Source organism: Pleurodeles waltl, chromosome 1_1 (genome assembly GCF_031143425.1).
Source record: "Pleurodeles waltl isolate 20211129_DDA chromosome 1_1, aPleWal1.hap1.20221129, whole genome shotgun sequence".
Lineage (NCBI taxonomy): Eukaryota > Metazoa > Chordata > Amphibia > Caudata > Salamandridae > Pleurodeles > Pleurodeles waltl.
In genome coordinates, this window is record NC_090436.1 from 153,842,763 (window position 1) to 153,986,941 (window position 144,179).

The window sequence follows — 144,179 nt, forward strand, 5'->3', positions numbered from 1 at the left end:
AACACTGTCCATTGCTCTTTGTCTTGGGGAGTGCAAGGCAACAGTCTCTCAAGTGGGTGTCTTGCCCAGTGGTTCTGGAGGGGCGTGGAGGATGAGGGGGTGGTTGTTGGAGGTGTCTACTGGATTTGGGTGCAGGTGCATGGGCTATATGCTGTTGTGAGGTGGATGCCTGTTGGGTGTCTGAGTGCTTGCTTTTGTGTACTTTAGGAGGGGGGACAGACACGGTGATAGAGGACACAGGGGACGCGTGCATGGATGTTGTGGAGGTGTCTGCCAGTGAGGTGTGTGTTCTGCTTGGTGTGGTGATGATGCTGGAAGTGGATATTGATGTAGTGCATGCAGGTGTGAGTGTAGACGCAACTGGGTGGGAGGGGGAGCAGGAGGAGGGGGAGACAGTGGAGATAGTGGATGTTGTCATGTCTGCAACTGAATGGTGTTTGTGTGAGTGCCTGTGGGATGAAGTGTGGTGCTTGTCTTTGCCTGTGACACTCTTGGGTGTTGTTTTCTGTGCACGCTTGTCTGCCTGTGTGCTTGGGATGGGTTGGGGTTGCAGAGAAGGGGACTGGGAAGTGGAAGTTGGAGTGGGGACGGTTGAAACAGGGTCAATGGTTGCCTTTAGAGAGGAAGCCAGAGCCTGAATTGATCTCTGTTGGGCCGCCAATCCACAGTGAATGCCCTCCAAAAAATGCATTTGATTGCTGCATCTGGGCTGCCAGCCCCTGGATGGCATTCACAATGGTTGTTTGCCCTACAGAGATGGATCTCAGGAGGTCAATAGCCTCCAATAGCCTCCTTACTCAGGGCAGCGGGCTCACTGGGGCTGGGCCTGAGGTGCCTGGGGCAAAAGGAGATACCCACCCTCCTGGGTGAGCAGGCACGGGCAACTCGCTGAGGGGCTACTGGGAGGGGGGTGCTGATACGGGGGTGGCGGCTGTACCTGTGGCTGGGGTGGTCACAGAGGTGTCCGCCACCACCAGGGAGCTCCTATCTGAATAAGTATCAGAGTCTGTATTGTCCCCTCCAGTCTCCGCCGTGGTGCTCCCCTTGCCCTCTGTCCCACTGGTGCCCTCAGCGTCAGTGGACTCTGCCTCCAGGGTCTTGTGGGATGCAGCTCCCTCTGTCGCCAGTGCCTCTGCTTCTCTGCCAGATGATGCTAATGCACATAAGGACAGGATGGAAAAACAAGAAATGAGGGGAGAGAGACAAAGGATACACAGGGTCAATGACTGCACCAACACCACAGTTGGCGTACACAGCACCCTCACACACAGGGAACAGGCCTATGCACTATGCATGGCACTACCAGTGAAATGGCTAGTCACCAAGGAATGAGGAGGGGCACACCGCCAACTGCAGCACACCTGGAACCCACACAGCCCTGCCCAGGAGTGAATACTATAAAGCTAGGTAAGCAGTATTTCCCATTCCAACCCTTAGCCACCAGAAGATATACACTGCTGTGTCTGGCCTGGCCTAGGGGCACCATAGGACACACAACCACCACCCGGATACCATTGTGGGATGTAAGTTCTAATGATAGCCACTGTACTCACCCCCTTGAGGCTGCTGTGATGCCCTCAAGTGCCCATCCAGCTCAGGGTAGGTCACCGCCAGTATGTGGGCCGTCAGGGGGGTCAGGGTCCGACAGGCACCCCTTCCTCGTTGGGAGGCCATCCCAGCTGGGCCTCCACGGTCTTTCATGCCCAGCGTCTCAGGTCCTCCCACTGTTTGCGACAGTGGGTGCTCCGCCTGCCATAGACCCCCAGGGTCTGTACATCCTTGGCGATGGCACGCCATATTCCCTTCTTTTGATGGGCGCTGACCTGCAGAGGCAATACAGACAGGAGAACACCATTAGACAAACAGTCTAGCCTGTCACACAAGTAGCCCACCATACCCGTTTGCATCATCATTAGCACACAGAGAGCCCAGCCCACAACATGTACAATGCCAAGAGGACATCCACCCACCCCCCTTACACAAGCCCTTCACACACAACGCCATGCATTCGTGCCCCATGCATCGTGCACAAGGTTGCACCTGTTGGTCTGAAGGCCCATACAGCAGTCCGTACTGGGGTAGGTCTCCCATCCACCAGTCGCTCCAACTCCTCAGAAGTGAAGGGTGGAGCCCTTTCCCCGGTCACACGGGCCATGTTAGGTTCCAGACACAGGTCATAGCAGCACATGCAGTGTAGGTCCTCTCCTATGGAAGGTAAGGAAACAAGTGAGGAATCAGATAGAAAATGGCGGTCACGTTCGCGGCGGTGCATACCGTCACCACCAGCGTAGATCACCATTGGCCACTGTACCCCATAGTGCCCAATATTAACCAATGATGAATTGCACGGCGGTTCACAACCACCTACCACCACGGCGCACAAAGTCAGCAGCATTACCTCACTTATACCTGTCCCTACACACAGGACAGGCAGTCGCCATTTCAGGGTGGGTGAACAGGCCTATCGATTGTTGCTGCGTCACAGGATAAACAGGCACATACTTCACTAATTACACTGCCCCACAACATGTTTTCACATTGCGGACTGCTGTTGTGGCTCCATTGTTCAGTTTGTGACAGCCTACTCACTCTTGTGTCCCTTAGATACCTGCTGTTGCAGATGAATAGGAGATGGAGACATACCCCTATGTACAGAGCCCTGGTGGACTTAGCTACACTGGGGGACAGGCACATAATACTCACCGATAGACTGGACAGGGCCACAATTACAGAGATGTGTGCCCAATTGGAGCCTGACCTGATAACTACTATCCGTCACCCCACTGGGATCCCTTCTCTTGTTCAAGTGCTATCAGTGCTCCATTTACTGGCAACTGGTTCTTTCCAAGTGACAGTGGGCTTGGCAGTAGGAATATCACAGCCAATGTTCTCCAACGTGCTAACAAGAGTGTTGTCTGCCCTGATAAAACACATGTGCAGCTACATTGCTTTCCCCCAGGTTGAGGATTTGGCCACTGTGAAGGCCGGATTCCATGCAATGGGACATTTCCCCAATATAATAGGTGTGATTGATGGAACACATATTGCATTTGTTCCCCCCCACCGCCAGAATGAACAGGTGTTCAGGAACAACGTTTCCACTCCATGAATGTGCAGATAGTGTGCTTGGCGGACCAGTACATCTCCCACGTCAATGCTAAGTATCCTGGGTCTGTGCATGATGCCTTTCTCCAGAGGAATAGCAGCATCCCAAATGTGAGGGCCCAACTACAGAGGCACAGGGTGTGGCTAATAGGTGAGCCCTGTTTCCCACTCAGTAAATTATGCCTGTGGCGTTGGCCACATAGGATAGTGTGTGGCTAAATGTTGTCCCTCAATATTTGCAGGTGACTCGGGTTACCTAAACCTATCATGGCTCCTGACCCCTGTGAGGAATGCCAGGACAAGAGCAGAAGAACGTTATAGTGAGGCGCATGGGCAAACCAGAAGGATCATTGAAAGGACCTTTGGCCTTCTGAAAGCCATGTTCCGGTGCCTCCCTGTGCTACTCACCCAAGAAGGTCAGCCAGATATTAGTGGCATGCTGCATGTTACACAACCTGTTCCTCAGACGGCATGCACCTTTTCTGTGAGAGGAAGAGACTAGAGAAGCCCCTGTGGCAGCAGTGGACCCTGAGGACAGTGAGGATGAGGAGGCAGAGGTTGAAGATGTGGACAGGACAGCAGAACATTTGTGATACGTCAGTACTTCCATTGACACAGGTGAGACAGTGCAACTTTATATTTCTATGACTATTGTTGTATTCTGTGTGGCATTGCCATGCTGGCATCACCCATTTCTTTGCACTACTTACTGTTACCTCTGGCTATTCATTTGCAGATGTTGGTAATATGACACATTCTCCTGGTGTGTTCACAACAGCCAGCTACAGGTCATGAATTGTATGCTCATTCTATGTACAGTTCATTTGCAATGATTGTAACTGTTTCAATCAATAAAAAATTTCAAAACATGAAATTCTAGTAGTCGAGTTTTGTCCAAGGGTGTTTATTGTAGTGGTTAAATATAGAGGGGAAAGTGCAATGGAATGGGGTGATGATGGAGGAAAGTCCAAGGTATTGTTCCAGTTTGTTTGTAGCACAGGTGCATTATCCATGGGGACATAGGAAGGGGAGCAATGGCAGTTCAAGGTGGACAAGGTGACTGAGTGGGACACAAGGGGGACAATTAGGAGAGTCTCATTTCCTGGCTGTGGTCTTGGCAAGTGTCTCTGGCATCTGTCTGGTCGCAGGGAACGTTTGTGGGGTGGTTCACCTTCTGGAGGGAGAGGGATGCTGGTGGCCTGTTGGTCTTGTGGCGGAGCCTCCTAGCCACTAGCGGCAGCGGAAGTGGAGTGCGGTTCAGATGACTGGCTAGTTGTAGGGGCCCACTGGTGTGACACTGCCTCCCTCATGATTTTGGCCATGCCTGGCAGCACCCCTGCTATGGAGACCAGGGTGGTGTTAATGGCCTGCAAGTCCTCCCTGATCCCCTGATACTGTCCATCCTGCAGCTGCCTGTTCTCCTGCATGTTGTCTAGGATCTGGCCCACCGTGTCCTGGGGATGTTGGTAGGCTCCCAGTATCTCAGAGAGGGCTTCTTGAAGAGTCGGTTCCATGGTCCTGTCCTCCCCCTGGTGCACAGCAGTCCTCCCAGTATCCCTGTTGGCTGTGCCTCTGTCCCCTGAACCGTGTGCCCACTGCCGCTGACCCCAGGTCCATGATAGTCTTGTGTGTGAGGTGTGGCCTTGGGTCCCTGCCAGGTGGGCACACTGCTGATTGAAGTATCCTGGGGACAGAGGTTTGGGGATGCCGTGTGAGTGCTGTGGGGTTGGTTCTTGATGGGGGAGGCTCTGTGGTGGTCTGTGACTGGGCTTGGGAGACCGACTATCCAGTGGTCCCTGATGGGCCAGGTAGATCGTTCAGATCCTGAAGTCCTTAGTTACTATCATCACTGTGGGCCTCTTCTGTTGGGGGACTGGATAGTTGTGACACCTCCTCACCAGTGACATTGGCTGGGGTACCTGTGGGGATGTAAATGATATATTATGCTTCAGGTGTCTGAAATTTGTACTTCTGTAGCTTCCCCTCTATGGTTGTTGTTCCCCTGCCAGCTTTTGCTTGTGTATGTTGTTGTATAGTGGTTATGATAGTTTCCCTATGCTGTGCATGCGTTGGCAATGTTGGTCCATGCAAGGCTGGGAGGGGTGTCCATGCAATGGTACAGCATGCAGGGCTTGGCATTGGGATGTGTGATGTGATGGTGGAGTGTGTGGGATGGAGTGGAGTGATGGGAGTGAGGGTGTGGGTGTGTGATGGCATGCAGGTATGGGGGGTGATAATTGTTCAAAGTTGACTTACCAGTGTCCAGTCCTCCTACAACTCCGGCGAGTCACTCAGGATGCAGTATTGCCAAGACTTGCTCCTCCCATGCTGTGAGTTGTGGGGGAGGAGGTGAGGGTCCATCGCCAATCCTCTGAATAGCGAGCTGGTGTCTTGCTGCTATGGAACGTACCTTCCCCCGTAGATCGTTCCACCTCTTCCTGATGTTGTCCCTTGTTCTTTGGTGCTGTCCCACAGCGTTGACCCTTTTCACGATTCTCCATCATAGCTCCATCTTCCTTGCTATTGATATCTGCAGCACCTGTGCTCCAAATAGCTGTGGCTCTTCCCGATTTCCTCCACCATGACCCTTTACTCCTCCTCAGTGAAACAGGGGTGCCTTTGTGGTGCTGTGGGTGTTATGTGATGTGTGTTGGTGAGGGTGTGTTGGGTAATGTGTTGGGGTGTGTGATGTGGAGTGCGTGAGGGGTGCATGGGTGTGAGTGGTGTGTATGTCTAATTGTCACAGTGGTCTTGGTATCAGTCTTGTGGCAATGAATTGTACTCGTAAAGGGTTGTGGGTAATGTAACTGTGTGTTTTATAGTGGTGTGGGTATGGTGTGTGTATGGGTGTAAGGTGTGCGTTGTTTGAATTGGCCAATGTGGTGTTGTTTGTTTTGTCTGTGGGTGTCCATTGTGAGGGTGGCGGTATGTACTGCCAATGGGTTACCGCCGTTGAATGTCCGCCTTGGTGATTTGTAGGTCATGATGTGATGGGCGTTGTTATGTTGACGTAAAGGTGTGAGTTTTGGGTCCGCCACTTTTCCACTGACCTTTAGTCTGGCGGATTTGTGTATGTGGCTGTATTATGTCAGATTGATGTATGTCTGTCATAATATGGTGAACAGATATTCGCCAATGCGGTGGTAAGTTTGCAGCTGTCAGCACGGCGGTAAGCGGCATTTACCGCCAATGTCATAATGAGGGCCTATGTGTGCCCCTTATTTATAATACAGCACCATTGCGGTCGCTAGAACAATAGCGTCAAAACTTTTTATGCTATTTAGGCGGTTTCCTAAACTAAAGTAAAAAATGTTGATGCTAGCGTAGCAAAGTGCAAGTAGGCCTATTGAATGCAATGGGTGCATTATTTTAATGCCTGCTCTGAGCAGGTGTTAAAAATGATGGCAAAAATGGTGCAGTGAAATCTTGTAAATTTCACTGCGCCATTTTTGCTGGCCTCCTAGTGCGACAAATGTGGCAAAGGGAGGCGCCAGGGCCTTGTAAATCTGGCCCTGGGTAGTTATAGTCAGGAGCATAGAAAACGTGTTTTGGAATTGCCTATATCTTTGTCACCATTTGGTGAATCTTCACAAAATTTTCCAAAACAAGTGCCTCGGTGATTCTTGTTGCACACAGAAAGTTTCGGGGTGATCTGGCAAGTGGAGGCTGAGAAAAAGGGAGAGTCAAAGGACCTTTGAATAAGGCTACAGTCTGAACGACTGGGTGGAATTACACCAAATATGGCAGAAATCTAGCTGTCTGTACGCAGATTGTGCTTTTGGGTGTTTGGTGTGAATCCATTCCAAAGTTTTGGAGATATTAAAGGACAAATATATTTGTATATCTGAGGGTTGCCAATAATTAGTGAATAGAAGCGCGGTAATTAGCTGGCCACAACCTGAACAGAAAGTTGTGGCTTCCATTTTGCAATATCGGGACATGGTCCCTGGGGCCGAAAAACAAAATGAAAAGTAGCATAAGGGATCAGGGTAGAGGTACCCTGACCCCAAGAGTGTGATATAGGGTCAAATTTTAGGTTTTAAATGATTTTGCTTCACCATGCACGATATTCGCAGATAATTGAGATTAATCACAAAGACGCAAAAAATAAATGTTTTAATTCACAGACTCATTCATACACTAATTCATTCACTCATCCATGCACTCAAAGACTCATACACCCACTCACACACTCTCTCAGACACTCATGCACCCACTCAGAGCCATTCATAGACTCGAGGAGGTGAGGGTCCACTGCCAATCCTGGGAACACCCATTTTCAGACCCACTCAGACACTCATACACCCAATCACAAACACACTGAAACCCTCATACACCCACTCACAGACCCACTCAGACACTGACACACCCACTCACAGACCCACTGAGACACTGCTGCACCCACTCACAGACCCATTCGGATCCTGGTGCACCCACTCACAAACCCACTCAGAACCTCATGCATCCACTCACAGACCCACTCCGACACTGATGCATCCACTTACAGACCCACTCAGACACTGACATAGCCACTCACAGACCCACTCAGACCCTCAGGCACCCAGTCAGAGACCCAGTCATACACTCACATACCCATTCACAGACTCACTCAGACACTGACGCACCGACTCACTGACCCACTCAAACCCTATTGCACCCACTCACAGACCCACTCAGAAACTCACATACCCGCTTACATACCCACTCAGACCCTCATACAGCTACTCACAGACCCACTCAGATACTGATGCACCTACTCATAGACCCACTCAGGCACTGAAGCACCCACCCACAAACCATTCAGACCCTCATGCACCCACATTCAGACCTAGACAGACATTCTCACACCCATATACAGCCTCTTACTCCTATTCTCAGAGGAGGAGAGACAGATTGTTTGACTGAGCATGGTTGGGTCATTATGAGGGTTGGATCAGCCAGGCCCTGAAGCTAACCCCCGCTGCGCACAGCAGAAGGCCATGTGCAGCATTGGAGTTTGGTGGTTATAGGGGTTTGTCTGGCTGGGCCTGGACACAGCCCATGCCCTGCTGCCAGCTCCTGCTGCATATGGCCAAAGGCTGTTGGCAGTGTGGGTTGTTACAGGGGTTGGCAGCCAGGCCCTGTGACCATCCTGCTACTATGATCTCCCTAACCCCTTTCCACAGACTCTTCCCTCCTCCATCTCTCCTTTACTCATCCCAAGCCTCATGTTATTACTTTAAACCCCCAATTTTCCTCCTCTATCCCTCCATTACTCTAGCCAATCCAACTAACAAACTCACTTATCCTCTGCTCAAACTAACTCATAATAATACTAATACTGGAGTCATATTTCACTATACTAATCCACCACTAATTCCTCTTGGGTTCCGGAGTAGTGTGCTACTCGCCGAAAAGCACTTCGACGCCTAGTAAGTGCTATATAAATAGAATTACAATTACAATCATCCACCACGAATGGCCAAAGGCCATGTGGGGCAGTGCTTGGATTTACGTATGGTAATGAAAATTACTTTATGTTAAAAAACCTTAGTAATTCACTGAAGAAAAAGGTTACAGGGACGTTATAGTTAGGAAATGGAATTAAAAAAAATAACTTTAGAAATTCATTGAAAGAAAAAAAGGTTACAGGGACATTATAGTTAGGTTCCGAATTTACTTGTAAAAAACCATCGAAATTCAGCAGCTATAGTTATAGTTCTTTCAAGCAATTATAACTCGCACCCTAAGGTAACTATAACTTGTGCCTTCACCATGCAGTGCTACTTACCCCAGATATTACAGCAATCATGACAACTTCTATAACGTCCTTAAAACTATACATGAAACATTAGCAATCAAGTTTTTGACAAATCTTCATGACATTTTCCCAAAAAAGTGTTGCAGTGATTCTTGCTGTGCACAGAATGTTTCGGAGTGATCCTTCAAGCGAGGGCCGGGAAAAAGAGGGTATCAAAAAAGTTGTGTTTCCCAAGTTAACTCCCATAAGACCTTTAGACATGACTATAGCCCGAACCGCTGGACAGAATTACGGGTGCGAGTTATAGTTATCTATAACTGCTGAATTTCTATGGTTTTGTATGAGTAAATTTAAAACCTATCTATAACGTCCCAGCAACCTTTATATATTTATGCTCTAACATACCTACACACCACTCACACACGCACACACATATCCATGCAGTCACTCACACACAACTCGCAGACCCTTATAGGCATTCATACACTCACTCACACGTCCAATCACATAATTGCACACCCACTTACACATGTAGAGAAGCATTCACACACCCACTCACATACACATCCACTCTGACACACCCATTCAGAAAACCCCCACACACACTCACAAAGCCAATCCCACTTACACCTGTAGACCCATTCATACACCCACTCATACACCCATCCAGTCTCTGACACACCCGCTCACACACCCATGCAGTCACTCGCACACCCACTGACAGACCCATATAGCCACTCACAGACCCATACCACCATCCACACACCCAGTCACTTAGCCATACAGCCAACCCTACACCCACACACAAACCCATGTAGTCACTCATACACCCACTCAAAAACTCATATGGGCACTCATACACTCACTCACACACCCAGTGACACATTCAGACATGTAGAGAAGCATTCACACGCCACCTCACACACCCATACAGTCTCTGACACACCGACTAACACACACACACAGCCACTCACACAGCCACTCACACACCGATCCAGTCTCTGAGAGACCCACTCACAGACCCATACAGATGCTCACAAAAACAATCACACACCCATACAGCCACTGACAGAGCCACTCACATACCCAGTTAAATAGTAGCATACTCACTCACACACTTATATAGCCTCTAACACCACAAGTGACAGACACACAGAACTATTTATACACCCGATCAGAGACCCATACAATTACTGAGGCAACCACTCACACACTCACAAACCCACTCATAGACCTACACAGTCACTACACATACATACTCACACACCCATACAGACAGTCACACACCCACTGACACAGTCATTGAGGCACACTCATACACATACAGTCAGTGACACATAGAGTTATAGACCCACATAAGCAGTCAGACACCCACTGAGATATTCACACAATCACTTATGCACCCAGTAAGAGACACATACAGACAATCGGATTTACACACTGATACAGCCACTCTCCCACTGTGTCACATACCAATGTAGCCAGTTATATGCCTACTGTAAAAAATTTGCATTAATGCTTTTGGTTGGGTATGGATCCGTGAATCCATCGTGGAGTAAAAACGTGTTGCTATTTTGTGTTAAATGGGTACTTTTGGTTTGGGATCCACGATAATAAAAAATTTGAGTTTAAAAATAAAATAAATTAGTGTTTGGAAATAGGGTTGGGTCTGAAAAGAACATGTGTGTTTAGGATGTGTAGATGGCTATTACACATAGAAAAGGATGCAGTCTTTCAAGATGTTGAGGAACACCGTGTTACCTTTCTCTGTAAAATGAACTCCATTGCTTCTAGATATTTTTCCAATATCAAAGCATACATTGTTGTGGTATATAAAGCCCATGTTGGGGTCTCTGAGGAATGCAGAAACAGTTTCATTGACGTGTTTCCTGGATTTGTCATGTACACAAAATTCCACTTCAGCATTTGGCAAATGTTAGAGAACACAAAGCCATTGTGTGGGAAAAGTGACATTAATTTACCAAAGGGGCACTTTATTAGGATGTCCAGTCCTACCCCATTAATTGTGCCTAGGTAATTGCCACTACAGTGCACAGTCAAGAGGATGGATGTTGGCAATCCACAATGCTTTCAACCAAAGGCAGCAATTGATGCCACTTTAACCCTCTGTGGCCACCTCAAATAATGTCTACATTAGGTAAACCCAAGCCCCTATCAATGCCACTCTTTCTAGCACTCTCTCTGGCCCAAACCACAAAACGGTGACCCACAATCCACACTCTAACCATTTTGAAGGAAAGCAGGAATAGCACTCAGCATAAACCTGCAGGTAAATGAGGCAGTTTTGAAAATGAAAGGCAGTTATAATGGAGGATATCACCTAAAATATGGAAGAACATATTTGATTAGATGTTTGAGATGTGCTGGTAACTGAAACTAGGTTGTGATTTTTAGAAGCAAGTATTTGCATCTGGGATCGGCTTTGAACATTTTTAGTTTATAAAAAGTTATGTGTTAGGGATATGCTTGAAGCTGCAACCAGTCAACCACACCTACTACAGTTTATTTTGATGCTAGTATGCTTCTTAGAGAAAGTAATGTGAACTTTTGGCCTAGTGGTGGCTAGAGAGTGTTGCAAACAAGGTCTCCATGGAAATGGAGCTGAAAGGGTGTGGGGGGCAGAAGGGAACAAAGAAAACTGCACTGCGAAACTGAAAAGGAGAGTGGCTGTGGGAAAACTTTGCTGATTGCTGAAGCTTCCTCACTTATTGCCCCCATTTTTTAACTGATACTGGTGTTTTCTTCCTCTCATTGTGCCCTGGCACTGATAACCAGTTCAAGGGCCAGTGTTCTGTTTAAAATAGTATATGTAAATTAGCCATAATTATAATTGGCTATGACAACTTACCTATAAGTCCCTAGTATATCGTAGGCCATTTGGGTGTCGGGGTCCAAGTGTGGTCAGGGAACCCATGGGTGCACTGCTGCAGTCTCTGGTGTCATTATAAAAGCAGGTCTGCCTTGAAGGCAGCTTTTAAAATAAAGCTAGCCCCAAATTCAACTTTGGAATTAAAAGCAATTTGAAAGTCCTAAACAACCTTATATTTACACATCTCACCCATAAGGTCTGCCCTAGGTGCCCAAAGGGCTAGGTGCAGTCTAAAAATAAACAGGGACTATAGAAAAGATGTTTTATATTCCCTGGTGATGGAAAAACAGCCACATTTGTTTACCCATTGTAGTACATTAGCTCGATAGGCTACCATTGGGAGACTTTGTTTAAAATTAATAAAGTCTAATTTCCACTAGAAGATAGCTAACCCTATCAAGTTCGGTATCAAATTATAAGTGAGAATAAATCCAACAACTTGCCAAGTTTGGATTTGTTATAACCAGTACAGAGAAAGAGTTTTAGAACTCTTTCTGAAAGCTGCAAAGATCAGCTCTGTGGTGCCCTTTCCTGATTGGTCAGACTCTGGCAGTTTCAGCCAGGCTGCCTTAATGAGATGTGAAGTGGCCCGGGCTGAAACAACAGAAGCATCTGGTGGGAGGAAAACTGCTACAGCAGATGGCAGAGCAGGAGGGGCATAGAGTAGCCAAACTGGTTTTCAAAGGAGGGAAAGTCATCTTGTACACATACTGGACCTCTCTAATTTTCTGTTCCCCCAGCCAGATCGGAGCCCCAAAAATTAAAATAGGAGTGGGCAGGGAGGGATGTGTTAGGGAAATTTAGCCCCACCGTTGGGTGGGCTCAGCCAGATGTAACCTCCAAGGAGAGATTTCCTCCATTTTGGATTTCTAACGAATGTTGCTTTCTGGGAGTAATTTTTGCCACATGTTGCAGGAAGTAGTCATCCCAGAGGGTGGCACCCTGCACCCCATTGGTCATGGGATACATATGGCAGAGCTTCCCAGCAATTCAGTTCCCTGCTGGAAGAAGATAATGGAGAAGAAGGACTGCCCTGTTGAACCCCTGGTCTGCACCTGAAGGACAGCATCCACACGGACTGTGCCAGCTGCACGCTTTCGGCTTTGCCAAGCAAAGGACTTTGCTTTGCTTCTGCAACTCCAGTAGTGGACTCCCTGTAAGTTACAGGTACAAAAGAGCTACCAGAGTCCTGTGCATCAAGTCCTGCAGGAAGAGCCCAGATGACGAGCATCTGGTGGCCATTGTTTATTCTGATGAGGTGCATTTTGGGAACTGTAGTCCCAACTTCCAAGGTGCACCTCAGGGCTTCTGGAACCATGGATTAAGTTTGTGGACACTTCAAGAACCCAAAAAGGACATCAGGATATTATCAGTAAGTATGATGCTTTTGTGAGAACTGGTTTCTTTACAAATAAATGTGTTTTAGACCGGGAAGAGCTAGTGGGTGAGTAAGCAACATATATTGTATTGTTGGAGGATAAATGAGATGGAGCCAGGTGGCAGCAATGCTGTGGAGCTACAAATGTTGAAAGCCATTTCCAAACAGGAGTTGCAGATTTGCTCAATACTCAAGCATGATAGAGAATGATAGTGAGTAATAATCACCTTGTTGTGATAAAAGGCAAACAGAACAGACTGTCAGGGGTTTAAACTACATATGTTCTAGAATTAAATATCAGGGGGCTCTATTACAGATCTCTCAGACATTGGAATTGGTGGCTGGGAGGGAAAGAAGAAACAAAGAGAAGGGGTTGGTGTGAAGGGGAAGAAACACCACAGACCAGGGGCAGCACGATCAGCAGACACTAATTCAGATGAATCACTATGTCTTTGTTCACGCTCCATAAAATCAAAGGCAGTGACACCCAGCATGCTCTTGCCAATTAGGAGGCAGTACAGAAGATTGACAATGGTGCCAATGAGTGGTAAGCAATGGGTGGGCTCCAAGGCCTTTAAAGTAATCAGTACCCTGCGCCGTGACAGCGCATGCGCTGCCGTCAGACAAGACCTAAAAAAATTAGATGAGTAATTTGTTTTACAAAAATGTTTACCCCTCGCAATGACAGCCAATGCTCTGTCGTCAGGCAAGACCTAAAAAAATCGGATGAGTAATTTGTTATACAAAAATATTTACCCCTCGCAATGACAGCCAATGCTCTGTCGTCAGGCAAGACCTAAAAAAATGGGATGAGTAATTAGTTATACAAAAATATTTACTTCCACCCTTTCCTTGTGAGCTACTTCACTTACACCTTTCCATGCATCCTTTTCCCACCCCATCACCCTGAGCTCCCTGAGCTGCATTGCGTGGATCCGGGTTAGAGATATGTCGCACATCTAAACCGATGCATCAGCTCAAGATGAGGTGTGGCTTATTTGTTGTCTTTTTTTTAATTATTATTATTTAACCTCCATCTCCTGCTCTACTCTTCAAACTCGTAGGTGAGAAAAGTGAGGTGAGCTGTGTAACTTTCCAAATACTATTTGAGAGGCTTTGACGCATTTCAATCTTATTTTTTAACGTTCAATTACTTTACTCTTCAATCACATGTATATGAAGTCTGAGTAGACTCTGCTGCCTGTGATTCTGGGTCTGCTGCGTGTTCAGTCTGTGAGCTCTGGGGTATTTTATTGTTAACTGTTATATTGTTCCTCGTGGCCTCCGTTGCCCGGCATATGTGCCGCATGTAAGTACAGGCACATAGCTACTCCTGTCAACTGCTTCCTAGAGTGTGATTCTGTGATCTTTATATGTGGGTTCCGGATCCATCAGAAGGAATGTACTGGAATCCATCAGAAGTTAAATGGACTATAATACACCAGTTGTTTGAGGCACTGTTAGAAATGGGGTCTTTGGTTGACAGTCAGGTTACCCCCTGTTCAAGCAAGGACCCTCACTCTAGTCAGGGTAAAAGAGAATCACCCTCAGCTAACCCCTGCTTACACCCTTGGTAGCTTGGCAGAGCAGTAGGCTTACCTTCAGAGTGCTAGGTGTAAAGTATTTGTACCAACACACACAGTAACTTAATGAAAACATTACAAAGTGACACAACACCAGTTTAGAAAAATAGGAAATATTTATCTAAATAAAACAAGACCAAAACGACAAAAATACACCATACACAAGTCAAGTTATCAATAAAAGTGCAAAAAGAGTCTTTAAGTAGTTTTAAACACACACAAGCAACTGTAGGATAGCTCCACAAAGCACAGTCACAGGCAGGGCAGCTCTTCTTCCTCAGCTATTCAGCTCTTCCCCAGGCAGAGGTTCCTCTTGGTTCCAGAAGTGTTTCTAAAGTCTGTGGTTTTGGGTGCCCTTCTTATACCCAATTTCTCCTTTGAAGTAGGCCTACTTCAAAGTAAAGCCTCTTTTGAATGTGAAATCCTGCCTTGCCCACGCCAGACCCCAGACACTCACCAGGGGGTTGGAGACTGCATTGTGTGAGGTCAGGCACAGCCCTTTCAGGTGTGAGTGACCACTCCTCCCCTCCCTCCTAGCACAGATGGCTCATCAGGATATGCAGGCTACACCCCAGCTCCCTTTGTGTCACTGTCTAGTGTGAGGTGCAACCAGCCCAACTGTCAACCTGACCCAGTCAGGGAATCCACAAACAGGCAGAGCCACAGAAATGGTATAAGCAAGAAAATGCCCACTTTCTAAATTGGCATTTTCAAACACACAATCTTAAAATCAACTTTACTAAAATATGTATTTTTAAATTGTGAGCTCAGAGACCCCAAACTCCACATGTCCATCCACTCCTAAAGGGAATCTACACTTTAATCAGATTTAAAGGTAGCCCCCATGTTAACCTATGAGAGGGACAGTCAATCTATATGTGGGGGTGAATTACGAGTGATAAGGCGCTCCTGCCCCCATAAATACAGCTATAAATTGGATTGCAGTACACGGTGCCAAATACTGGGGTTGCACCCTCCAATCTCCCCAATAAGGTAACACAACGTTACCTCTAACTACACAGAAAGTATTCGCACACTTGTACTAATTATGAATCATTATACACCAAGTCAGTAAACAGATGCTAATATTAATTACAAATTCAGTACAGTCAAAGAAAAGTTACATTAGATCCAATTTATAATACAAACGTGAAATTCATGGGATTAATTATCCAATAGTCCATATTCCCACACTGAAATATTAGTTGCTTCACAGTTGTAAATTTGAAAATATGTTCATAGGTATCCAAAATTAATGCAATCCATCCAAAGATTATTCATGAAATAAATGTCCATCCCGTCGTCCCGTTGTCAACACGTGTTTCATCCCGGGAGTACCCTTGGATTTCATCAGGACCTCCTACAACAATATTTACATATATACTATTGTAATACATCTTATAAGTATCACCATACTATCATGTGTCAAATTAGATCTGTAGTGGGAACCCAATTATATTACATAATGTATTACATCCCACCTCATTTTTTGTGTCCTTTGTGATAAAACAGACCTGGGTGAACACACTATTGTCTGTGACAAATACCACTTTTGTGAGGGAGATTGGAGGGTGCAACCCCAGTATTTGGCACTGTGTACTGCAATACAATTTATAGCTGTATTTATGGGGGCAGGAGCGCCTTATCACTCGTAATTCACCCCCACATATAGATTGATTGTTTGGAGTGGGCAGCTCCTCTCTCATACTTATAATATTTCATTTTTTGTTTATATTGAAGAGATGGAGGAGAGATTTAAGATAGCGGAGGAATTATTTAAAAGTTTAGACAGAGGTGTAACAGTGCGGCAGGCTGTAGGCGGTGGGAATCTTAAGAAAAAAGAAGGACTTAGGGATAAGTTTATTAGGTTAGAGAAACTTAAGAAAAATGAGATGTCTAGATGGTGGGACACAGTCACATTACAACAATATAAGAAGCTGGATAGGATACCACAGGGCTTACGCTCACACATATTTCCTACATATGATGATTTAGAGGGTGATCTATTCAGAAAATGGGAAGAGGAGTTGAAATCTAACTCAATGAAACTGATGGATATTTTGATAGAAAACGCAGAAAGGAAAGTGGGAAAATTACAAGTAGATATAGATACATTGGAGAAAGAAATCATGGAATTAGATCTCATGGAAGCTACTGAGAAGAACTATCATACCTGAACGATGTGATTATAAGATATCAGGATGAGATAAAACAGAGAAAAGCTAGGAAGTTCAAAAGGGATGAACTAGACTATGCTAATGGTAGGGTATTTACTTTCTCACGCAAATATGATCATTTGGTTAAGCACACAACTCTGACGGTAGAATCCAGTACATCAGTGGAGTCATCATCCACCTCAAGGAGCAGTCTGGCGACAGATATTAGTGATACAGAGGGTGGTGACTCACGTGGGGGTTTAGACACACAAGGTGTGGGTTTTTTACAAGAATTGAAGAGAATAAAGCAAGGCAATTGGGAGTCAAAAAACAGGACAGGAAGACAAGAAGAGGGAAAAGAGGAGGAAAAAAGCGTAGTTCGTTCAGGAATGAGAACGAGGTCATGGGACAAAAAAATGTACAATGTATAAAGGATTTGGAGAACAATGTGGTGAATTTGTCAGATAAGCCATTATCTTCGGATATGATATGTCTTCTAAATAAGGGTTTAGGTTTCTGTCCATCTTCAGTTGGAGATATATGTAAATCGAAGATAGATCTGTACAAATTTATTAGAAAATTGAAAATAAAAAAATACTTTGAGTTACGTAATAAGGATACAGAGATAATCTTACATAAAAAACCGGTACTTAGTGGTTTGTCTATTCAGGACATACATGACACAGTGGCATTAATGACAATTACAGACTATGAAGAATATCCTACAACGGTCTCCACTGTGTTACAGGATTTGAATTTACCATCGAATATACATGTCACCAGTGGTTTGAAACAAAGATCAACTTGGGTACCAAGACCAATATTGGATAGCAGTATAGAAACCTTTTATAAAATGGTATGGGCAGACCTGAATAGAGAAGAGACGAAAAGGATATATTTGAACAAACCAAACTTGAAGAGTGAGGAATTTATTGCACTAAAATCTCTTAAATTAGATGATGATGTGATCATTAAGAGAGCAGACAAGGGTGGAAATATAGTGATCATGAATCGTAAGGATTATGAGCAGGAGATATATACACAACTAAATGATGAAAATTGTTATGAGAGGATAGCCTCTAATCCTATTAATACTTTGACCAGAGATATAAACAATATGTTGAAGAATTGGAGGGAGAGGGAACTACTAGATGAAGATGAATACTTATATCTTCAGGTCTATCGACCTAAATTTCCCTGCACATATACGTTGCCCAAGATTCATAAACAATCTGCATTTCCACCTGGTAGACCTATAGTTTCAGGTGTGGGTGGTCCCACTGAAAGACTGTCGGAATTTGTAGACACTTTCTTACAATCATTTGTTTGTAATCTGCCCTCTTATATTAAAGATACCAAACATATACTAAGTGTGCTTTCAGATATACAATGGGATACAGGTATGATTATGGTCACCCTAGATGTGGTGGCACTGTACACAAGTATACAACATCAATTTGGGATTCAAGCAATTGAACATGTCTTGTATAAGAGGTCTGCCAGTCTGATGGAACATACGATGATGATAATTAGTATGATAGAGTTCATACTTAATAACAACTATTTTTTATTCAAGAATGAATGGTATAAACAAAAACAGGGTGTAGCAATGGGTTCAAAATTCTCCCCCTCATATGCTAACCTGTTAATGGGGTGGTTCGAGGAAATTTGGATTTGGGGCCCAGGTGCAGCGAAATGGCACACCAATATCCTATATTGGGGACGATACATCGATGATTGTTTCATGTTATGGACAGGAGATGTTAGTACACTGGAGGAATTTTGTAAATATCTTAACAATAATGATGTGAATATCAAGTTTACATACGAATATAGTGAGACTTGGATATAATTCCTGGATGTGGAACTGTTTGTCGAAAATAATAAAATAGAGAGTAGATTGTATCGTAAACCTACCTCATGTAACAATATATTGCATGCCACTAGTGCTCATCCACAGCATCAAGTAGAGGCGATACCGCTTGGAGAAATGATTAGAGCAAGGAGAAATTGCAGTAAAAATAGCGACTTCCATGAGGAAATTGACAATATGGGACGGAGATTTTTAGCTAGGGGATACTCAGAAAGTATTATTTAGAAATCATTGCAGAGAGTCAGAAAAATTTCACGTAGACAGACACAAGGTCCGGGTATCTATAAGGGTGAAACATCTGACAAAAATGTGGTTCAGAAGATTAGGGTTATTTTAGATTATACGGAGAAGTCCAAAATACTCATTAGAAGTATGAAAAAACACTGGTCAATATTAACTCAGGATGATACACTTAAGAAATATATAGGTAACAGACCTGATGTTGTATTTAGAAGGGGGAATACCCTCAATAATATACTGAGCCCTAGCTATCTACTGGAGAGGAAGAAGTTAGATTGGCTTGGGAAGCGTAGTTTAGATTTTTTCAAATGTGGTTCATGTACAGTATGCAAATGGGCATGGCAGCCCAAGAAGGAATGTGCCGATTGTAATGGCAACACAATGTCCATTAAATCACATATAGACTGTAATACGAAGTTTGTGGTATATATGATTATTTGCAAATGTGACAGGATATATGTAGGTAGCACAATACGACCGCTAAAGGTTAGAATCTCCGAACACTGGAGGGCAATCAATTTAGAGGATGATCGTTACCCCAAAGCATCTCATATGAAGGTATGTAATGTACATGCTAAGTATAAAACATTTAAATTTTTTGGTTTCGATCATTGTGCAGCTAACCCTCGTGGTGGGAATAGAGAATTAGCTCTTAGGAGAAAGGAGTCATATTGGATTTTGAAACTAAAAGCTGTAGAACAGGGTCTTAATACTGATTATGAAATGGAGTATTTCTTGGGAGACACGTAACTTATATTTGGAGATTAGCACATATTAGGTTGGGAGAATTACATTTTATTTTATTTTATACTTTAATCTTACCTACCTGACAATAAGTTATCAATGGATAGTAATGGGATACCAGTACAGATATGGTTAATTGTAGTTGGAAGTTTAGAATAGGGGCACTAATATATTGTCTTTATACCATTTTGATAATAGATTTAGATTAATTTACTGTTGTATTCACTATATTTTATAAAGGAACTATGATAGGGGCTCTAGATCGAAGAGGCGATGTGGAGCCTCGATAATAAGTATACTAAAGAGAAAATTTCGGACTTGCGGAGTCCGTTTTCTATTTCTATCAGCAGGAACACACGGGCGTTTTCACGTTGCTGTCCGTCTTCGATTTCTAGTATCAAGATAGCGGTATAAAGCGTCTGCAGCCGAGGAGCCTCGGCTTGGTTATATTTTGATACGGACTTAGGAGCGTACTCGCGTGCAGGACAAAATAAATATAGAAAATTGACTCAAATAGGCATCTTGCAGATACACAATAGTGGTAAGATGTAAAATGGGCATAATTTGAGATTTTATGTAAGTGTATTCAGTGTAGAGTTGGAGAATTTATATATAACTTTCTTTCAGCAGAAGTTCTGAATAAGACAATTAGAGAACAAGGGATGTATCAATAATTTAACAAGTGGAGCCCTCTAGAAAGGTAGGGTTATAGCATGGATTTGGTTCACATGTAGGTTATAAAGGGTAATGCTGAAGTAGGAGGAGGGGAACAGTCACCAAAGTGGTGTTACTTTTAAAATATGCCTGCTCACAAAAGTGGTATTTGTCACAGACAATAGTGTGTTCACCCAGGTCTGTTTTATCACAAAGGACACAAAAAATGAGGTGGGATGTAATACATTATGTAATATAATTGGGTTCCCACTACACATCTAATTTGACACATGATAGTATTGTGATACTTATAAGATGTATTACAAAAGTATAAATGTAAATATTGTTGTAAGAGGTCCTGAAGAAATCCAAGGGTACTCCCGGGATGAAACACGTGTTGACAACGGGACGACGGGATGGACATTTATTTCATGAATAATCTTTGGATGGATTGCATTAATTTTGGATACCTATGAACATCTTTTTAAATTTACAACTGTGAAGCAACTAATATTTCAGTGTGGGAATATGGACTATTGGATAATTAATCCCATGAATTTCACGTTTGTATTATAAATTGGATCTAATGTAACTTTTCTTTGACTGTACTGAATTTGTAATTAATATTAGCATCTGTTTACTGACTTGGTGTATAATGATTCATAATTAGTACAAGTGTGCGAATACTCTCTGTGTATGAGAGGGACAGGCCTTACAACAGTGAAAAATGAATTTAGCAATATTTCACTGTCAGGACATATAAACCGCATTGCTATATGTCCTACCTTAACCATACACTGCACCCTGCCCTTGGGGCTACCTAGGGCCTACCTTTGGGGTGTCTGACATGTAAGAAAAGGGAAGGTTTAGGCCTGGCAAGTGGGTACACTTGCCAAGTCGAATTTACAGTTAAAACTGCACACACAGACACTGCAGTGGCAGGTCTGAGATATGATGACAGAGCTACTTATGTGGGTGGCACAAACAGTGCTGCAGGCCCACTAGTAGCAGTTGATTTATAGGCCCTGGGCACTTCTAGTGCACTGTAATAGGGACTTACTAATAAATCAAATATGCCAATCATGGATGAGCCAATTACATACACATTTTGTAAAGGAGCATTTGCACTTTAGCACTGGTTAGCAGTGGTAAAGTGCCCAGAGTAACAAAAACAGTAAATATAGACTCCAACACACATCAACAACCTGGAGAACAGAGGCAAAAAGTTAAGGGAGACCACGCCAAGGATGAAAAGTCTAACAGGCACCTTGGGAATCGGGCTGAAGAGAACTCACCAATAACCTAGTGAACCTTACCGATCCCGGTAGACCTCTCTCAGCCTTATTTAGATAAGGTATAAGGATGGGTAGTGGTGCATCTGCTGTTTTCTCTCGCTTCGCGGGGCGGTTGGTTGAGAGGGATCCACAGGGATCGACAGAAATCTTTGTTATGCAAGACGCTGCCACACAGACAAGGGTGAATTGTTTTCGGCTGAGCCATTTGTCACCCTCAGAGTCTGCAACCGATGCAGACTGGTGTCATGCACCCAATTGCAACAAAAAAAAAAGTGTTCTCCCCGGTGGAAGCTCAAAGTTTCTCAGTCGTCACCTGAGGATAAAGCAGCAGTGAAAGATGGAGCAGCGGCTCGTGCACCTCTCTAGCATCTTTAACTGCAGGCAGACCAGCCCAATCTTGTAGGAGGGACAGATATGCGGCAGCTGAGACTGAAGCCCCTATGGGTCTCCAAAAGTGGCCCCAATGGCAGGTACGCCCCTAGGCCCATACTTATACTTTTTTAGCGCCGCATTTGCGTCATTTTGTGACGCAAAAGCGGCGCACACTTACAAAGTACAATTGTATTTTGTAAGTGTGCGCTGCTTTTGCGTCAAAAAGCGGCACAAATGCGGCACTAAACAAGTATACATATGGGCCCTAGGGGCATATTTATACTCTGTTTGCGCCGGAATTGCGTCGTTTTTTTTTACGCAATTCCGACGCAAAACTAACTCCATATTTATACTTTGGCATTAGACGCGTCTAGCGCCAAAGTCCATGGAGTTTGCGTAATTTTTTAGCGTGGACACCTACTTTGCGTTAATGATATGCAAGGTAGGCGTTCCCGTCTAAAAAAATGACTCCGAGGCATGTGCGCCGTATTTACACTCCCGGGCAAAATTCACGCCCTGGAGTGGGTGGGTCAAAAAAAATGACGTCCAGCGGATTTTGCGTCATTTTTTTGCGCCTGGTCAGGGCAGGCGTTAAGGGACCTGTGGGCTCGGAAGGAGCCCAGAGGTGCCCTCCCATGCCCCCAGGGACCCCCCCTGTCACCCTTGCCCACCCCAGGAGGACACCCAAGGCTGGAGGGACCCATCCCAGGGACATTAAGGTAAGTGCAGGTAAGTTTTTATTTTTTATTTTTTTGTGGCATAGGGGGGCCTGATTTGTGCCCCCCTACATGCCACTATGCCCAATGACCATGCCCAGGGGACAGAAGTCCCCTGGGCATGGCCATTGGGCAAGGGGGCATGACTCCTGTCTTTGCTAAGACAGGAGTCATTTCAATGGGGGTTGGGAGTCGGAAAAAATGGCGCAAATCGGGTTGAGGCGAAAAATTTGCCTCAGCCTGACTTGCCCCATTTTTTGGCGCCCAAGCTCCATATCCCCCTACGCCGGCGCTGCCTGGTGTACGTCGTTTTTTTTCACGCACACCAGGCAGCGCCGGCGGCTAACGCCGGCTAACGTCATTGAATAAAGACGGCGCCCGCATGGCGCTTCAGAATGGCGTTAGCCGGCGCTAATTTTTTTGACGCAAAACTGCGTTAGCGCAGTTTTGCGTCAAAAAGTATAAATATGGCCCCTAGTCTCTACCGTAGTACGCACCCTGGAGCAACTGACACCAAACAACCATCTTGGTAGTTTTATCTTTTTCTGTTGTACATTGTGCATTGAATGGAGCATGCAGGCTTAGATTTTGAGGTTCCGTCTAATCAAAGCCCAGATAGTAGTTCTATTTATTATTAATATTGATAAATAAATGTATGTTCCGTTTATTTTTTTTAAATCGCTAAAACAACGGTGAAATAGTTGGTTTCCTTAGTCCACGGTATATAAAATTATTAAGATTATTTATTAAGACACCCTTGGTCATAATTGAGAACTACTGTAAATTGTTAGCAGATAGAGCAACTATTATGCTGTTTTGCACCATGTTCTATTTTTTAACTTACTATATTAAAAGCAAAAATGTCCCAACATCCCCACCACACTACGGAAAGTACCTGGATTTTTTTCAATCAAGCTGTTCTTTATCATCTCGCTCATCTACTAAAACCAAATAAACCATCACAAACTAGCATGGGCTTCATAAAACAGCTAAGATACTCTTCAGTGGCCCAGTACAAAATAGGACAGTTTCCCACCTGTGCACAAGCAATGTCTGACAATTCCAATTCGAATGAGAACAATTCCTGACTAAATAACTGTTTTAAAGCACCAATCAGATCCAACTTGTCGTGCTGCTGCTGTGATTACTCAAATCTCTAAATGCACATAACTTCTGAATAAAAGGATCTACAATATTCCTGTGCCGAAATTAAAATGAACACGCGCTATAGGGCGCCTTTTCACAGTCTCCATTTTTATTGTCAAGCTGAGCAACAACTTCAATGAATACAAATGCCTCATTTCACAATGTGGCTCACTTCCATGTAACTTTATATTTCCTCGTTCGATATTCGTCGCCGCATTTTAGGTAGGTAGGGTCTATGTATCATGGAAATCCATTTTGTTCATCTGTACTTTCACGCTGCAGCTTAAACATGAGCTCCCTGGTAACCACTCCGTCATCAAAGGGAAAATGACGACGGGGAAAAATGCTACTTTGCAGACAAGCGTTCAGTGTGTACTAGCTCATTCGTCATTTAGCTGCATAATTCATGACATGTTAGAAGACACCCTTAGGTGTCATTTCACGTGCCGTCTCTTAGGCCTGTGTGCTTTTCTCTGTGCAGCTGTGCAGAAGAAAACACGAAGTGCCGTTTATCTTTATACAGAATTAAACTCCAGCTGCAGTGCTCGGACAGCTGTGAGTGCTTAGTTAGGTTTTTCCTTTGGTTTATTCTTTAAGAGATGCCGATAGGCCCATGTCCCTGGGGACATCTTCATTCAATCCTAGCTTTTTACGTTTTGATTTTTGAGCCTGTAGTTAAGATAACAATAATTCGCAGAATGCAACTTTTTGGGCTAGAATGCCTACACTGGGTAAAAGGTGCAAGAGGGATGCAAGCTACGTTATCAGCTTTCCCTTTACAACATGTGCGAGGCAGACGCTGCAACAGAAATGTCTTTACAATATGTTTCATGGTGTCAGAAAGGTGCATTGCCAATGGAGACCATCTTAAAGACGCATCTTTACCCAACTTATACCACTATTTTGTGGTGATGGGATTTTAAAGAAAAGTATGTTTCCTAGCTCAGGGATAATTCATGCTGCCGCTGCAAGGCAGAGAGAGTAGAGGGAATGTGCATCAAGAAGGGTGAAGTGATGTCGGAGTGAAAGCGATGCAAAGGTGAGGTGTCAGATGAAAGGTGAACCGTATTCTAAAACGATTATTTTAACAATGACTGAAGATAATAGCAAGGAAGCACTGCTATTTCCCATTATAGCACCCTTAGGTTTATTTTTTTGGTGTGGGGGTCAAAAATAGGCAATTACAAGTTTCCTACTCAGAATTAGGAATAACCACATAGACTGGGACATACCAGTCCTATTTTCTTGTCGGCTTCTGCGGTTCTGTAGAGAAAAACACTAACGGTCTCTGCTTGATCAAAGCAGGTGGAAATAGTCCGTGGGAAAGCTAGTAGTTTGGGGTTGGGAGGATCAGATTGGCAGGTCAGGCTTCAGCCTGTGAGTGAGAAGCATTGTCTGTTATCCCCGTGGTGTTGCACAGTTTGGGTGGCGTGGGATGGGGCAAGCTGTGCTCCTGCCCACTCTCTCCCTGCTGCATGAGTTTTGAAGACCCAATCGTTCTAGCCAAGGAGACACTCAGAATTGTGGATGACAGAATTTCAGTTGGAGTAATCCTCCAGGTGCTCCAGTTTCACTTAGAGTAAAGCTCCAGGTGAAATTCCCGTACTGATAATCATAGACATAGAATGTATTGGTGAACCTTTTACCCCCACTTTTCTCAACACAATTCATTATACTATAGTTAACTAAAACCTAGTTTGGTTCTTTCACATGAAAGCATAATTCCCAATGGAATACACATTCAACCTATGTGGAAAAGGAAACCTGAGAAGAATTATATCTCACCATTCATGGTGGACTATATCACCATCTCATTTGCAAATTCCAGAATTCAGGCAATTTCGTAGTTCAACACTGTATCTTCCACCCACAAATCCAATTGCGCTTCAACCAGGTGACTAAGGCCAACTATTTCAATAAGTGAAAACAAAATGGTCACTTCAAACAGTGAACTTTGTGTTGGCTGTTTTCTTTATCTATACATGGAATGGATAAGCATCTGTTAGTTGATCTCAGTTGACTGTAAAGAAAACATAATTCCATAAACCTCTTGTGTGTTCTGGGATGGGGAAGGTGGCTATTGTAATAGCTAATAACCTAGATGAACATTGTAAATGTAACCACAAGACTGAGGCAATACAGCAGTAGCTGAAAAAAACATAATTTATTGAGGGGACAGGATCCATCTTCCTAGGAACTGCATAGTGCCTGTCTCTGGCAAATGATAGCACAGATTCTCACCTGAATCCCTTCCGAACACACATCTTGGCATTACAGTCATTGCACGTTTTCAGGCCTTTTAGAAACATTTTTGAATTTTTTTGATTTCACATTTAAATTAGCTAGATTATTCCATTGTGAAATTAGGTAGAGTACCCCAGTAGGCGAGAAACACATTTGTTAATGAGAGCAAACTCAGGTTCAACAGGGAAAGAGGGACACGACTCAGCAACACACGGGCATTTCAAAGAATGCACAATGTCCAAAAGTAAGGAAGATTACAGTAGATCATCTAAAAAATCACGAGGAGAGAAAACATATAAGCAAACACAATGTTTCTAGAAGAAGGGTTTTCTCCATCGAGATGAATATTTTTCCCACGGAGAAAAAATAGTGCATTTGTGAAAAGAAACCCATTTCCCTTTTGCCAAGTTCTCTGACGTGGAAAACTCTGCACAGTGGGAATTCGAATCCTACATTAAAAGTCCCCCTGTCTTCCCAGGATTATTTCTGGAAACCTTCATCTGACAAAGCTTTTTAAACACATTCCTGGGGATGTTGATGAACAGAAAAAAAGGAAAATACATTGAGGGGGTGATACCTGTCTGTACTTTTCCTATTTGTCTGTGAATCTGACTCATATAGCTACTACCCTTGGCGACAGTTAAGCCATAACTCTCAACCACACACTCTTGGCCTGATTCTCAAAGTTGCCAAACTTTTGAGTAAGGTTACACTCTTGAGTAAGTTTGTTACTTTTCTGTATTCACAAACTAACTTCCACTTTTTTAGTAAGATCAGCATTACACATGGCCAACCATTGGTACCTCACCACTCTGCCTAAGAAAATAATGGTGGTAGGGACTTAATACAAACATATAAGTTACTCCAAAAGTGCAGTTTGTGAATACCTAAAACTAATAAACTTACTCAAAAGTGAACGTTACTACAAAAGTGTATTTTATGAATAGCAAAATGTAGTTACGTTTTGTTGTACTACAAAGCATATCACAAAGCGATATTTGTGAATCATACCCATAGTAGATAGCCCATTGTCCATATGTGTACATAGCTCTGTAAGCCAGGAGGCATCCAGGCACTTCTGCATACCTCTTAGTGGGCACTGAAAATTACAGTGTTTTTTGCTTAGGTAATACTCTCAAAATATCTATTCATTTGAGGAAGGCCATAACATTGCACCAGTCAGATGCAACATTCTGTTTTCTTAAATGCTTATATATGACTATTGGAACACTCAACATATTGTTTCCAATTGAAATATTAAAAATGTCTGCCACTCACCTATTCTCAGTGTTCGGAACCCTTCCTGATCAGTATCTTGAAGACACAGATTCACACACGTATACTCAAAGAGTGCACGTGTATGTAACTTACTAGGTAGCCTCCTCAGAACTAAACTCCAATACATAATACATTGCAAAGCTCCATAGTCTTGCATTCAACTAGAAAGAGTTTCTTAGTACTAACACTTATTTCATAACACTGATCCTCTTCAGCCCTCTTCATTTCTCCTTCTAAATGGCCAGAACACGATTCAACACATTACTATAATTATGGGTCTGCTATATATGTTTCCAGTTTTACAGTCTGCAATGGCTCTGAAAAAAGTTAAAACCCTTTCTTCTTCAATTACGACAATTGCAATCTTACCTTATTGCCTACCTTCTACTCTTTTAAATTTTTACATAATCCTGTGTTGACTGAGTCTTCATAATTGTCTTACTGCTATTGTGGAAAACATCTATCTATCTTTGCTTTCACATTAAACAGGTGTCTTTACCCCTCATCAGTTGGAAATGTTACAACCCAGTACTATCATTTGATTAGTTTAATTGCTGTGGCTTTCCTATCCGATTCGTTAGAAAGGGGTACTAGTTCTATTTCTCTGATAATTTCTTAGTCTGTGGATGATAATCAGAAATGCAGACATGCGTACATTCTGGCTTTATTCTTTAACAAAAATGTCCTCATCTGGGGAGAGACAACTTGGAGACTACTGTCCATTACTAATTTAGACGGCACAGAACTATGACTCGATTACTAATTTATGTTTTTGACATTTCACTTCAAGACAGTGTTTTTGCTAATTTGCAACCACACGCGCATTCCTTGCATATCAACCAAGAACAGCATACAGATCAGAGATGTCCAGAGCAAACTTCCCACGACCCATCAAGACTGTCAGACTGTTAAACATTTGTACTAGAAAAAGTAATGTCTTCTAAAATTGTAACTTCAGGAACACATCACATACTAACGCACCTTGCCTTCCACACATTGTCATACAAGATCACCAGATGCCTATACTTACCCCCTTTCTCATGCATTCATTCCTAAGTGCCCTTCATGAGTTTATTCAGGGACCTTTTACAGCAATCCCAGATGAACAATTAATGACCTACGAATCCCCTGAGTAACTTATTTAAGATAATCTTGTCTTTCTGTATTTTGCCATTACTAGGCTGCCCTTTCTTAATTTTCACAGTGACTGCAAGAACCTGGATTATTATTTGGGGTGGGTGAACGCGCATCACAAGAAGTAATCACAACCCCTATCAAGGTGTACCCTCAAAGTCACTTAATATGAGCTCAACCCTCTGGTAACTGTGACACAGTACAGATAGGCTTAATTAAGGGCAAGGTGTAAAGTATTTATGTTATACCGACACTGCAATAAAGTTGAAATGAAATGCAAAACAATAGAAATTCCAAAATGAATTGAATATTTGAGCAAAATGTAATAAACAAAATTACTCTAATTTTATGAAAATCCAATAAGGGGAACTGGAGATATCATTTTTTTATGTTTTAAGTAAAAATAGTGCCATGAAGCACAAAGTGCCAATGATAGTAGACATGGTAGACCGGGACCTAGGTGCAATTTGACTCTGACCATGATGAAGCATAGGTCAGATACACTAACCAGGTTCATCCTGTTCAAATATTTTACCTTCTGACTTAAGTCATTTCACTCCCAATCCACCACAGGGTCTACTTTATAAGGCACCAGGAACTCAGGGGAGGCACATAGAGATTCACAGGGTGGCAAGCAAAGGATAACAGGAGGCTTGAGTCCAGTCCAATTTCTAGATATGTGACATTTTGAAACATTCCACTCCTCTATTGAGGTTGAGGAATTGAATCTTGTGGTTTTGTAACTTGTTCCAAATTTGTACTGGGGATATTTATATCAGGAGGCAAGAGCCTTCACTCACTTGATTGGCATGCTTCATCACTGGGCTCTGCTCCATGTTAGGCAAGTGGTGCGACACCCAGGGAGCCCCTCTTGTGGACACACTTTGGTGGAGATCTTTTATAAGCCCAATTTGAGTGACATGAAGGAGATTGTGGGCGTAACAGAAATGTATTTAAATTGACTGTAGAAAACATGGTGCCTTCCCTTTTATTATAGTGCCTTATAAATATAGTGCTCTAGGACAAGAATAAAAGCAAATGGGCCAATTGAACATTAGTTTTTCCTTGATCCTATATAATGGTCTATATGGTTCACACATCTCTGTCTGCCTAGGTCAATCTAGGTAAGGAATCTTAGCCTTCATTGTCCTCAAACCAAATCATGTGAATTATGGGTCCAGTAATCCTGTGAAATAGCTGACAAAGGAAGTTAACACATAATCCTGTTCCTTTGTATCCCTTATGTGACACTATGAGACCCCCAAGGCATGTGAAAAACCACCACCCATCAAGTTCAATATCTGCTCAATGACAGTGTGCTCATTGTCCACACCTGGCCCTGGTTTCTGCTTCTGGTCCTCATCCAGGCTTTCCATCCATGACATTTTGTGTACTTTAGTGTGTCGCCCTAAGGGAAATGGGTATGCCTCAATGTGGGTCCAGTGCACACTGTATCACTGGAACTAAGCTGTACTTAGCTGATAAGCCCTGAGTAGGTTAACACTGGCCATAGGTTGCTTGAGTACCAGTTCGAGAAGGACTTGGCCTGGCCGTTCAGGCTGGACTGTACCCATTGGAGGAGGGCCTAGACTGATTTGAATATGCCTGGGTCCAATCTGGGTCAGCATAATGGGTGAAAAACAATAGACTGTGATGCTTCCCTCAGAGACTACAAGTAGATGAGATTAATGCAAACATTCCATCCATCACCTTGTTGTTACTTTTCGAAAGTTACTATTATCTTGTCTGAATCATTTGGGGCCTACAGCCTGTGTCCTGAGTCACATGATTGTGATTAACATGGCACTTGGCTTTTGTGTGTTGCTCCCTGACAGTGATACAAAGTGGGACCAGGTATTGGCAGGATGGAAAGGGCAGGTCAGTGCACAGCCCCACTTACATTTCAAAGGAATTGCCTCAGCACACTCACAAAGGACTTAACATTAGCATTTTGTGACCCCAGACTTCCTGAGACCAGGGCAGAGAGGAAAGGAATTCCAGAATCATCTCTGCTGGCAAAATTCCAGAAGTTTCTGCCACTTCAAAGCTGGCACCAGGTATACAAATAGGACCCTCGGACTCACTCTTCAGTTCACTCCTGGACGGACCAGTGGAGAACATTCAGAAGGCCTACCCTGCACTTCAGAGGACTACCCTGCTGTTTGAGGCCTGGTTTGTACATCAGACGCCTGACCAGCTGCTTGGGGCCTGCCTTTAGCTCTCAAATGAGTGCCCCACTGCTGGATGACTGCCTTTCTGCTTGAATACAAGACTATCAGGGTGACTGAAAGGGCTAGTTGGCTGGCCTCCTATTCTGAGCTACAGGAATACACAAAGATTCAACAACTTGACCCCTGCACCTGGACCCTGCCTTTAGTGAGTCCTACTCTTCAAGTGATGCGCACCCAGTAGTAGACCCATGGAAGTGGTGCTAAAGGTGCTCAAACAGCCAAAAATCAACATTTTCTATCAAAAGTGCCTCCTGAACTCACAGAAGACCAAGACCTACCTGCTCACCAGTACACCAAAGCTGCATCGCATGTTGGCCTGATTTCACTGTAGTTTCTGCTACGTTCTTCTCCTCAGCAGCAAATCCTGTTCAGTGGCTCATCTTTGAAAGGCCTTGTGCAACCCTCATTAGCTACAGCCAGCAGCCTAGCCTGATTTAGATTTCGGCAGAGTGGTTACTCCGTCATGACAGTGATGAATATCCCATGCACCGAAATCTAAATTCCATTGTTTTCTATGGGATTTAGGTTTCAGTGCTTGGGATATCCGTGACTGTAGTGATGGAGTAACCCCTCCACCGAAATCTAAATTAGGCCCTAAGTCTGAAAGTAGAAATCTTCACTGTGACTTTGTCCAGCTGCTCCCCAATGATGATGCTTCCTACTCGGACACCATCGGCTGTCTTGCCCCTCTGAACTTTGCTTTTTCAGACAATTTTCCGAGGTAAGATTAAACTGGGCCCAATTCGTTTTTTTGTATCCAAACCGCTCTGCCATAACTTTCGGCTTTGTCTGGTCTCGAGTGAACAGATGCCTGTGGTTGGCACTTTGATCTTTTAGCCACTACCTTTTAGTAAAAACTTTAAAAATGTATAACTCCGGTTCTACTGATTGGATGTTTGTTGTTTTGGTGTTAAATATTTTATTATAATTAAATACATTTTTCTGAATTGGTGTGGGGTTTTTCTTGTGTTGTGTTTTCACTTTATTACCATTTAAGTGCTGCATGAATACTTTACACATTGCCTCTAAAATAAGCCTGACCTGTGTGTGCTAAGCTACCAGAAGGTGAACCATGGCTGCGGTTCACCATAACACCATAACAGGGATTGTGGTTTCTGCTTGAGTAGAGTTCTCAAACCCCTCTTCCGTAAACCCAATTTCTAACAAGCTCATTGAGTCCACCAGGACTTTTCTCCGATAATCACCCATTTCTTTAGACTTTTACTTTAAGTGTCACTACTTGAGTCTCACTCACAGTATAGTCACAGTATTTGAACTGAGCGTGGTAACAGCCATTATCTAACTTTTCAGATAAGACTGTAGCTGTGCAGCTAGGATGAGAGACTTTAGGCTGACTACAAGTGAACACATGTGCACATGCGTTTGTGAACTTCTGCAGGCTATAAGTGTGAGACTTCCATTGTGCACACCCTGGTATGCACACCCAGGTAGCTTGTTGCAAAAGGTTTGACACTGCTCTGGAGTAGGCCTTAAACTATAAGTGGGCATTTAAGGTTATGTCTGTAGTGCTTACTAGAAAATCTGTGTTTTTTCACACTGTTATATAAAGGCAAAAAATGATCTAAAGTGCAGTTTCTCTTCATTTAGTCCTGCAGGTTCCAGAAAGGTACCAAACTGGGGTAAAGTATGTCCAACGAGTTTCAATTTGCAGTCCCCAATAACCAACATCCACACATAATGTGACTATGGGAATTGTCATATATCATATTACCTTGGCTTAATCAGATTCTGGGCCAAGTTAATTACTCTGCTCCCCATACAAAAGGCAATTAACAGTGATTGTTAAAAATGGCCCTTTCTGCATTGTTATCACCAAACGTTTTACCCTCCTCCTCCTTTTATTCTGATCTTCTTTTTGTTGGCTTTAGGAGTCTGGGCACTTTACCAATGCTAATCAGTGCTAAAGTGCATGTGCTCCCTCCCCTAAAACATAGTGTGATTGTCTTACACCTGTTTTGAATAAATAATTTACCTGTATGTCCCTTGTAAAGTGGTATGTTATATATCCAAGGCCTGTAAATTAAATGCTAATAGTAAGCCTGCAGCGCTGATAGCACCACCCACAGAAGTGGGTGGCATAATCTGATATCTAGAAAATATGCCAATTCATACTACTGACCCACACCTGCAAAGCCCTCCATGGCCAGGGACCCACCTACATGAACCCCTGCCTAAATTTCCACCTTCCATCCAGAAACCTCTGCTCCACTCACCTCACTCTTACGCAGACACAGCATATCCACTACTGCAGCACCAGAGGATGCTGCTTCTCCCACCTCGCTGCCAAGTCCTAGAACATCCCCCTCCGTCTCTGCAAGTCACCTTCTCTGATAGACTTTAGGAAAGGACTCAAGACCTGGCTCTTCGACTAGGGCCCACTGCACAGTGCCTGGATACCCTCATGGGTGACAGGCTGTGCTCTAGAAATACTACTTGATTGATTGATTGATTTATTGCGAAGTAGCCTTTCAAATCTGTCCAGGCCTGCAGGGCATTTCTCTGTGCTTTTAACTCCATGTAATTTACAGCCTGACTTGAGTCCAGTGATAACTACATTTGATGCATACTTTCCAGACAGCTATGACACAGGAAGAGCTGGCTGTGAAAGGAGATACATCTGCCTACTGATAGTCTTCCTGGGCTGGGAGAGGGAGAGGTCGTTCACACTTTACATGTCAATGGGTTGTGTCCTGCCCTCACACAAAGGGCTGATCCATCCCCTATTAATGTCTGGAGCCATTCCTGGGTTGAAAGGAGTTTGCTGTAAACTTCAAAGGGTTCCTTTGAAGTCACCTCCTACATGAAAGACATTTAGGAGTATAAGTGCAGGGGCTCTGACCCCATGTTTTTAGAGCACTTTTGGATCTGGAATTGAACTGCTGTCAGAAGGACTAGTGAGCTGCTTAGAGGACTCATCTGGTTTGCTCTTCTGCTGTTGCCCTGCTGCCTGCTACTTGTTGGGTGTCTGAAAGATCTCAGTGGATTGCTTTTCTGTTTGTTGCCCTGCTGCCAGATGCTACCTGACTCTATTCTACCATGACACAGTGGGACTTGTAACCAGATGCTTTTGGCTCTACATATTGCACCAGAGGAGTGTTGTGCTGCAAGGAGGAACTACCATTGGGACTACTTGCTTTGTTGTGCTGATCTGCTGCCTATTGATTGCTGGACTACAGAATGCCTTATGAGCTACCTGCTGCCTTCTTCCTGCTTGTGGCCCCAAGTGTTCTCGAAGGAGCACTGTTTTATGCTCCTTGTCTCTTCAGGTTCAGTATGTGGTGAGGGCTGTTTAATGTTTTTTTCTTATCTACAACAAAGTGTGACTAATGATGTCGTTTCCCTGCTTTGGGCAGCGCTAGCACGTGGTCAGCGCTCATCTCAGCTCCAAAAAAGTGCCTGTTGTGCACCTTAATATAAAGTGAGTGTGTGTGGAGTGCCTCACTCCTTGTACCATGAGCACTTTGGCTCAGCTTAGCCTTTGTTTGCAGTACGCCCCCCCAGCTGTCGGGACCTTGACGGACAGCCTAGTGGGGAAGCAGTGCCATCTAGTGGAACCAACTCTACCCTTGAGGATACCTGAGCCAGACATCTGGAGACCCCCCAGTGGGTCCCCTTTCCATGAGTAAGCCACTGTACTGAGAGAAGATCTGTGTCGTTGTCCCCTCCCATTCGTTGTTTCATAACCTGTTGCATTTCATGCTCTGATATTCTGTTTGACGTTTTGTATTCTTGCATTGTTAGGATAGTGAGTACTATTTCAGTGACTGCTCAAAATGCATTTTATTCATGATCTATGTTGTTTTGGTCTATGTTACGTACAAAATAATTTTTTTTTATATAATCCTGTTTGAAGTCTCTTTTGAGGTGTAGTCATTGTTACTAGTGTGAGTGTGTTGCACAAGCACTTTTCACATTGCCTCTAGGAATAAGCCTGAATTCTCTGCACCAAACTACCAGGAGATGAGCACAAGTTATCTTTGGTGTGTAACTGACTTGACCTGACTAGAGTGAAGGGTTCTGCCTTGCTTAGGTGCATATCCTAGCCAACAAGAAATCCAATTTCTATAACATGATTGACTCAGTTTATGGGAAAGAAAGGGGTATGGAGGAAATCTGCATTTGATCATTAGCTTGGCACACTGTACCTGGGATGGTAATGCCCAGGCCTACTGGAACAAAGTAGGGAACATAGGCCCTCATTACAACCCTGACAGTCAGTGATGAAGCGGCGGTAATACCGCCAACAGGCCCGGCGGTAAGAAAAATTGACTTTTGACCACGGCGGAAACCGCCAACACATACAGCCACTTTAACACTCCGACCGCCGCAGTGGTAGCAACAACCACCGCGGCAGTAACCGGCAACAGCCAGGCGGGAGACAATGTACCGCCCAATGTATTATGACACACCAATCTGCCACCTTTTCTAGGGCGGTACCAACGCCATCAAAAGCACAGCAGAAACAGTACACAGAAGGGAAACGACTTACCTCTCGAAACACAAGGAAGAACCACGATGCTATGGAGCCCCAACTGCACATATTTCCAATGCTGGTCTACCTCTTCCTACACCAGGAACACGAACGGTGGCAAAGACGACCACAGTGAGTACCGCACCTAGCACACAAGGGAGATGGGGAGGAAAAAGAGAGTGACACACACGCAACATGTAACATCCCCATGCCCAACACCATACACACAAACAGATGCAACAACTTCACATATACACCCAGTAACCCTCAGGAATAACGCAAGGACAAAAGGAATTTATTAAAGTGAGTGTAATATTAAACATTTAGAGAAGTACTTCTTAAAGCACTAAACAGTATGTGCAATATATACAAATGGAGGGACAATGCCCACTCCAAAATGTCCATGGCCCACAGGGCCATAACACATAGGCCAAGGCCAAACTTGACTCCTGCCTCAATATGGAGAGAAAACCTCAGGGGCATCAGGTCGAAAACACACAAGCACCTCAGGGGGACTGGGAATGGGGGGCACCTCAGCCGTAAGATGGTACAACGCCACTGCTCCTGGAGGGGGGCTATATGCCCTCTGCGATGTCCTGGGGAGTGCAAGGCCACAGCCTCTCTAGTGGGGGGTTTGCTCACTGCTTGGTCCTGGGTAGTGCAAGACCACAGTCTCTTAGTGGGTGGTTTGCCCACTGCTTGGTCCTGGGGAGTGCAAATCCACAGTCTCTCTAGTGGGTGGTTTGCTCACTGCTTGGTCCTGGGGAGTGCAAGGCCACAGTCTCTCTAGTGGGTGGTTTGCCCACTGCTTGGTGCTGGGGAGTGCAAGGCCACAGTCTTTCTAGTGGGTGGTTTGCCCACTGGTTCTGGAGGGGGCCTTGTGCCCAGTGTACTTCATCCTAGCAAGGAGGGGTGAGTGGATGCCTTCTTCCACTGGTTCTGGAGGGGGCTTTGTGCCCAGTGTGCTTCATCCTGGCAAGAAGGGGGTGAGTTGATGCCTTCTTACACTGGCTATTGAGGGGACCTAGTGCCCTGTGATGCTGATCCTGAATGGGGCAAGGTCACAGTCTCTCACCTGGGTGTCACACCTTCAGGTGTTGCAGGGGCCGGGACACACTACAGCCCATGTAGTCATGATTTCACACTGCTGGCAGGCGGTGACGGCTACTCAGTGGATGGCAGTTGTGGTGCTGGTGGCGGTGCATGTGGCAGTGCTGTCAGTGGTAGGGGAGGCTTCAGCCCTTCCCCTGCAGCCTCGGACGGCTGCCCACTGGGGCTGCTGCTGCTGGCAGTGGTGCTGCTGGCTGTGCAGGTGTCAGTGCTGGCAGCAGTGCAGGTGGCGAGGCTGTCAGAGGTTGGGGGAGGCTCCAGCCTTTCCCCTGCAGCCATGGCTGGTGTTGTTTGCCCAGATGCTGCTCCAGCTCCATGCACAAGATCCATCCTGCCTGCGGGGTCTGTTCTTTTCACATTGGCCTTGGCAGCTGTTGTCCCCTTTCTGCCCTTGGCAGATGGTGGTGCCTCCTTGCTTCTGCCAGCTGGTGTTCCCTTCCTGCCCTTGCTGGCTGGTGGTACCTCCTTCCCCTTGCTGGCTGGTGGTGCCTCCTTCCCCTTGCTGGCTGGTGTTCCCTTCCTGCCCTTGCTAGCTGTCGGTCCCTTCTTGCCCTTGGCAGGTGATGCAGGCACACTGGCAGTGCTGACGGGTGCCTCCTTGGAGCCTCTCACACATGTAGTAGCTGCAGAAACTACAGTGGCCGTGGACTGGGTGGCTGAGGTGCTGGCCTGGGTTCTGCCCAACCTGGCCCGAAGTGAAGAACGGGGGGAGGGGCAGGGAATAGGTCAAGGGTGGAGAGGAAAAGCCTTTTAGGAACACTGGGGCAGGAAGAGGGTGAAGGTTTGGGAGTGGAGGAAGAGGGAGTGGTTGTAGGAGGTGTCTTTCTGCTATGTTTGGGTGCAGGTGCATGTGCTGGATGCTGTTGTGAGGTGTATGGTTGTTGGGTGTGTGAGTGCTTGTGTTTGTGTACTTTGGGAGGAGGGGGCAAAGACACAGTGGGAGAGGACACAGGGGACGTGTGCATGGAAGTGGGGGTGGTGACTGCCAGTGAGAGGCGTGTAGTGATAGGCATGATGGTGATGGAGGTAGTGGATGAGGATGTAGTGCATGCAGGTGTGATTGGAGACGCTCCTGGAGGGAGATGGACGAGGAGGAGGAGGGGGACACAGTGGAGGCACTGGATGTTGGTGTGTCTGCATCTGGATGGTGTTTGTTTGAGTGCTTGTGGGATGATGTGTGGTGCTTGTGCTTTACTGAGCCACTTCTGAGTGTTGATTTGGGTGCATGCTGGTCTGAAGGTGTGCTTGAGATAGGCTGGGGCTGAGGGGAATGGGACTGGGTAGAGGGAGTTGGAGGTGGGAGGCTAGAGACAGGGACAATGGATGCCATCAGTGACTTGGCCAGAGCCTGAAATGATCTCTGTTGGCCGCCACACCAGAGTTAATGCCCTCCAGGAATGCATTTGTTTGTTACAAATGCCCTGCTAGACCCTGGATGGCATTCAGTATGGTTGACTGCCCAACAGAGAGGGATTTCAGAAGGTCAATAGCCTCCTCACTGAGGGCAGCAGGGCTGACTGGGGAAGGGCCTGAGGTTCCTGGGGCGAAGGAGATGCCCACCCTCCTGGGTGAGCGGGCACGGGAAACTCACTGAGGGGCTGCTGGGAGGGCGGTGCTGGTACGGGGGGTGGTTATACCTGTAGTTGGGGTGGCCACAGAGGTGTCCACCACCGCCAGGGAGCTTCCATCGGAGGAGGTGGGCTGCCAGAACTGTCCCTTACTGTCTCCGTTGTGGTGCTCCCCTCACCTTCCGTACCACTGGTGCCCTCACCGTTGATGGATTCGGCCTCCAGGCCCATGTGGGATGCAGCTCCCTCCATCACCGGTGCCTCAGCTCCTCCGCCAGATGATGCTAATGCACAAAAGGAGAGGGCGACAAAACATAAAGGGTGGGGAAGAGACAGAGGATACACTTGGTCAATGCCAGCAAAAACCCCACAGTTGGAGCACACAACTTGCAGGCAACAACCCTATGCACTGGACCATGCAATACCATTTACAATGTTAGTCACCAGGCCATGGGGTACAATGCCTAACGCCATTAGCTGCACACCTAAAACCCACAGGACCATGCCCAGTAGTAGATGCACACCAGCATTAATGGGGTTGGACTGTATCCGAGCCTGCTCATCATGGAACCTACCCTGCCATGTTCGTCCTGGCCTAAGGGCACCCACAGACCCACATCCCCCACCCAGGTTACACCTCAATGCACGCACCTTCATGATTCTGAATCTGTACTCACCCCCTTGTGGCTGCTGTGATGCCTTCAGGTTCCCGTCCCACTTCTGATAGGCCACCACCAGGATGAGGAACATCAGGGGGGTCAGGGTACGACGGGCACCCCTTCCTCGTTGGGAGGCCATCCCCAGCTGGGCCTCTGCTGTCTTCCTTGCCCAGCGGCGCAGGTTCTCCCACCGTTTGCGACAGTGGGTTCTCCGCCTGTCAAAGACCCCCAGGGTCTGCACCTCCTTGGCGACGGCACACCAAATACTCTTTTTCTGATGGGCGCTAACCTGCAGAAAAAAGATACATAAGAAAAGGTATTAGTCATACCGTCCGGACCGTTACACTCATGGTCCACCATATACCTCTAAACCCCTTACGCACAGACATTGCCCAAAAAAAATACAGCACTCTAGCCAGGAGCCCTCAGCCCTCACCCCCTCCACAAGGCTTACACACACAGCACTCCATACATTCATGCCCCCATGCATCGTGCTCACAGTGTACTCACCTGTTTGTCTGGAGGACCATAAAGTAAAGGGTACTGGGGTAGGACCCAATCCACTAGTCTCTCCAACTCCTCGGAAGTGAAGGCAGGGGCCCTTTCCCCAGACACTCAAGCCATGGTCGCTCCCAGACACAGCAGCACTTGCAGTGTGGGTCCTATCCTGTTGAAAGTCAGGTAGCAAGTGAGTGAACAGATAGAAAATGGCGGTAACGTCCCCGGCGGTGCGTACCCTCACCGCCGGTGTGCATCACCTTTGGCTACAGGAATCCTTAGGCCCCAATGACAAACAATGATGTGTTGCACGGCGGTCATCGACCGCCTCCCGCAACGGCAGACAACGTCAGCAGAATTACCTCATTTTACTTGTCCCTCCTCACAGGTCAGGCGGCCGCCATTTCAGGGGGAACAGGCCATGGCACCTAACTGCGTCACAGCAGACCTGGGCACATCAACGGACCTACACGTTCACATACTGTTTCTGTAAAAAAAAACATGCAGGGCATATTAATCTGAGGATATGTTTGAATATGACCATCTGCTCACTGTTTTTCACCCTAGAGTTCAACCGCTGAGGATGAATAGGAGATGGAGACATCCCCCCGTGGACAGACCCCTTGTGGACCTGGCAACACTGGATAGTGGCACATTATCCTAACCTACAGACTTGATAGGGCCACAATCCATGAGCGGTGTGGCCAATTGAAGCCAGACCTGATTTCAGATATCCGCCACCCCACTTGTATCCCCCCTCTTGTGCAGGTCCTGTCAGTGCTCCAGTTGTTGGCACGTGGGTCCTTCCAAGCGACAGTGGCCATGGCAGCAGGGATGTCACAGCAGCCTATGTTTTCAAACGTGCTGACCAGAGTGTTGTCTGCCCTGATGAAACACATGCGCAGCTACATCGTTTTTCCCCAGGTGGAGGATTTGGCCACAATGATTTCTATGCAATGGGACATATCCCCAACATCATTGGTGCTATTGATTGTACACATATTGCCTTTGTTCCCCCCCTCTGGAGAAATGAACAGGTGTTCAGAAATCTAAAGAGTTTTCACTCTCTGAATGTGCAGATAGTGTGCCTGGGTCTGTGCATGATGCCTTTATTTTGAGGAATAGCAGCATTCCATATGTGATGTCTCAACTGCAGAGGCACAGAGTGTGGCTAATAGGTGAGCCCATGGTCCCCACCCAGTGTCTGTTGGTATATGGGTGTGGGATTGGCCCTAAGCATGAGTGTCTGGCTAACAGGTATCCCTCGACATTTACAGGTGACTCCTGTTACCCCAACCTCTCATGGCTACAGATCCCAGTGAGGAATGCCAGGACAAGGGCAGAGGAACGTTACAATGAGGCACATGGACGAACAAGGAGGATCATTGAGCGCACCTTTGGCCTCCTGAAGCCCAGGTTCCGGTGCCTCCATCTGACAGGTGGATCCCTGTGCTACTCACCCAAGAAGGTGTGCCAGATCATCGTTGCATGTTGCACAACCTGGCCTCGAGACGCAAGGTGCCTTTTCTGCAGGAGGATGAGGCTGGAGATGGTCGTGTGGCAGCGGTGGAGCCTGTGGACAGTGACGAAGAGGAGGCCGAGGAAGATGATGTGGACAACAGATCAACCATAATTTAACAGTACTTCCAGTGACACACAGGTAATGTTACCTTCCATTGCAGTTTTGTGTTGGACATTGTGTATGGCAGCCTGATTGTCCCATTTCTATGGCCACTTACTGTACCCTTTGGCATCTCTATTTTCAGATATCTGTGCCCTACTCTGGCTCCTGGTATGTTTACTGCTACCCACTACAGGTCATACCTATGTATGTATAACTGTACATTTGAATTGCAATGTTAACAGCTTGTTAAACGAATACAATGAATTGACAGACTCCATACTTGTGTTAGTTCCAAGGGTGTTTATTTAAGTGCTAAACAGTGGAGGGGGTAGTGGAATGGGCTGGGTTGATGGTGGAGGAAAGTCCAGGTTAAAGTCCAGTCTATTTGTATCACAGGTGCATTGTCCAAGGGGGCATAGGAAGGGGACCAATGACAGTTCAAGGTGGACAGGGTGACAGAGTGGGACACAAGGGTGACAATCAGAAGAGTCTTATTTCCTGGCAGCGGTCTTAGCAAAAGTCTCTGGCTTCTACCTGGATCACAGGGTCTGTTTGCTGGGAGGTTCTCCTTCCTTAGGGGGAGGGGTGCTGGTGGCCTGTTGTTCCTGTGGCAGAGCCTCCTGTCCACTAGCGTTGATGGAGGTGAAGGGCTGTTCATCTGTGTGGCTAGTGTCAGGGGCCTGGTGGTGTGCCACTGCCTCCTTCATGGTGTTGGCCATGTCTGCCAGCACCCCTGGAATGGTGACCAGGGTAGTATGGATGTGTTTGAGGTCCTCCGTAATCCCCAGGTACTGTCCCTCCTGCAGCCGCTGGGTCTCCTGCAACTTGTGCAGTATCTGGCCCATGGTCTCCTGGGAATGGTGGTATGCTCCCAGATTCCCTGCAAGTGCCTCGTGGAGAGTGGGTTCTCTGGGCCTGTCCTCCCCCTCCTGCACAGCAGCCCTCCAAGTTTCCCTGTCGTCCTGTGCCTCTGTTCCCTGAACCGTGTGCCCACTGCCACTGACCCCAGGTCCCTGATCGTCGTGTGTTTGTGGGGTTGCCTGGGGTCCCTGTAGTGATGGGCACACTGCTGATTGACGTGTCCTGGGGACAGAGGGATGGGCCCGCTGGGTGGGTGCTCTGGTGGTGTTTCCTGATGGGGGAGGCTCTGTGGTGGTATGAGACTGTGGCTGGTTCACCGACTGTCCAGAGGTCCCTGATGGGCCAGGTTGGTCATCCTGATCCAGGCATGTAGAGCTGCTGTCATCACTGTGGGGGAGACTGGATGTTGCTGGCACCTCCTCTCCGGTGACATTGTGTTGGGGTCCTGTGTGGATGTAAATGCAGTATTATTGTTACGGCATGTGACATCTTGTGCATGGGTATGTTCCCCTCAATGGTTGTTATTACCAAGGCAGCTTTGGCTTGTGTGAGTTGTGATTTGGTTGGCTAAGTGATTGTCACTAGTGTGAATGCTGTGGTGATGGGTGTCCATGCAGGTCTGTGAGTGGTGTCCATGCATTGTTGTTGCATGCGGGGCTTGGTATTTGGATGGGTGGGTTGTGATGGTGGGGTATATGTGAGGTCGTGGAGTGATGGTGGTGAGGGTAGGGTTGGGAGTTTGTGATGGCATGCAGGTAGGGGGGTGGTGAAAGTAGTAAAGATTTGACTTACCAGAGTCCAGTCCTCCTGCCAGGCCCTCAGGATGCAGTATTGCCAAGACTTGCATCTCCCATGTTATTAGTTGTGGGGTAGGAGGTGGGGATCCACCGCCAGTCCTCTGTACAGCTATCTGGTGTCTTGCAACTACGGAACGCTCCTTCCCCCATAGATCATTCCACCTCTTCCTGATGTTATCCCTTGTTCTGGGGTGCTGTCCCATGGCGTTGACCCTGTCCAAGACTCTCCACCATAGCTCCATCTTCCTTGCAATGGACGTCTGCTGCACCTGTGATCCGAATATCTGTGGCTCTACTTGGATGATTTCTTCCACCATGACCCTTAGCTCCTCCTCTGAGAACCTGGGGTGTCTTTGGGGTGACATGGGTGTAGTGTGAGTGGTGTGTGTGGGGGTGTGTGGGGTGATGTGTTGAGGTGTGTGCTGTAAGGTGTGTGGATGGTGTATGGGTGATGGTGTTCTGTGGCTCTAGCTCTGTGGGTGCTCTTGGTGTCTCTCTCTCTCTTAGTTGTCAATGTTTGTAAGTCATAAAGGGTTGTGGGTAATGTGGTGTGTGTGTTTTATAGTGGTGTGGTTGTGGTGTGTGCATGTGTGTCAGGTGTGTGTAGTTTGAATTGTCCAATGTGATGTTGTTGTTAGTGGGTGTGTATTTTGAGCGTGGCGGTATGTACCACCATTGGTTTACCGCGGTTGAATGTCCACCGCAGTGATTCCTGGGTCATAATGCTGTGGATGTATTTCTGTTGGCGTAACGGTGCAGGTTTTGGTACCACCATTTTATCACTGACCTTTGGTGTGGCGGATTTCTATGTGTGGGTCATAATACACGTGGCGGTATACCAGCACGGTCGCGGTATGTTGGCGGCAGTCAGCATGGCGGTAAGCGGCATTTACCGCCAATGTCATAATGAGGGCCATAGACCTCTAAAGCCAACACAGTGAGGCTCACCCTTAAAATTTTGGTGAGAAGGGACCATGGATGCTGAGGCCCTTAGTTGAGCTCTTACTGGAGAAAACTTGGAGTTATCTTCTTGGGCTGTCCCAGAAGACTGTGAAAACGGGTTAGGGCAGGTCTGGAGGAATGATGTGGCATCCGAGGATTTGCCAGGGGTTCCTAGCAACAAAAATCTTCCACGAACCACCTTCCCACTTAAAAACCCCGGCACAAGTGAGAAGACTCTTCATCTGAAGGTGATGATGTTGTAACAATAGCCAGCATTGAAGTGAACATAATTCTGGAAAAGAGGTTCCATGTAGCAAAAAATCATAAACTTAAAGAATGAAACAGATTAAAGTAGAGACTACAAAAAATACAAAGAACTTTTGTGAGGAGGAGGTGGCAGCACTGGTTTTCTGTGTGCAGTGCCACCTCCCCTCCATGCTGGCAGCAGGTGGCAGGCCATGCAACAGTTACCCCCTCCGGGAGCATCGGCTGCGCTGGACTAGGGTGTGCAGGTGTGCTTGCGGCACCACCCAGGTCCAGCGCACCACCCATCAGCTAATGCACCACTGGGCAGATATCATCAACCGCAAGCAGGACCTGCTTGACCTGTTCGGCGTGGAGATTCCGGGACTCGTGAGTATTAACTATATTATTATGTTTGTGTTCTACAATGCTAACTTTTTTGAATAGCATGCTGCTCATACTCAGATGTAAGTCATGTTAGTTTACATTAAGGGTATTATTTATTATGTCATCCAGTTAGAACTAGGCAGGTGCTCGGCACTACCTCATCATGCTTGTAGCAGGCACTCACTTTGGCTGATTATTTAAGAAGCCATTGCGATGCAGACTCCTCTGTCCTACTGTCACTACAGTGAATTAGTGATATTAGTGTGTTTGCGTTCTCATTGGCTTTCTTTATGTACACAATCCCAAATAATTTCAGTGGTCTGCAGTACTAGTATGTAAATTTGCATTGCAGAAAAGGGAGACTGAGTTGGTCAATCAAGGGGGTTGAAAAATGAGAACAGAAATCATAGATCATTCGTGGCAATGCCTTAGTTTCAAATGTAGTTTTTGTTAAGGAAATTTGAAATGGGGATTTTAGGAGTATAGCCAACTCAACAATAGTCGATCAGACTAGTATCATAGTGATCCGATTCAAGTACAATGTTACTACATTTGTCTGCTATATATAATAAATTTGTGGAGATCGGCTGTTCCACTAATCTGTTTTTTATTGCCTTTATTTCTTTTATCAGCAGCACCCAAGGTAAAAAAGAGGTGCACCACAGACGCAGGTCCGGCAGGAGCTGAAGAGGCATCGACCACCAGCACCAATGTTGAGGGCTCTGCTCATCCCAGTAAATCCTATTTTTTAATATTATCATTACTTCCCTGACGTTTACTTCTGCCCACTATCATTCTTCTTTCAATTTTAACCTTGTTTACTTTTATATACTGTCTCCTTTTTTCCAACTCCTCGATCCAATTTTTGTTTAATTCTTGTTTTCCTAGCATTATCTTTTTTTTCTATCTTTCATTCACTATTTTTATTCCACCATTTTGTATTTCAATGATTCTGAGTTATCATCCTCATAGGCTGTAGCTCTGCCCCTCCATCACGCAAAGGTTTTCGTTGGCTTGATTACATGGCTTTTTTAACATTGTGAACCAACAATATGCGTAGAGTGGTATTTTTGATAGAAGATAGTGGAGTGATAACTGAATTGTAATGATGTATTGTAATTACATTCTTTTGATTTAAACAAATTATGGGGAGGTGTACCTGGCATCTAAAAACCATATAATGTTTTTTTCTAGCCACACCGACCACCGATGGAGCCAGCTCAAGTTTCCCTGCAGGAGCAGCTGGAGCAAGGGGAGAAGAGTTGGCAGGGACAAGTGGTGGTAAATCCCCTGTGTTACAGCTACAGCGGTATTTGGGTTACTTATGGCCTCTTCTATCTGCAACTCAGAAATAGCACACATAATGTGCACTAAAAATGGTGTCTGGATTGAAATAGGAAAGAGCGGAAGGTTTTAAAGAAAGGATGGGTGAAATGAGTGAAAGGAAAGGATGTGTGGGTGGGTGAAAGGATGCCTGGGTGAGTATTGGGTAAATATATGGATGGGTGAAAGGATGATTGAAAGAAAGGGTGAATATTGGATTCTGAATGGATGGATTAGAGATTGTGAATTTTGGTGAACGACTGGATGAGATAAATTAAAGCTTAATTCATGCTTCCTCTGGGTCACATTAGTAGAACAAATGAAAGGATGATTGAATAATTGCTTGGATGAATAAACAAGGGAGCTATATAGAGGGGCATGATGCTCACTACATCTCTACACCGCTACCTTGATTACTTTGAGTTTTGTGGTTATCAAAGCTATGGTTCAAAGTGGGGGATTTTTAAATTTGTGTTCTAATCCCTTGACTAACTCTATTTGATAAACGAGGCAGATATGTATCCCAACCATTATCATCATTCATCAACCCCCTCCCTGCTTGTGACATTTCACCACCCATGACCGAAGAAATGCAGTATGATTCACTCCGTGCCTGCAGTGTTGGCTGTGCAATGTGCATCTGCTTCAGTTAATACCTCATTTACAAAGTTTTCAATGCATTGTATGTTGTTTTCCCTTTGCCCACTCGGTCACTCCTTTATTCTTTCCTAGGTTCTTCCGTCCAACCCTACCAAACAAATTGAAAATCCATTTTTGGCATGTGCCACATCTTTATGGCTATGTGAAGTGTTTCCAAAATATATATCATGGTTTCAAATAACAGATTCATTTTTTGCCTGTTCAAATTTTTCCCTTTAGACTTCCATCTATACAGTGACTGAATAAGCCAAAGCTTAGGCAAACAATGAACTAAAGATCAGTGACACCCCTTTATTCCATAGCAAAAGCGCTAGCTACCCGCCTAATTCCTCTGCCTTACTATGCAGTACAGTAATTAAACTTTTCTCTTCTTACTGCCTATATGTTGGAAAGATTTTGTGGTGGTGGATGAGGCCAGTGAGTAAAGGGGGACTAGTAATTGTCCAATTTGATTTCAAGTTTGGCATTAGGGATACCCTGTGACAAATGTGACAAATACAATCTATATTGCCCATTCCTTTCCCTGAAGGGCAATGCATCATTTTCCCCACTCTCTACTTATGGCGAATACAATAAATATTTCCACATTTTAAACATGACAGAGTAGAAAGTAAGTGAAAGCCATTTGGGGAAATGCAGGTCCATGTGAATTAAAGATAGATAATTGTGAACTACAGCTGCCCCAGCTGCAGATGATAGCAAAGTACTTGAAGCGCTGGCCAGGATACCTCCATTAATTTGGCACAATAACTTGTACTTCATAGTGCATTATACGATACTCATAACTGAGAGGTAATTCAGTTTTATTTTCCACTAAAAGTATCTGTTTAGCTACTAGAAAAGCCTTTAAAAGAAAAAATGAAACCACTGTTTTTTTACTCTAGTGTTATTCTGCCTTAATTCTTTTTTACCAGACAGTCAGTGCTTTTTATGTGAGGCATGTGTGGGTAAATACATATAATTGGCCCTGTGACATTTCTAATCATAATCACATCAAATCCCAATGTACCTAGGGGACCAGCAGTATAGTGCCACTGTGCCTCCTATTAACTACTTTTGAAGAAGTGTTTGTTTAGACCATTGTTACAATTTGTCTTTTTTGTTTTTGTTTTTCTCGATATAGCTAATCATGCTGAACTAGGCAGGAGATAAGGGCCTGTCTATGGTGGTGGATGCTGGAGAACATCCAGGCTGAATACTGACTGCTAGGGGCCTGGAGCAAGAAGAGGCTGAAATATCTGCCTCTGACCCAGGACCCAGCTCAGCAGCACCCCAGCCCCAACATCTACATCGCTCTTGCTGCTGCCAGCTGTCAGGGTCCCTGATTACACCTGCTGCCTCCTCTTCCCGGTCTAACAGGGCATTGCTCGGTCTTATCATGCAGTGGATGGACCCAGGTCCGGACCCATATAGATAGGGCCATCTTCTGAACCCTTTTTAAAATGTTTGCTTTGGTGAGAGGGACTTGTTGTGGGCGGAGAGAGTGTCGAGGGAGTTGGGGAGGGGTTTTCATATACCTTTCATACTGGACTTTTCTTTGGACTTTTTGGGGATGGGGCTATATGTTTGGGGAGAGTGGTGGGCTTGTTGTGGGTGGAAAAGATGGGTTTTTGCATTTGTTAAAAGTAAAAAGGGGATAATTTATTTTACTTGATTTATGCCTCAAATGTTTATTTTGGTGTTTTAGTTTGCATTTCTGAATTTTAGTGTAGCCTGTTTTTTAAACCTGCTAAAATGGTGTATGTAATTTACTCATACGCTTGCTCTATTGCCCTCTGCAACTATATTGACCCCCAGGGGATGATTGTCATTGCCTATTTTGCCTACAAAAACCTAGATACACATGGACAACATCTTCTTCAGTAGGATTTAGGGGCATATTTATACTCCGTTTGCGCCGAATTTGCGTCGTTTTTTTCTACGCAAATTCGACGCAAAACTAACTCCATATTTATACTTTGGCGTTAGACGCGTCTAGCGCCAAAGTTCATGGAGTTAGCGTCATTTTTTTCCGTGAACACCTTCCTTGCGTTAATGATATGCAAGGTAGGCGTTCCCGTCTTAAAAAATGACTGCGATGCATATGCGTCGTATTTATACTCCCGGGCAAAAATGACGCCCGGGAGTGGGCGGGTCTAAAAAACCTGCATTTGCGCCGGATGTTAGCGCCTGGGTCAGGGCAGGCGTTAAGGTACCTGTGGGCTCAGAATGAGCCCAGAGGTGCCCTCCCCTGCCCCCAGGGACACCCCCTGCCACCCTTGCCCACCCCTTGGAGGACACCCAAGGATGGAGGGACCCACCCCAGGGACATTAAGGTAAGTCCAGGTAAGTATATATATATTTTTTTTTTTGTGGCATAGGGGGGCCTGATTTGTGCCCCCCTACATGCCACTATGCCCAATGACCATGCCCAGGGGACAGAAGTCCCCTGGGCATGGCCATTGGGCAAGGGGGCATGACTCCTGCCTTTGCTAAGACAGGAGTCATTTCAATGGGGGATGGGCGTCGTAAAAAAATGGCGCAAATCGGGTTGTGGCGATTTTTTTGCCTCAGCCTGACTTGCACCATTTGTGGACGCCCATACGCCATTTTCCCCCTACGCCGGCGCTGCCTGGTGTACGTAGTTTTTTTTAACGCACACCAGACAGCACCGGCGGCTAACGCCGGCTAACGTCATTCAATAAATACGGCGCCCGCATGGCGCTTCAGAATGGCGTTAGCCGGCGCTAATTTTTTTGACGCAAAACTGCGTTGGCGCAGTTTTGCGTCAAAAAGTATAAATATGGGCCTTAATAACTAACTAAACAAGTTCACTTCAATCCATAGTTCTTCTCTTGCCTGAATAGATGAAGTGAGGGAGTCTTCTTCTTGCAGGTTTTTCCCAATGTGACACCTAAGGGGGTGGTAGGTAGTAGTAGTAGCAGGCTAGCAAACTAACAGGGTAGACAGAAGTTGCCACTCCCACCTATGTGAACTCCAACTGGAGGATTAATCAAAGGGTTATCTATCACTCTCAACTAGATTGAAGGAAAACAGAGAGTTAGTGAGTCACATTATGGCCCTCATTACGACTCTGGCGGGCGGCGGAGGCCGCCCGCCAGAATTCTGCCCTCCGTAATACCGCTCCGCGGTCAGAAGACCGCGGAGGGTATTATGAGTTTTTCCCTGGGCTGGCGGGCGGTCTCCAAAAGACCGCCCGCCAGCCCAGGTAAAAACTCCCTTCCCACGAGGATGCCGGCTCGTTATAGAGCCGGCGGAGTGGGAAGGTGCGACGGGTGCTGTTGCTGTTACGACTCGGTCATCCCATTTCCAGGGGGCGCTGTAAGGGGACTGTCAGAAGCCTGGGAATCACCTTGAACACCTATCTAGAGTCCCTTGCTGACTCCTGTTTGTTTCTCCTTTCTCCATGGTACACTTGTGTAGGACTACATTTGCTTCTTGGGACTGCAAATCCCATAATGCACAGTTTGGTAGTCAGGAAAACCCGGATTCTGTTTCCCATTGTTTTCAATGGGAGAAGTCCAGTTGCTCCTTTTCACTGGATCCTCTCCTCCAGGACTTGCAAGTGTCCGAAACCACACACACCTGAAACCTCTCCTGTGCAGCCCAGCTTGGAACTGCTTATAAGCAGCCATTTCCTCAAGCTCCCCGTCGTGCATTGGACTTCAATTCCTTTGTGTTACAGACCCCTTGTCGGATGGTGTTCCAGTTTTGTTCCTGTTCCTGTTCTGTTCCAGCCTGATCCTGTTTCCTGTTTCTCTGCCCTGCTCCTGATTGTTCCAGCCAGAGTCTGCTCCCTACTTCTTAGCCTTGTACCTCTTTGTTTCTTCCAAAGCCTGCTCCCTGTTTCTCTGCCCTGCTCCTGCCTTGTTTCAGCCTGAACCTTCTCTCTGTTTCCCAGTCCTGTTTACTGCTCATTTCCTACTCCCTGTATTCCAGTCCTGTCCTTGCCTGTTCCAGCCAGAGCCTGTTCTCAGTTTCCCAGTCCTGTCTCTGTCTGTCCCAGCCAGAAGTTTGCGCCCTGTTTTCAAGTCCTAGACCCGCCTTTGCTTCAGCCTGAGCCTGTTCCTAGTTCTTGCCTCTGCCTCTTTGTTTGTTCCCTTCTGTTTCTTCTTGGTTCTTTGTGTCTGGTAAGTGTTCTATCAGTCTTCACCAGTGTATACGTGTCCTCCTGTGTACTGGGGTTGGCTCCTGGTTTCCAGGAGGCAATTCCAGCCCCCATCCTTGTCCAGTGTTATACGTTGTATTTCGTGCCTAACAGTGACAGTGTGCTATTGCTGTTTTCTCAGGAATCGCCACTGTGTTTCCAGCTGGACCCACAAGAGCGTGTCCTGTGTATGTAAGTACTATCCTTGTTTGTGCTCTAGGGTCCAGAGACAGAATCACTTCTGCTGCCTCCTTTCTATGGGGCTGGCAGGGTGACTATCTGTAAGAGCAAACTGCACAGAGGCATTGAGATTCCCTGTCACTGTGGGAGGTTCTGCGCCTTACTCTGTGTACAACCCCAGCGTGTTTGTCCACTGGTAATCCGTTTCCTGTTTGTTCACACAAGGGTTGCTCTGCTTTTACTTTCCTGTTTCCTGTGCCTGTCCATAGCTGTCCTTTCCGTGTATGCCTTTAGCTGCTCTTCTGCCCCAGCACACTACCTCTCTAGGATATTCGGTGACCTCAAGGGGTGTACCAGCCACAGTCCTGATCAGCCCCGCCCGAAACCGTGACAGAATGCACGACCCAAAAATGTCAAGCTCCCCAGGCAGTAAAGGCACACACAGACCTAAAATGCTTTCCTGTCATGTTCCGACACCCCTTTCTAAACCTAGACATTCTCTGAAGACCTCTAAAAGAGGCCTTAGTTTAAAGGATAAACTTGTTAAAGAAAATCAAAGATTGCAAATGCAGTACTACATTGCGTGGCTTGCTGATCCAACAATGTTCAACTATTATAATATCTGTGATTATGACCCCCAATCCCTGTCTGTAGAAGAATTACAAAGTAATAATGAGTTTTTGGAGGTTCTATTACCTCAAACAGGGGAGAATGTTCCTAACAGTGAAAGTGCTTTTGCTACTTCTGCACAAGACATTTACTCTCAAGACAACCTGGTTAATTCCTTGCCTCATGCTAGTGCATCCCAAATTCACTTCCAGGACTCTGTCAAAACAAAGAACCCTGACACTGTTCAAGAAGCCACACTAGGGATTCCCTTGTTTTCTGTTGAGTGCTTTAGCCCATCTAGGCCAGTTTCTCAGAATTCAAAGTGCAGTGCTGACTCTTATAAAGACCTATCAGTCCCTCAGAGCTTTCAAATCAGCAGGCTCGACCCTGTATCTAAGGGATCAGTAAAAACTGTGGGATTCCTTAGTTCAACTCAAATGGCTTGTGCTCCTCCCAAATTGGATGACAGTACATCAGTCTCAATTCCGAAGTGTTGTGCTGACTCGTGTAAGGATCTACCAGTCCCTCAGTGCTTTCAAGTCAGCAGGATAGAACCTGTATCAAAGGGATCAGTAAAGACTTTGGGATTCCTTAGTTCAACTCAAAGGGCTTGTGCTCTTCCCAAACTGGATGATAATACACCAGTCTCAATCCCTAAAAACTCTGCTAAACCCTTTTCTATTCTGAGTGGGTTTGATAACAAAATGGACATACACACACTAAAAGAGCAGTTTTGGCAGATTAAAAGGCAGATATTGGACTTCTATGATGAATATGTTGTAACATACACAAGAAATCGTGCGCGTGGGCTCTTTTCATCAATGCATATTTCACTGTTGCCAGAACCAGACATTCTGTTTATCTGTAAGGCAGAAGAAGTAACAGAGCAGCTGATGGAAACAATTTGAAAACCTTAAAAATGAAAATGATCACCAGCTTTGGCTCAAAGAACAGTATGCTACTTCATGTGCCCCTCCAAAGACTACTATAGAGCATATTGTCCCTTCTATTATTGACAGTCAAAAGACAGCTCCAGTTATAAATATATCAGCCTCTTTTTCAGATTCTCTCTCAGCTTGTAGTTCTCCAGAGAATATCCCAGTACAGTTGACTGAATCTCTGACATCTCTGAGAGATTTGACACCTCTTGATTCAAAGGATGGATCAGAGTCTTCAGAAGGAAGTGTTTCAACCCCTCTATCAGAACAAATAAAGCCAAAGGAAGAAGAGAGTTCTGATGCAGACTTCAATAGCTGCACCTTAAGAAACCAAGATATGACTTTACTGGAGATTTATGGCAAGTTGTGCAACAGTGTTGAAGAATCTGAATCTAGTGATGACAGTGGTTCCTGCCTTGCCGTGAACAAGCCTGCAGATGGTGCTGTTCAAATGGCGCACACACCAGAATTTTCAGATTGTGGGGATACTCATGCCCTTTCAAACAATATCATAGAATTTTCAGATAATGAAGAGACAGTTCCTGTTTCAAGTGAACTAATGGATTTTTCTGACCGTGAAGAAATACCCGCAGTTACTAAGATTGTAATGGACTTCTCAGAAAGTTTAAAAATCTCTTCTGTGTCAAAGCAAACCGTGGAGATTTCAGAAAAGGAAGAAAGCCAGCAATCTGAAACTAAACAGCCTGTCCTAAGAAATGAGAGCCTTCTCCTAGAACTGGACTCAGTTGCAGCCTCAATCACTGATCCTGACCTGCTGATCCCTGCCAATGTGTATCCTGTTTTCAGCTCCACAATTAGTGAAGAACAGATCTCTGAGCTACCGGTATCTGATCTTGATGTAAAATCAGCCACACCAACGTCACCTGCTGTGTCCCTGAAATTAAAGACTCCTGAACCCCAGCAATCTGAAACCGAAGCTCAAGTACTGAAAGATATAATATGTCCCACTAAAACTAAAGACTTGAATTTGAATCTTGTATTCGAAGATCTGATGATAAGTACTGTTCTTAGTGTTTTATTGCAAGAAACCATCATCAATTCAAAGGCTAAAGCTGAAAATTTAGATAACAGTGTAAAGGTGATTTCCGAAGAGACTCCAGTTCTATTTTCTTCCAAAGAACAACCTTTCAATGTTAACAGAGTTGAAGGTCAACTACCTGTAGTAGAAACGCCTTGCAAAGAAACCATTTCTGATACCACGAACACACCACACAGCACTTGCAATGAAGAAATCCCAGTCTTGTCTGAAGATCACCCTAAAGAATTAGTTTGTGGAACTTCTACATTTTCAGATGTTAATCCAGTTTCTAAAGACTTAAAAACTCTTGTTGATCCTGTGATTGATACTCCGAAGTCATCCAAAACTAAAGAAAATTCAGAATTTTTCATGTTCACCTTGAGAACACCAGTTACCCATGTCTCCCAAGTTTCTATGCTTTGCAAGCCTCAGACCACAATCAATGCAAATACTGCTGCAGAAACAGACATATCCTGCTTGTCGGAAGGAGTTATAGACCTTACAGTTACTAATACGTCAATTATCTCCTCCAAAGAAGACAGTACTGAACAGGAAACTAATGTCCTAAAGAATACTGCCCATAATGCCATTCCAGATCTCCTTGCTCCTGAATCCACTTCACCAGAAACCAACTCCATGCACTCCTCCCGTATCAATCGAACAATAAAGAGGAAAGACATCAGAGCCCATATGGGTATTAATACATGCTTTGCTCATTGGAATATTCACCTATGGCAGGACTGTAAACTTATCAATCAAGGTTGGTGTTGGATTTTCTTGCTTTGGCTTTTCCTCTTCAACTTTTTTCAGCCAAAGGATCACCTTCTCTTCTTGAGCGGACTGGTGGGAGGGGGTATACTGTTACGACTCGGTCGTCCCATTTCCAGGGGGCGCTGTAAGGGGACTGTCAGAAGCCTGGGAATCACCTTGAACACCTATCTAGAGTCCCTTGCTGACTCCTGTTTGTTTCTCCTTTCTCCATGGTACACTTGTGTAGGACTACATTTGCTTCTTGGGACTGCAAATCCCATAATGCACAGTTTGGTAGTCAGGAAAACCCGGATTCTGTTTCCCATTGTTTTCAATGGGAGAAGTCCAGTTGCTCCTTTTCACTGGATCCTCTCCTCCAGGACTTGCAAGTGTCCGAAACCACACACACCTGAAACCTCTCCTGTGCAGCCCAGCTTGGAACTGCTTATAAGCAGCCATTTCCTCAAGCTCCCCGTCGTGCATTGGACTTCAATTCCTTTGTGTTACAGACCCCTTGTCGGATGGTGTTCCAGTTTTGTTCCTGTTCCTGTTCTGTTCCAGCCTGATCCTGTTTCCTGTTTCTCTGCCCTGCTCCTGATTGTTCCAGCCAGAGTCTGCTCCCTACTTCTTAGCCTTGTACCTCTTTGTTTCTTCCAAAGCCTGCTCCCTGTTTCTCTGCCCTGCTCCTGCCTTGTTTCAGCCTGAACCTTCTCTCTGTTTCCCAGTCCTGTTTACTGCTCATTTCCTACTCCCTGTATTCCAGTCCTGTCCTTGCCTGTTCCAGCCAGAGCCTGTTCTCAGTTTCCCAGTCCTGTCTCTGTCTGTCCCAGCCAGAAGTTTGCGCCCTGTTTTCAAGTCCTAGACCCGCCTTTGCTTCAGCCTGAGCCTGTTCCTAGTTCTTGCCTCTGCCTCTTTGTTTGTTCCCTTCTGTTTCTTCTTGGTTCTTTGTGTCTGGTAAGTGTTCTATCAGTCTTCACCAGTGTATACGTGTCCTCCTGTGTACTGGGGTTGGCTCCTGGTTTCCAGGAGGCAATTCCAGCCCCCATCCTTGTCCAGTGTTATACGTTGTATTTCGTGCCTAACAGTGACAGTGTGCTATTGCTGTTTTCTCAGGAATCGCCACTGTGTTTCCAGCTGGACCCACAAGAGCGTGTCCTGTGTATGTAAGTACTATCCTTGTTTGTGCTCTAGGGTCCAGAGACAGAATCACTTCTGCTGCCTCCTTTCTATGGGGCTGGCAGGGTGACTATCTGTAAGAGCAAACTGCACAGAGGCATTGAGATTCCCTGTCACTGTGGGAGGTTCTGCGCCTTACTCTGTGTACAACCCCAGCGTGTTTGTCCACTGGTAATCCGTTTCCTGTTTGTTCACACAAGGGTTGCTCTGCTTTTACTTTCCTGTTTCCTGTGCCTGTCCATAGCTGTCCTTTCCGTGTATGCCTTTAGCTGCTCTTCTGCCCCAGCACACTACCTCTCTAGGATATTCGGTGACCTCAAGGGGTGTACCAGCCACAGTCCTGATCAGCCCCGCCCGAAACCGTGACAGTTGCACCCGTCGCGTATTTCACTGTCTGCAAGGCAGACAGTGAAATACATTTTGGGGCCCTCTTACGGGGGCCCCTGCAGTGCCCATGCCGTTGGCATGGGCACTGCAGGGGCCCCCAGGGGCCCCGCGACTCCCCCTCCCGCCATCCGGTTCCCGGCGGGAGAACTGCCAGGAACTGGATGGCGGGAGGGGGAGTCGGAATCCCCAAGCCGGCGCATCAAGCTGCGCCGGCTTGGAGGATTCCTTGGGGGCAGCGGGAAACCGGCGGGAGACCGCCGGTTTCCCTTCTCTGACCGCGGCTAAGCCGCCGCGGTCAGAATGCCCCGCGGGGCACCGCCGGCCTGTCGGCGGTGCCTCCGCGTCCAGCGGCCCTGGCGGTTGCAAACCGCCAGGGTCGTAATGAGGGCCTATATCATAACTTTAGGAAGACTAAGACCAGACTACTACAATGACAGTATTTGACACACAACAAAGAAGATCTAATATGATCATAAAAAATAGCAACGTCAACTTCTTCTGAGCAATGGTGGGAAGCTAGTATTTAAAAACTAAACCTAGGAATTGAAATCATGGAGTCGGGAGTGGCTGTAAAAGGTAAGTGTTTATTCAAAACACAACACAAGACATAATGACGATGTTGATGTGGCCGGTGTGGGATATTGCTCAGGTAACTGAAGGTCATGCAGTGGTTGGTGTCGCTTTCACCACATCCCCCCAGCAAGTGTGTGATCCATTTCTGGTGTAAATTTAAGTCACAGCTTAATAAATCACACAGCCGAGGGTGGAGAGTTAGGGGATTGATGAATCGATATAGAAGAGGATTTGGGGAAGGGTGTGACAATGACTAACACTACATAAAAGAAACCATAACAATATTCATAAGGCGCTGAACAGCACACCATCATCAAACTGTTGTGGAAGGAAACTATGAAGGGTAAGTATGACACAGTTCAGTTAAATGCATTGCAAACAGAGAGACGCAAGATAGTATATCTCTAAATGTTATATCTTATAGGTTTGAAAAATACAAATTATAGAAGATTGAAGTTAACCCACCCAGTTCTAAAAAAATATGATTGTTAAAAGGAAAATTATACTGTATTGCCAAATTGGGCGGTGTATCTCCATTCTACTTGGAATGTTCATCACTCTTGGGTGCCTGGCTGAACCTGTCTAGTAAGTAAGCTGGGGTCTTGAGCTTTCACCAAGTTTTGTTCATGCAGGAGAGGACTACCAGAAGGCCTGTATATTTAAAAAACAGTAACTATATTATAGAGTAAAGGAGAAGGACAGAAGGAAGCAAGGCAAGCTTCAGGAGTGTACCAAAGAGATTCAGAGGCAGAGTAAGAACATAAGAGGAGTTTGACTTTTGAGTCAGCAATGCAGCAAGCATATACTAAGCAGCATTTCCCAACTTTCTGGTCTACAGAGCTGAGTGAGTACTAGGCCCCAGAGTCTTTGACATCATCATGGTTTCGCTTTGAAGTCAATAACTTTCTCCTTCTAGCTGTTGACATAGTCCCACCCTGAGTCCTTCTATGCTCCTCCTCCTGATTCTGATGAACTTCATCCCAGTCCCAAACTGAGCGAGGCACACCTGTGTAGTCAAGTGCACTGCTATTGAAGAACAAATAGAGAAAAAGAACTAGACTTTTTTATGTAGATTTGTGTTTGGTAACTAAAGTGACTGGTCTGGTCTGAGGAACCAGAAAAAAAGAATGGGTCCTGCATGTAAATGTCACTAAGACTGAAAGACCAATTACTCTCAGGAGAAAAATATCGGCCATCAGCCCCCAAACATTGCAAATCATCAGAATCAAGGTTACAAATTTGATGGACTCCCTCCCTCACTATCAGCCACCATATACATCACCAATCATCACTCACAATCACTCAATATAGCACCACGTTTTTTTCCTGAAGGTGAACAGAAGGCATGGCAAGAGGACGTCCCAATTATGCCTCAAGGGCGCTAACAGGCCCATGATCATGCCTTTTAAGGTGCGGTTGAACCTTTCAAACAGACCATTGCTTTGAGGATGGTAAGGAGTGGTGAACTTATGCTACCCCACACCTCTGCCACAGAGACTTCATATAAGTAGTTATGAGGTTGGTACCCCTATTAATATACTACTTCCTTGTGGAACCCCATGCGGGTAATACCCCCCAGGACAGCACGTCCAACCACAGTGGAGGTGATTGACCTCAGAGGAATGGCTTCTGGGTACCGGGTGGCATGGTCCACCAAGACCAGGATAAACATGTTGCCCATGGCTGTCTTGGGATCCAGAGGCCCCAACCCTTTCAAAGGGGGTACTAAACACTGGAAAAGTTTGGAGGGGAGCCTTGCACTTCCCCCAACTCTTTCCACTTGCCAGACAAGTTTGGCAAGACCTACAATGTGCATCTTAGTGCCTGCGCATTAGGGGCCAGTAACAGTGGGTGGCAAGCCTGTCAAGGATCATGTCTTTCCCCAAATGTCCAGCTAAAGGCACATCTTGAACCAGACCCAGTAGGAAGGCTCTGAAGCACTGCGGTATCAGCAGCACACGGGCTGACCGAGGCTCAGCACCCTTAGGCTCAATTTGTAGGAGACCATCCTCCCAAGAGATCAGGTGTGAGCCTGCTGCCACAAACCCTCCAGAGTAGGGCATACTCTCTGTGCCTCACAGAAAGCCTCCCTGGTGGGCCCCCCTTACTGTTGTCACTGTGACAGCTCAGGGACCTCCCCCAGCTCAGCCATCTGTTCCCCTGTAGGCTCCGTGGGTGTCACCCTCAAGTTCAGCCTACTCAAGGACAGTGGGAACTTTTGGGGCTGGTTTCCCACACCCCTTGCCCTTCCTCCTTTTGGCAGACCCCTGGGCCACTGGTTTAGGCTCCAGGAGCTTCTGACCACCTTGACGGGCTGCCATACACCCAGTAGACACACACACCCAAACAGGCAGACCCAACATCTCCAAGTGTAACCTGTGTTCCACCTCCTTCCAAGGGGAATCCTTCAGGTCATTGCCAAGCAAACAATCTACAGGCATGGTTGGACTTAAAGCAACTTTCAAGGAACCTGAGACCCCCCCCCATTCAAAGGAAACTTGGGACACTCTTCACAGGTGCTCTGAGTTGTCCACTGTAACTACTTGGTGAAGTACACGGGATCTATCTGCTCTTCAGACATCAGGTGACTCCTCATTGTAGTCACACTGGCTCCTGTGTCTCTCAGAACCTCCACCCTCTGTCCATTGATGATCACCCACTGCCTGTACTTAGTGTCTTCAGGCACCAAGGTTCTCCGGACCATCTCACTGTCACCTAGTGAGACAAGGCTCACCTCAGCTAGGCTACACTGGCCAAACCCTGTGACCGAGCATCAGTGAGTGTCAGTGTTCCCTTGGGACATTTGGGATCCCCCTCTCACATGATCCACCTGTTCACATGCATAACACTTGCGATGATCTCCTCTGCAAGTTTCCCTTTGGAGAACCATGGCTCTTTTTCACTGGGGGGCTGGGAATCCTTACCCTGGGAGCTACGTTTGGGCCCTTTAGAGAACTACCCCTGTTTACCCTTACCCCCTTCTTCTCAGAGGGACCCTTCCCACCCTTGGCATGGTCTCCCCCATACCTCTTGTGGACCCTGGTGTTCTCCCAACTGTCTGCGTCCTGCACAAGCTTCCTGGAGTAGTCAGCTTGCTGTCAATCATGTGCTGGCGCTGCTCTGGAAAACAAAGACTGTACAAGTGTTCCCGAGCAATCAAAATGTAAAGCCCCTCATAGGTTCTTACCTTACTACCCTTCACCCAAACATCCAGTGACCTGCAAAAGGAATTTACGCACTCCAACCAAGTTTGGGACTCTTTCATTTTGTAGGACCTAAGCTAGTCCTTATATTGCTCAGGGGTCAGACCACATCTGGTGAGTATGGTGTCCTTTGTTATGGTGTAGGTGAGTCCCTGAGGATCCCCTAAGGATGTCAGAGTGTCCCTCCCCTCTACCTCAAAGTGCTTTCACAGACCCATCCCCAATGTGCCTCAGGACCAGGTTCAAATACAGAACAGACTTGTACCCCTTGAACTACAAGTATATGTCATCCTCCCTCTTATAGTCCTTCACTAAGTCCTTAGGAATGTGCACCCTTCTCTCAGGCTGCACTAAGGTACTGTTGCCACCATCCATACTAGACTGGCTCCTGTGATCCAGCTCCCTCAAACTGAGCTCATGAGCCAGCAGTAACGTTTTCTCTTCTATGGCCATCTTCCTCTCTTTCATTTCCCTCTCTATTGTCATCCTAAACGTCTCCAACTCCAACTGGTGAACCCTCTCTGCCTGTCTGTCCTGTAACTCTTCTGGAGTCAGACCCTTGGATGACACACTGCTACCTATACTGGAGACCCACTCCCCAGGCATAACAGGTCCATCCACTACACTATTGTGTATACTCTGCACCTCCTCCTTCTCATCCTCATCCTCCTCCTTTGTGTGCCCCAAGCCTCCTTGGCTGTCACCCAGGCCCTCAGTGCCTTCTGTAGCTCCTCCTTCCAGGTGGAGCTCTCAATGGGAGAGGCAAGATCCTTTCAGAACTGTTTCAACTGAGCAACTGTGTAGCTTTCCAGTTTCCCTAAAACAAAAACAGTTCCAGGTGGTGCATCTCCAAATTGGGAAGCGGCAAATCAAAAGTGCAAAGTTCCAAAGCAGAAAAAAGAGTTCCCGATTCAAAGTTCAAGAATCAAATAAAAAGACCACCAAATATATGGAAGCAAGAAAAAAAAGTCCAAAAAGAGGAAAAGCAAAATGAGTAGTATGCGGTTACGTAATGGTCTGCACTGAAAACAGTAGTGTACACTTAATCATTGTATGTCAAGTACAAATACAAGTCCAATCCTCACCGCTGATCACCAATGTTAGAAATGGGGTCTTTGGTTGGCAGTCAGGTTCCCCCCGTCCAAGCAAGGACCCTCAGTCTAGTCAGGGCGAAGGAGAAACACACCTGGCTAACCTCCACTCCCCACCTTGGTGGCTTGGCATGAGCAGACAGGCTTAACTCAGAAGCAATGTGTAAAGTATTTGTACCAACACACACAGTAATACAGTGAACACACTACAAAATGGACACCACACCAGTTTAGAAAAATAGGTAATAATTATCTAAATCAAACAAGACGAAAACAACAAAAATCCAACATACACAAGTCGAGATATGAATTTTCAAAAGAATAAGATTCTTACCCCATAGAAAACAATGGAAATTATGATTTTGCACAAAGTACCTGGTTAGCATCAAAAATAAAGCCGCACAGGTGAGTGTGCGTCGGAAACGGCACCAATGCATCTATTCCTTCTTCGCAAGGGAGGCGGTGTGTCGTTTCTTCTCTGGTCGGGTTGACGATGCGTCCTTTTTCTCCCTCGTAAGGGAGTAATGCATAGATATCCAGATGGGGCACCTCGGATCCACGTAGAGTCTAGATGATTTTGACACCCAAGGAAGATGCTTGGAAAATCCTATTGCACTGTGGTAGAAAACCGCACTGCGTGGGGTTTGTGTCATTAGCAGCCGCAAGCAGATGTTCAACATCGTTTCTCTAGCCGTGCTGCGTCAATTTTCCACCCATGATGCAGGTGGAGCGTCGATTTTAGTAGCAAAACCGGGGGCGTGTCATTTATCAGTTGTGTTGCAGATGGTGCATAAAACATTTGCCCCACAGCATTCTATGCTTGGTTTTTCAGCTCTTGTTCTGCCAACTGCACCTTTCGAAGGCCCAGGTACTGGATAGGGCACCACTGGGCAGGGCAGGGGTCTCAGCAGAGAGGCCAGATGTTAGCAGAGGAAGTCTTTGATGGCCCTGAGACTTCAAAACAGGAGGCAAGCTTGGTTCAGGCCCTTGGAGACTCTTCACAAGCAGGAATATACCACAAAGTCCAGTCTTTGTCCCCTTTCACAGGCAGAAGCAGCAACTGCAGGATAGCCCAACGAAGCACAGTCACAGGCAGGGGCAGCACTCCTCCTCAGCTCTTCTCCTTGGCATACTTCGAAGAAAAGTCTATCTGTTGTTCACAAGATCCTGCTTTTCCCAGGCCAGGCCCCAGACACACACCAGGGGGTTGGAGATTGTATTGTGAGAGGGCAGTCACAGCCCCTTCAGGTGACCACTCCTCCCTCCACTCTTGCACAGATGGCTCATAAGGATATGCAGGCTACACCCAATCTCCCTTTGTCTCACTGTCTAGAGGGGATTCACAAACAGTCAAACTGTCAAACTGACCCAGACAGGGAATCCACAAGCAGGCAGAGTCACAGAATGGTTTAAGCAAGAAAATACCTACTTTCTAAAAGTGGCATTTTCAAGCTAACAATCTAAAAACCAACTTCACTAAAAGAAGTATTTTTAAATTGTGAGTTCAGAGACCCCAAATTCCAAATTTCTATCTGCTCTCAAAGGGCATCTGCACTTTAAAGTTAATTAAATGCATTCCCCATGTTAACCTATGAGAGCAATAGGCCTGGCAACAGTGATGACTGAATTTAGCAGTATTTCACTGTTAGGACATGTAACAAACATCAATACATGTCCCACCTTTAACATACACTGCACCCTGCCCATTGGGCTACCTAGGGCCTACCTTAGGGGTGCATTACATGTATGCAAAGGGAAAGTTTAGGTCTGTCAAGTGGGTATACTTGTCAAGTTGAATGGCAGTTTAAAACTGTTATCTTTTCCCTTCCCCATCCTGGCATCTCCCGGACTCTGCCGGGGTCCACTCCATGTCCCTATCATTGTCAAAAAAAATGATTCTTGGAGAAGATGGTGGAGTAGTACCCTTCCTTTTTCTTGCTTGAGATATGGTGGAGCTATTGATTCTAAAAGAGGAAGTTCTTGCTTGGCAGGAAGCTCGACCTCCTGTTCTGCTCCAACTTTGGGAAGATCTAATATTACTGGCTGTGGCTGCTGTCCACTTTTCTTTGTTTCCTGAAATGATTGGATACTACTTTGCGAAAGGGACAAATCCAATTCAATGTCACTGCTCATCTGCGTTGCCATGACTGCAGCGGCTGCCTCACTGACAGACATGGTCTTGGGCTTAGGTTGGGGTGGTGCTGTTGATGCGGAAGTCCCAGGTTTCTCCCTGAAGGCCGGTGTGGCAGGCACATGTCTCCCAAAAAAGTTTATGGTTGGCATGCCACTGGTGGAAAGTTGCTTCTACTCACTGGTCACTTTCTTGGGAGCAACCTTCTTTGGGCCCATCCTAAGCTCCAAGTTGGCAGTGGCAATAGGATGCACAAGCGGAAGAGTTTGGAGGACCGAAGTAGCTGAAAGGCCTTCTCTTTGGCAGCACTGCAGGTGATGTGAGGTCTCTTCTTTTGGGCACCTAAAAGCAACTAAGCAAGGAAAACATGTAGTTAGTGAAACGTGGAATTGTTACAGGTTGAAACAGTACAAACAAATGCAATCTTAATGTGGTTGGTTACATATGTAATAAATACCAATTTGATCAAATATGGTAAAGTCAAACCACACCACCAAACCATAAAATTTCATTTGAAATCAGTCTGCACAGCAGATATAACTCTTTCCTTTATCTTCATCTGTTTCAAAGGAGACACCTGTGTTAGTCAGAGAGAGGTGCATGGGTAAATGGAATAATCCTTACAAACCTATTGTAGCAAGGATGTTTAAAAAATGAATTATGCTGAAGTCATTTTTCTGCTATGTGCCATAGCCAGGGAGTCCAGGAGGAACTGGAAATATTATAGAAAATAAATTGAATGCTATAGTTCAGCTATGCGCCTTTGGTGGATGGATGGATGGATGTTAGAATGGTTATGGATGGTTGGATGGATCAAGGCAAAATGCCAAATTAAATAAAATGAAATAAAAAATTGAAAAAATGGAAAAAAACAAAAAAGTAAAATCTGAAAGATAAATAAAAATAAAAACAAGAAATTAAAAACAAATTACAAGTTAAAAGAAAGGAGAAAAAATTGAAAGAAAAATTAAAAGAAAATTAAAAGAAAAATTAAAAAAAATAAGTTAAATAAAAACAAAGTAAAAGGTTACATTAGAAAATAATAGAATAAAAAAAATAAACAATTGATATAGCAAATAAAAATAAAAATATAAAAGATAAAAGAAATCTATAATTAATGATGTTTGTATGTAAGTCTTTGGCAAAGACACACTGGCCAGATGCACAAAATGGCTAACATGGAGGAGGCATGGAGAACAATGAACACATGCAAGCCTATGGCAAAAGATACTGACTGGATGGACAAAATGGCTGCCAGCCAGCCACACGGTCAAACAACAACAACAATGAGCAAGAAGGCCTGGCAAACAAAGACCACATGCAAGCATATGGTAAAGGGAGGGACACTGGCTGCATGCACAAAATGTCTGCCAGCCAGCCACATGATCAAAGAACAACAACAAGGAGCAAAGAGGAGGCATGGAGAACAAAGAATACATGCAAGCCTGTGGCAAGGGACACTGGCTGGATGGACAAAATGGCTACCAGCCAGCCACATGGTCAAACAACAATAAAAAGGGAGCAATGAGGCATTGGAAACAAAGAAAGAACACATGCAAGCCTATGGAAAAGGAACACTGGCTGCATGCAAAAAATGGCCACCAGCCACATTGTCAAACAACAACAAGGAGGCTGGCAAACAAAGAACATATGCAAGTCTATGGCAAAGGGACACTGGCTGGATAGACAAAATGGCCACCAGCCATATGATCAAACAACAACAACAAGGAGCAAGGAGGCATGGGGAACAGAGAAAGAACAGCTGGAAATGAAAAGTGAAAAGTAACCAGGAGCTGGACAAGGCACTGGGAGGGGCCTGCTGGACAGGTACAGGAAGTTGGAGTCTTGGGGCGCCTCATTCCTATTTGAAAAAGAGGCTTCTCGATCTAAAAAACAACTGGAAGTATCGATTTGAGAAGAAAATCCACTCAAAAACCACTTTTCGACTAGACTTAGATATATCTGGAGTGGAAAATCTACTATAGGTGCATTCATGCTCGTGAGCAGGACTGTTTTGGTTGCCGTTGCGGCTAGAAGCCACGTGAGTAAAAACAAAGTATCACGCGCACAGCCGGAAACAGTGTGATTGGACCCAAAGTCTCTTGTGTGCTTGCTAGCACCCCGGGAGTATTGTGGGGCTTGCGAGAGAGCACCAAAACCCAACCTCGTGCGCTCACACTCCACTCTGCGCCAGATTTCAGAAGTTGGGAACTCCGTCCTACTCTACATAGCACAAAGTGACTGAATTCTGAAAACTCCACCGGCAGAGTGGATTTCTATGCCCGGGCTAAGTAGTGAGCACGGTGGAGTCTATACACAGTGGACTGGTGGTTATATATAAAGTTTGTACACAAAAAAGCATTATGATGGGAGTGGTTAACAAACTTGATTGGTGGGCTAGTGTGCTTGTGTAGAATGATTGTATAGATGTGACTAATGAATATTGATGTGAGAGTTGGGTTTATGAGTGTTAGACAGTATAGCAATGTAATAATGGAGCTAGCTCTATACTGTACATTGATCAATGGTGAAAGTGTTCTTAAGGGTGTATGCTGTCTAAGGTGGATTGGTGTGTGAATTTAGTATCTGCACACATAAGAGAGAGTTATGGTAGGAGTAGTAAACTGGCTTGATTACTTGACTTGTATTGGAGTGGTTTGATTGAATATATGTTTGTCCAATTAATTCTGATGTGAGCATTGGGTTTTTGTGTGCTGGGGGATACAGCAATGCGCTGATGGAGCTGAGCTGTATCCTGCACACAGTGGACCAGGATGTGAATATATTTTGGGTGCTCTTCATTAGGCCACAATATCATTCACATGGTGGGCTCGTGTGTGTTTATGTTATCCGTTCCTCACATAAATGCTAAGATATTGGTAGGAGAAGGGCTTGATTGGTAGGTCTGCGTGTAGGATGGGTTTAACTGATTGCTTGGTTGACCAATGAGAGACTGCGTGGGAACTGAATCTTTGCTACAGCGAGTTCATGATGAAGCTGTACTGACAAATTGCATTTGCTGGGTTCCAAAACGCTAGGATAGTGGTAGGGGAAGGACTTGATTGGGGGATCTGCCTTTAGGATTGGTTTGATTGCGCATTTGTGTGACCAATGAGTGACGGTGTGAGAAATGAGTCTTTGGCCAAGCCATGATGAAGCTGAATTGACACATGGCATTGGATATGGAACAACCAATGGGGCAGGAGATTGTAGATAGATGAATGCAAGGTTCATCCATAGATGGGAGTTTGGAAATGATTGGAGGAAGTCAGAGGGATATGAGTGGCTGCTTGCTCTTCCCACCCTAAGAGTGGGTTAGTTGGGGAGACTAATGAGAAATTGGAGCAGTATGGTGTGTGGTCATAGGTGGGTGACCGGTTCAGGGGGCACCAGTAAAAAAAAATATAAAGTAAATTGTGGTGATTAGTGGAATTTAGATTTTGTTTGTGTTCTTGGATGGTGTTTGGAATCAACAAAAAGGTACTGATCAGGGTGTTTTATTCTAGCTATGAAGGAAGGAGGTTACGCATGAAGATGGAGTGTTTTTTTACGGTGGGGAGTGTGGACATTTCATTGTACATGGGGATTCTATGGTGTGTTTTCTTGAATTTGGTTGTTTGGTTTTTGAATTTGTGAGTGGTATATGTGGTAGAGAGATATGATTGGTGGTTAGTGAGTAAATAATGAAGGGAAGGCAGTAGGTTTTATAAGTGGGATGGTGGATTGATTTGGATTGTATATAATGTGGAGGGGGATAATAACTATGATAATAAGTGAGATACATGAGATTGTCTATACTTGATAACTTAAGGAGGATTACATAATTGAGGATTCCAGCCATGGGAATGGTGCAAATCATGAATTCTCCCCTTCTAAGATGGCTTATTGGTTGCCATTAATTGCTTGGTGGTAGTGAGAGTTTTTTCTACATATGTGCATAAGGTAGTTTGTGAGGAATAAGAGAATTAGCAATATACTGTTCTCTGTTGTGACTTTACTTATGTGAATCTAGTTGGTATATATTATTATGGGCATTGTTAGAGTATCATTGCAGGTAATGTTCTATCCCATTGAATCATGTATTGGAGTTTTTGGAATAGAATATGGTAACTGAGACGTTTGAGGCATGTTTTGACAATGTGCTATTACAAATAGGATTCAGTCTGTAAATACTGTCTATGTTGTGAGTTTTGAAGTCAAGATGATTTCTAAGTTTTTGTCCTAAAAGGAAGTATGAGTTGAGTTGGGGAGCCATGCAAATTGTACTTTGTTTTATGTGTATTTCACGTGTTTTTAAAGTTGGCTTTGTATATATTTGTTTTACAGCCCTGATGAAATACTTTTGGAGGGACAAAATGTGTTGGCTGGACTGGATTTTTGTCTTGAAGAATAAAAGAGTTTTGAAGTCTCTACATTATGGCTCCCATGTATCTATGGATTGAATGAATAGCTTGCTATCCTGATGAACTGAATAATGTGATAGTTTATGGCTATATAATGGAATTAATTAGAAAAAGGGACCCACTGATGATGAATAAAGATTCCTAGGGTAGGGATAATACAAACAATGTGGAAATAACTCTGGCAACCTAAATTGTTTCAATACCAATGTCTCAGACATAAAACAGCGCTCAGACAAAATAATTATTAATGTGTAACTTTATTACTACTTATTAATTATCACTCTATATAATGTTATCTCTACACTCATTGGCATATAATGTATCAAATCTTAAAAACATACCCATATCACATATATATACTCCACTCATACTCATTCACCTTCAATTAAACACTCCAAGCCTTTAACTCCACCTACAAATCTCAGACAAAATATATATAACATATATGTAGCATGGGTATCACCGAAATGACAATTTAGAACACCAATTCTGGTCATACAGCAATTTTACATTTTATGCTGCATCATTAGGATCTGTCATATGTTCTTTCTAACAATGGCAATAAAATACAACATGTTATACAAATCAACACAGTTCGCCTTTTCATGTATGGAAATAATACCCAATAGTTGCACATGATTACATGCTAATGATCAGAAGATATTACATAAATTCTTTACATCCTTTCTCAAAAATGCAACATAATTAGTGACTACGTATAATACAATATTTTTCTCTTCAAAGTGATGCAGTGTTAGTAGACATGTGTGGCTTGAACTCTTTATCTCTACGCACGTTTTACGTAGAGATAACAATCCAATAAACTGCCCTCCTTCTTCTTGTCTCATTTCTGTCTCCTGCAGTCCTTTTGACAATTTTTTCAAGGATAAGCCATTTTAATTCCTCTGGATGATGACCGGTGTCCATGCAATATTGCACGAGTGGTGCATTGACTTTCTTAGTCTTAATCGCTGACCTATGCTCAGTGTACTGAGTGGACAAAGAACGTCCCATTTTCCCTACAGTTCCTAGATCACAGGGCCTTTGTAACAGCAGTTTGCTGTGAATAATCAAAGCACAAGGTACCAAACTGAGTTTAAAGTTGGATCTTTAGGTTGAGCGTGTACCATATGTACTCAGTGTATAGTCAAATTGGTATTTGTTTATTCTGACAGTGGACTTTGCACAGGTTTAAGAACTTTGGGCTTTGGATTAAAGATTTTGAGGACATCACCTCCAATTCTACAGTCAGTGTCAGCCTACTGTAGACAAATTTTAAGGATTTACTCCTTGGCATCATATGGTTTCCACCATTTTCTGATTCAGTTTTAGCTTGCTTCCCAATCAAAATAGGATGGCGTGACCTCATATTATAGACTCATTTTTGATGTTCTTGTTGCCTCTTGTGATTCCTGACATAAATTACTTCTAACGTCTTTAGTCCTAACTGCTAGAGAGAGACTACTCAATAAATTAGGTCTCTTGACTTTCTTACTATGGCCATTTCCCTCTCTGTCATCGGATTTGTTTCCAATTATATTTAAAGTGGCATGGAAGTATGGTTTAAATACATGGTCGACAAAATTATTCTCTGTATTTGAATATCATTATACATCATAATGCATGGATTGGTTCTTGATATAAGTGTGCCTATGATTTCCATAAAGAATAAAATGGCCAAATAACTGGTGGTCCCCTTAGTGGTTTATTCCGACACTTGCATTTAGAGTACTTTTCCACGGTGATACAGGGCTTGCAAACTTGTTTTGCTACATAACACTCTCTGTTGGGTGTACATTTCCAGAGTTGCACAAATAACATCGGTTCACAGAGGTGTAATTGTAATTGTAATTGTATTTGTATAGTGCTTACTTCCCCTGACGATGTATCAAAGCGCTTTTCGGAGAGTAGCACACTACTCCGGTACCCAAAAGGATTAGTGGTGGATTAGTATAGGGAAATATACATACAGTATTAGTATTAGTTTAGGGAGGTATGATTTAATTTGAGCAGATGACGTGGGTCTATTAGCTGGATTGAATATAACAATGGAGTTATAGAAGAGGGCAAGAATCCTGAAGTGGTAATTGGGAGATCACAGTAGCAAGATGAGGTTTGTGATGAGTAAAGGAGAGACGGACGAGGGAAGAGTCAGTAGAAAGAGATTGGGAAGGATCACAGCAGTGAAATGGGGTTTAGAATGAGTGAAGTAGAGATAAATGACAGAGAATTTAGTAGGGTTGTTTGGGAGATCATAGTAGTAAACTGAGGTTTGGGCTGAGCCAGGAGGGGTAGAGGAGGGAAGAGTCTAGGGAGGGTTACTTAAGAAACCATGGTAGTAGAATGACTTTGGCATGAGTGAGAGAGTGGAGATAGAAGATAGATTGATAGAGGGTGATAATGAGACAGAGTAAAGCTTTCGGGAGAGTATTTTTTAAATGTTTTTAATTTTAATTTTTATTATTATTTCTTTTCCCTCTTGTCCAGTAGGACTAAAGTGATAAATATATAGATAAATGATTATATAGTAAGTGAATATATGTATAAAGAATATAATATATTGAAAATATAGTTAAATCGTATAAACAGAGACTTTTAACAGTTGCAGTATTTGAAGTTAATTTATTTGTGTACTTATATAACATTACTTTATCTTTCATCAATATTTCAATAGTGAAATGCTTGTAGATAAATAGTTAAGATAATATTTACCTATTGCGATAGATAGAATTAAATCAGACTCTTAAGCATCTAATCTAACTACTAATACAGAAACTATGCAATGACCTATGAACACGTTAAGAGTAAAATATGCACATATACATACATACACATGTACATTATACATATACTCATACATACATCTACATATACACAGAAACATATATACATTTGTTAAAACAGGTGTAAAAAGTATGCATTACAATCAATAGAAAAGTTTATTTGTTTAAAAAACATAGATGTGCACATCTCAAAACAATGATGCCATACATAATGTACATTCAACTGTATGGAAACCACATTAAAACAAGTGACAATCAATACAAACCTTCACAACTATTAGTAGCTAGTAAAATCTCCCAAAATGTTAAATAAAATATATAAAAACACTTCAGTTTAAAAACCTAAGACTTCACAGCTCCGGGGTGGTCAAACTCCATAGATGGCTAATTATGTATTTATAAATGCTTCACAATGAGATAGATTGGAAGTTCAAACCCAAAATTAAAATATATGCAACTATGCAAAATTGAAATCCTGGCAAACACTGATGTAGCCAGTTGACCCTCCCCCGGTTATATAATCTAAGACAGGATGCAGGCAACCTGAGGTGCAAGTTTTAAACCAACAACAACCCTGAATCTGCATTGGCTCATGCTCTTGTAATAGACAGATGGTTAACTATTTCTCACGTTTAAGCCAGACATAAAACAGAAAAAAACAATAGGACTGGAGGTATCATATTTCAGAGTTCACTGTGCCTCAGAGCAACTGGACACTCCTAAAACCAGGAAAGCAGGATGAAGCCATCTTCATCGCAAGTTGTGATACCCACGACATACAAACAAAATATGTTCCGCTCATTCGCAAACAATGCCACAGACAGGGCAAAGGACTGATCTCTGATCTTTCCTCCAGTTACTGCAAAATGCTCTTAAAGGTAAACAGCCATATCTAACTCTAATGTGTAAAGTTTTGGCCAGGGGCAGAGTTATAGAATCTAAAAACTTATCGAACACAGGTAAAGGCTTGACATCCCGAAACTGTTCAGCAAATGAATTCGCACATGAGACCAGAAAGCCATTTTTAGAATAATTCTATCACCCTTACAAAGTAAACCAGGGAAACCCCAAATTTAGAAAATCCCAATGTCTTGCACCAACTGGAAATGCATCTCAGCCAGTGAGCTTTTAGCATATGATGATCCATATTCATGAAGTCCAGCAGAGAGTTTCTATAATCAGAAAGCTCAGGTGTTGTCCAAAAGAGAATCCAGAGCAATGAAGGCCTCAACTGGACCAGATCTAAAATTGTTCTCATCTACAGACAGCTTATGAGTGTCAGAATAATCCCAAATGTCTGCTTCCCATAAGGCGGCACTCAGCCTTGCCACAACAGGCAAGGCTGATAAAATGTGCTGTGGTAAAATGTGCTGTGGGGATGATTTTTTATAAAAGCAAATACTAGCATTGGATCAGTGGGAAAGAATGAGAGAACCACTAACATCACACTCAGGTAATCAAAACTGCACACCCTCTCTAATGAATCCACTCCAATCTTTACAACCCATGAACTTTGTTTTGTTAACATTCAATTCCAAATCCATTTTGGTACAAAACTCCCGGAATCTGTCTAGCAATGTTTGAATACCCATCGGAGATCTAGATATTAACAGTGAATTGTCAGGAGAGTTGTATTTATATCTTTACCCTGTTTAGAACAGAGGAATCATTAACACAATTCCTTGGGACCTCTACTACATTATTGACAAATAAAGTAAACAATGTAGGCACAAGAACGCATCCCTGCCATACCCCACAGAATATTGGAATACGCTCTGTCAGTTCCCATTTGTCACCCAACCTCACTTGGAAAAAGTTGTTTTCATGTAGCCTAATAAGGAGTTCTATTAAACCGGTGAGAACCTCCATCTCCTCTAGTACTCTCCAGAGTTTGTCACGCAGGACAAGATCAAATGCAGCATGAAGATTTACAAATGCTAAATATTATTTCTGTTTGCAGAGAAGAACATATTTTCAATACAGAAGGGAAAATCTAAAGACGATCTATCGTATTTATTTTTGCATGAAAACCTGTAGGGAGGCAGTATTTGCTTAGCACCCATCCAACTTTGCAGTTTTTGAAGTAACTGCCTGGAGAAGATCTTTTGCGGGTTGTCAATGAGACTAATAGGCCTATAATTAGCAGGACATCCTTCATTGCTGTTCTTAAAAGTAGGAATTATCTCAGGTCCCCTTCAGGTATCTGGGATCTCCCCTCACCCCCCCCCCCAGCTGTGATTGTATTCAAAAGAAGGTTGACATAAAAGGCCCAGAGCTGTGGTTCAGACCTAAACAAGTCTCCTGAGTTATGATCTGGGCCAGGGGCCTTTAGAGGCTTGCGATCATGAATAGCTTAGAGTGTGTCCTTTATGCTAAAACAAACACTTGAAGCATGCCCAGTGCTTGAGGTTGACCTAGAACCTCCTACTCATTTCAGTGGGCGCAAATTCAATTGGGCTGGCTTGGGTGTACAATTCAGCAAAATGTTTGCTTAGGTTGAATGTGATGGTATCTGGGATTAATACTTCCAGCATTCCCATATGTAAGTATATGCCAGAATGCAAAACTATAATTGACCTTTAGGGCCTGTCACATGTCCTGCCAATTTGTGTCCTCCCATTTGCACTTTGCCTGATTAAGTGCAGTTTTATATCTAGAACGTACTGCACAAATTTCAGAGTGATTATAACCTCTCACAGTCAGATGAAAACAACTTTGGGTCTTGCAAACAATTATTAGGTCTAACACCAGACTCTTCATAAAAGATTCCCTGCATTGTACCAAAAAATATGTTTTGATCCCTAAAATGAGTGTGTCACACTAAGGGATATTCTCACACTCAGACATGTAATGCACGAACCACTGATAGATCTTAGTATGGAGATCCTTGTTTGCCAGCACTCTAGGGCAAGAAACTCTTCTACCATTGTTTGCCACACGTGGTTCAGGCAACATAACGGAACGGGTTGGCAGTAATCTCACAAAACAATCCCCCATAAGGATGGTATTCAAGGGGTTGTGATCACTGTCAGTGTGATGGACAGCCTAAATATCAAGAAACTTTGGCCAAAGAGTTACATCTAGCAAAACATAATCCGTAACGCTAGATTGAGATCCCCTTTTAAACACAACTGCTTCACTAGCATCCGATGGAGTTCTCCTGTTACACGCTCTCAGGACCCGTCCAACCCCCATAGAGACAGTTTGCATAGCATTTTGGCTAAAATGTTGCTTCAAAACGCTAGGAAGGCTGGGGATGCTCCAATATTTGTCCTTCTGCTCAGTTACAAGGCTGATGGGTGGTGAGGGCCCAAATAAAACACTAAAATCACCAGCTATAATTATCTTGGCCTCATGTTGGTAAATGTTAATCAATTCATCTGCTTTAGATATAACTGGAGAGGCCCTGTCACCGGGCATAGTCCGTGCATAGACATTGAAGAAAACCAATAACAAACCTGATGAAAACTTGAGCCGAAGGCCCAGGAAATCAGTTGAATCAATATGCAATAATTCATGGTAGCATGCAATGTAATATTTGACCAAAGTCATCAGCCCAACTATCGCCTCCAAATATTTCTTTGGGGCTACTGCTTCCACATTAAATTAACAAAACCATTGATAAAAATGTTTCTATTGCCCAGGTTTCCTGGAAAAGACAAATGTCATATTTCCCTATAAAAGGAAGATAATCTTTACCATTTAACTTGGATTTGACCACAGCTAGATTCCATGAAATAAAACTGAGGAACTCTTGAGGTACTGGTGGATATAGGAGGCTACTGCAGTCTCTATTTTCCTCTTTAAGTTGTTGACTTGCTGGAATAAGTTTTGGCGTGGGACAATCCTTACCTCCGCAATGGCTCAAATCAATCTTCATCACTGCAGGGAGAGAAATAAAGGAATTCACTCTTCTCTTGTCCTCAGTTCCCTGTTTCAGTCAATCGATCGAGTTCAACTCAAATTCCTCTTCTCTGGATGGCTGATCGGTGATAATGGTGTTGGTACCCTTTGTAACTTCTTCAAAGTTAGACTGGGACTGAGTTATACTGATAGCAGGTGAACCCAGAGGCAATTTCTTGATTCTAATCTCACAAGGAACAGAGTGTATTGTTTGACAAATGCAGAGTTGCATATTAATAAAACCATCAGCCAGAAGCACACTTTTAGCTCTACTTCTATGTAATCTAAAGAAGAGGATTCCAGGTAGTGTCTAGTATGTTACTATGGACAAACAGCATCTCTTAAATCTAAACCAGTGTTTCTCATTTGGAATGAATGCACATGTGCGTAAGATGGTTTGGAGCCCAGATGTTGCACCTGAATTGGTACTTTGAACGATGGGGGTCTTACCTTGGACAGTATTGGAATCTCCGCCACCATTTACACTTAGTATAGTAATATTATTAGAGACTTTCATATGCATTGGAACGAAATTTGCATGACAGCTACAACAGCAGGTGCCAGTGGGTGGTAGTGCTTTTTAAATGTGCTAAGTTAAAGTTAGTAGGAGGTCTTTAATATAGTCTAACTTAGTAAAAAGGTCTGAAGAGCTCATGTCAATTCCTGGTAAAACAGCTGCCCCTGTATGCATAGAGCCCAAACTAGCAGGTGTAATTGTCAGGGCCTGCTATACTAGGCTTGCACGTTAAGCGGTCATGAGAATATGTTTGGCTTGTACTTGTGATCTCAGATAATACTGTATAAGAATTGATACAGGGGATATATGGGGGAACAATTAAATTGGAAGTCAAGGGGTGCAGGGTAAAGAGGTGCAGGAGGCAGCTGGCAATGTCAATGCAGGGAGGGGCAGAGCAAACAGAGTTCCGGGAGTGCCAACTCTTGTGAATTCTTCTGAAGATAAGATAGTTATCTGTGGATCTTATGTTTGGGGTAATGAATTCCAAAGTTTGGCTGTGTGAACAGAGAAAGATGTTCCACCTATTATCTGTTTCTTGAATGGCGGTGTTTTGAGGTGAGGTGCCAATCTTGAGCAGAGGTTTCTTTGTTGAATATATTTGGTGATATTATTCCTGATGAACAGTGGTCCTGTTCCATGCATTGCTTTGTGTGTGATACAAAGCAGCTTGAAGGTGGATCTTCTGGCAACCGGTAACCAACATAGGGCCCTGAAGGCAGGGGAGATGTGGGCTTGCGGATTTCAATGTAGTAGTAGTCTGGCAGCTGAGTTCTGAATGCGTTGTTGTTTTTTCATAGAAGATAGAGATGATCCATGGTAGAGGACATTGGCGTGATCCGGTTTAGATAGTGCAAGAGAGATAGTAGCTTGCACCTTGTGTGGAAATCCGAGGTGGAGGAATATGTGTCACAGAGTTTTCATGGTGATGAAGCTTGATCTTGCTAATTTGTCTATTTGAGCATTCATTGTTAACTTGGAGCCCGTGGTAAATCCAAGGTTTCTAATTTCCTTAGATACTTTAGGAGACGGTCCCAGATCGTCAGGCAAGGTGCAGAGTGGGTCATATTTATTCCAATCGCCACATGTGAGTATTTCTTTTTTGGAAGCATTCTGTTTGAGATGGCTCCATTTCATCCACTGATCAATGGCTCTGAGGCAGTTTAAGGAGTATTTGTGTAGAATCTGTAAAGTTGTAGGATGTGAGTTGAAATTCATTGATCATTGCTGGTAATGATGACGTGTAGATGCTGAAAAGCATGGGTGAGATGATTGAGCCTTGAGGAAGCCCTGCTTTTGTGAAGTAGGGTTTGGATCAGAAAGGGGGAGTATGGATGACATTTGTAATGGTTGTGAAGCTGTCTTGTCCCTCCACACCTTTTGTTAGTGCATGATATTGGTGGATGTTTTTACTCAGTAGTTAAAGATAGGATATTATATAGTTTTATTCTTGTGGCTCAATCATTACATGTGTTGCAGTGTATTGACATATATGTTAGGTTGGAGATAGCTTTCCTGAAGAAGATGCTGGTTCACTGAAACGTGCACAAACATGAAGAGTTCTAGCCACACAAGTCTACTAACAGTGTGTTACTGGAAGATATAGGCCCTCGTTGTGAGTTTGGCAGACGGGAATGCCCGTCTGCCAAACTCCTGACAGGGTGGCTGCCTGCATAGTGGTGACCACCCCACCTGCCTATTAGGAGTTTCCCACTAGAACCTCAGTTTCCTCTCGCTGGCCTAGAGGGAAACAAAAGCCAACATTGTCTCCGGCTTGTAATCGAGCTGGTGGCAATGCTGTAGCCTACAGGGGACACCAGCACACTTGCAATATTCAATGTCTGCACAGCTGACAGTGAACATTGTGACAGTGCTGGGAAGGGGGACCCCTGCAGCCAATGCACCTGTTCTTTGCCAGCCTTTTCATGGTGTTGGATTATGATCTCAGTTACCACCAGGCCATTGGGCTCACCAATCCCGGCGGTGCTTGCGGAACCTTGGCAGTCTGACCGCCAGTGTCTTTATGTGGAGGTCGGAATACCACAGCAGCAGCCGTCCTGACCGCCATCGCGGGGCTGGAAGTCTGAAGACCACCAGCCTCATAATGAGGCCCGAAGAGATTGTATTATACATGTTCACCAATTATGTTGCATTTTTGAGAAAGGACAAAAACAATTTAAGTAACATGAACTGATCAGACCATGTCATCATTTGAAAGTATTGAAAATTATTTCCATGCACAGAAAGGTAACTTTTGTTGATTTATGGAACATATTGTATTTTATTGCCATTGTTGAAAATAACATAAGACAGATCCCAATGATGCAGCATAACATTTAAAATTGCTGTACAACAAGAATTGCTGTTCCAAATTGTCATTTTGGTTGTTACACATGATACATATAGGTCATATATATATTTTGTCTGAGATTTTTAAGAGGAGTTGAAGGTTTGGAGTGTTTAATTGAAGCTGAATGAGAATGAGTGGAGTAAATATGTGGGATGAGTGTATGTTTTTTAGATTTGATGCATTATATGCCAATGAATGTAGAGATTACATTATACAGTGATAGTTGATATGTAGTAATAAAGTTACACATGAATAATTATTTTGTCTGTGCGCTATTTTAATATCTGAGACATTGATATTGAAATAACATAGGTTGCCTGGGTTATTGCCACATTGTGTCTATAACTGAATTACCCTGGTACCCCATTGTGATTTGATGGCAGTCACTTCTCTGTTGAGTTTGACAACATAGTGATTGAACAAATAATTTACCCATTATAATGAATGCCTAGGACTATTAGTATTGGTTTCAATTTCATTGATTTAAAAGTTGATGTAAGGTTGAGATTTGGCATGTGATTCTATTAATGTTGTGGCACCATGACGAAGTCAGTAGGCCTGCCTTTTTTAAAATGACACCTCTTTATATTGTGGTGATGCATCTGGTATAGGTGGGGTGTAAAGTGATTATGGAGTTTAGGAGCCACTAGAGGGTAAAGTGATGTAAGCGTGTCACAAATGGTTTATACATTTATCTGTATTTTATATGTTCATTATTTAATGCATACTAATAAGTAGTGTGTGTTTGTGTGTGTGTATTTGTGTGTCATAAAAGTAGCTTTCTTTTTTAAAACAAAAAGCACTAAGTGGACAATAATTTATTAAGTGGTGTTTGTGTGTGGCAGTGAATTGTTATTGCTGGCCATGTCACCTCCCACCGAGTAGGTCTTGATATCCTCTGTTTCACTACCCTGAGAGAGTAAAGTGTTCCAATAAGGTAACTAACTGCTGGTAATAAGACAATTGCTGACCTATTAGTTGAGAAGTACTCACTTAATTTGCAAATAATAGCTCAATTTCTCACAAGTGTACAACAGTTTCAGCAGTCATATCCTACAGATCTTAGAGTGTCCTGGAGATTGCAAATGTTTGTGGTATTTTGCAGCCTGTTGACTGTGGCTAAATTAGAAAGGATGAAGAGAAAGCTACTGTGCACAAAGCACTCAATTAAGGCCAGGGTATGCAGTTTTTTATCACATTCAGGGAGAATGGTTTGGTAGAAAGCTTCTAGTATATCAAGTTTATTGAGGGATGTGGGGAGATGTTTGCTCTGTCAAAATAACCATGCACCTTAATTTTATGATGTTAAATAATGCTACTTCCACACACTCAGTGTCGTGGGCCTATTGGAAGCATGTGTGGGCCTTCTCAAATAGAGTTTGACACTCAAAAAGAGATTGAAAATTTGGACTTACTTGGCCTGTAGTTAGTTGCAACTAGTATGGCTCTTTTTAATAAATGCTATTTTAAAAGTAACCCAGGACTGTACTGATTAAGGTATTGAACTTTTTAAAGAGAAATTCCAATGCAAAACATTAAGGTGCTGATTATGAGTTGGGAGGGTTGAACTGCCACAACTCCAATATGGCAGTAGTGAGGCGGCCATCAAGCCGGTGGCCTCACCCCATTGTATTACGATATTTCCAACGGGCTGACCAGCACAAATCATCATATTACAATGTTTCCAGTGGTCATCCTGGTGGAAACAGTGTGGCGGTATTGGCCTCAGCTCCATAGGGAGCCGAGGCCACTGCCGTCTCAAACAGCACCCTCAGAATGCACACTGTCTGCCTTAGCAGACAGTGAGCATTCAGAGGGTGCTGACAGGGGGATTCTTGCACTGCCCACCTGAAGGGGCCTCCTTGTGAGCCCTAGTACTATCATTCTGCCAGCCTTTTCAGGTGGAGACCCCGCCTTGAAAAGGCTGGCAGAAAAGGATGTTGTGATCAGCACAGCAGTGCCGAACCCAGCACTGCAGTGGCTGTCCACGACTTTGACTGTCATCAACCAGTCGGGATCCCTGATCCTGGCAGAGGTGCCAGTCTCCTGGCGGTCCAACCACCAGGATTGTGGCGGTCCGAACACCACTGCAAGTTTCAAACTCATAATTAGGCCCTAAGTCATTTTGGTCCTGATCCACAAAGTGTTTATGGTGGCAGGGATCTCGACGTAAGTATGTATTCAAAGTACTAATAGATGTGGGAGAGTGATGGAACATTGTGGAATAATTACTATGAAATGAGAGGGATTTAGGGAAAGTTGTAGGAGAGGCATGGTAGCACAAAACACACACCCACAGAAAATAGGTTAATTACAATTCAGACAATACTCTTCTAAAGTTAGCTGTAGCCTTGGAGTAAGACCCACAAGACACATGGCTAACTACCGGTCCTGCAACAAATTCATTTAGAAAACAATAGAGATAGCACTTGAAATAACATTAAAAAAGAACTAGTGTTAAATAAATGAATTATTGTGACACTTAAAATTATACATCTGATTTTAATGGTTATGTATTGTAATTTTTTAAAACAATAATAATTTAATTTAGAAACTTTTGTTTTAAACATTTAAAAAACATAGAAATTAATTAAATATATACTTTACAACCACATTCATTAAATATTAAATAAACAGGTGCTAGTTAAGATAAGAAAGTGTTTAAAAAATAATACATATATAAAGAGGTTACGACAACAAAATGTTAGCAAAAAAATTAGAAAGAATGAAAACTATTGATCTGGAACAATTATTATTTTCAAAACATTCTAGCAAAAATGAAAAGTAATTTGATGAGAACAGCGTTAGAATGATTATGAATTATACCAAGGAGAGTGGCTTGATAAAGAGTATATTATGTAAACAATGGCATGTGATATGCAGGGATCCAGATTTGGGACCCAAGGTAGGCTCAGGACCAATGATCACATATCGGAAAGCCCCATCAATAAAAGACTATCTAGTGAAGAGCCACTTATCTCTAAAAAATCCAAAAGATCAAATATCCTGGCTAACGGAACAACAACAGGGTTTCATTAAGTGTAATAAGTGTAAGGCATGCAAGATTGGAAAATCAATGAAATCTATGAAAATGCCTAATGGAGATAATATGCATATAAAGCACAAAATAACTTGCAATACTAAATTTACTTTTTATGTGATTGAATGTCATTGTGGGGCAAAATATGTGGGAAGTACCATATGCATGCTGAAAAAGAGAATTTTAGAACATATTAGAGCTATTAAACATAATGATCCAACTTATGCTGTAACTAAACATCTAAAAACAAATGGCAATAATGATGGGAAACCTTAAGATATTATGGGTTGGATCATATTCCGGAACATGAAAGAGGTGGTGACAGAGTCAGGAAACTTAGACAGCTAGAATCAAGGTATATTGTTAAAATGAGAACTAAGATACCGTTTGGGATGAATAATGATGAGGAACTTTTTATACACTTGTGAAGAATAGGTGGAGTAATAAGAATGAGATTGTTGTTGTGGCAATAATAAGTACATTTTTATTTGAATAGGACATTAATATATCATGTAATTGCAGACATTTTTTGAGTACATAAAATAATTAATAATGGTAATCTAAAATAATAGTGCAAAAAATGTTTTTACCATTTTTCGAGTGAATTTAGGACATGTAATTAGATCACAGAAATGTATTGTTTATTTGGAGTGGTCCTTTTCTCTTTGTTGGTAATATAAATGTTTGTTTATGTGAATTAGGGTATATATTTAAATGCACGTTGGAAGATTGTGTTGTTTAAATTTGTTATATTAATACTTACTCATTGGTTCAAATAGTGGTGGACTATAATAACCATAATGCATTGTAAAAGATTTTTGAGCACAAAAGTATAAAAAATGACAGAAAGAAAGGACTCTGTAACTATGAAGAAGACTGGTTAGTTGAAACGCGTTGTTTCTTTTGTCCTTTGCACTCAACAAATAAATGCAGTTAAGTAAATCAACCATAACAGTGTGCGCTGCCATCTACTTTTTGATTTTACATATATATATATATATATATATATAGTTTGAACCATATTATTATTTGTTAACACATTTAACTTGAAGAATTAATGTGCCCCCTTTTTTTGTATTATTTTCACATGACAAATACACATTTTAAATTAATGTATATCTATATCACACAATATTTTAAAATACTTTTGAAAAATAATAAACTTTATCACATTTCCATATACATTTCTAAAGCGCAATCTTCACCCCAGTGGCATGAATCTTCACCAAGAGTTGTTTAGTTTATAGTTTCAATTCTGTTGTATTAACCCCTTCTTTTTAGGTGGAAGAGACATGTAAGTGTACACCAGGGTGTAAATCATCTATGTTTGCACATCTATGTGCATGGTTGGATGGCCATCTTGAAAGGGCTTTTTTTTTACAATTTATAGGCAAAAACATTTAAAGATGTCCACCAGTGCACATGAATGCATGCAAATTCATGTGCATTCATGAATGGTTATTTTGGATATTTTTGTAAAGTAATTAAAACAACCTTCAAAGTTAGTCACTGGTTTATCCAGTAGGCTTATTATACTTTATGCATAACAATTTTGAAAATAGCAGCTTGTGAATGCACATACAGTGCCACACACCTTGGTAAGCAGCCATCTCGGAATGTTTTTTAGCATATTTTAATATTATTTACTATTTCTAAGCAGCAAACATCCATTGTAGATTTGTAAAATAATAATGAATAACAATATGGAACGTGTACAAACCACTCACATAAAGGGAAGCAAACAAAAATGTAGGAGTGTGCACAGAGCTGCTGGGAAATTAGAAAATAAAAAAAATAAAAACCCTTTAAATACAAAGATACATTGTCCAAAGACCCCTGGAACTGAAATGCTCTAGTTTCAGCATTTCCTTATATGCAAAATGGCTGTAACTCATGCCCCTACCATGCACATTTGTTTCTTCAATAATTTGACTTCTAATGTTTTATTGATATTTTTTTGATGTTGTGTCATGAGTGCTGTAATAGCCTGGGTAATCAGCAGTGCATGGCGAGTGCATGAGTTATAATGACCTTAGGTAACAAGTAATAGTTACTTGAAATAACTCAAACTATAACTGCTGAATTTCTCTGGTTTTATGTGAGTAAATTCAGAACCTAAGATCCCTGAAACCTTGTTTTCGTTTTTTTTTAACATAAAGTCATTTTTATTACTATACATTAATCCAACCAGTGCTGTACATGGTCTTTGGCCTGCAGCCATGCCCAGCGGCCAACCCCCTATAACCACCCAACCCCTTCCCCTGGGCCTTGCCTTTAATAAATGGAGGGGGGGGGTCACACGGCCACCATTTGTCCTGGGTACCCTGCAGGGTACAGAGTGTGCAATGTAACTGCAGGGGGAGCCTGAAGGCACTTGTAGTCCCAACGGGTTCCCTGCCTCCTGCAGGAGCTGGCAGTGCTGTCACAGACAGAGAGCTGCTAAACTTGCAGCCCCCATCTGTGAGAACAATAGGTTCCTCTGTTTCCCTAAAAGCATGTCTGTGGGCAGGGAAACAGAGAAAACCTCCACTCCCAAAAAGCAAGAGCTGCTTGACAGCTCTCACTTGCTAGGAGCGGAGTGTTTGCTCTGAATTGACGAGAGCAGTCAAAGCACCCACCAAGTCAGAGTAAACAACTATGTACCGGGGTCGGCTCCTCAGGACATTTCAAGATCCTCTGGCCCTGAGGGGTGGCAGTCCCCAAGGCCAATATTGGCTCATGAGGGGGGCTGCGTGTCATCAATGTTAAATAGCCCCGGGAAGGTGGTGGTCCCAGTGGCTGTGGGTGGGGGGGGGGTCATGCAGTCCTTCCACATATAATTGAAGCTGCACTGAAGGGAGGTGGCAGTCCCAAAGGCATGGCAGAGGTCCCCCTTCATTATAATGAGCACATTTTGCCCCAGGGTGGTGGTTGTTCCCTGGACATGAATAAGTCCAGGAGGAAGCCCTCTGAACCCCCCTCTTTTATTTTTAACAGGCCCCTGGGACCTAGCCCACCTGGTGGCTTTCTTCCCAGCACCAGAGTTAAGGGTTCAGGGTGTCCCTTCCCTCCCTGGCCCCTTTTCTTATTTTTTATCTTTTTTCCTGGGACTCAGCTTCAGCTGAGTCCCGAGATGGCTGCCAACACTTCTTTGTTGTTCTTTGTTGTGGCCATGCCTCCTTGTTTGTTGTTGTTGTTGCCGTTTAACCATGTGGCTGTTGGCCACTTTCTGTAGGCAGCCAGTGTGGTTTTAGGCCTGCACGTGTTCTTTGATGTGGCCATGCCTCCTTGCTCATTGTTGTTGCTGTTTGACCATGTGGGTAGGGGCCATTTTGTGTAGGCAGCAAGTGTCCTTTTAGGCCTTCACATGTTCTTTGTTGTGGCCATGCCTCCTTGCTTGTTGTTGTTGTTGCTGTTTGACCATGTGGCTGATGGCCATTTTGTGTAGGCAGCCAGTGTGCTTTTAGGCCTGCACATGTTCTTTGATGTGGCCATGCCTGCTTGCTCATTGTTGTTGCTGTTTGACTATGTTGGTAGCGGCCATTTTGTGTAGGCATCCAGTGTGCTTTTAGGCCTGCACATGTTCTTTCTTTTGGCCATGCCTCCCTGCTGGTTGTTGCTGTTTGACTATGTGGCTGGCAGCCATTTTGTGTAGGCAGCCAGTGTGCTTTTAGGCCTGCGTGTGTTCTTTGCTGTGGCCATGCCTCCTTGATGGTTGTTCTTTGACCATGTGGCCGATGGCTATTTTGTGTGTTATGCTTGAGGCCTAGTAGCTCAATGCTCATTACTACATGTACTGTATGAACACTGTTTTATATTATATTATATACTTTTCTTACGTTTTTCAACTGCACCACTCCTTGCCTCCCAAATCCCAGTGGTTTCTCATGGTAGTCCCCTTCCCCTAGTAAATCAGCAATTATATTTTTTTAATTGATCATTAATTTATTTATTTTTTTTCTCTTAATGTTTGGATTAAAAAATATATATATTTTATTTTTATAATTGTATTTATTTATTTTATTTTATTTCCATTTACCCCATCAGCCCCGTGTCTGCCATTAGCACACAGCAGCATAACATTATTCAAGGATTATTCCATTGTCACCAACACTTCCCTGAGTGCCACATGCCAACCTGATGCACATAAAGCTAACAGTTAGATCTGTATGTTGTAGTTGTTGCTCTTTGTTATCATTCCTGAGTGTAATGATTATCAAAGTTTATGTTGGACTGGTGTGGTTTTACAAATGGATGCACTTTATTATTAATTATTTATAATTTAAGTAACCACTAAATGATATTGTTTGTACTACTATTTCAACTGCAACAATGCCATGTTTCACTGATGTCCTACTTGCATGTTTGCTTTTAGGTGCACAAGAGAAGAGAAAGAGACATCATCCACATTATTGCCAGACAGAAGGCCTGTTGCACAACACGACGAGAGAGCACACTCATGACATGGACATCTCTTCAGCTTGTGTTACTGTCAACTGACAGTTTCAAAATGGCCCCAAAGAAAGGTGCTACCAAGAAAGTGGTCAGAGATAAGAATGAGCTTCCCACCATTGGTATGTCACCCCAGACCTTTTTGGGGTAAAAATGTATGTGTGCCTCACCGGCCTCTGGGGAACAAGCTGGGAGCAGCACTCCAGCATCAACAGCTCGACTCCAAATTTGGCCCAAGTCCATGTCTGGAACAGAGGCAGCCTCTCTAATCACAGCAATGCCAATGAGCAGTGATGTTGAAATGGACTTGTCACTTTCTCAAAGTAGTACCTAATCTTTGCCAGAAACTCAGCTCAATAGACAACATCAGCCATAGCCAGCAGTAGTAGTATTTCCTCCCGAAGTAGGAGCACATCAGGATATTCAGCTTCATGCTGAGGAAGTTGAAGAAGGCCCTTGTTTACAAGATCCACTGGCTTCCAGATCTCTGCCATCTTCTCCTTCAAGCAACCCTTCTGATGATCAAGACTCTACTTGGATTCCACCTCAGTCTGAGACACGTCAGGAGAGGCAAGGAGTGAAAAGGAAGGTTCCTGAAAGCCATAGAGTTATGGATGAAGAAGAGGATGATGAGACTGATGATGAGCCAGTCATCATAGATGTTAACCAAGCCCAAGTGGAGTTTGACATTACCCCATCTTCTCAACATGCTCTGAAGGATGTGGCACTGATACCACCACTAGCTTCCATGTTTACAACAAGGCCCAGGCTACGACCTACATCCCCAGCCACCTCAGTAGAAGTAGGCACTACAAAGAGGCAAAGGTAATCAAAAAACCCACCTACTGCCACGTGTTCTTACATTGGCAGTGGCACCAGTGTTAGAAAGCTGACCTCCTCACTTTGGGACTTTTTTACAGTAAATGAAAAGGAGCCAAACATTGCCATATACTCCATGTCCTGAGCAAGTGTTAGTCGGGGTAAGCTTGGTACAAACTATGGTACCAGAGGCCAAACAATCCATTTGAGAAAACACCACATATTCCTCTGGGAGGCAGACCGTAGTGGCCAAAAGCCTGCAAGTGGTGTTGGTGGAAGTGGTGAGAGCAGGGAATCTGATACAATCATGGTGGAAGGTGAATAAGGGGTGACATTTTTGTTACACAAATCAGCCCTGTCAATGTTTACTTGTTGTTCAACACAGCATCACGCTGCAGGTCGCTCTCTCTCAATTCTGTTGGGAGACTGGGACTCTCGGAAGGAGTTGATAGGGAGTTGGACCTAATCAGAGTGTGAACTGACAACATAATGAGTGGTCGTGCTAACGCTAACGCTAGACGTTGTGGACGCCGTGGATGTCGGTGCTGGGTGGCTTGCGGCAAGGAGACGAGGCGCAAGGAAAGGTGCCTGAGAAGTGTCAGAGAAGTCATGCAGTTCCGTGGGTGTTATTGCTGCTGTTGCAGCATTGCAAGGGGTCCGCAAGGCAAAGTGAAGTAAAGAGTGCCTTGGGAGCTGCGGAAGCCGCTGCCCCAGGTGTGGCCGTTGAGCCGGGCCGGAGAGGTCGCTGGTTGTTTTCATCAGCCCCGCCTGCTGCCTATTAGTCAATTACACCTTTGCCCACTTGATGCCTGATACTTGGCGCTACGGAGGTTTCCCCTAGCCCCTTCCTTTGTTCCTGTTGCGGTTGCAGCCCTGTGTCCCTGTGTATATCCAGTTGGCCAGCCAGCGACGTCTTGACATTGGCAGCCCAGCGAGGATTGGAGTCTCAGTGCGGAGGTGGCGCGTGGGACTGCGCCTGACTGCTCTGTGGCTTGGTTCTGCCACACAAGGCACCACACAAGGCAGGTGTCATGCCATTAGGGCTATTGAGGCCCATCAAGGATCCACTGAGGAGGCAGATAGCAAGAGCAGGAGACAGGTACAAAGCAAAGTAAAGTAAATTCAGGGAGTGACTGCAAGGGGCAGTGGTGCAACAGATCAATGAAACTAGTCACTTAATTATTAAAAGTTCTGAGAAATTAACAAAGAACCTTCAAAGAACCCCTAAAGAACACACAAAGAACCCTCCAAAAAAGTCACGGTCTTCCAACATGTATGGAACAAGGTGAAGATCAAAGAGGGACAAGGAAGCACTAGCACACATAAAAAACCCTATTCGCCAAACTGGAATCTGAGCAGGAATTAGAGCAGGAACCTGGAATCGTGCATCTAAACCCAGCAAAAACCTGCTAGACAAATAGAGGCTGCTGTAAGGGGGCCCAGATCCAGAAGCCTGGCCGATGAAAATGAGGAAGTGGAGGCCGGGATGTCCAGTCTAAATCTCTTCCTGCAACCCATGTTGATACTGATGATACCGATGACATTGTGTCTATTTGAAAAACAGGCCAGAGTGTAATCGATGATACTAGATGTGTTAAAATGGCAGGGAGAAAAAATGAGAGAAGTAACACAAGCCTTGACTACCTCCTCAATACATCAAACAGAAAACAACAGAATATAACGGTGCGCCCTGAGCTGGATGGAAACAAGAAAATTCAAGCAAACACTGCACAACCAGAGATTAAAGGCTTGTCTGCCCTTTACAGACAAACATGCGGGGCAAACACAATAACAAACTACTACAACTATCCTAATTCGAGTGCTGATTGGTCGCAGGTGCAGTACTCCATTTCTTGTGCTGCCCCAGTACAGCTACGTGGAGAAAATGGTGACGTTAAGCTGGTGGAAGCCGAACTGGAGCTACTAGTGGCTCAGCAGCTAGAAACAGCCTCACCGCAATAATTTCAATCAATGCACACCTTTTCAATTAAGGGTTGCTTATCAGAAGCAAATCCACTACCAGCACGGGAAGTGGCAGCCTCAGGGCATCTATCATCAGGAGAACAAACTAAGAGCAAGAAACAACACAGGAACCATCCCAGGGCTCAATCAGGATCACAAGAACCTGAGAACTCTTTACAAACAACCAAATCAGAAAGTACTCAAACGGAGACAGTAGTAATTCAAAATATAAATATGAAGGGGCTTGAATTAGATCAATCTTTAATCACACAATCTTCAAAGCCCCAAGTGTTACATTCTCCCACAGGCAGAGTAGGAAAAGATAACCCCACATTCTGTAGACAGGACTTCAGTTTACTTAGCTTGGAGCTCTCCTCATTTGACAACTTTGCCATTGAAAATGTAGATCCCCAGTTGCATAGTATAACATTGGATGACCTAAACTTCTTGGATGGTAATACTCTAAAAGACTCCAGGTATGAGGAGGAGAAGTAATTGGAAGGACATACAGACAATGATCAAAATGGGCAAAGTCAAAAGAAGAACAGAAATTACTTTCCCATAGACCAACCTATTCTCAGCATTATGAAGATCATGTGTGTAACATTGGACTCAATTGCAAACGTGCTCATGGCCCGGTCTCTTAAACTTGATAGTCAACTTGAGCTGACCAGGCAATTCACAGCAACAATAACGACCATAGATCACAGAATGGCTTTGATGGAGGGTGCTGTAAGGGTAAACGTATGACTACAGTCTGTTGCTAAACCTGAAGATAGGCAAATATGCGGCCCGCTGTTTGGAAGTCCTGAAGTTTATTAATGATATAATCAAGGACAGTACTTAGTCTTGAAAATCTGACCACGACTGGCCCTGAACTTAAAGAAACAGCACCAAGAAAGCTAATGAACAGATCAGGTCCACTAACCCTGTGATGTGTAGATTGCCCAGAAATCAGCGGTTGTACTGAGGACGTAGAGGAACTGAGAGGAATTCTTACACCAATAACTGAAGTTATAAGTGCAGAGGGAAAGAAAGCCCAGAGTAAAAATTTCCACTTAAAGGGGTAAACCAAATCCAAGGGGAAAAAGCTGAGGGGAGTAAAAAAGCCACAGCAAAAAAGACAAAAACCTTGACGTGGCAGTCAAAAAACTGCACAGCCTTGACAGGAATTCATCGCGCATCAACAGAATGTAGATCAAAATACCATGGCAGAGAGCCCAGCAACTTTATGAATAAAAATCCAGATTTGCTGTGTAATAAAAGCTGCACTCTTCACTCTCATGTAAATCATGTACCCACTGGATACAGGGGAAGTCTAGCATTCGATTCAGAAATTACAAACAAGAAGAGGATGGAAATAAATCTAGCAACAAACTTGGTGACAACCTGGGCAAGTGAGGAATCACCAAATGGAAAGTTTCAACATAGTTCAGATATATCAAAACCAATACAAAATCATATCAGAGATACACATCCCAAAGGTGGGACTGTTACCAATATAGAACACCTAGCCCAAGTACACTATTTGAATGTAGTGAAAAACTATAATGAAATTTTCCAACAAAAATCTAACACCACTGTCGAGTGTACACCACAAATAAATGATAAGAGAAGAACCAGGACATCGAAGTGAACTGAGTGTGAGGATAGTGAACAAAGCATAAAAACAGCCACCCACAGGGGAATTGATGATGATCTTACATCCTCGGCTCCTGCTCTTTCAATAAAAAAACATTGTCACTGAGTCTGGCCAAAAGAACATTGTAGCCAGATGAGGTCTCCTCAGCAGTCAAATGATAGTGCTCGGCCTGCATCCCTAAGGCCCGCACTCAATGCTAAAAGTAAAGTAAGAGATTAATTCTGGCTGTAAGTATACTGAGATGCACCCCAGAAGGAGCAAAGACCAGGAAGGTCCATCACCCATACGGCCCGCACTTGATGCTAACAGTAAAGAGAGAGATGAATGCTGGCACCAAAGACACCAGACACAGGAAGGCTGCAAGCATAGTGAGATGCACCCTGGAAGGAACAAAGAGCAGGAAGTTACGATCCTGTTTACCTCTGGGTATTCTTCAAGGGAGAGTCAGGATATCCTAAATAGGAGTAATATCTTGTGCCTTGCCAACTACCAGCCAGGCCTGCATAATGTAACAACTAATGATTTGCTCTCTGTAAGATTTAAACAAAGAAAAGGGTCCAACAGCTGAGAATCTTCAGAAACAGTTTGGGCCTCATCTTGGATAGCAAACAAGATCCTACATCAGTCCAATTTGATGAAGACTTGGGGTATAACAATTAACATCCCGCAAAAGGAACTGTATCCAATTATACTTCTTGAGAAAGCACAAATACAAAATCTACAACGTAAGCACGAGCCTAAAGATAACTTCAGCTCGATATTTCAGGGAGCAATTAGTTCCAATCGACAACTACCTAAACCGATAAATCTGAGTAACATGAGGTTCTGTCTATCAGTCAACATTCCAAAGAAGATCCGCAGTTCAAAACCACGGATGCAAACACACGAAGAACAGCAATATAGTGGCTTGTAGCAAAAATGGACTTTAAAAAATAAAAGATGTAATAAGACCACCACTAAAAACTTAAGTTGAAATATTGCCAGCCTAATGGCCAAGACTGAGGCAAGGATTGAATAGAATTTATCAAACAACAGTTGTTAGTTGCTTCCAGGAAACATGGTCTATTAATCCTATCAACTTAGATGGGTATTATACTTTTTACCTACCAACAACCAAACAAAATAAAGGTAGACCAATAGGGGGCTTGACCATTTGGATTAGAACATTGCTTCTTGAAATCTCTGTAGCAAACCACACTGCATTAAGCAAGGACATCACACAATAGCAGTGAAGCATGAGTCGTGGTCACTTAAAATAGTGAATGTGTATTTTCCACCTGTTAGCTGGGTTCAAGTTAAGCCAGGATTTCGGTTGCTCAAGGAGCATATCCTAAAGAGAATCAATCAATCAATTAGTCAGGGGACTTGTAAAGCGCACTACTCACCCGTGAGGGTCTCAAGGTACTGAGGAGGAAGAGGGAGAAGGGGGGGTGCTGCTAGTGCTCAAACAGCTAGGTCTTGAGAAGTTTCCTGAAGGTAAGGAGGTCTTTGGTCCGGCGCAGCTGGGTGGGAAGAGTGTTCCACGTTTTGGCGACAAGGTGTGAAAATGATCTACCGCCGGTTGTAGTTCGGCGGACGCATCGGACGGTTGCGAGGGCGAGGTCAGCGGAGCAGAGATGCCAGGTCGGGGTGTAGAAGGAGAGTCGCTTGCTGAGGTATTCTGGGCTGGTGTTGTGCAGTGCTTTGTGAGCGTGGGTGAGGAGTTCGTAGGTAATTTTTTGTTGACTGGGAGCCAGTGCAGGTCTTTCAGGTGGTCTGTGATGTGGCAATGGTGGGGGATGTCCAGGATGAGGCGTGCGGAGGCGTTCTGGATACGTTGCAGCCTCTTCTGGAGTTTGGCTGTGGTTCCTGCGAAGAGGGCATTACCATAGTCCAGTTTGCTGCTTACGAGGGCTTGGGTGACTGTTCTACTGGGTTCGGTGGATATCCGTTTGTAGCTCTTTCAGAGCATGCAGAGGGTTTTGAAGCAGGGGGAAGAGATGGCATTGACTTGCTGGGTCATGGATAGTGAGAGGTCCTGGAGACCAGTAGAAATCTATGATTGGATCCATGGACGGGTGCCCTTTCCAGTTTTGTAACAACTTTCTATTAATATTTGGCGATTTTAACACCAATCCGCATCCTATCTTAGGGGAGGTTCATAGAAAGCAGAACTAATTTTTTTATTGAAGGTGGGATTTGTACTTTAATTGGAAGAACTAAGGCCCATATTTATACTTTTTTAGCGCCTCATTTGCACCGCTTTTTGATGCAAAAGCGGCACAAACTTACAAAATACAATTGTATTTTGCAAGTTTGTGCCGCTTTTGCATAAAAAAATGACGCAAATGTGTAGCTAAAAAAGTATAAATATGGGCCTAAATCTGATAAAGTATCGAAATCTACCTTCTGAGTTGGAAAAGGCAAAGTATCATTGACTACATGGCAATAAACATCGAAGCTTGGCATCATATCGTAGATATGGAAGTAGTGGATAAGATCGAAAGTGATCATGATCCACTGTCAACGGAGATGGTCCATGCCGATACGGGCTCCTAGAAATCTGCTGCTCCATATTAAGGAAATTGCCCAATAATAGCCTTGAGACCAAATAGGAAAAATATCTCAATGGCAGTCGAGTATGAACCTTTCATCAGCACCCCTAGTTAAATCTGGACGGCATCATTCTCCACGATTTTAGACCTATCAAGCAATGAGGTTTCCCTCTTTCTGAAAAAATGTAACCATATTTTAGTGCAAACATTCCACAGGCCAAACAAGAGTGGTTTGATGATGAATGCTTAAAATTAAAAAAGGTACTATCGCAAGCCTTAAACAATCGGCACTAGAGCAATATTAATTAGCAACAATTCTTAGACTGCAGGCAACAATACAAGAAATTACTAAAATATAAAAAGAAGATTTTTCCACATAAGCTCTGGGGAGACCTCCTCGATGAAATTTCAGCTGGAAATTTAAAACAAATGTGGAAAATGTTTCGGTGGGGATGTGAAGGACCCCCATAAAATTTGGAATTGAACATCAACCCACAACTCTGCGTAGATCACTTTGGAGAAGACTACACCTGAAAGTATTAATGATCTAGTAGGTCACAAGAAAATGTTGGAAGGGAGTGATCACAACTCAAGCAAGACAATGTTGCTACTTACGAACTGCATGATAATGATCCAGATGCCTGAATATGAAACAACAATTCAGTCAGTTCCCAATAGCACTCCTCAGATTAAGCTCGTACAAACAGTTCATGCTACACACCGCGTTACGGAGTTAGTGCAAGAATTTAGTGAGAAAGAAGTTGCGCAAGCCATCCTTTCACCAAAACTGCACAAGGCTCCAGGCCCAGATAGAATTCCTTCGGACGTCTATCCTAATCATCTAGCTTTATGGCTACCAGCTTTAACTTACTTATACAACAGTGTTTGGCCCCCTTGAAGAAATTCTGCTATCATGGAGAAAATCAATAATTGTTCCAATAGATAAAAAGGGACCACAGGACATGGTTTGCAATTTCAGGACAATTTAGCTGCATGACAGTGTTGGGAAACTCTTTCCCAAACTGATACAATTTCAGCTAGACCAGTGGATAGAAGAAGGAGATTTACTATCGTCATATCAGGTTAGTTCTAGGTGGGGCCAAAGCACAATGGATCAACTTTTTAAGCTGAACATGATCTGTTCCAAATATGTCTTCTTAAAAAACTCTCCGCTGTACCTGGTATTTGTCGATCTTCAAACAGCACTCGAAGGCATGGATCGCCCACTATTATGGCAACTCCTGATGGAAGTGGGTATCCCAGGAAAGATCCTAATGCTGCTAATTTTACTACACACAGGAAATACCATAAGGGTCAGATACAGCATGAGAAATGACTACACAGCAGAGATTCCAATCCAGCGAGATATTAAACAAGGGTGCGTTCTTGCTCCAATTCTATTCTACTGTTACTTAAATGATGTGGGTCAAAAACTGAAGAATTTAAACCTCGATGTGCTGAAACTAGCTAATGAAAGTATACCTATATTGCTTTTCGCAGATGATGCTGTGATATTGGCAAGAACAAAGATATCAATGCATCATCTATTAAAGGGTTTCGTGTCTTTTTGCACTTCAAGGAACTTGACAATCAATGCAAGTAAAACAAAATTTATGATTCTCAACCAAAAACTGAAGTTACAAGCAATCTTCAAGGCTAATAGAAGGTTTCTGCACCAAGTAGCCGCAGGTATACAAAAGCAATATCTCCTTGGCTCAACAAGCTGGTGCTGTACTTAGATTTGCAAAATCCATGGGGGACTATTCTGTGAGATCCGCACTGCTTGCGTATAAAATGAAAGCAAGGGCTGCTGCATTGCATGGTACAGAGATCTGGGGATTTTAAAAGATCCCAGCAATACAAATAATTGAAAACAAATTCATAAGATGACTGCTCTGTCTAGGTTGTGGCACACATATGGATGCAATAAGAACAGACTTGCAAATGCGAAAAATAGAAGATTATGTAGCATTGGCCCCAATAAGATACTGGATTCATATTTGGTCCAAGGAGGAACTGAAATTATACAAAGCTGCAATGATTGACATCATGAACTTACAACAACATCAAAAGTTGCCTTGGTTCAAGCATGTTTTAACTACTTTAGCTGCCAGAGGCTTTGAAGAAGTTTGGTTTCACCCAGAAAAAATCATGAAACTTAGGCCCTCATTATGAGACTGGTGGTCATGAGACCTCCAGCCTCGCTGTAAGGGTCCTACAGCCAAGGAGCCAGTGGTATGGACCACCACATTAGGAGTTGTGGGGCTTGGCAGATGTCAAGCCTCCATGACACTGTCTGGCCCGCCGGTTCAGTCACACCGCCGTAGCTGGCTGGGAGCACATCCAACCTTGTGGCAGGCCTCAGTCTGTTGTCCGGATTACGAGGATGCACACCGCCAGGCTGTTTGTTTGAAGTCACCCTGCCACAAAAAGCTTGGTGGTCACGCACCTGGTGACAGGAATCTTCATTCCTGTCACCGGCACACACACACATGTCGCCACACATGCACAAATCCCCCCCACCCATCTACACACTCACAGGCACCTCTTCACGCACACATGCATTCACATACACACCCATTCAGCATACGCATAAATGCACTCAGACAGCCCCACTTTTGTAATACAGAGGGCACAGTCCTGCTGGCGTGACAGTGCTGGTGAGGGACCCGCCTCTGAATCGCCAACCGCCAGCACGACTGCTGGCTGCTTTCCGCCTCAATAATGGCAGAAAGCAGCCAGTACTCTTAATATGGCGGTCATCTGGTGGGTTGGGCTTTGGTGGTCCCTAAAATTGACCACCATAGTCCAAATGAGGGCCTTAGCCTTGCTGCAGCCATAAAGGCATATTGGAATCATAAGATTCTGAGGATTTGTAATTCACCCGGTCCCTTGTTAAAGCGCTACTTTTTATTTAACCAAGAACTTAAACCAGCTACCTTCATTGACAGTATCTATCATGAGGAATAAAGATCTCTTTACTTTAAATTTCCCATGGGGCACGTTACCGGTGATCTCAGTTATCAAAAAGTGGCATCCTGCTCCATCGAGGAGATTTGACTGCTGCCTCTGCCCCTTTGGCTATCATGAAACACTAGTTTATTTTCTTTTATCATGCCATCTTACGATTCAACTTTGAAAATTGTATTTACGACCACTTTTTAAAAAGCATGGTGTTAGGAAATGTAAGGAAGCTGCAGCAGTGTGCATGCGCCCTGATGAAAAAGACATTGTGATCACTGTTTCAGCATATATCTTGGAGTTATGGAAATTAAGATCATCAATTCATTTACAGCTCTCAGCATACTGTAATTTTAACAGTTTGCTGGTATCATCATGCTAATATATTTTTAGATCAGTTGTGCCTCACAGGTGCTTATCTTTGTGGGACAAGTGGTGCAGGATGAGGCATATTTTAGCAGTACTATCCCGATCTTGACCAAATTGGCGATTTTCAAGTTTATTTTATCTATGAAGTAATCACTGTAGGCAATGTTGAAGAAGATATGATAGGGAAAGTATTCTATGACGCTACCACTTTTGGGGGTTTAATCACATGGTCCTACGTGATCAGTTATAGGAGAATTACATCTAATGTAAGCTTTATTATAATTGTATTTAGCCGACTAGTGCATTACGTGATAAAGTAATGCTGTCATCAGTTAGCCATTGTTGCAAAGCATATACATGACTACTTTAGGTGTTCTTAGCTCTGTGCCATGGCGTATGTGAATGAACTGATCGTTAATTATAGTTTTTATTGACAAGGTTGTATTTTATTATGCAACTTTTAATGTATTATGAAGTGATGTTTTTTTATTTCTAATTGCGAATTTGTTTTGGCTGGACAGGCTGACAACAATAATAAAAGGTATTAAAAGGTAAATTGATAAGTTCAACAACTGCCAGAAGAAGGAGGTTATCAACTTCATGTAAATCAACATGGATGATGACTCTAAGAGGCCTACTCAACTCTGTGGACTGGTGAGAGGTGCATTGATTACTTGATTTGAAAAATGCAAGCTGCTGTGTGAGTGTGCTGCCTGGCTCAAATTTGAAATTATGTGGTTGGGTGGGGTCCTGTTGTTGTAGGTAACTGGAGGAGACAGACAAGTGATGGATGATGTCACATCTTCACATTATGCATGTGCTCTAGGCTAAATGTTATTATGATGATGATGAGAATCATGACAGTTGCAAGTCTGATCATCATGTTATACATGCAGCCACTTGTCTGTGATTGTTGGTTGTTGCAATTGTTCTCACTTAATTGATCACACCATAACACTCATGCTTACCTTATCAGACCGTTTCAGCCAGCTGGGCGTTCAGGGTTGATGGGGCAATCCAAGAAAAACGCAGATGCACCACCCAATTAGGCAACACAGTATCATTTTTCTTTTAATAATCTTTTTTTAGAACTGTATGAGTTTGATTCACTCCAACACTATTTGTATTTACTATTTTTCATATGTAGGTGACAGAACATTTAGATATATAATAACTTGGGTCTCTCTAGGGCTGAGTGTTTGCAATACATTTAAGTTAACTGTGCCATACTCTTTCCTTTCTCAACAGGCTGCTGATCATTGCCCAGATAAATATTGTGTTTGTTGAGTATTTGTCTTTTTGTCACACCTTTCCCTAAATCCCCATTCCCATCCATTCATCAAATCCCTAACCCTCTTCCCCTGGGCTTTGTGATTTATTGAGGTGTGAGTTGATAATTTACACCATCAATCAATCACACACTTGGTGGGGCGGATGTGATGAAAGCAACACCAACTCAGTGTGCATTATCTTATTTTGAGTTCACCTAGGTAAAAGTGAGACCTTGTTTCTGATGCCTTCACTGTTAGTGCACTAGCATGCTATTTCAACCACCACCAGGGCCCCTTAGAAAACCATGCAGCCCCTGCTTCTTGTACTCAGGTAAGATAACTATGGAGCATTGTTGTTCTTTTAGTCAATATAATAGGCAACCCCTTCTACCCACAAATGTCCCACCTCTCTACCCAAACAAATCTTCCTGTCCCCAACCAATGTCCAAAAAAACTCAACTGTCCATGATAAAAGAAAAGTCCAATGGTCCCAGTCCCAAAACCCCACATTCCCACCCTTTCCACCCACAACAAGTCCCACCCACCAAAAGAAAGATAAAAAAGGGGCATTACCAGGGGGCCAGGAGCTATTTCAGGATCCCCTCCATACGTGCCTGCCTGGCTTCTAACCACATTAGCCTTCACAGGATGCAACATTGAAAAGCACTGTCTGACAGGGAAGGCAGCAGTGACGGAAAGGCAGCTGGCGGCTACCAGTGGACTGCAGCACCGGTGTTGAAACTGAGAGGCTAGAGGCACTGAGGGCTGGCTGGGGCCCTAAGCATTGGCAACTGTCACCATTGCCTCCTCCTCCTCTTTCTTCAGGACAACCAGCCACAGATATTCAGCCCTGATGGCCTCTAACGTCTGCTGCTGCAGACGGGCTGCTAGTTTCTGCCTTGAACATGGACCAGCAGGAATAGCCATATCAAGACAGAAAAAAGACAAATTGTAAACAATGCTCTGTGCAAAGCGCTTGTTTACAATTATGTAGTGGTACAGTAGCAGTCCACCTCAGGCCATTTGATTTTGATCTGATTAGTGTCACAGCCATTATGCACTACAGAGTGCACGTTTTCATCTCTCCTCCTGTTGCACTAAATTAATGGAGGCATGCTACTTCAGATGGCACCCTAGTCGTACTCCTTAGTCATACTTTGCTACTGTCTGCAGCTAGGGCAACTGTAATAGACAAGTATCTTATTCCATACGCTCATCTCCAAAATGCATTTCAATTTTACGCTGACTACAAGGCAGATGAATACTATGAATGATGCACGTAACATACTATAAAATCAATCATGCAGACTTCCTGCAGTACAGAGAAAGGATTAAGGAATGGGATATATAGATTGTATTTGGCACGTTCATCACATACTATTCCATCCATAAAAGTCAAGGCACTAACTTAATCCCACTTTACTCTGTGGCTTCACCCTCCTCCACCACACTTTGTAATTATTTTTTTCCAACCAAATACATTTGCTTGGATTAGGCTGAGTAGGTAGAGTAGACGCTTTACTGATCATCATCATCATCAGCCTAACGTTTGGCTAGTAGTGAGTCACTGTGATTGGCAAATGTTGAAAGGGAAAAATGTGAACAGATGTAAATCCGTTATAGAAGCCATATAAAATATAGCTCTTGGCTAGAAAAATGTGGCACAAGCAAAGAATATATTTTTCAAATGTTTCAGAAAACTGGGACAGAACATAAGAATGGTTAAAAGAGTGAAGCACTATGAAGTGACTGAGTGGGCACTGGGAGGGAAGAGAAACACATCTTGTTTTTGTATTGCCATGCATTAAAAACTTTGTAAATAAATGACACATTAGCCTAACTTAAGCATACACGCATTGCACAGCCAACACTGCAGTGCCGATTCTGCCAATTCAGACCATGCAGCTGTTAGGTCATCGTGGGTGGCACTTGTGAAATGCCATAGGTAGGGAGGGAGGTGATGATTAATGATAATGGGATGCAGATTATTATTTGCCTTGCTTGCAAAATACTGTGAGTCAAGGGAATAGTCAGAAATACCACCCCAAACCTTTGAATCAAAGCTTTGATAAAACTGTTCTAAGCAAGTAAAGTAGGTAAGAAGAATGCCCCTATGCAGAAGAGCACCCTTGTTTCTTCATTCAGCATGTATTTATTCATTACTGCATTGTTCTTCTAGTATTCATATTCTTCACCCTAGGCTTTGATACACACTATTTAAGTTTTACATTCTCTCATCCAGTATTTCACCATTGAAAATCATCCATATCCATCCAAATTCTAAACATGGCTTTCAACAAACCTACCCATGTATCCTTTCACCCATTCATCCATTCAAGATCCAACCTACCCGAGGATTCCTTTCACTCATCCAGGCAGACATCCTTTCATCCAAATCTTTTCACCCACCTAGGCAGGCATCCTTTCACCTGTATTCCCTTTCATCCATCTTATCACCCACCTATATGATTCTCCAACCTTTCGCCCACACATCCTGTCACTCATATTATATTTCACCCATCCTTTCGTGTTACATCCTTTTTTCACTTTTCAATAAAACCACCATAGTTAAAGTTCATTATGAACCTTTGTCTGCTGAGTTGCATATAGAAGAGGCCATTTATACTCAACTCCTGCTGTATCTGCTAAAGCGGGGTGTTCGGGAGTGAGTTAACACTAGTGCACCCATGAGATGAGTTTATTACTAATTGGCAATAAGCAAACAATATGACTTACCACCTCCCGTCATTGCTACGAAGACTCCCCCTTCGACTCTGGCGCTGCTTCATCTGCTGCTGTGCTGGCACTGGTGGTCGGTGCAACTAGAAAAATAACATTCCACATTTTTAGATGGTGGATACGCCTCCCCCTATTGTTTTTTTTTATTGCAAAATACAATTACAATACATCACGACAATTTGGTTACAGTATTTTTTATCAAAATATCAGGTGGGCATTTTGTTGGTTGGCAATTTTTAAAAAGCCAGGTAGTCAAGCCAAACAAAAACTTTTTGTAATGGAGGGGCAGAACTATTCATGAATCTGAGCTTTAGAAGAGAAATAAAAGATTGTAAGAATTGGTCAATGAAAGACATATGGTCTTGGTTGGCAAATGCAATGGGGCCGTCCTCCTCATACTTCCTGCGATGGTGTATGGTCATCAACTGCTGGAATACTACAATAATAGATACACAACATTGGAAGGTCCAATTAAATGACCATGTCCAAACACTCTTTGTTTACTGATTGAACTGGAGCAAGAAAAAGAAAGCCTTCTCAACACACAAGCATAGAATACCTTACTTGGGCATGCAATCTTCACACAGAGTACATGGGTTCTCTGAGCCTTACAGTACCACCAGTCCACAATATACACAAGGGGAGTGGGAAAGCTTACTGACAAAGCAGAGGAAAGGAAGCTAGAGGCAAAATAGTACAGACAGACGGTTTGAAGTAAAATATAGCAACTTGAAATCAAGAAAATAGGTAAATAGGATAATGTAGGGCTAAGAAGAATTTAGGAAACTGATAAGTCAAAGAGGAGTTGGAAAAGAAATTAGGAGACAGGCACAGTAAAATGGTAAAAAATAATTCCAAATGTGGAGTGGTAAAAGTTAGGGAAATAAATATTAATTAACAATGGAGGGACTTACTGGGGACAGCAGAGCCATCTGCCCCGGCACTTTTGGAGGGGGCACCTTCAGCTCCCTCACCCACTTGACCAGCCCTCTTCTTGCCCCTGTATGCTGAATGATGTAAGAAATGAAGAAAATAAATGAAAAAAGATTAGTGGCACAGTTAATATTAATCTCTCAAAAGAAATGTAGGCAGGAAAAGGCAAACACAGTAACACTGAACTCTTCTAAATCAGAGCGCCTGTATAGTACTAGTATCATGGACCATCCTACTCCAAATTATCTAAACCTAACCCTATTCCAAATGTCCTAAACTACATTTTAGAATTACTAAAAATTTGCAATGAATGCTTTTTGCTTCCCATCTCATTCTCAATCTCTCAACACCCTTTGACGGATCAACTCAGTCTGCATTTTTTTAATGCCTAGATGGATGCATGCATGCATACTACATATCACTGGGAAATTGCTTGGAAGTGTACAAGCTACAAAAAATAAAGGCACCTAGAAGTGAGAGAACATGCTAACTCACTAATACTAATACCTATCACTATCTTAGTGACCGGACAGGTCACAGGAGGAGTCTGCAGTATTTCCTAAATAATCAGCCCAAGCGAGGGCCAATAACAAATACAATTAGGTAGTGCCAAGCACCTGTCTAGATGACGATCACATAATATTTGTAACAAAAAGTTAACTTATCTGTAATTGTGCAGCATGCCTGCTATTTGTGAAATAAATATTAGCGTAGAGCACAACGAATAATTAATTGTTACTCACCGAGCCCCACAACCTCCATGCCTAGCAGGTCCATCTCCCGATCTAGGATGTCGGCCCATCAGTGCGTCAACTGCTGTTGGGTGCGCCGGACTTCAAAGATGCAGCGCACAGCCCAGTATAACCTCTCCCAGCGCTACCTTTGCTCCCAGAGGCCATACCCACTCCTGAGCCTGCCGTCTGCCGCCAAGGAGGAGGGGTGGTGGTGCTGCCCATAAAAAGTAGTGCTGCCACCTCCACCTCAGAAAAAATGGCACGGCCTGCACCCGTTCTTGGCACCACTGCCTGCAAGAAAATCAGCTGCCACTGGTGGCTTGGGGTGACCTGGCACTGCCACTCCCTTGATCTGCCATGGCATTGGGCACTGGGGGGGCAAGATAGAAGAAATGAAAACTTAAAGTCACAAAAGACACAAATAATTAGAAAAAAACATGAAATATAAAATATAAAAACACGAAGAGAAAAGGTAAGATAATAAATAAAAATGAGAAAATACATTTTATAGCAGCAGGATGTAAGAGATTAATAGGGGATTAAAAGTAGCCCCCAGCACCATAACAGGGCAAAAAACAAGATGGCCGTGTCCAGCGCGAGAATGCACTTTGCATTACCAGTGACGTAAAACATCACACGAATGGGCGTGGCAAGAACCTCCACCTGCTGGCGGAACTCCGCATAGCAAAGCAGAGTTTTCATTACCACTTCGTGGAATTCCACGTAGAGCGACTACGTGAACTCCATCCGGGCCTAGTTAGAGGGATGTTATAGCTAGGCTCAGATTTAACTCTTCCAAAACCATTGAAATTCAGGAGTTATAGTTATGTGAGTTAACTATAACTTATGCCCCCACAGTGCACTGCTTATGACCTCACACATTGCATTTTTACTGATGTTATAAAAGTTGTCATGAGTGCTGCAATATCTAGGTTAATTAGCAGTGCATGGCGAGGGAGCGAGTTATAGTTACCTTAGGCCTGCAGAAGCCAGCATTGCTGTCACAGACAGGAAGCTGCTAAACACGTCAGAGCAATAGTTTCCTCTGGTTCCTTGGGAAACAGAGGAAACCTCCACTTCCAGAAGGACAGAGCTTTTTTGACAGCATGCGCTTGCTGGAACTGGAGTGATTGCTGTGATTTGGCATCAGCTGAGGCCTACTCCAACCTTAAACTTTGCCTTGGAGAGGTGGTGGTCACCGGGATCTGGGGCCTGCAATGGACCCTCTTCATTATCTTTCTTCAGCCAAGGGGAGGTGGTGGTCTCTGGGGCTGTGAAGTAACCATGCTCCCCCACTTAATTTTGAAATGAATTGCCCCTGGGAGGTAGTGGTTACTCGGGCTGTGGGGAGCCACACTGGCCCCTGCATTAATTTCATCTTTTGCCCCAGGGAGGTGGCAGTGGGAGGGCCACACAGTCCCAGCATATAATTGAATATAAGCCTCAGGGCGGTGGAGGTCCCTGGGACAAAAAATCTGGCCCCCTCCCCTTTAAGTAATTGGGTGGTCCCAGTGGATGGGTTCCCACAGGCCCTAATTTGTTTGGGGGATGCATGTCCCCCTCTGTTAGACTACATATGGGAGTGCGTTATAAGCCCTGTATTCGAGCCCCCCACCAAGCATGGCCAAAGGCCATGCAAGGCACAGGGGGTGGGTGCCTGGTAGGAATTGGCTGCAGGACCTGGCCACAAGCCGACCCATTTCCGCGCACAGCCAAAGGTCATGTATGTATCAGGATTGGGTGCCTACGGGGCATTGGCTGCAGAGCCTGGCCACAGGCCATGCACAGCAGGGGTTGGATTAACTTAAGGTAATAAAATATTAATTAACATTTAAAAAACTCTAGAAATTCACTGAAAAAGATAACAGCTACAGAGGCATTATAGTTAGGAAATAACATTTGAAAAACTGTAGAAAGTCACTAACAAACAAAGGTTAGAGAGACGTTAAAGTTAGATACAGATTTTACATGCACAAAACCATAGCAATTCAACCGTTATAGTTAAATTTACCTGAGTTAAGTACAACTTGCGCCCTACAGTGACTATAACTCACATCCTTGCCATACCCTGCTAATTACCCCACATATTACATAAGTTATGATGTTTCATGACATCATTGATAATGTAACTGCAACATCTGCAATATAATTATTGATGAGAAAACTGTGGCTGGTCGGGCTGAGTTTTATAGTTACCATAGGGCATGAGTTATAGTTAGCCAATGTACCACACCAACCGCCGGAGCAGAAACAACAGTCACCATGGCGGTAGCCACCTACAGCCAGGCGGAGGACAAAGTACCGCCCACCATATTAAGACCCTTCAATCCACCACCTTTTCTGGGATGGTACCAATGGCATCAAAAGCCTGGTGGAAACAGAGCACAGAAGTCAAAGGACTCACCATTGGAGACACATGGAAGAACCACGCCGCCATGGAACCCAAACTGCATGTTTTTCCGATGATCTTCTACGTCATGCTCCACCTGGAACACCAATGCCGGCAAAGACGATGACGGTGAATACAGATGCCTAACACACAAGGGAGGGTGGAAGGAAAACGAGAGTGACATACACACACGCACAACACACACCCCACACACACACAATACACACAAGCAGATGCACAAGAAAATCAATTTGTTCCCGATAATGCAAGGACAACAGGAATTGACTAAAGTGATTGTAATAAGATCAACATCAAAAATAATAAGTTAATGAGGCAATGCAACAGATATGTACAAATGTACAGAAAAGGGCCACTGCCCAGCCCATAGTTCACAGGGACCACATGTCCACAGTGCAAAGTCCAAGGCCCCACTCAATTCCTGCCCTACTACAGAGAGAACACTGCAGGGGCATCAGTTGGCAAATAGGCAGGCACCTCAGGGGGAGGGAGGGGCACCTCAGCTGGATGCAGAAACAAGACCACCGGTTCTGGAGGGGGAAACATGCCCTGTGCTTGGTCCTGGGGAATGCAAGGCCACAGTCTTTCGAATGGGTAAATACCCCACTGGTTCTGGAGGGGGCAACATGCCCTGTGCTTGGTCCTTGGGAGTGCAAAGCCACAGTCTCTCAAGTGGGTGAATAACCCACTGGTTCTGGAGGGGGCAACATGCCCTGTGCTCGATCCTGGGGAGTACAAGGCCACAGTCTCTCGAGTGGGTGAATACCCCACTGGTTCTGGTGGGGGCAGGCCACACAGCAGTCCATGGAGGCTGGTCTATATGGCGTCCACCGGAGGTGATGGCTGCACTGTGGTGGTGGTTGTGGGAGGCTCCTGCTCAGCCTCTGCACCCTCTGATGGCTGCACTGTGGTGATGGTTGTGGGAGGCTCCTGCTCAGCCCCTCCACCCTCCAATGGCTGCACTGTGGTGGTGGCTGTGGGAGGCTCCTGTTCAGTCCCTGCACCCTCCGATGGCTGCACTGTGGTGGTGGTCGTGGGAGGCTCCTGGTCAGCCTCTGCACCCTCCGATGGCTGCAATCTGGTGGTGATTGGGGGAGGCTCCTGCTCAGCCCCTGCACTCTCTGATGGATGCACAACCATGGCTGGTGGTGGGGGCTCCATTACAGATGCTGGTGCAGGCTCCTTCCCCTTCTTTGTGGCTGGCGCAGGTTCCTTCCCCTTCTTTGTGGCTGATGCAGGCTCTTTCCCCTCCAGTATTTGTGGCCTGGAATCCTTCCCACCACGAGTAGGTGTTGCTAACACTGGGCCCGTGGACTGTTTGGCTGAGGTGCTTGGCTGGGTCCTTGCTACCTTATCCATACGTGCAGGACAATGGGGTAGGGGTAAGGAAGAGTTCAATCTGGGAAAGGAAAAGCTTTTTAGAGACACTGTGGTGTGAAGAGGGAGAAGTAATGGGAGTGGAGGATAAAGGAGTCGTTGTTGTAGGTGTTTGTCTGCTTGATTTGGGTGCAGGTACATGGACTGTATGCTGTTGTGAGGTGGATGGCTATTGGGTTTCTGAGTGCTTGCATTTGTGTACTTTGGGGGGGACAGACATGGTGGGAGAGGACGCAGGTGACGTGTGCATAGATGTTGTGGAGGTGTCTGCCAGTGAGATGTGTGTTCTGCTTGGTGTGGTGATGATGCTGGTAGTGGATGGTGATGTAGTGCATGCAGATGTGAGTGTGGACGTAACTGGGTGAGAGGTGAAGGAGGAGGGGGAGACTGTGGAAATAGTGGATGTTGTTGTGTCTGCAACGGATGGTGTTTGTGTGAGTGCCTGTGGGATGAAGTGTTGGGTGATGTCCTGTGTGCATGCTCATCTGGCTGTGTGCTTGGGATGGGATGGGTTGGGGTTGAGGAGAATAGGAGTGGGAAGTGGAAGTTGGCTGGGGGACGGTCGAAACATGGACAATGGCTGCCATCAGAGAAGAGGCCAGAGCCTAGATCGATCTCTGTTGGGCCGCCAATCGACCATGAATGCCCTCCAGGAATGTATTAGATTGCTACATCTGGGCTGCCAGCCCCTGGATGGCATTCACAATGGTTGACTGCCCTACAGAGATGGATCTCAGGAGGTCAATAGCCTCCTCACTCAGGGCAAGAGGGCTCACTGGGGCAGGGCCTGAGGTGCCTGGGGCGAAGGAGATGCCCAGCTCCTGGGTGAGTGGGCATGGGCAACTCGCTGAGGGGCTACTGGGAGGGGGGTGCTGGTATGGGGGTGGCAGCTGTACCTTCAGCTGGGGTGGTTACAGAGGTGTCCACCACCACCAGGGAGCTCCCATCGGAGGAGGTGTCTGAGTCTGTGTTGTCCCCTCCAGTCTCGGCCATGGTGCTCCCCTCGCCCTCTGTTCCACTGGTGCCCTCAGCGTTGGTGGAATCTGCCTCCAGGGTCCTGTGGGATGCAGCTCCCTCTGTTGCTTTTGCCTCTCCTCCTTCGGAGAGAGACAAAGGATACACTGGGTAAATGACTGCACCAACACCACCGTTGGCATACACAGCATCCTCACACACAGGGAACAGGCCTACGCACTATGCATTGCACTACCAATGATATTGCTAGCCACCAAGGCATGAGGAGGAGCACACACAGCCAACAGCAGCACACCTGGGACCCACGCAACCCTGACCAGTAGTGAATGCTTTCAAGCTAGGTAAGCAGTATTTCCCCTTCAGACCCTTAGCCACCAGAGGACCTACACTGCTATCTCGGGCCTGGCCTAGGGGCACTCACTGATACACAACCACCACCCGAATACCACCCCTCAAGCCGTGAGCTTCAATGATGGCCACTGTACTCACCCCCTTGTGGCTGCTGTGATGCCCTCAAGCACCCATCCAGCTCAGAATAGGCCACCGCCAGTATGAGGGCCATCAGGAGGGTCATGGTCCGACGGGCATCCCTTCCTTGTTGGGAGGCCATCCCCAGCTTGGCCTCCACGGTCTTCCGTGCCCAGCGTCTTAGGTCCTCCCACTGTTTGCGACAGAGGGTGCTTCACCTGCCATAGACCCCAAGGGTCCGCAACTCCTTGGCGATGGCACGCTATATACCTTTCTTTTGATTCTGCAGGGGCAATACAAACAGGAAAACACCATTAGACAAACAGTCCAGCCAGTAACACGAATGGCCCACCACACCCGTTTCCATCACCATTTGCACACACATCGCCCAGCACACAATGTGTACACCACCAAGAGGACATCCACCCACCCCCACTTACATGATTCCATCACACACAACTCCATGCATTCATGCCACATGCATTGTGCCCACAGTGTACTCACCTGTTGGTCTGGAGGCCCATACAGCAGTCCGTACTAGGGTAAGAACCCATCCACCAGTCGCTCCATCTCAGTGGAGTCTGGGGCCCTTTCCCCGGTCACAGGGGCCATGGTAGTTTCCAAACACAGGTCACAGCAGCACATGCAGTGTAGGTCCTCACCTGTTGAAGGTCAAGAAACAAGTGATGAATATGATAGAAAATGGCAGTCACGTCCACGTCGGTGCATACCGTCACCGCCGGCGTAGATCACCATTGGCCACTGTACCCCATAGGGCCCAGATATAACCAATGAGGAGTTGCACGGCAGTTCATGACCACCTACTGCCACGGAGCACAACGCCAGTGGCATTACCACACTTCCACCTGTCCTTCCACAAAGGACAGGCGGACACCATTTCAGGGGAGGGGGGACAGGCCTATCTATTAATGCTGCGTCACAGGTTAAATAGGCACATACTTGACAAATTTAACTGTTGCATAACATGTTGGCAGATTGTGGACTGCTGTTGTGTCTCCATTGTTCAGTTTGTGACAGCCTCCTCACTCTTTTGTCCCTTAGATACCTACAGCTGTGGATGAATAGGAGATGGAGACATACCCACGTATCCAGACCCCTGGTAGACTTGGCTACACTGGAGGACAGGCACATTATCCTCACCTATAGACTGGACAGGGCCACAATCACGGAGCTGTGTGCCCAATTGGAGCCTGACCTGATATCTGCTATCTGTCAGCCCACTGGGATCCACCCTCTTGTGCCTGTGCTATTAGTTCTCCATTTCTTAGCAACTGGTTCTTTCCAAGTGACAGTGGGCTTGGCAGCAGGAATGTCACAGCCAATGTTATCAATAGTGTTGACAAGAGTGTTTTCTGCCCTGATAAAACGCATGTGCAGCTACATTGCATTCCCCTAGGTGAGGATTTAGCCACTTTGAGGGCCGTATTCTATGCATTGGGACATATCCCTAATATAATTGGTGCGATTGACGGAACACATGTTGCATCCCCCCCTGCCACAATGAACAGGTGTTCCACTCCATGAATGTGCAGATGGTGTGCTTGGCTGACCAGTACGTCTCCCACGTCAATGCTAAGTATCCTGGGTCGGTGCATGATGCCTTTCTCCATAGGAATAGCAGCATCCCAAATGTGAGGGCCCAACTACAGAGGCACAGGGTGTGGCTAATAGGTGAGCCCTGGTTCCCACCCAGTATATGTTGGTGCATGCCTATGGTGTTGGCCATATAGGATAGTGTGTAGCTAAATGTTGTCCCTCAATATTTGCAGGTGACTCTGGTTACCCAAACCTATCATGGCTGCTGATCCCTGTGATGAATGCCAGGACAAGGGCAGAAGAACGTTAAAATGAGGCACATTGGCGAACCAGAAGGATCATTGAAAGGACCTTTGGCCTCCTGAAGGCCAGGTTCCAGTGCCTCAATCTGACAGGTGCAACCCTGTGCTCTTCACCTAAGAAGGTCTGCCAGATAGTCGTGGCATGCTGGTTGTTGCACAACCTGGCCCTCAGATGCCATGTACCTTTTCTGCAGGAGGAGGAGACTGGAAATGCCCCTGTGGCAGCAGTGGACCCTGTGGACAGTCAGGGTGAGGAGGCAGAGGATGAGGATGTGGATAAACAGAACATCTGTGATACATCAGTACTTCAATGACACACAGGTGAGAAAGTGCAACTTTACATTTCAATGACTTTGGTTGTATTGTGTGTGGCATTGGCATGCTGGCCACTTCTATGCCCATTTACTGTTACCTCTGGCTGTTCATTTTGCAGATGTTGATGATTTGACAAATACTCCCTGTGTGATCACAACAGCAAGCTACAGGTCATTGATTCTATGCTCATTCTATGTACAGTTCATTTGCAATGGTTGTAGCTGTTTCAGTCAATACATATTTGAAATAGATGACATACTTGAAGTCCATTTTAATCAAAGGGTGTTTATTGTAGTGCTAATATATAGAGGGGAAAGTGCAATGGGATGGGGTGATGATGGAGGAACGTCCAGGGTGTTGTTCCAGTCTGTTCGTAGCACAGGTGCATTGTCCAAGGGGGCATAGGAAGGGGAGCCATGGCAGTTCAAGGTGACAAGGTGACCGAGTGGGACACAAGGGGGACAATCAGGAGAGTCTCATGTCCTGGCGGGGGTCTTGGCAAGTGTCTCTGGCTTCTATCTGGATCGTTGGGAATGTTTGGGGGGTGGTTCACCTTCTGCAGAGGGAGGGGTGCTGGTGGCCTGTTGGTCCTGTGGCGGGGCCTCCTGGCCACTAGCAGCAGCGGAAGTGGAGGGCTGTTCAGATGACTGGCTAGTGCCAGGGGCCCGCTGGTGTGACACTACCTCCCTCATAATGTTGACCATGTGTGCCAGCACCCCTGCTATGGACATCCGGGTTTTGTTAATGGCCTGCAAGTCCTCCCTGATACTGTCCCTCTTGCAGCCACCTGTTCTCCTGCACGTTGTCTAGGATCTGGCACATCGTGTCCTGGGAATATTGATAGGCTCTCAGGATCTCAGCGAGTGCCTCCTGGAGAGTTGGTTCCCTGCTCCTGTCCTCCTGCTGCGCACAGCAATCCTCACAGTTTCCCTGTTGGCCTGTGCCTCTGTCCCCTGAACCGTGTGCCCACTGACCCCAGGTCCCTGATTGTCTTGGGGGCGAGGTGTGGCCTGGGGTCCCTGTACAGGTGCGTACACTGCTGATTGACATGTCCAGGGAACAGAGGTTTGGGTACGCTGGGTGAGTGCTGTGGTGTTGGTTCCTGATGGGGGAGGCTCTGTGGTGGTCTGTGACGAGGCTTGGGTGACCGGCTGTCCAGTGGTCCCTGATGGGCAGGTTAGATAGTCTAGATCCTAAAGACCAGAGTTACTATCATCACTGTGGACCTCTTCTGTTGGGTGACAGGATAGTGCTGGCACCTCCTCTGCAGTGACATTGGCTGGGGTACCTGTGGGGATGTAAATTATGTATTAAGCTTCACGTGTATGACATATTGTACATCCCTGGCTTCCCCTCTATGGTTGGTAGTGCCCTGCCAGCTTTTACTTGTGTATGTTGGTGTATGGTGGGATCGTTATTTTCCTTTTGGTGTGCATGCTTTAGTGATGAGTGTCCATGCAGGGCTGTGAGAGGTGTCCATGCACTGGTACAGCATGCAGGGCTTGGCATTGGGATTAGTGCAATGTGATAGTAGAGTGTGTGAGATGGAGTGGAGTGATGGGAGTGAAGGTGAGGGTATGTATTGGCATGAAGATATGGGGGGGTGATAATTGTTGAAAGTTGACTTACCAGAGTCCAGTCCTCCTCCTCCGGCCAGGTCCTCAGGAGGCAGTATTGCCACGACTCTATCCTTCCATGCTGTGAGTTGTGGGGGAGGATGTGGCGGGTCCACCGCCAGTCTTCTGTATGGCGAGCTGGTGTCTTGCTGCTATGGAACGTACCTTCCCCAGTAGGTTGTTCCACCTTTTTCTGATGTTGTCCCTTGTTCTTGGGTGCTGTCCCATGGCTTTGACCCTGTCCACAATTCTCCACCATAACTCCATCTTCCTGGCTATTGATATTTGCTGCACCTGTGCTTCAAACAGCTGTGGCTCTACCCGGACGATTTCCTCCACCATGACCCTTAGCTCCTCCTCAGTGAAACAGGGGTGCCTTTGTGGGGCCATGGGTGTTGTGTGATGTGTATTGGTGAGGGTGTGTTGGGTAATGTGTTGGGGTGTGTGATGTGGAGTGCATGAGGGGTGTATGGGTATGAGTGGTGTGTGGCTCTAGTTGTTGCAGTGGTCTTGGTGTCAGTCTCGTGCAAATGATTTGTATTGGTAAGGGGTTGTGGGTAATGGGGGTGTGTGTTTTATAGTTCTGGCCAGGAGTTCACGTGGCTCCACCAGCCTGCCCACGTGCCCCTGATACTGACGACTGCCGTCTGGACAGCAGTTTGAGGCCCTCCTCCACCCACAGGCATCCGCCTGCGCCTCATCCCTGGTACCTAGTGGTAGGCATTCCCTGGTTTTGTCGCGTAAGTAATCCTTCTGTGTTTCTGTAATTTGTATTGCCGTTTTTAGCGTCTATTCTGTTATAGCCTCATCTGTCCTGACCCTTTCTGTTTTTCTGCGCTTCATCGCTTAGTGTGTCTCCGCCTCCGTGCCCCCCTTCTATCCTTTGTTTTGCCTGTTTTTTACCGCCCGTTTCTGCTACAGGCTCCGGACGGTCACTGTTCCCCCTGCCGCTGCCTCCCATGCGGCCCCGCCCCCCTCGCACACCCGTTGGCCCTCCCTCCCACCTCCCAGCTGCTACACCCTCCCACCCCACCCTCTTAATGGCGGCCGCTGCGCAGAGCCTTGTGTAACTCCCTGAACGGGTTCTGGCCAGGAGTTCACTTGGCTCCAGTAGCCTGCCCCGTGCCCCTGATACTGCTGACTGCCGCCTGGGCAGCAGTTTGAGGCCCTTCTCCACCCGCAGGCACCCACCTGTGCCTCATCCCTGGTGCCTAGTGGTAGGCATTCCCTGGTTTTGTCGTGTAAGTAATCCTCCTATGTTTCTGTCATTTGCATCGCCGTTTGTATTGCTTTTTAGCGTCTATTCTGTTATAGCCTCATCTGTCCTGACCCTTGCTATGCCTGCCAGTTCTCCTGCTCCCCCACAAACACCAGAAACACCTACATGCCCCACACCAACCCCAACCTTCCCCACAACAAATACCACAACACCAACGCAAAAGATTCTCACACAGTCCTCACCCACCCCAACAAACCCTACTCCAACACCAACAAGCCCCACAACCCTAACACACTCCACGACAACACCACCACAACCCACAGCAACACCAAAACCTCACACACCAACACACCCCACAACGCCACTAACACCCCCCACACCAACACCATCACGCATCACAACAGCCCCCACAACCACTTTAACTGCATACTTCTAAACACCCGCTCCATACACAAGCATGCCATCGAACTAAGGGACCTTATCACATCACATTGGCCCTCATTACGACCCTGGCGGTCGGTGGTAAAACGGCGTAAGACCGCAAACAGCCCAGCAGTAAAAAGTAATCCGCCACTTCAACATTCCAACCACCATGGCGGTGATGACCGCCGGGCTGGAGATTTCGGTCTCCAGCCCGGCAGCCATCACTAGACCGCCAACGGTATCAGGACCCTGCATACCGCCATGGATTTCGGGTGATTGGGAACCGCCATGAGATCCATGGCAATAGGCACTCTCACTGCCAGGGAATTCCTTCCCTGGCACTGATAGGGGTCTCCCCCACCCCGCTACCCCCCACGAGTTCTCCCTCCACACCCCCGTCCCCCTGCCACCCCCAAAGGTGGCACAACCCCCTTCCCCACCCTCACCCTAACTTGCACATAAACACATATACACACCCCAACACGCACACACCCCCAACATGCACATACATGCACCCCTACACGCACACATACATCACGACAACACATACCCGCACACACACAAACAGACATGCACACGATGACCCGCACACATTTCCCATACACACAGCACCCCCCGCACGCATACACGCACTCACACACCCCCTCTACACACTCACACGTATACCCCCATGCACGCACACAGCACACATCGCCCCTAACGGACAATCAACTTACCTTGTCCGTTGTCCCTCCAGGAGGGGACGGGATCCATGGGGGCAGCTCCGCCACCAGCACACCGTCACCAGAACACTGCCACACCGAATCATGGGACGTGATTCTGTGGGCGGTGTTCTGTTGACGTGGGGGTGGAGGTTGAGCAGCCTCCACTTTCCCACCGACCACCAGTATGGCTGCTGGCAGCTTTCCGTACGGAAAAGGACGGAGGGCTGCCAGCGGTCATAATACGTGGCGCGGAAGACCGCCACCACTGTCCGTCTTCAGCACGGCGGTACCTCGGCGGTCTTGCGAAAAGACCTCCGAGGTCGTAATGAGGGCCATTGTCTTCCTCACGGAAACTTGGATGAACCCCTCATCTGAGCCAGACATAGCCGCAGCCACCCCAGATGGATACAAACTCCATTGTAGAGACCGCTTAAACAAACCAGAAGGTGGCATCGCCATTATACACAAAAACAACATTAAGATCACCACCAACACCCACAACACCCTAGACAGCGCAGAACACATGCATTTCCTAATTCACATAAACAACAACACCATTCTCGGAGGACCCATCATCTACAGACCACCAGGTCCCTGCCCCCCCTTCTGTGATGCCATTGCTGACACCATCAGCCCTCGCGCCCTTCCCTCCACAGACTACATCCTCCTTGGTGACTTTAACTTTCACCTAGAGAACCCCCACAATCACAACTCCTCATCCCTTCTAGATAACCTCATGAACCTCGGACTCAAACAACTGGTCACAGCACCCACCCACTCAGAACGACACACACTAGACGCAATCTTCACCTCGAGCAACCACATAACCTACACTCACACCACTGAACTCCACTGGACTGACCACCACTGCATCCACTTCTCCTTCTCCAAAACCCCCACACACCACCACCAACACACCACACCCTACCGCATGTGGGACAAGATCCCCACAAAACACCTGAACGCCCCCCCAACACCAACGACCCCAACATTGCTGCCCTTAACCTCACACAATGGATCACAACCTGCGCAGACTCACTCGCCCCTCTTAGAAGAAACATCACCACCCGCAGCATCAAGAATGCCCCCTGGTTTACCACTGAACTCCAAGCCTCCAAGCGTGAATGCAACAAAACAGAGAAAGCTTGGCGACAGGAACCCTCAACCACCAACTTCTCCACCCTCAAAACCACCATACGCAAACATCACCAACTCATATGCACCACCAAAAGAGCAGACTACAAGGAACGCATAGACAGTAACTCACACAACAGCAAGGAACTCTTTACCATTATCAAAGAGCTCTCCAAACCCAAAGCCAGCAACATCGACCCCACACACACACAACTCCTCTGCGACTCCCTCTCTAACCACTTCCACCTCAAAATCTTAGACATATACAACAGCTTCACACCACACGCACCCACCACCCACACCACCGACATGATCAGCAAAGACTCACCCCCCCCAACCTACTACTCACCTGGGCCCTTACCAACGACAAAAAAAACAAAAAAACAATTAATTCCATCCACTCAGGCTCCCCCTCGGACCCCTGCCCCCACTGCGTTTTCAACAAAGCCAACCCAACCATCGCTTCCAAGCTTCACGCCATACTCAACAGCTCTTTCGACGATGCCACCTTCCCAGGCTCCTGGAAGCACGCAGAAGTCGCCGCACTCCTGAAAAAGCCCAAAGCAGACCCTGATGTCCTCACCAACTATCGCCCAATTTTGCTTCTCCCCTTACACGCCAAGGTCGCAGAAAAACTAGTGAACACCCGCTTGTCGCACTTCCTAAAGGAAAGCAACACACTCAACACCTCCCAGTCTGGATTCCGCAAGAACCACAGCACTGAGACCGCCCTCATCGCATGTACTGACGACATCAGAACCTGAGTCGACAAGGGCGAGACCGCAGCACTCATCCTCCTGGACCTCTCTGCTGCCTTTGACACTGTCTGCCACCAAATACTCCAAACACGCCTCCACAACGCAGGTATTCGACACAAGGCCCTAGACTGGCTGACCTCCTTCCTCACCGAAAGAACCCAGAAAGTCCACCTCCCTCCCTTCCCCTCAACAGCCACCAAAATCATCTGCAGATTCCCCCAAGGGTCCTCCCTCAGCCCCACCCTTTTCAACATTTACATGGCCGCGCTCGCCAACATCCTCCGACCACACGGAATCACCATCATATCCTACGCAGACGACACCAAGCTCATCATTTCCCTCAACCGAAACCCTACCACAGCCAAAACCAACCTCCACGCTGGACTCCTTGACACCGCCAAATGGATGACAGCAAACCACCTCAAGCTACACTCCAACAAAACCGAAATCATTATCCTCGGCCCCAACACAACTATATGGGACGACTCCTGGTGGCCCACTGCCCTAGGTTCCCCACCAACGCCCTCAAACCATGCACGCAACCTCAGAATCATCCTGGACCCTTCCCTCTCCATGACCCAGCAAATCAACGCCATCACCTCCTCCTGTTTCAACACCCTCCGCTTACTGCGAAAAACCTTCGACTGGATTCCCATAGAGACCAGAAAGACCGTCACCCATGCACTCATCAGCAGCAGGCTAGACTACGGAAACGCCCTCAACGCCGGCACCACACTCAAGCTCAAACTAAAACTTCAGAGGATCCAGAACGCAGCCGCCCGCCTCATCCTGGACCTCCCACGCCATGAACACATCTCCTCACACTTCAGATCCCTACACTGGCTCCCGATCTACAAGAGGATCACCTTCAAAATCCTCATCCACGCCCACAAATCCCTCCACAACACTGGACCAACCTACCTCAACGAAAGAGTGAACTTCCACACTCCCACTCGCCACCTCCGCTCCACCGACCTTGCACTCACCACAGTCTCCTGCATCCAACGCACCACCACCGGAGGCAGATCCTTCTCCTACCTCATCCCCAAGGCCTGGAATTACCTCCCCACCAAACTCCGCAAGACTCAGAACCTCCTGCTCTTCAGAAAAAACCTCAAGACATGGTTTTTCGAACAGTAATCAGCCTCCCCTCCCCACTCCTGACCCCATCCCTCCTCCCCCAGCAACTTGAGACCCTTACGGGTGAGTAGCGCGCTTTATAAATTTTTTGATTGATTGATTGATTGATAGTGGTGTGGGTGTGGTGTGTGTATGGGTGTCAGGTGTGTGTTGTTTGAATTGGCCAATTTAGTGTTGTTTTGTATGTGGGTGTCCATTGTGAGCATGGCGGTATGTACCACCAATGGTTTACTGCCAATGAATGTCCGCCGTGGTGATTCGTGGGACATAATGTGATTGGTGTTGTACTGTTGGCGTAACGGTGTAGGTTTTGGTACCGCCAGTTTATCACTGACCTTTGTTTGGTCTGGCAGATTTGTGTATGTGGCTGTATTCTGTCAGATTGGGGTGTGTGTGTCATAATATGGTGAACGGATATCCGCCACCGCGGCAGTAAGCCAGCGTGGTGGTAAGCAGGATTTACCGCTAGCGTCATAATGAGGGCCTATACATATAAATATATATATATATATATATATATATATATATATATATATATATATATATATATATATATATATATATATATGCTTGTGTGTTTACATAGCACAAACATCTTTGGTGAGCAACAGAATATATTACATCATTGTGATAGAATAAAAGATCACAAAGTGCGGGATAACCTTGAATTTGATATATTTACAATTAACATATGTGCATTTTTGGTAACAAGGAGACTAAGGCCCTCATTCCAACCCTGGCGGTCGGTGTTAAAGCGGCGGTAATACCGCAAACAGTTCGGCGGAGAAAAAAATGGGATTACGACCATGGTGGAAACCGCCAACATAGACAGCCACTTTAACACTCCGACCGCCACGGCGGTACAAACAAACAGAACGGTGGACACCGCCAACAGACAGGCGGAAGACAATGTACCGCCCACCCTATCACAACAGGCCTATCCGCCACCTTTTCAGGGGCGGAACCAACGTGAACAAAAACACGGCGGAATACACTCACCTCTCCACACCCCACGAGGAACCAGGACGCCATGGAGCCCGAATTGCAGATACTGCCGATGATGGTCTTCCTGCTCCTCTATCAGGAGCTCCAACGACAGCGGCGACGACCACGGTGAGTACTGCACCTACAACACAGGGGAGGGGGAGGGAAGAGTGACACCCACGCAACACCCCCACCCCCACCCACAACACCATACACACAAATACATGCTGCAACATTACATGTACACCCTCCCACCCCCTGAAAGAACGTAAGGACAAAAGGAAATTATTTGAACAAATGTAATCATGTGAAATATCATTAACAAAATTCAAAATCCAGTATATACAATTATGTACACCAACTTCACAAGTCCGGATAGTGCACCAATCATTGTCCGTGGACCACTGGGCCCAAAATGCATGGGCGAGGCCCACACATGATACCTGACTCCAAACGGACAGAACACTGGAGGCGCATCAGATAGAAAATATACAGGCACCTCGGGGAGGGGGAGGGGAGGCACCTCAGACTGATGAACGCATGACGCCACTGCTCCACGAGGGGGCTCCATGCCCACAGTTTGGTCCTAGGGAGTGCAAAGCCACAGTCTCTCAAGTCTTTCAGGTGGGTGGTTTGCCCACAGCTTTATCCTGGGGAGTGCAAAGCCACAGACCTCACGTCTTCCCAGTGGGTGGTTTGCCAACTGCTTTATCCTGGGGAGTGCAAAGCCACAGTCTCTCAAGTATTTCCAGTGGGTGGTTTCCCCAATGCTTTATCCTGAGGAGTGCAAAGCCACAGTCTCTCAAGTCTTTCCAGTGGGTGTTTTGCCCACTGCTTTATCCTGGGGAGTGCAAAGCCACAGTCTCTCAAGTGGATGACAGTCTCCACTGGTTCTGGAGGGGGCTTTGTGCCCAGAGTGCTTCATCCTGCCAAGGACTGAGGTAGTGGATGTCATTCTCCACTGGTTCTGGAGGGGGCTTGGTGCCCAGAGTGCTTCATCCTGCCAAGGACTGAGATAGTGGTTGTCATTCTCCACTGGTTCTGGAGGGGGCTTGGTGCCCAGAGTGCTTCATCCTGCCAAGGACTAGGGTAGTGGATGTCATTCTCCACTGGTTCTGGTGGGGGCATGATGCCCAGAGTGCCCACGTTCAGTGTGGCCAGAACAATACACTCTCCTGGGTGTGTGTGCCACGAGATTGCTGAGGTACAGGTAGGATGATACGCCATGGAGGCAGAGACATACCACACACTGCTGCGGCTTCGCATTCCATATGCAGGTTACAACTGTGATGACAGTGATGCTTCATGGAAGCTGCCCAGGGTCCTTGACGCACATGCACTCACCGTCCGCACATGCAGGCCTCAGTCCCCCCCCATGTATCTTCCATCCACACCACTCTAAACAGGCATTGCCCATGCAGCATGCTCACAGTGTACTCACCTATTTGTCTGGAGGACTGTGCAGTTGTGTGTACTGGGGGAGGACCCCATCCACTAGTTTCTCCAACTCCTCTGAAGTGAAAGCAGGGGCCCTTTCCCCAGACACATGAGCCATCGCCGCTTCCAGACACAGGTCACAGCAGCACTTGCAGTGTAGGTCCTCTCCTGTTGAAGGTCAGGTATCAAGTGAGTGAACAGACAGAAAATGGCAGTCACGTCCACGGCAGTGTGTACCGTCACCGCCGGCGTACATCGTCATTGGCTCCTTGGACCCATAGGGTCCAAAGTTAACCAATGCAGAATTGCACTGCGGTCTTCGACCACCCACTGCGACGGTGTAGAATGCCAGCGCAGTTACCTCATATTCCCGTGTCCCACCTTACAGGTCAGGCAGCCGCCATTTAAGGGGGCCACATGGCATTAATATTAACTGCGTCACACCAATGTAGGCCTTGAATACACACAGTTACAGGCACATTGCGGATTAATAAATGTGTGCAAATTAAATTTTGTGATTCCTCAGTGTTGGCTGACTCTCTGCTCGCTGTTCTCCTCCATAGGGCATGTCTGCTGGGGCAGGTGATGAGATGGCGGCATCCTCCGGTGTACAGACCGCTGGTGGACCTGTTGACAATGGAAGAGTGACACATCATAGTCACCTACAGACTTGATTGTGCAACAATCCAGGAACTGTGTGCCCAGTTGGAGCCAAACCTCATGTCAGCTATCCGCCATCCCACAGAGATACCCCCTCTACTGCAGGTCCTGTCAGTACTCCATTTTCTGGCAAGTGGTTCCTTTCAAACAACAGTGGCCATTGCATCAGGGATGTCCCAGCCAATGTTCTCTAACATGTTGTCCAGAGTGTGGTCTGCCCTGCTGCAACACATGCGCAGCTACATCGTGATGCCTAAGGTGGAGGATTTGCCCACAGTGAAAGGTGACTTCTATGCCCTGGGACATATCCCTAACATCATTGGTGCCATTGATGGGACACATGTGGCATTGGTACCCCCACGCAGGAGTGAACAGGTGCACAAAAAAACCGGAAGAGCAACCATTCAATGAATGTGCAGATGGTGTGTTTGGCAGACCAGTACATCTCCCACGTGAATGCCAAGTTTCCTGGCTAGGTGCATGATGCTTACATTTTGAGGAATAGCAGCATCCCTTATGTGATGGGGCAACTCCAGAGTCACCTTGTGTGGCTTATAGGTGAGGACAAGGACCCAATACAGTGTGAATAGGTGTCTGGGTATGGGGTTGTCTCTAAGGGTTAGTGTGTGTCTAACAGTTGTCCCTCGATATTTGCAGGTGACTCTGATTACTCCAACCTGTCATGGCTACTGACCCCAGTGAGGAATCCCAGGACAAGGGCAGAGGAACGCTACAATGAGGCACATGGGCGAACTAGGAGGGCGATTGAACGAACCTTAGGCCTCCTGAAGACAAGATTCCGGTGCCTCCATATGACAGGTGGTTCTCTCTACTACTCACCAAAGAAGGTGTGCAAGATCATCGTGGCCTGCTGTATGCATCACAACCTGGCTTTGCGATGCCAGGTGCCTTTTCTGCAGGAGGATGGTCCTGCTGGTGTTCTTTTGGCAGCTGTGGAGCCTGTGGACAGTGAAGAAGAGGAGGCAGAAGAAGAGGATATTGACAACAGAAACAACATAATCATGCAATACTTCCAGTGAGACACAGGTAAGAAGATGTCACTGCCTCCCATTTCTCGTACTATTATTGGAGCTAGCATAAGTCTGTAATTTTCACTCAGACTAGGGACCCTGACTTGTCACTTTGGCTTTCCATTTCACAGATGTGAGTCCCACTTTGTGCCCTCTGCTATATTTCCTCCAGGCCTACAGTTGTGTTACATCGGTGTGTGCACAAGTAAATTGACATGGCTATATTCCATGGTTATTGCAATTACACGTTTGTGAAAGCACAGACTGACTCCAGATTGTTTTGTTATTGAAGTGTGTTTATTTCTGTTCAAATAAGTGGAGGGGGTTGTAAAATGGGCAGGGGGGATGGTGGAGGAATGTCCATGGCAGAGTCCAGTCTATTTGTTTCACAAGTGCATTGTCCAAAGGGGCATAGGAAGTGGAGCAATGGCAGTTGAAGGATGGACAGGGTGACAAGGTGGGATAGAAGGGTGACATTCAGGGGGGTCTCATTTCCTGGCGGGGGTCTTGGCAATGTTTTCTGTCTTGTTCCTGGATCTCGGGGACCATTTGAGGGGTGGTTCTCCATTTGCAGGGGGTGGGGTGCTGGTGTCGTGTTCCTGTGGCGGTGTCTCCTGTCCACTTGTGCCGGCGGAGGTAGAGGGCTGTTCATCGTCCAGGCTAGTGTCAGGGGTCCCTTGTTGTGCCACAGTGTTCCTCCTCGTATTGACAAGGTCTTGCAGCACCCCTGCAATGGTGACCAGGGTGTTGTTAATGGACTTCAGGTCCTCCCTGATCCCCAGATAGTGTTCCTTCTGCAGCCACTGAGTCTCCTGAAACTTGGCCAGTACCGCTGCCATCGTCTCCTGGGAATGATGGTAAGCTCCCATGATGTTGGAGGGGGCCTCCTAGAGAGTGGGTTGCCTGGGCCTGTCCTCCCCCTGTTGCACAGCAGTCCTCCCAGCTTCCGTGTTTTCCTGAGCCTCTGTCCCCTGAACCGTGTGCCCACTGCCACTGCCCCCAGGTCCCTGATTTTCTTGGGTTGGTGGGTATGCCTGGGTTCCCTGTAGTGGTGGACACACTGCTGATTGACGTGTCCTGGGGACAGAGAGATGGGCCCGCTGGGTGGGTGCTGTGGTGGTGTTTCCTGAGGGGTGAGGCTCTGTGGTGGCTTGTGCCAGTGTCAGGGGAACCGACTGTCCCGAGGTCCCTGATGGGCCGGGCTGGTCATCTTGATCCAGTTGTTCAGAGCTGCTGTCATCACTGTGGGTCTCTTCTGTGGGGGGACTGGATATGTCTGGTACCTCCTGTCCGGTGACGTTGGGTAGGGGTCCTGCAGGGGTGTAAAGGCATGATTATTGCATCTGAGTGTGCCATTGTGTGCAATGGGTGAGTGACCCTGTGCTCCAGTGCTTGTATTCTTGGCTTGGTCCTTGTGTGATATGTGGTTTGTGGTCTGTGTGGGTATCTGTAGAGGACATGCTTTGGTGATGGGTGTCCATGCTTTGGTGTTGCATGCAGGGTTTGGTATTGAGATGGGTGGGTTGTGATAGTGGGGCATATGTGAGGTGTTGGAGTGATGGGGTGAGGGTGAGGGTGGGAGTATGTGATGGCATGCAGGTAGGGTGGGGGGGATAAGGTAGTAAAGAGTTGACTTACCAGAGTCCATTCCTCCTGCTACTCCTGCGAGGCCCTCAGGATGCAGTATTGCCAAGACCTGCTCCTCCCATGTTGTTAGTTGTGGGGGAGGAGGTGAGGGTCCACCGCCAGTCCTCTGTACAGAAATCTGGTGTCTGGAGACCACGGAAGGCACCTTCCCCGTAGGTTGTTTCACCTCTTCCTGATGTCATCCCTAGTTCTTGGATGCTGTCCCACTGCATTGACCCTGTCGACAATTCGGTGCCATAGCTCCATCTTCCTTGCAATGGAGGTGTGCTGCACCTGTGATCCGAATAGCTGTGGCTCTACCCGGACAATTTCCTCCACCATGACCCTGAGCTCCTCCTCAGAGAACCTGGGGTGTTGTTAAGGTGCCATGATGTGGTGTGGGTGATGTGTCAGGTGGTGTGTGTTGTGATGTGTGAGGGGATGTGTTGGTGTGTGTTGTTTGAGGTGTGTGGGTGTTGTGTAAGTGATGGTGTTGTGTGTCTGAGGATGCTGGTGTTGTTTAAGGTGGTGTCTCTCTCTGGCGTGGTTTCAGAATTCTGTTAGTAAGGGTTTGTGTGTGATGTGGGTGTGTGCTTTATATTGGATTGGGTGTGTGGGTGTGGTGTGTGTATGTGTGTCAGGTGTGTGTATTTTGATTTGTCCAATGTGGTTGTGGTTTGTAAATGTGTGTGTATTTTGAGCGCGGCGGTGTGTACTGCCAATGGAATACCGCGGTTGAAAGACCGCCGAGTTGATTCGTGGGTCGTGATAGTGTAGGCGTATTCCCGTTAGCGTGACGGTGTCGGTTTTGTTATCGCCAGTTTATCACTGACCTTTGGTGTGGCGGACTTGTGTGGGTGTCTGTATTATGGCGGATTCCGAGCTGTGGGTCGTAATAGCTGTAGCGGAATTCTGCGGCCGCAGCGGTATGTTGGCGGTCTTCTGCACGGCGGTAAGTGGCATTTACCGCCAGGGTTGTAATGAGGGCCTAAATAATTTGCACAGAATTTCATGATGCTCACAGAAGTGCGGAGATAGAATTTCACTTCGCTTAGATTCCCTGTTAGATTAGCCACCACACCACATCTCCTCTCCTTTGAAAAGCTTTTCAAAACCTTGCATAAGTAGGAAATAGTATAAGTTGTTCAGCGGACAATCATCCCATGCCATCCCGACAACCATCCATGTTTTATGACCCTAGTGAGTTGATCTGAGTTTGAGGGCCTGGGTCAAAAATAATACTTTAGACCATATTTGTCGTACAGGTGGAAAAGACCGAATACTGCTGTGGAGAACGTTTTGAACTTCTTGTTATATACTTCAATAAAACAAAAAAGCCCAATAAAGAGATTTTTGAAAGTTGCCAAACCCACCAAATTCTGATAAAATATGCTTTCATAGATGACCATATCTCGAACAACATGGAAATCTTACTTTTCTGTACATAAGTAGTTGTATTTTTTTTAAACTTCAGATGAACTACTTTCATGATTCTTTTCTTTGATGTGTATTTGCTGATATGGCTTCACATAGATCTTTTAGGCAAAAACCAACAGTCTTTAATTCAATACATATTTCATGTCAAATATATTCCTTCACATGCACATTCATTTCTTCCTATTGTAATCTGGAAGTGTAATTAAAAATAACATTCCTGTACCAAAGGAAAATTACACCTTTTTAAAATGCCTATCAAATTGGCGTGAAAACATCATCAGCATATTATTAACACACTAGCGTCCATAACGACTACGTACATGCAATTACACCGTCAGGGTGACACATTTAGAACTTTAGCTGAAAGTAGATTTTCAATAATTGATGCAAATGCCTAAAGTCGTAGATAAATTATGAGCAACTACTGCGAGTACTAGAATCCAGTATATATATAGCTGGACCATGAGAGTTCACTGTAATGAAAGGGTTCAACAATTCCTCCTCTTTTCTTTCAAGTCCTTAATTGCTCTTGAAATGGTTAGCAGTTTTTCTAACGCAAAATAATGAAATCACTTATAATAACATATTAGTAAATGTTGTTAAAGTGGATGATCAAAGAGTAGAGCACTTTCTGGCAACCCGAGGACCATGACCCACTTCCCTTTCCTACAGAATGCATGGGCAATTATTTAGGTCCACTGAGCACCCCAACTCCACTTTTCATCCACACTTTGAAAATGTAATTGTATATACTGAGGCTCCTGAGAAACAGAGCAGTTAATTTGACTGACATTGCAAAAACACATCTGCAAGGCCAGTGTCATTATGTCTAAATGCAAAAACATTGCTAATGAAATGATGAGGCATGGTACAAAACCAAAAGTCATCAGAATCAGAAATATCTGCAGCATCATCTTGTAAAGGGACTTGCCTGAACAGAAAGCCATGCTGTATATTTTTAAAGTGAAGAAAATGGCTGTTCTTCTCTACCTCAGTGTTGAAGGTCATGATATTCCCTGGTCATATCCAATACTGTTATAATATTCCCTGGTCGAATATGTGACAGAACAACTAGGTCCTAAACAACTATAGCCTAAACCACTACTGCTAAACAACTAAAAAGTCTCCACAACTAAGTACTGAACAACTACTTTCTAAACAACAATTGTGCCTGAATAACAATTGCCTGAACAACTAATATATATGTATATATTCTAAACAACTAATAAACCATAAAAAAACCCAAAAAACCTTACCTTAAAATTAGTTGTTCAGGCAATTGTTATTCAGGCACAATTGTTGTTTAGACAGTAGTTGTTCAGTACTTGTTGTAGAGTCTTTTTAGTTGTTTAGCAGTAGTGGTTCAGGCAAGTAGTAGTTTAGACCTAGTTGTTCAGGATGATTCCCGGCCTGAATGCCCAAAGGCCGGGTGTATGAGATTTAAAATTAGAACATAGAAAAGATTAATGTTAAACATGCCCTTAGAGGGAAAAGGCCCAAAAAGCTATTTTCACCATCACAGAGTTAGTCATTCCCTAGGACAGCATTGAGATAGGTTACTAAACGTATTCATGGTATCTTCAGATAGGAAACAACTACAAAATCCACTCTTGGACTTTTTTTTAGACATTCATTACATTCACTGATAAAGTCAGATTAATAATAAATATTTTGGGAAAGGTAGTTTTAGAAAGTTATCCTTTTCCCACCTAAAGCCTCTAGAGGCATAGTTGCATGAGCTCCAACTGTCACTCAGGAACTGACTAACCCCCTCGATGAGCTGTGAGCTTGTCCCCAGAATTGAGGCAAATACCTTGGGTGTGAGTAGTGGTTCTGGTCCTCTAGCAGGATGATCATCTGGACTGTGCCCAGTCACCTTACTAACTTCAAAGAGGCCTACAGTGTCACATACAAATGTTAACTGATATCTAAAAAGGGGCATTATTTCTTCCCCCATCCAGACAGGCACCAATCCCAGTGGCAGTTGAGCTGCCCCTAGAACTGCTTTGAAGTGACCACAAACAAGGGGTTTCTCATTTCCTTGACCACATCTTCGGAGTGGTCATAGAGGCTCTGCAAAAGGGAGAAATGTTTTTCCATCTTCGGTTTAGGTAGATAGGGGTACTGTGGGATTGTTTGCAGTACAACACACAGAAAGTACTGCAAAAGTGGGTAGGTTTACCACTGTGAATGTTTTTGCTATTGGTTAGTGAGGGGGAAGCAATTACCACATCCACATGCTAGTGGCAGGCCTAAGTGTCCCACCACTGGGTTTGGTCTTGCTAGCACTTCTGGATCTGTACTAAACAAACACAGGACTACACTGGCTGTTGAGATCTGTGAGGAAAGCTGAAAGCCTGGTCCTGTTCCCATTTGTATTCAGGTTCCAAGTTGCCTCTATTGGTCAGTTGGCTGACCCTCTGTTAAGATACAGGAACACAGCAAGTTGGTAGAAGCCCTTTCCCTGAAAAGCCAAGCTGAACAGTTCCCACTGGACCTACCCTTTTGGTGACTTCTGCTGGAGTGTGTGTATTGGCACCATAAGTGCTGCTCCTGAGGCACTAGAACCATTTTCTGTCTCAAAATGTACTGCTCCTAAAATCTGAAAAAACTTGGAAACATTATAGCTCCAACGACCTCTCAAGCACGAGGGCAAACCTACCAAGTCAGTCTGACAAAGGTGTGTTGTCTCTAGGTCAGAGATTGAATTTGCTCCAGTCCCAAGCTTTCCACAGCAGCAAATCTGCTTCAGCAGGATGTCTTGGAGATGGTATCCAGACCTGTTCAGCTACACCTTGTGGACATGCCCAGTTGGAGTAGCTGAGGCTCCAGAAAAACTGGCTCAGTCCCAACATAGAAATCTTCACCTGGTGAAGATGCCCAAAGTATCCAGCTGATAAGGGACGTTTTCTGCCCAGAACTTTCCCAGTGAAAGCCAAAAGGCTTCACTGGGACATTGTACGATGCCTGTCTGGCCTCATGGAGCCCTTCTCATCCATTGCCTAGTGCCTTGCCCCCACTGAGAGTTTTTGGCTTCCATTTCAGGGACTAAGGGCTTCAAAATGAGTTTGGCAGTCCAAGGACCGCCAAACCCACGGTGGAAGTGGGACTGCTGCACGTCAGGCGGGACCAACACCACCACCAGGATCATAGATCCCCACAGATAGGCGGTGGTCAAAGTCGTGCTTAGCCACGGCATTGCTTAAAGCAGCAACGCAGTGCCATGACTTTACTTTCTGCCAGCCTTTCCATGGCGGAATGCCCGCCATGGAAAGGCTGGTGGAAAGCCAGTGCTGTGAGCCACATGTATTTTGGGCATTGCAGGGACCCGTTTCCCAGTACTCCTAGAATGCACACTGTCTGCTACAGCAGATAGTGTGCATTCTGAGGGTGCTGGGAGCACCCTCCATCCAACGGCAGCCGAGGCCCATGCTGCTGCAGGGAAGAGACTGCCAACCTCACGGAGGTCTCTTCCTCATGGGTCGGGCGGTCCAGGTTTCAGATCGCCGGACTCGTAATGAGGCCCTAAGTTAAAACTTCAGACCAGGATGAACCTGGTTTCTCTAGCCAAACAGCTCTTCAATGTATTTGGCCTTAATCCATGTCTAGGTACCCGTCAACTGCAACAAGATGACAGAAGTTGGCAGTTTACTCTTTTATTGAATTTTTGTTGTTTTGGTGTCATTTTATTCACTAAATTTGTATCTATTTTAATACTTTGGGGTAGGATTTTTACATGTTTTTCTTATTGACTTTTGAACTGTTTTGATACTTATTTTCTTTAGATAAGCCTGCCTGCTGTGTACTATAGCTACCAGCGATTGAGCTCCAATTTGATTAATTTATTTAAACATGTAATGGACCTATAAAAGAATATTAACATTATTACTTGTGTTGGATTATTACCCAGCCCAACTAAGAATCTACTTTCTGATTCTGAATATTTGCAGAAAACAATCACTTAAAGACCTGGCTTTCAGCATCATTTATATTCATTTTGAAGCTGTAAGCAGGTTACTGCTGAAGGTCTCAGTGTTCTTGATGACTTAAAGAAGTGACCCTTATTTCCTGTAGAACAACCGAAGTACAATTATAAGAAGTGTAAATAATGATTTTCTTTTAATCCAGTGAAAGGGTGTAAGACCTTATATTATGCTGGTGGCCAAAAATATTTTACATGAGATGTAAAGCTGGTATTTGTTTTTGGAGGCCAGTAAAAAGCATAAAAGACTTGTGGGCTTATTACGAATTTGGTGGTCGGATGAGTCGACCACCAAACTCACGGATGGGAGACCACCGCTGAGCTGGTAGTCTTCCCCCTGGGCCCATTATGAGATTTCCACTGAGCTCACCAACGGAAATCAGAGGTTTCTGCCAATCAACCCAGCAGAATCCGTGTGCAGCATTGCCGCTGGAGCTACCAAGCCAACAGTTAAGCAGAAAAAGGTTAATTAAGAACTGGATAGGAAAACACTTACATAGTCAAATTAAACAGGTGAACTCTGAGGGGCTCATTACGAGGCTGATAGTTTTGAGCCCACCAGCTTCTCAATGATGGTCGGACTGCCGCACTCCAGGTGATCTGACGACCACATTACAACCCTGGTGGTTGGACCGCCATCCCTGCCAGGTACATGGTTCCTGGTGACATGGCGGCGGTCAGAGTCGCGGTCAGCAGTGGTGGCACTGAGATTAGCACTGCCACCCTGATCACGAGTCCAGTTTCCAATAGCCTTTCCATGGCGGGACCCAGCCATGGAAAGGATGGCAGAAACACAATGCATGGGAACACAGGGGGGCCCATGCACTGCCCACGATCATGTTGTGGGCGGTGCAGGGCCCCTCCTGCCCAGCACCCTCGGAATACTTTGCAGACAGGGCACATTATGAGGGTGCCAGAGGCCCCCCTCTGTTCAATGGCATTAGTTTAGCTCCATGAGAAGTCAAGGCCAATGCCGCCACATGGTTTCCACTGGGCTGACTGGTAGAAACCTCTGATTTCAGCCCAGTGGAAACATCGGAATGGGCCCAGTAGGGGGAAAACACCAGCTTCGCGGAGGTCTCCTCCCTATGAGTTTGGCTGTCGGCTGATTCGACTGCCAAACTCGTAATGAGCCCCTAAGACATTTTCAGAAGATTCCATAACTGGACTGTGCCCTGAGTCCTGAAAAAGAGGGGCACAGTGTAGAAGTCTGGCTCTCTTTTTAGTGTTCAAATATGGTATGCACTGTGCAGAGAGTCAAAGCAACCCCACCTTGGCTTGTAGAGGTAAAAAGCCGAACACCTAATGCTTTGTTTTTGTGGTAATGTGGGTGAGCAGTTAGGCTTATCTTTGGGATGTGCGAAGCATTTGTTGTACTCACAGTGTCAAGAAATGGGGCCACACACTCGGATAATAACTTGAGACCAATTTACAAAAATACTTCAGATTTTTATAAAATATCTAAAACCAAGATCATCACAATAGAGTAAGTATTTCTAAGTTTTGAAAATGTATGGTTTATGTGCGTAATTATGCACCATGTGGATGAATGGGAACATTTTTAAATTGCACATAAAATCAGGCAATGCTCTCACAAGTGTCACCTTCTATTTTTAGGTCAAGGTCATTGAGATGTTCTGTGGGGCAGCTGGAAATGTTAGGGCAGTTTCCAGTTGAAGCAGGAGCAGCAGATGAGAGTCTTGCAGCCGGTGCAAAATGGAGAAGGGGACCACTTGGAAATACACTGCACATGTGAACTTAGAGGTAAGTCCGGTGGGTCTCCTTGGAGTGTATGGGCCAGAAGGCTGGGTGTAGTGCAGTTAGGTCTGCCAAGAGTCATGTATCAGAGAGTATTTGGAGCCAGGAGCAGATCAGCAGGGCCACTCCAGGGGCTGGTTCTTGATTGTTCTAAGGTCCTTTGACTGTTGCTTGCTTCTGGGCGTTTGAGAGTCCAGGTTGGACTTTCGTTCTGGGTGTCCAATGTTGGGGGTCCAGTACCCTGGGTATTGGCATGTCTTGAGCCCTGAAAGTGGCAGTTCCACCAAACTTAGCACACCAGTATGTTTTGTCCTATGGGACCCTGGATGGATTTTGGTCAGGCTGCTGTGTCCGGTTCTTTGGTCAGTTGCTGGCCAGTGAACTGGACTTAACAGGTTTCTTGCTTGTAGGTTGCAGGTGAGTGATGCCTTCACCCAGAGGGAGGTTCTTGGTGATTTTTAGAAGGCCGGAGGTGCTCTGGGATTTCTTACTGACTTCAGTTGTTCAGTAGACCCCTCAGTCTGGATTGTCGAGTCCTGGGTGCAGCAGGCAGGGCTTAGCACCTTTTCCTTCTTGCAGTAGAGCTTTTGTTCTCATACCTTGGGTCTTCTGTGTTGCTGGCCTTCTTGTGTCCATCAAATCTGATCTGTAGGTCTAGGGATGCCCACTAAATAATGCATTTAGTGGGCAGTAGGGGAAGTACCAGGTAGGGGCCAATGGGCCACTCACCTTAGGGTGGCTACACCCATTAAGTGACCACTTCCTGTGGGAAGGGGGTCACATCCCTAACCCCGATTGGCTATTTTCCTACCATCCAAGATAGAGGAAAATGAAATGGAGTGGTGACCTTGTTTGCTACCCCTAGGGGGTGGTGCAGGCTGAGGGTGCCCACTCCTACTATTCTGTCTAAGCTTTCTCAATGGGTTTCCGACTCAAAGTTGGGGGGAAACTAGTAGCAGAGGCAGAGGTCAGATTTCAAAGGCAGTAAAGCCTTTGAAGCTGACTGATGGTGCAGAGTGCCTGCCTGGGGGAGGATTGGCAACACCTTCACCCAAGAAAGGCTTTGTGTTCTGGCTCCTGAGAGTAGAGGCTCTCACCCCAGGAGTCCAGACTTCTGTCTGGTGGTGGCAGACTGGCTAAGACCAGTCTGCAACCGTGCCAGGGTGGTTTTGCAGGGGGCTCCTCTAAAGTGCCCTCTGGGTACATGTTATAATAAATCCATCACTGGCATCAGTGTGGGTTTATTATTCTCAGTTGTTTGATACCAAACAACCCAGTATTCAGAGAGGACATCATATAGCTGGGGAACTCAAAATGACCAGTGTCCAGCACATGCATTTGCTAGGGTCTCCCTGTGCACTTAGTATGTCTTAAGGTTTTGCAAAGACAAAGTAGGGGCATATTTGCTCATGCACCCATATGCCCTCACATACATTGGACAGTACCTTGCCTTAGGCTGTGAGGCCTGACAGAGGGTTGACTTACCTATATTGCATGCAGTGTTTGTGGTCATGGCACTCTTGGCTAGTGCCATGTCACATTTGCAACTTTTAAATACACCTTGTCATGCACTTGCAATGGCAGTCTGCATGAGGCTGGTTTGGGGCCTCTCAGAGTGGCACAGCTGTTGCTGCACCTCTGGGCGTGCCTCTTCTGTACCCATGCCCTAGGTACCAGGGATGCCATTCACTAGGGACTTAAAAGGGTGGGGGAAGTGCCAAACATAATACAGTTTTTATGAAAGGGGTCTAGCCCTGGGAACCTGTTTAGCAGAGGCCAAGGGCACTTACAGTTTGAATCCACATCATTTTCCAGCCAAAAGGTGGGGGCTACCATGTCAAAAGAGGGACTTTCTCACGCATAGCATTTTATGCTTTTGATGTTAGAACAAAAAAGGGATCAGCCACTGATCATGTTTTTTTATTATCTTGTGACTGAGATCAGATTTTGAGAATTAGAGCGCAAGATGCAGGTGGGAAATGAGTGAAAAAATATGGACGACATGTAGGGCATGATATACAAAGGTAAGTTATACTTTTGACTAAGGTTACACTTATGAATAAGATTACCACTTTTCAATAATCACAGACTGCATGTTTATAGCAACTTATATGTGTAACTTACAACTTTGAAGTAACTTACACTTTTGTAGTGCCTAACATTTTTTTTAAAGTCCAGCTCAACATTTGGCAAACCACTGTTACTGCAACACTATCCCATAGCAAAATGGATGCAGGGACTTAAAATAAAAATCATTGAAAATAATGTTAATTTAAATTACATGTTTTAAATAGTTAAAAATAAATAAATGTTAATCAATGTCAAAAAGTATATCAAAATGGTACATATGGGATATTTAATTGTAAAATATTTAATAACCCATTTTTAATTTGAAGCATAATATAACATTAGATTATATTAAAAGGCATTACTTTGCACATTACATTAATGTTAATTGATTCTTGTGAGAAACTGGTTATTGTATGATATCAGTGGAAGCCCCACTCATGCAAAAGCCGCAGTCCTTGTCAGGGTGACCCTCAGATTCACTAAAAAAAACTGTGCTTAACCCTCTGGTAGTTTAGCACCAAGAAGTCAGGCTTAACTTAAAGGCAATGCATAAAGTATTTATGCAGTACACAAATAATAATAAAGTGAAAAAACAACACAAGAAAAATATAAGACCAATTTAGAAAAATAGAATAGATGTTAACAGCTTAAATGATACAAGAATGGTAAAAATCCAATCAGTAAAAACAGAGATATTCAGTTTTAAAGAATTAAGTAGATATAGGGACTCATTATAAGTGTGGCAGTCCAAGGCCGATCAAACTCACTGTGACAGTCGGACTGTTGCACTCCAGGCGGTCCAACTGCCACATTACAACCCTGGTGGGTGGATCTGCCGGGGGACCACCTGTGGTAGTTGGACTATTGCTGTAGGCAAGACGGCAGGCTTAGGGATGACAGCACTTTTGTTTGTAGGCAACTAGGCTAATCCTACAACAAGTCCCAACTGTTGGTCCAACCCTCCCGGCTCACAAGCAGTATCTCACAAAGAACCCAGATAGTAAAAGGTGATTTGTGGCAGCCTTCATGCATGGACTCAAGAGTGCTACATGTCAGGTGAGTCGTGGTTAAATAGAGATTACCTTTTTCTCACATGAGCAACAAGTCCTTTTCACACACAGGCAATGAAAGAGATGCAGTAAAGTTTTCAATAGGTTTTATTAACAAGACCACAATCTACTGTAAAATCCATGGGCTGCAATGATTAGGATAATGAAAAATGCACAAAGCAAAATTGTAAAAATGAGAATTGTGAATATAAAGATCCCCACCATCTTGCAACAACATGGGATGTAAAATAGGCCCTAATACCCTAGTATGGAGAAGCTAATCTCTAACCTAAAGAGAGCTAGGTGTGTTAAACCTTATCTACCAGAACCATGTCTATGAGAAGAGCCCCCCAACCTGTGTTATCTTGAAATGAGGTGTCTAGCTCAGACTCCTTGGCAACACAAAGCTGGGTCTGCATCAAGTCAACGTGTAGCTCTGATGGCATCTGGTAAGAATCCTTCTGATAACTTTGTCTGCATGAGATGTTTTTAATCAGATCTTGTAGGACCCCTGACGCAGCTATGATCCCAAACAATAGGTAAGAAAGCATACTTGGGGCAGCAATTACATAAACAATTCCCTCCAAAGTACATTATGTTCCTTTTACATGTAAATGGGAAAGGGACATGATGAGAATACCTATATATATCACTTGTCTTTGCCGCTAATAGTGACGCCTTCATAGAGTGGCACAGATAACGTGAAATCAAAACATCTTCCTAACTATAAACATAGCAGCCATCTTGGAAGAAATAATTAAATAAATGCGCTAAAACAGAGCAGGCTAAGTACGTTAAAAGTCATTAGGTGATGGGGCACAGGCCTGCAAGCCAGAAGGCTAAGCTTTCTCCTGGTTCTCAATAAAACTAAATAGGATCCACCGTCACCACCAGGAACATCGTTCCCGACATGCTGACAGTAGTCTAAGTTGTACTCAGTCACAACAGTGATTAACTCAGTGCCACCATGCTGATCACAACTCAGCTTTCTGTCAGCCATTCCATGGCGGTCATCCCACCATGGAAAGGCTGGCGGAAAGCCAGTGCTGAGGGCCACAGGGGACCTCTGCACAGCCCATGCCCATGGCATGAGCAGTACAGGGGTCCCCTACCCAGTACCATCAAAATGTGCACTGCTTTGCGGACAGTGCAGATTCTGATGGTGCTGGTGTGCTATGGTATTGGCCTCAGCTCCATTAATGGAACATAGACCATTATCACGTAGCACTGTTCCTGCTGGTCACCCTGGCTGGAACAGCGAAATACAATGTTCCTGCCGCTCAGCCCAGCATGATTCACTAATGGGGGATGCCACCGCAATTGTAGTGGTGCCTTCCCTGTGAGTTTGGCGGTCGGGTCATCCGACCGCAAACTCGTAATGAGGCCCATAGTGCCTAAATGCACAAAGGGCCACTCACAGTCATCTGGTCATGCTAGACCCGGGGAAAAGTCACAAGATCAGGCCAGCCACAACAGAGCACAGGCCAGATACATGGGCCAGATTAGTTAAACAGAAAACATTACCTTCTCAAAGTCCGGAGAGAAGAGTAAAGTTTGCAATGGAGAAGGGAATAAGGAGCATGGAGATTCTTGCAGATGATCTTCTGTAGTGAGAAGAGCAGGCGTAGAATCGCAGATGATTGTTGCTGTAGTACATAGGTATGGTCGGGCGTTGTGAACAGTCATTTTTGGAGCTTGAAGTTCGCAGTCACCTTGGGCTGTTGTTGCTGTAGCCTGAAGTGCAGATCTTGGGCTGCCTGTCATCGCTGGCAGTCACTGTAGCGCAAATAGGTGGGTTCACCGAAGTTTCATGTTGGTGGGTGTCATGGGCGGCAGAGTCTCGGTGTTGATGGGCCTGTTTGTGGTTATAAAGAGCTCAAAACTTCAGGATTTCACCTTAGCTTGTAGAGGAGTGCTAGTCTGTGGAGGTAGCTCTTGGGGATCAGGGATTCTCTCTAGCAGAGGCGAGGAGTTCTCAGACAGATCCATTTGCAGGTCCAGTGTATCAGGTCAGCTGAGTAGTAGCAGAGAGGCTTCAGGAGCTGCTTGTGTCCCTGTATCTCAGAACCAGCGGTCAAGGCAGGCCTCAAAAAGCAGGTTAGTTATCACAGGAACAAAGCAGGCCTCAAGCAGCAGGGAAGTCCTCTGGGGAACAAGTCAGGTCTAAGGCAGCAGGGTAGACCTCTGGGGAACAAGGCAGTCCATCTAATGTCCACCGGTCTAGAGTGTACTGAAGAGTGGTTCTGGAGGTCCAATATTTATACCTGGTGCCAGTCTTTGAAGTGATGAGATCCCCTATAGTACCCTTGCATCTGTTGCTCAGAATATCTTTCCTTCCCCCGTGAAGGCTCCAAGATGTCTGGGGTGGCTGCATACTTGTGTCAGGTTCCTTTGCATATGCTGATTGAAATGTAAGTAGGGAAGGAAACAGTTCCGCCCCAGCCACCAACCTTCCTACACCCATTTCCCTTTGTCTCACTTTCTGGCAGGAATACACAAAAAACAACAGCGTAGCCATTCACAGTCATGTGACCCAGGACATTAGCAGCAGGCTCGAAATGGTTAGTGTAAGAAAAATTACAACTTTCTAAAAATGCCATTTTCAGGATTATGGCCCTCATTACAATCCTGGCGGTGGGCGGGACACTGGTGGTAACACCGCCAACAGGCTGACGGTGTTCCGCTAGCGTATTATGACCATGGCGCATTCGCCATGGTCATACTGCCGGTCCCTCCACTATACTGCCAGGCTTCCGCTGGGTGGTCATAATCTAGTGCTGCCCTGGGGATTATGAGTCCCCAATTGCCAGCCTGCCATGGCGATAAACACCTCCATGGAAAGGCTGGTGTTAAGGGGGACTCGGGGTGCCCCTGGGGGCCCCTGCACTGCCCATGCACTTGGCATGGCAGTGCAGGGGCCCCCAGGCACAGCCCCATCGCGCATTTCACTGCCCGAATTACGGGCAGTGAAATGCGCAACGGGTGCTGCTGCACCCGCTGCAGATCAACATTGCCGCCGGCTCTATTATGAGCTGGCTTCAATGTTGATGTGACTTTTTCACTGGGCCAGCGGAAAACTCAAAATAGGGAGCCAAGCATACCGCCAGTCTGCTAGCGGTATTTTGGCTCCCGCAGCTTTGGCGGTCTTTTCAAAGACCGCCGAAGTCGTAATGAGGGCCAATGTCTTAAAATCTGACTTTACAATTAAAGAGGTTTTAAAATTACAATTCATTTTGAGTCTAAACATTATATTTATGCATGCTTTCAATCAACCTTTTTTGTCAGATCAAAATGGTGGTTTGAAAATGCTCTACAGGCTGAAGTGGCAGGCCTGAGACATAATGGAAGGTGCTACTTAAATGGGTGGCACAATGAGTGCTGCGGGCCCACTAGTAGCATTTAATTTACAAGCCCTGAATACATGAAGGACCATTTACTAGGTTCTTACAAGTAAATTAACTTTGCCAATTCAGTGTAAGCTACTTTTACCATATTTAAGGAAAAGAGCACAAGCAGTTTAGCACTGGTTAACAGTGATAAATTAGTCAGGGTCCTAAAGCCTCAAAAACAAGTTCAGCAAACAAGAGGAGTAAAGGCAAAATGTTTGGGGAACTACCTCACCAAGGATGTCAGGTCTAACAATTCTGTACATCACTTTAAATAATTATTAATGAACATTTAAAAAAGTCAGATGAGAATGTATTTTTTAATAGAACTTTTGAAAAAATAATTTTAATTTAATATAGTTTCATTAATTTGTTGTGATTAAAAATCAATTTAATATGACTGTAGCATTTCTTCTGTTTTGTTCTACATTTAAAATAAGTGCATACATTGATTTGCATTACTATTTAACATAAAAGTATTCTTATTATTTATTTTGAACTAAATACATTTTTAAAAACGTCCCCATCCTCTACCATGAGACTCAGGGTGAGGCTCTCTGCATGGTAAAGTATAAGAAACAAATTAAAAAGACCTTACTGTATCAGCTCCAAAACTACATATTTGATCATCCTTGTGCAGCCTTCACTAATATAAACCCCATTCACAGAGTCTGCATGTGAAATCATGACACACCTTGCATTGGGCTTTAAAAATGTTTTAGGTCTACAGATGATGACGGTATTGCAACATTAGATATAATCTCATACTATAGGGTATCCTGCTTGTTGATCCTGAATTAGTGGTATTATGACACACAGGGGGATCCTGCATTTGCTTTGGAGAGGTGGACACTGGGCGCTATACCAGTACCTCACTCACTATATGGGGTTAACGCTCATCCGATACTCCCATCTGCTACTGAGTTGGTTTTTAAGATTTGGAAAGTTGTTTAGAAACTTAGGATGGGAAAAGAAGCTTACCAAGGATACACCCTTATTGTTAGTCACACGGTTGCAACAGGTACTTACACCAGAAGGGTTAAAGCAGTGTGACACAATAAGTGTTTCCCATATGGGATATGCATTGATGGAAATTAATTGTGAAACCAGTCATACTGCATATCTCTGTAGACCTAGACTCAAATAGATATAAACTCAAACTGTTATGGCTCAGTTTCATGGTCACCAGGAGAGACATAGGAGGTAGCTGGTAAGATCCTAGCCTCCAACGTGTGGGTGCTGGAAGAGGCATTTAGATCAATGTATTTGGAGGGGGCTGGTGTACCTGATGAGGGGATACCCATGGAAATACCATAAGATATGGGCAGACTGGCGCTGCTACAGGGAGATTACATTGGCCCCCTTGTAGGGCATGCAAGCACTGGGCCTATTCTTCATGGAAATCTGGGAGACGGCAATGCTTTATTCCATACATGAAATGAGAGACTGTTCTTATCAAGATGCTAGGATGTCCAGAATGTGATGGTGTGCTCTTTTTTTGAATCTAAAAAAATTGTTCCTAGTATGTACTGGTTTGTGTTGTGTCATTAAAAGCCAATAAAATGTTTTATTTAAAAAAAACGTTTTGAAGTGGAGTCTTGGAGTAAATAATTATCAATGTGTCTCATTTAAAACCCCCACTTTTTACTGGACCGCAAGGCAATGAACCTTTGAGGCAAATGAGAAGGAGAAGAGCTGCAAATTAAAAGCATTAAATATTCTAAGTTCCTCAATGACATTTTATTTTCAAGAGTCAATGATGAGAGTTTTTACTTCTATTTTTAAAATTGTATTAATTCATTAGTTCATCAATATCTTTATTAGCAAGTCAATCACAATCAATGCAAATTTCAGATCAAAATATTTATTGCGGACCATAAAGATCTAATCCCTATTCTAGTTTCAGGAAAAATAAAGTTCAGCAGAATTCTTGAAAAGTTCTTGTCTCTGATGTGATATATCTGTAGTCACATATCTCACTAAGAATTCCAGTAGAAGCTCTCAGTAATACATTCAAACAGGATAAAGTCAGTCTCTGAATAAATCCAAGACATAGGCAAATAGAATAAGATAAAAAGTGTCAGAGTTAAAGGGCTCTCAAAGTGCCTAGAAAGTAATATCAGTGTAGTGAGTCTCAGTGTGCCTGTGTCAGCCCAGTTCCACTATCTTATTCTGTGAACACATTTTTATAGCATTGTTCAAGGAAACAAATTACAAACCATGAGTAGATAATCTTTGGCCTTAGCCAATCAGGATTTGAAGCTTTCATGTGAACAGGACAGCTTTTGTCGATATGTCAAGTTTTAACAAAGAAAAATCTAAATTCGCAATACATTTAACTATTTTCTAAACAGCAATGAAACACTCAAGTTTCTTCCTACTTGTAAAGGTCTATGAGAGAAAGAACAGTCATGTGAACACAATACATTTCTGAAACTATCTCACTTCCTTTCTTACACATCTTTTTAGCAAAACCTTATTAATAAAGAAACATTTTTTAAGATTTATCTAACATTGTAGTAATTCTTTACATAGGTTAAATTGTAATGAAACATAGCACTAGTCTACAAACGTTGGGGGCGTTTGACTGGTCCATTTCCTACATACCTCTCTTCTGGCCAGGAGTATCATATAGAACACCAACTTGGCATTATCCTTTTTAATTCATTCACCCTGTATACAACCAAAGATAATCAGAGAAGGGTTTATTTTATAATTCGAAGATAATATTGTGTTTATAAAATCATCAATCTCTCTCCAAAACCGACTTAGAAGGGAGCATTCCACGAACATATGCAAATTGTCTGCAGATTTTAAAGCACATTAACAACAACTGATTTTGCTGCCGGACCTCACCCTTGTTAGCTTTCCGGGAGTCCAGAACACCCTGTGAATCGTAAACAAGTGATTCCTTCTTAGACCTCCTGGTTTAAATATGGAAAACAACGTTACAAAGGATACTTGCCATAGTTCTATTATCTGAACTCCTGGAAGATGAGTTTTCCAGATAAGCTCCGACATAAAAACGTCTCCGTCTATCTTGTCCAAAAGTGTGAAATACCAACTTGTTAGTTCTTTTTTATTCATAACACCTTTCTGAAGTAGACTTTCAACCGCATTTGAGCTACCCACTCCTCCCCGACACTCTTTGACCCAACCCTTTATTTACAGAACCTTCCTCCTGTGCCTCTTACAAAATCTTCATAGGGAACCAAACCCTCCTCCATACACAGTTGGCCCCACTGCAAAAACCCAGCCTCTCTCAAGGGAACAGCCAAAACATCTTTAGACCATTTTGGCGAACCCGGAGAGTTCCATATAGGGGCATATTTGCTGTAGTAAGGTAGATTTATGGCCTTCCTTATCTCATACCACACTTTTGCTGCATCTATCAATTATCTGATCCTTACTTTCTTTTAAAAAAAAGAAAATTGGCCCATATTTATACTTTTTGACGCAAACCAGTGCTGGCGCTGGTTTGCATCAAAAATGTTACCGCCGGCTAATGCCATTCCTATGCGCCATGCGGGCACCTTATTTAAGGAATGACGTTAGCCGGCGCTGCGGACTGGTCAGAGTAAAAAAAAAAGGACTCAAACCAGGCATCGCCGGCGTAGGGGAAAATGGGGGTTGTGCGTCAAAAAATGGTGCAAGTGAGGTCTGAGGCAAAAATCATGCCTCAAACCGGACTTGCGCCATTTTATGACGCACAACCCCCATTGAAATGACTCCTGTCTTGGCAAAGACAGGAGTCATGCCTCCTTGCCCAATGGCCATGCCCAGGGGACTTCTGTCCCCTGGGCATGGTCATTAGGCACAGTGGCATGGAGGGGGGCCCAAATTTGGCCCCCCATGCCACTTTAAAAAAAATAAAAATACTTACCTCAACTTACCTGTACTTACCTGGGATGGGTCCCCCCATCCATGGGTGTCCTCCAGGGGTGGGCGAGGGTGGCAGGGGTGTCCCTGGGGACAGGGAAGGGCACCTCTGGACTCCTTCCATGGTCAGAGATCATGGAAGTGAGCCCACAGGTCCCTTAACACCTGCCCTGACCCAGGCATTAAAAAACGGCGCACATCAGGCTGTGTGCCGTTTTTTAAGGCCTGCCCTCTCCTGTGCGTCAAAATGACGCAGGAGTATAAATAAGGATCACAGGCCTTAAAGTCATTTTTTGGGCAGGAACGCCTACCTTGCATGTCATTAACGCAAGGCAGTATCCCGCATCCAAAAAATGACTCACACGGAGGAATTTTGACGTCCGCGGGCGTCAAAGTTTAAATATGGTGCACGGTTTGCGCCGAATGTGCGTCAAAATATTTGATGCACATTCGGCGCAAACAGAGTATAAATATGCCCTTTGGATCTCAACATTTGTACAGAAAGGCTCCCTCCTCAACTCTCTCAGCTTTCATCATTGCTTCCAAATTCTGCCCTAATCCCGAACTCATGGACCCACCAAAAGCACTCTTCGTATTTTTGAAAAAGGTTGCCCACGCATAAAGTTGTAAATCCGGAAGTCCAAGTCCTCCCTTCTCTCTCCTCTGCCTCAGCTTCTTCCATGCTATACGTATTCCCCTACTGCCCCATATAAAACTGCTGATTTTACTTTGGAACTTATGCAACATCTCTTTATCAAATCTCAAGGGGAGTGCATTAAAAATGAAAAGCAATTTCGGTAGGACCATCATTTTAACAAAGTTAACCCTTCCTAAGATAGTCAAAGGTAGATTGGCCAAACCATTCATTTGTTTACATGACTCGGTCTTAATTCTCTCAAGATTTCTTCCTGCAATCTTCCCCACCGCATGTGTTATCATAATACCCAAGTAGTTCAACTCTCTACTCTCCTTAGCATTTCCCTCGGGCACATGGTCAACCATATTCCAAGACATAACTTCAGTTTTATCCTTATTTACCATGTTCCCTGCTATCCTCCCAAATCTCATAATCAAATCGTCCAAAACCGGCAAAGATTGATTTAGATTACTTGTATAAACCATCAAATAATCTGCATATAGCGCTACTTTCCTAACCCTATTTCCACACTGAAAAGGGGGTATCATCAACTCACTCCTAATCATACAGGCCAATGGTTCTATATAAGTCAAATAAAAGAGGGGATAACGGGCATCCTTGTCTAGTACCCCTCTCGATCATAAAAGGGAGGGGTTAAGGTGCCATTAACCAAAATTCTCGCCACTGGATTCCGGTATATCAATCTTAAGATCCTTGTGAACCTACTCCCCAAATTAAGAAACTCACAAAGAGTGATCAAATAAGTCCAATTCACTGTATCAACTGCCTTTGTAGCATCAATCATCACCCCCGCTAAAAGGGCTTTGCATGAACTTGCTAGATCTATAGCCCCTATCAAACTTTGAGTTAACTCATGAAGATGTCTTCCCTTTATGAACCCCTTCTGGTCTACATGGATGAGTTTATCTGAGACCCTACCTAATCTCTTCACAAAAATGTTTGCAAAAATTTTGTAATCACTATTCAATAGTAAAATAGGCCCATTTGAGTCACACCTTGTAGGGCCTTTCCCAGGTTTTGGTATTAAAGTAATCATTGCCTCTCTCCATGAGGGAGGCAGTACTGCCCCCTCCATACAAATACTATCATATATAGCCTTATAAAACCCTTACCTATACTATCGCCCAGAATCTTATAAACCTCCAGCAGTAAACCGTCTGGCCCCGGCGCCTTCCCCGATTTACCAGAGCTGATTGCTTCTTCCACTTCTACTTGACTAATTCCTTCATTCAGAATTTCTCTATCTTCATCCCCAGGGCCATGAGATCTACACCTTTCAGCCAATTCTGAACCAGCTCTGGAGTTGTATCTGCACTTTCTGAGTAGAGATTCAGAAAATAGTCTCCAAACGGCTCTCCTATATCCTTATTTTCTCTGCAAATCTCCTCTACATTGTTCCTCTGAATTCCCCCCACCTTGTTCCTGGTCTGGTTTGATTTTGTTTGCCAGGCTAAAGTTTTCCCACAGTTTTCTCCGTATTCAAAAAAACAAAATTCCTATTTGCTTCCCATCTTTCTTTAACTCAGTTATCTAATTCAATTACAAGTTTATTTCGAAGTTCTTGAAGAACCTTAGCAAGTGTTTCGACCTCTTCCTTCTGAGCCTCTTTGCTTATCATATCCCTTTTGATTAATTGAATATGCTCTTCTAGGGTACTAATCTTGTTCATATAGTTTCTCCTCTCAAAAGAAGCTGCTCTAATCAGTCTGCCTCTTCCAAAAGCTTTAAAGGCATCCCAAACTATCTCAGGTGGAGAAGAACCAGCATTTAGCCTAAAATATTCTTCTGTATCCTTTTTCAAACCTACTACAATAGTTGTATCTAAAAGGAGAGTTCTATCTAAGGTCCACCTACTCTGCATCTTATCCCCTCTAAACACAAAGCTCACACTCACTGCATAATGATCTGAGAGGTGTACTCCCACATGAGCAATCGTTTCAACCCTCTCTCTCAGCCTCCCCTCCAGCAACACATAATCAATCCTAGATTGATGTTTGTACTTTTTATTATTATATGTGTATCCTCGCCTTACATCCATCGACTCCCTCCAAATAGCATGTAACCCAAAGTGGGACATCATATTAATCACCTGAGATCGCATCGTCTCATTCATCTTTGACCTATTCCCTTTTGATGTATCTAAATCATAGTTTAATACTATATTGAAATCCCCTGCCCAAATTATCAGGTCTGTAAATTGTAATAAGTGTTGAAACACATCTCGCAATGGCTGAACATCGTCCCTATTTGGGCCATAATAGCCAACTAATGTGAACACTTGGTTAAAAGCTCTCAGTTTTGCTATCACCCATCTACCTGCTTTATCCACTGGACCTGCCTGGAAGGAAATTTCTGGGTGTTTTTTTTACTAATATAGCCACCCCTTTGCTACCCCCTGCCTGAGTAGAACTTAACATATATTAAGTCCACCGATTTAGTTTAAACACTCTTCCCCAGATAAATGTATTTCTTTCAAAATAATCACCATAGCTTGGGTATCTCTAAAATACTGTATTAACCTCTTCTGTCTACCTTTTACCCTTAGACCGTTGACATTCTAAGATACGAGCCTTAGTACGTCACCCTTCATGTTCCTTTCTGACACACTTCCCGACTGTTGATCAACCCTTGAGGTTCACAGAAATCATCCATTGTATCAAATACCTATGACTGAAGACAAAGTTTTTTATTAGTATTTTCCCCCATGCTCCCCACCCTGTGTCCCCTTCCACCCTTCCAACCCCCCAGCTCCCCCTACAATCCCCCATCTCCACCACCATAACCCTAAGAGAACCTACCCTATCTTCTCTTTAGGCGAAGCCGCCCTTGGATGCTCTCCCAGTCCCAAACCATGAAATCCACAAAATACATTGCTCTTTAAGCTGCCATTTGATAATCCTTATCCATTGACTTAATCAGATCATCTACATCTCTAACATCACTGAACATACACATTTTGTTATTTGCCATCACCCTCAAAGAGGCAGGGAATTTCAATTGGGCTGTGGCCCCTAATCTCTTCAAAACATCAATTATTTTCCCAAGCTCCCATTGTTTATTTAACATTACACTGGATAGATCTGATCTAATCTCAAAATTAACTCCTTCTGCTGTCAAAGACTTTTTATTTAATGCTGCCACTAAAATACGCTCCTTAATGGCATAAGTATGAAAGTTAACCAAAATCTTTCTGGGTTTAACTCTATTGGGGGGTTTTCTGAATGGGTTTCTGTGCACTCTTTGAATGTCCCTTGCCAAGTTTTCTTCTTCATCCTCAATCTGTACTCCTGGCTTGATTAGACGAACCACCAAGCTCTTTAGATCTCCGCCTTCCAGACCTTCAGGGACTTTCGGAAACCTCAAATTATTCCTCCTCATATTGTTCTTCATTAATTCGAGCTTTAGGAAACCCTCAGTATTGTTCTCTGTGGCTTTCTTCAACTCACTGACTTCTGTTTCCAAAGCTGCAGTGCGTATCGCAAGATCGTCAAATTTATGCCCAAGAGCTTCACAGAGCCCTCTTATCTCTTTCTGGTTAGAGTTTGAGGTTTCAAAGCTACTCCGGACCTCGATTGCTAGGTCCTGTATCATTCCTTCTATGGACTGTGTGAGAGGCCCTTCTGACAGAGTCTGTACTGAGGGAGTGGAAACCGCCTTCTGCTGTAGATCACCATCTCTACCCTGCCTCTGGCATTCCTCTAAGTCTTGCTCTTGACTAATGGCACCCCTTTGAAAAGAGTTCATCTCCACCTCTTGGCTAGGAACCACACCATAATTATTCTGAACCAAGTTCTCCTCTGTTTGCGACTGAAATCTATCAGGGGTGGATTCATTCAGGAGAACTTGAATGTCCTCTGACGTCCTATCTGATACAAGAGAGCAAAGTTCTCATGTTCTTCTTCCTCCATTTCTCTCTCCCTCCCCTGAGTGCTAGAAAGAACTTAAAAATAAGTCAGAAGGGACAGAGTGATCCTTGATTTCTTTAGAGCAGTCTTGGTAGATCTTACGTCCAACAAATCCTCCCCTATAAGGCTGCTATCAACGTTGCCTCCAGACTCCAGCGTTTCTACCAAGATTTTAGAAGATTTCCAATTTTTCTGAGGAGGGGATCCTATCTGCAAAGCCAAATTCCCCTTTAGACTGAGACTCTTTTAGTCAAAACTAACAAAGAGGGAAGAACAATGAAAAAGAAAGAGTTCGAATTTCATCCTTGTTAGCAGTTTAGCCAAGTACATGTCAACATGCAGACTTCAAATGTAAAACTCACGTTTAAATGCGATGTTTATTAAAAGAATACAAAAATCCTTCTTTACAGGTTAATATTATAATATTTGTATTCTCATAAAATCTGTCATATCTATCAAGATTTGATGGTTCTTCACATCCCTTTGCCCCAGATTGTGCAACCACTACGAGATCTTATCTAGAAAGAAGTTTGAGAGACTGTTGCGCAGCTCCTGGGATTCAGAAATATAATTTTCTTATATTCATTCTTGGAAGATCTCAGAGTTTCAGTGTACCATGGAGCAGCGAACTGTGGAAGTTGGAACTGATAAACTTACTGAAAATGTGAGTATCCAAAGGTGACAATACTCATTCATTAGCCTGTTTAGTTCTAGATTCGGGACCTACGGAGTAACATCTTGGACTAGAACTTTGCAAATAGGTGCCCCAGGCTCTTGCAAATAATTTGGGCCTTGCTCTGGTGTGTATGAATGGTCTGGTTTTACAAGCAGGACTGTTGTGTTGGCTTGCAAGTAATATCAGTGATATTTATATGGAATGTCAAATAGGTCATTCAATTCAAGAAAGTTGATACCTATTTAGAATGCTGTTAGTGACAGTTGGATGTGCTTTGTCAGTTTTAGCAGACGTGTTGGCCTTTACTTGTTGGAATATTCTTTAATAAAAAGAATTAATTCATCTCCGTGGAGAATTCATAACAAATTTGGAAACGCATTTTGTGGATCTGGCAGCTTGGAATGTAAGGCTACCTCGTACTGGAGAAATTATTTGGTTGGCTTTTCATTGCAGTGGTGCTCAGCCAAATTTGAAAGCTGATGCCTCGCCAATGCATACATTTGAGCCGTGAGCTAAGCTGCCTTGTACAAACTGCAAGGTGGAATATGATAATTATTGCTTAGCGGCACTTTAGCCTGTACGAGAGCATTCTTGTTGGAGGAGACACACGTGCATCTCATCGGGTAGAACGGCGCGTGCATCAGCACATGGAGTAACTGCTGACAGTAAGCCATCTTCACCGCAATGCAGTGTGGGATAATGCATTGCATTTGAAGTGCACGTCTGAGCATGACACTTTTGCGGCCATCTTCAATTTGGAGGAAGCACATTTATGAGCTAGCACTCATTTCTATTAGTTAATATTGCTGGTATATTCTCTAGAGCTGTGTGAAACTATACGCTTTGTTGCTGTAATACACAGCAAAGAACTCTCACATTTACCCGAGCTGTGGATAACTATATGCTTCGAAGATTTGACACACAGTAAAGAAACTAATATTTATTGAAACCTTCTGGTACAATGTTTTATATTTTCCCCAATTGATCTGAATGTTAGATTTTATTCTTAGGTTATTCATACTGAGTACTGGCATCTTTGGAATTTGAGCTTTTTATTCAACGTGTGCAGCGCGAACATTTTCATTTACACCGCCACAACCTTTTTTGGCAACAGGTGATTCACCTATTAAGTGGCATAAGTGGACGGAATATTTTAAAACTATATTGACACCATTAAGGATACAAATGAAGAATTGCCACAACTCAGAAAAAAGAAAATTCTTTTATAATCCTTAGGTCAGCAAGATTTGAACGTGTGCAATTCTGTAGAAACAAAATCACTCTCTCAGTGACAGTCAAGTGTTCAAAAATGCATTAGAAGACTTGGACAAGGATTTTATCTACATTTGTCTGCATTGAAATAGATCGGCATGATTTGTTGTAGAAAACGGAGTAAAGGTGAAACGATTGAGGCCTATGTAGCTGATCTGAAAAGAGGATGTTAACATGCAGTTTGGGGTCTCTACATGACGAGCTAATGAGAGATTGTTAAACCTGACAGCCTTAGTGTGGTCATCCCCTAACTTTTTGCCTGCCTCCTTCCACTTTTCTGACCCTTTTTTTGCTGGTTTTATGACTCTGCGCACTTTTCCACTGCTAACCAGTGCTAAAGTGCATATGCCCTAGCCCCTTAAACATGGTAACATTGGTTCATTCCCAATCGGCATATTTGATTTACTTGTAAGTCCCTA